The sequence below is a fragment of the Lates calcarifer genome, linkage group LG15 (assembly GCF_001640805.2).
Source record: "Lates calcarifer isolate ASB-BC8 linkage group LG15, TLL_Latcal_v3, whole genome shotgun sequence".
In the NCBI taxonomy this organism is placed as follows: domain Eukaryota; kingdom Metazoa; phylum Chordata; class Actinopteri; family Centropomidae; genus Lates; species Lates calcarifer.
The window spans coordinates 12589686-12730826 of NC_066847.1; the positions used below are offsets into that span (position 1 = coordinate 12589686).

The window sequence follows — 141141 nt, forward strand, 5'->3', positions numbered from 1 at the left end:
TACAGTGAAAGTCCTTCAACCTGTTTGTTTTTGTAACAGTAACACACCAATAATATTCAAACTGTGAGCATTTGAGGATTTGTGGTAAAGTCAGTAATTGATATCAGTGATAATGGCTTTGTCTTTTACAGTACAGTATGTGTCATTGTCCTGTTCTTCCTGTCTCCTTCTCTCTTGTCAGCTCCTTGCCCATTGGCTAAGCTTGACATGAGGGCAGGGTGATTAGACAATCATTAGATCCAATAAAACATTGCTGGTTAGCGCTTGGTTAACGTTTGACCAGACAGGATGGGGTTGCTCAGATCACTCTCAAGTCTTAGGAGTGACTCACTTGATCTCTCCGCTAAGGTAAGTCTCCTCGCTCTGCTCAAGTTCCCAGTTTTGGATTCTGTTGGGTATTTGGAGAGGGTTTTTGTGGTCTGAGTGGGACACGAACCGGGCAGCATCTGCTGGTTTTCATATGCTGTGTTTGACGTGTCAGATGTTTTAAGTTTGTCAAAGGAGCGCAGTGATCTTGACTTGACTTTGGCATGGCCTTTGTGTCAGGTGTTGGCATGTCCGACAACCAACCGTTGCTTCTTTTTGACTTCCTGAGTTGTGCTCTATACTTGGCGTTGGGGGGAATCACCTGTATGGGACTCAAGATTTGGGCTGAAATCTAAACTGACTAAGGTCATCCTGTCATGAAAGGAGAAAGAGAGGGCCTGCAGCACCCAAATCACTGTGTTGCACAACTTTGCCACTCTGTCCATCAATCAATTGTTGGACAAATACAGTAAATAACTCAATTTCTAAACTATTTTCCTCGTCTGTAGACGTCTGTAAATTGGCGATGTCGACACTGACCACGTCTGTCAGCAGAAGTGGTGTTCACCATGGGGCGAGAAATACTAATGAGTGGTAGAAAAACAATATGTTAACTTGAAGTCAAATTTGTGTTTTGTCATAAGGAGTGTCAGTTGATTTTGGTGACATTAAAAGAGTGCTGCACCACAAAAAGGTCATTAGCCACGACTCAATGTCACCTTCACTTCCCTGTGGCGGTTGACTTCACCCTTCTCTCTCGCCTGCACTTTACAGGTCCAGGAAATCTCGGACTTTGTCATTTATCAGTATGTCTCTGTTAAACACAGAAATTTCATGCACGTTATGTCAGTTTTGTTTGACTTAAATGAATTGTGTTTTTTCTGTTGTCATCCAAAGTAATCTGATTTTATCTCACTGAGTTTCTAACTTCTCGAGACACATTGAGGATGCTGCCGCAGAGCAGTGTCAAAGTGTGCGACAGAAAGAAATTGTCATTTTAATCTTCCATATTTTCTTAAACCACACCCATTCACATTATTAGTCCAGATTTGTTATAAAATAATAAAGGTGTTATAAAGTCACAGAGGTTACACACTTTACATTGACCTTTGGGTGCTTGTGTCATATTCACACCCATGGAGTTCCAGAAGGAGACACAAGCTTGAGAAAAAATAGTCTGGCATTGCATTGAAGCTCTGACTTTCAGTTTCTCCTGTGCGCTCAGGTGGGTGGTTCACCTTGTCGTGAAGGTGGAGCCACACTTAGAAGTACTTTAAGTTCCCATTTAGCTCAAAGTATGTGGCAGAGAGAGATAGCATGCACGTGCGAATTCTCAAGGACAGAGGACAGATTCTCTCTGCAAAGCTATTGTATTTTATGGAGGAAATGTGCTGAAACATGCTGGGTTAACATGTTGCTGGATGGATTGACTAATGATAATAAACATTCATTCTTCACCATTTCTACAAGCACAACACATGAACTTAACAGCAGAGCACAGTGAATATTATGCTTTGTAAAACTGAAATGTGTAATGTAAATCCTCCTCTTCCACCTCTCTGCTTCCTCAACCTCCTTCCTTCAACTCCCATCCCCCATATCTCCTCCTGCTCCATCTCTTCTCCCTTCCCAGACTGTGATCATGACACCCATGGTGCATCTGTTGTTGCTCCCACTCCTGTTCAGCATTGTGAGTACATAGCGCTGCCAACTGCTGCTGCAGTCCTTCAATACATATTCATAATAAATACTCAGATACATGAACCTGTTGAAAGGTCTGTGAAACAGTCAGTGTGGATTAACGCTCAGAGAAAAGAAGAATAAAGACATGTTTATTGGCATTTGCAGCATCCTGCACAAAGAATCCGTCTGCAAGGTTAAATAAATGTGTTGTAAAAAAAAATTCTTGGTCACTAATTTAAAACACAGAAGTGAAAAGTGTTGCTAAATGTTAGCGTTAGTGTGTCTGTAGACTTTGCTCTCCTGTCCTCTGGTGGAATAGAAGAACTTCCCCACTTGTCCAGTAATTTTAGTTCAATAAATAACTGGCCCTCAATAGCTGACTGCAGTCAGCTGCAGTTTCACTAAGGTGAAAAGGGCAAATGTGGGCGTGTGTATGTGTGTGTGACAGGTTCAGTCTTACCTCAGCCTGTGCTGTATTCAGTGACCTTTGACCTCTGTGCTCTGATAGGCTGGCGGGAAGGATCTGGAGGAAAAGAAGGGCCCATTTGAGAACACAATGCTGGATGTGCCAGAGGGGACACCAGTGCCGTATCCCATGCATCAGGTATTACACAAATGCTAGCAGTGGTGCAGAGTAACTAAGTACATTTACATTTTATATACTGAGTGTTTCCATTTTATGCAGCTGTAATTGTTTGAAGTCCTTCCATTTTTCTCCCTCCCTTCTTTCACTCCATAGTTTCAGGTGACCCACCCAGGTGTGAATAATTTCAGGCTGAGTGGAGAGGGGAGGGAAAAAATTAAGATTTCAAGGGATGGGTGGCTCTACCTGGAGAAGTCTCTGGACTGGTCTCAAGAAGAGCATTACACGATCATGGTAACATAGCCCTCTGTCTTCTTATAAATACAGAAAATAAATTATACTCATGCACTGCAGTAGCAATAAAACATATATTTATATTTACCCGTGTCTGCGTGTGTGTGTGAACATATCCAGGTGGAGGCGTTGGCAGATGATGAAGTCGTTGAAGGTCCAATTTCTGTGATCATAAATGTGTTGGATGTCAATAACAACGCTCCGTACTTCAACCAGACTGACTACACAGCTGTGGTTAGAGAAAACAAAGCAGCAGGTGTGTGTGTGTTATAACTACTGTAACTCTAATGCTGATAGAAAACCATTAAAGCTAAAAATGGCATAGATAGAAATATATCCAGAGGCTGTGGATTAATTGTTTTCATTGTACAGTATATGCACGTTTCTTAGAACCCTTTAAAGTACATGTAATTTTAGTTATTTTTTGCATGTTTTAATCTATTAACCGCAGCATTTATTTGATTTTCCACCTTCAAGCCTCCCTCACATTTCAGTTTATTTTAGTATATTATGAAAATAAGCCTGCAGGGATTTGATAATGTTTTTAGGTAGGTCATCACTGTGACTTTTTAGTCTTCTGTTAGTTATTTTCTGTGATAATCTGGCACTGCTTTTAAAACTGATCTCCACTGGTGCGTTCAGGGATTGTCCATTTTTTATATTTTTTGAGAGCCTGCAGTCAAAAAGCATCACATTCAGAAGCTATGCTGTCAGAAAAACAACAAGGAGTTTTGTGTGTTGTTCCAGGTGTCCCATTTACCCGCGTGTTTGCGTTGGACCAGGACGACCCCAAGACTCCTAACGCTCGTCTGAGCTACAGCCTGGTCAGCCAGATCCCCAACAAACAGCACACCCTCCTGTTCCAGATCAACCCCAACACCGGAGAGATCTCCACCACGGAAGAAGGTGCTTACACGTACACACCTGTCCACACACAACCGAACGCACAACCTAGACATGTCCGTGGGAAAGTCTATAATCTGTCCATCTCTGCCTGTAATCTGCCAGTATAGTGACACTGTAAATCCAGATTACACAGCTCATCTTGTGCTCTCAAGATTAATGCAGATTGGAGGCAGATTGCCTAAATGTGTCGCGTGATGTTGATCACTGATTGCTTTGAGTGTGTGTGAGCATGTGAATGAGTCTGAAGATGCCTTATCACATCTGTGCACTGCAAGGGAAAGTTTCATTGCATTTCTCTGACAGGAGACCTTGATGAGAGCAGAGATGTTCTCCTTGTAGACCACTGATTTATATGAAAATACATACCTAATGTCTGGAAACATGCTCGGTGATGTGTATGCGTGTGTGTGTGTGTCATTTCACAGGAGAACGGATGCTAAAGGCCAGAGAGGGCATCAAGTATGGCAGGGGTGAAGATCAGAGCATTGAAACACTGAAGACAAAGTTTGATGAGTACTGTCCGGGGAACAATCCCCAATCTATCCCCTATGAAGCAAACCCCTTCTTCACCTGTGTGGAGAGAGCAGGTATGTGTCCAGATGTGTCAATCAGTCAATCAACAGACAATATAAATAATATATTTATTGTCTAACTCAAAAATGTGCTTGTTCTGGTTATCTTATCTTTGGACAGCTGGTCAAAAAAAAAACAAAAAACAAGACATTATCTTGTGACTTTGATCTGTGACTGGCATTTTCTGACATTTTATATAATTCAATTGAGTTCTCGAGGAAATTATGGGCAGATTAATAATAATCATTAACTGTAGCAGGAAACTAAAATTTCATATGAAAAGTTTGAATAAAAAGTTATCAGATAATGAAATTTGAAAGTCTTGCGAAGACTAGAGAACCACTAATAAGACATTTGTGGTGTGTATTTAATGCAAAAGCTGGATCACACACTGAAACTGAGAGGTGGATGATGTTAATGTAGATGAACACAGACTGTAATGATAAAAGGACTGTCAGCGATTAGTGCTGGGTGTGTGATTTATTGGGTGTTGAGTTGATGAGTTCAGACGAGGAGAGTGGTTAAGCCAAATCCATGTGACTCAGCTTTCCAAAATTAGAGATCCAGTGAAATGTTTGTTGTAATGTTCAACCCCCCTAAACCTTGTCTCTTTGTTGCCTGTACGACGGTTCATCTTCCTCTTTGGTGTCAGAGATGAGGAGGAGGAATGCGGACCCCTTGGAGGACCCAGACTACACCCTGATCGTGCGTGTGCAGGACCTGGGAGGAGAGTCAGAGAACGCACTGAGTGGAAACGCCAGAGTTCACATTGTTGTGCAGCAAAACCTGTGGTTCAGCCCTGGACCAATAATTGTTAAAGAGAACTTACTGGGAAATTATCCCATGGTCATTGCAAAGGTGTGGTGGGATAAACAAACCAACTCTGCACAAAAGTCACAAATGCAAACATGCTAACACTCACTATACCTACTCTGTATCTGTCAATTAACCACCCCCACTGTGGGATCTTCCCCTCTCTCCCTGGATTCAGGTCCAGTCTAATGATCCTGATGCCATCTACAGTTTGGTGCAGAAAGAACGAGAGCTGAAATTCCCCTTCCAGATAACCGAAGATGGAGAGATACTCCTGACAGAGCCGCTGGACAGAGAAGACAAGAACATGGTACATGACACGTGCTCAGTCTGTTCAGTAAATCACTCGTGTCGAAACGAAGACCAACTTCTTCTTCTTATTCTTGAAATTCATTTGCTGTCTATTCTCAGTACATCCTGGTGGTGTTCGCAAAGGATAACAACGACCAAGAGTTGGAGGAGCCTTTGGAGATTCAAGTCATTGTGGGCGATGTGAATGACAATGCACCAATGTGTGAGAAAGAGGAGAGTGTATTTGAAGTGCAGGAGAATGAGCCCGTAGGTAAGAAGCCTGTGTGTGCGTGTGTGTGATCATTACATAACCCATTCATGTGCTCAAAGGTTAGGACATGGCCTCGTTCAGTCGAAGTATTTTTCTCTCACTCTTGCTTCTTTTGTTCGCTTTGTGTTCTGTTTTTTGTGTTTCTGGGTCCAATATTCATACGTAAGAATTCTCTACAAACTTCAGAGTTCTTTGATGAGTGTGAACAAGAACATTTACTTACTTACTCCTACATCCAGTGAAGAGTAAGAACAGCCTTCAAGAGCAGCTCTCAGGATATCACATGGTTAATTGCATGTATACTGAGAGCAGGAATGGCCATCTGTCTCGTTGTTCATTATCTAAAAAGTCTCCTCACACTGATATTCTGTTCTGCAAAAACATGCAATTTTATTATTTCAAGTTCATTTTATTTTTGTACTTTCAATACCAATATACTATTTAGATTTAGATAGGGATTAAATATCAGGAAGCTAAATTAAAAGAAAATCAAAGTTAAGCAGGGAAGAAATTCTGCTGAAGGTAGATGAGGTGTAACTGAGAAATTTAACAAAAAGGGGAATTTAGTCCCACATTGACAGGTGCAGCCAACAAACATACATGGGAAGTGGTTCAAAATAAATTTAATACCAGCTTCAATCCTTTTTGTATAAATGCAAAAAAAAAGAAAATTGGTGTAACATCTTATCACATGTTCACATCAAATTCAAAAAGGCCATCCTGTTCTGATTATTAGTATTGTTTCAGCTAACGTATTATTCATCATTCATTATGATATTTCATACAGTCACTCCAGAACTCTCTCTTTCTCTTCTGCAGATTTACTCTCAACCAAAGTTGTTAAGTTGTAAGAAAACTGCTTAATAGTTTTTATTCTGAAGTTCTGGTTCTCGTGGTTCCAGGCAGTCTGGTAGGAAAGCTGTTGGCCCATGATATTGATGATGCCGAGACGCTGAATGCTCAGCTGACTTACACCATCCTGTCCCAAAATCCACCCACCACACCCATCGTCTTCTCCATCGACGCTGCTTCTGGAGAAATTCGGGCGTTGCGCTCGCTGCAGCGAAAAGAAGAGCAGGCCTATCACCTCAGTGTCAAAGTCAGCGACCCAGGTAACACACCTGTAGGTACTGTGGGGATAAGTCTGTTTTCTCTCTAAGCTGTAGTACTCATAGTTTTTATCTCGCAGCTTTCAGCACCGATTGTAAAGTCATCATCAAGGTCATTGACATCAACAACGAGCTGCCTCTGTTTGAGAAGACTGATGTAAGTATTTGAACTTGCCGCACTTGGCGCTTACGTTCTTGTGCTGTTTGGCCGATTTCCTTCATGCTCCTGTGTCTGTGTGTGTATATCTGTGTAGTATGGCAACCACACTCTGGCAGAGGACACCACTGTTGGACACACACTGCTGACCATCACAGCAACAGATGCTGATGACCCAGACAGCGGCAGCTCCCTCATCGAGTTCCACATCTCTTCTGGCAACGACGGTAACGTTTTTGCCGTGGAAACAGATGGAAAAGGCGTTGGCCATCTGGTCATAGCTAAGGTACGGCATCTCCATTCTCTACCACATCAACACGCACATATGATTTCATATAACAAAACATTCCCTGCATCTCTCATCCCTGGTGCTTCTTATAACCAGCTTGTTTCTCACCCAACAGCCTTTGGACTACGAGTCTTCTAAAGACTACAAACTCCAGATTGATGCTCGTAACCCAGAGCCGCTGATGAAAAACCTGGAGTACGGCAGGGAATCCACAGCCTTCGTCTCTGTGTCTGTCACCGATGTGGACGAGGCCCCGGAGTTTAGTCTGGACATCCTGGATGTGACTGTGCCTGAAAACACCACCAAGGGATCAGTGCTGCTCACTGTGGAGGCAAAGGACCCAGAGGGCAAAGAGATCGGGTAAACACTCACTAATCCACAGTACAAATACATACAATGGAGCGTACAATAATAAGATGACGCAGGAAAAAACAATCAGCATCTTATTTGTCATCCGATCCAATGAAAACCAAAATAAACAATGAATTGATGCCACTAACAAACATAGGCTCTGTAGTTGGAATCACTCCCATATACACTGACTCAATGCTGTTGTGAGTCTCTATAGTCACTCAAGCAAAATAATCTGCATTATTCCGAAGCAAAAAAATGTCCCCAACAAAAACACTGTTTATCTCATTTGACTAATGTTTCCTGAAAACTATGGTGTCCAACTGTTTTAGGAAATTACTCATCCTTTTTTTCCCCATTTTTTTTAAAGATTAATGTCATCAGTAGGGACTAATGGAACTGGGGCTGAGAGCCACAAACAGAGTAGGGAAGTTGGGACGTATTAAGAGAATAATGAGAGAGTAATGTGTTGGTTTTAGTCTTTTCATGGGATTTGTTAACAATAGCAGAAATACAGGATGACGTCAGTGTTGCAGTTCCTTTAAAGGCATGAGAATTTAGCTCATGGAAACTAATTTATTTGTTTATTTTGGCTGCAGTAAATGTTAATCATCGTCTTAGAAGCCTATGTCCATGTTTTCCTGTAGTTTATGAGTTGAACTCTTAACAAGATGTACCGAATGATAGCAGAGTGAACACAAACACCCCACACACTTTCATAGCTTAGGAACTGTTCCACTTGATCAGCACTGGCTTAGTTTTTAACATTACTGTTTCTGTTTCCATCAGGATTATCCAAAACAGACTATCGATCTGTTCTGGCTGCAATTACCCCCCCCGCCATCCCTCAGTTCGGTGTCTGCTGCGTTATGGATGATTTTCGATATCTGCTCGCTGCATGTGTGTGTGCCTTTGTGTGTGATTCCTGTTGTTGTGTGTTGTGCAGTTTCAAGTTGGACGGTGACACTCGTGGCTGGCTGGAGATCGATGCTGCCACAGGAGAAATCAAGACCAAAGACAATCTGGACAGAGAGACCCTGGAGACTTTCGAAGTCACTGTCACTGCATTTGAGAAGGGTGAGACAATAGCACAGAAGTGAATTCAGTATCATTTAAAAGCGTAGTGTAAAGTAGTTATTTCTTTACATGACAACATTTTAAATGTGTTGTGGCATTTGACTGTTGAAATCTAAGAACTATTTGTAGTTAGAAGTCAGTGCACTTTTTTCTGTACAGAGAACCCTGAGAAGTCTTCTGAGCGTGTCGTGTCTGTGAGGCTGCTGGACGTGAACGACAACATCCCCAGACTGATCGAGAAGCAGGCCTTCATCTGCGTAAAGAAGCCTGAACCTGTCATCATCAAGGCCCAAGATGGAGACAGCGAGCCTTTCTCCAAGCCCTTCACCTTTACCTTTGCCCACGGCAAGAAAACACCCAACTGGGACCTGAAGCCAATCGACGGTACGCTAACATACTGTACCACTAAAGTCATATCACAAAATGGAGTAGAACTGAAGAGGTGTAAATTCAGACTTTTACATTCTCCTTGTTTCCTTTTGCGTGTCACACAGATACAGCAGCTATACTGACCCTGAAGAAAATACCAACTGAAGACAAAACTTTCACGCTTCCCATTAACATTAAAGACAAGGCAGGCATGGGAGTCACACAGTCATTTGAGGGTGAGTCTGCTTTTTAAGTTCAGCTTAAAGGGTTAGAGAAAAAAGGTGAAAATCAACAACGAATTTTAAATTAGGCTGTGTTCGGACAGACAGCTTGCCATGGTGCCAAGAGTTTACACCTCTCTGACAGTATATAAAAAAAACATTATCATCTTCCTGAGTGTAGAATATATATAATATATATTATAGCAAGTTCAATTCATGGTTTAGCTGTCCAGCAACCTGTTGTTGTTCACTCTCACTGTGTTGTTTTGGGCTATAGCAGGCAGAAGAGAACTGTAGTATTGAGAGATGGACTAACACATTGACCTTTAAAGTCGATCCCTTAACACTCTGCAGCATGTCTCTGATGCACATGTGTGTGTATGTGTGTGTGTTGCTCTCTCCTCTCTCTGCATGTCAGTGAGAGTATGTAACTGCACAGAGCTGGGCTACTGCTATGTCGCACCGGCCGATCGTTCCTCCAGATTAGGAATGGGACCCACCATCGGGATCCTGGCTGGCACTCTGGGATTCTGCGGTAAATCCGACAAACAGTATATGAGAGTGAAACCAACAAGTATCCTTTATATTTATACAGTCTGATGCTATAGTCCAGTTTTGTGTCAGTGGTGCTGAGTCCAGTTTGCTGTAACTGACTTCTGTTTCTGTCTTTTTGCAGTTGTTGTCTTCATTGTAGTGATCAAACGTGTAAATAAAGGGGGCAAGAGGAAAACCCTGACTGAGGAGGAAGAGAGAGAGAGGAACGTCATGATGTAGAGACTGCACACACACACACACACACACACACACACACACTTACTTTAGCTTATTTTATTTTATTTACAAAAGAGAGTAGAGCTTGATTAATAGGTGTTGTGCATACTTAATTAAACTGTCAGGTGGCCCCATGCTAATCATGCATTTATGTAGCTTCTAGACTTAATTTATTAAGATGTGACTTCCAGACTCTGTTTGTTTCATTAGCAGTTTCATTATCTCAGCCGATTCAATTAGTTTTTGGCCGAGAGCTTGTTTTGTTATTGCCTTCTGCTTCAATGTAACAGCAAACTGTTGAATAACAGGTGGAAATAACAGGTGGAAAGCTGTTTAATGTTAAGCAGCATCTTAAACCCAGAATGTCACGGTTACTACAGTGCTGTAATGAACAATAACTAATGTGTTTTCTAATGAGCAGTCACTGCTCTGTTTCCCAATAAACAAACTGGGAACCACTTTGTGTGCGTCTGTCTGCGTGGGTGGATGTACACAGTGCGTGTCAGTGTGGACGCATGGTGCTGCAGGTGATCGGTGGCATAAAACACGGGCATCTTCCTCTGTTCAGGTTTCTGACAAGTTCACAGCCCTGTCTGTCTTTTTCTCCCGTCCTCCCTCCTCCCTCCCTGCCGGTCTGCCGCTGAGCAGTCAAGGCCACGGTGCTGCTGCAGAGAATGATGCTCTGAGTCATCTCTGTGACAGTGGGAGACAGGCCACAGATTGTTAGTGGTGCTGTAAAGAGGGTGGCATGATTGTGGGCTTTTATGCAGCACAAAGAGGCCGCAACACACACACACACACACACACACACACACACACACACACACACACACACACACAAAAACACACTCTTAAGTGGCAAAACACACACACGTTGAATGTTGGTGCCACATGTGCTGCCATGATCGTGCATCCTTCCAGGCCATGTGCTGCATTTGTGAATTACTCTGTGTGTGTGTGTGTGCGTGTGTGTGTGTGTGTGTGTGTGTGTGTGTGTTTGGGATGAGTCATCGAGCAGCCCGCTACAGCTTTCAAAAGCCAAACAGGAAAACTGTCAGAGGCAGAGGAGCACACTGAGCTACAGCCTCGTAATGACAAACTCAACATGGAGCCCCTCCAGTGTTTATGTCTGCACTCTCTCTTTGCTTGTATCCCAGCAACACTTTCCACAACAACACACACACACACACACACACGGAGGGTCCTGGAGAGCTGGTGGGAGAAGTTGAAAGATTGAGGGACAGAAGAGAAGAGGTGGAGGAAAGACAGGGATAGTAAACTGTGTGATGGATGATGTGTCCACCTCAGAATATCAAAACTCACCATCACCACACACATGACTGTTTTTGTCTGTACTGGAGAGCCCTGTTATCCTAATATAGAAATACTGAGGGAGTAGATTGCCATCACAATCAACAATCATCAGCTGATGTAACTCCAGGTCAGACTGCGTATTTAACCTTTAAAACAATATATCATAATGCTTTTCAACTAATAAACATAGACAGCTCCAATAAGACAAACACAAACTAAACATCTGTCTTATAACCAAGATATGTTAGTATGATGCACATGTTACATACACACATATTCACACACTCAGTCAGTATAGTATAAATGTGAGAATATAATTTCTTCTTCTATATACAGAAAAGAAGGGAAAATAAATACACCATGTTATAACCCAAAACGTCAGTTTTTATTATTACAATCTCTCGTTCCTTTTATTACAGTATTTGAAAGCTTTTGATCTGTGTATTAAAAGAAAAATGTCCAAGTTATTTTAAAAAGTAATCCATTTTACATTTAAATCTGTCTGTGAGATAGAAACTATTTTTATAATTCTGTCCATTTAAATGCCAATTAATACTTAGTAATTTAGTCAGTTTATTCATGGCTTAGTAATTCATTAGTAAAATATGATGTTCATTTCTGTATTTATTGTCAATGAAATTTTTTATAATGATTTCCATGACACTTGTGGTCCTCCATACAATGTTCCTCAGGCAATAGTTCAACCACCTTTGTTTTTGAATGGACCCAAATGAAGTTCAGTGCAGGAGAAGTGAACCTTCCTTTTATTTATTACTAATAGAAAACACACATAAGATACAACTAGACACTTTCTGTATGTTGTGAAATGTTAGAATTGTGACGACCGAGGACTAAAATGATCCACTCTGCTTTAGAAATAAACAAAAGCTGCCACTTATTAATCACAGTTTCCCATCTAAACCCATTAAAAACAACAAATACATCAAAAACTGATAAGTTGTAGTTAGTTTAGTTGTGTGGGATGACGTTCATTACACTTAATCCCACGGAAAAGTAAAACCATGTGAATAAATTATTAACAAATGTCACCCCACTTTTACAAACTAGTCCTGGAAAAAACATCAGTGTTTCAGCAGAAATGAGGCATGCAAGTGACCAAAATGTGATGCGGAGGTGTTTATTTTCAGTAAACTAAGTCACTTATAAACCAAACACACCAGTTGTTCTGGACACTTAAAGTATGTCACTGTGATGACGAACAAAAAGTCTTGAACCCTCTTCCCTCTCTCTTTGTGACAGTATTCCTCTGGAAAATGTAAATAAAAAAAGTATTTTTTGTTAATTGTGGCTAGCTATTATCTCACAATCTTGTATTATGGTTTGGTACTAGGCAGTCTTTGCCAGATGTTTCTGAAGTAGCACTTTACAGATGATGTTGAAGTCCTGTTTATTGTTGAAGTTACTGAAAGTCCTCTAGGCTGCGGTGATCAGCTGTTGAACTCTAGTAGTGATGAAGATATTGCTTTAAAGAAGTTATGGCTTGTTGGATAACCAGACAATTTCTATACTCAGTGGTTGAGTATGTACAATGAACAATGGACAGTATTCAAATCCCTGCTTTTCTGTTTGAAACTTTATAGAATTAAATAAATATTGAATGAAGCTGGACCTGATTCCAAACTTACAGATATATCGTGTAACTCCATAAATAAAATTAATCAGTACTGAAAAGGTTAACACTTCAGCCCCACTCACCCATAGAGCATTTATAAACTCTATGTAAACATAGTATTGTATAACGCACTGTAATGTAGTTGTTAGCAGATATGAGGACATTTTAAGTGTCTATTAATGTACAGTATTTCTCAATAGTTAGACCTTGTCCTGTGAAGACAAATGTTCTGTAACAACAGCTTTTACTTTACCCACTTAGGGGTTTGTACTCTTGTATCTGCGTACAACTGCACTAAAATGTGTTATAAACCATTTATTAAAAATTTGTGTGTGTAAGTGTAAAGCTTAATATTAACTTATACAACAGTATCATCTAGTAATGTGCTGAGTTCTTGAGTGTTATTTTGTTATATGGCTATTGCATAAAATGTCCAGTTGATGGCAGTATTCTCCAGGACTGTATGTGTTATGATGGTTTAACCTCCAGTGGACACCTGATCTTTCTGATACCACAGCATCATCTAGTGGTGAAGTGACGACCTCATGACAATAACCTCACGGACCAATCCACTGTGTCACTGCCACACGTAACATTGAACTCACTGATGTGTACTCAATAGTGACAACCATCACACTCAACAGCCTGAGACACTCTGACCTCCCAGGTGTCTGTAGGTTACTGGGACGTCCTGCTGCATTCCCGGGGTGTGGCAGTGTGTTCGCTGCAGGGCAGACTGTGTCAACCAAAAACACACAACAGCAGTACACACAGGCGGTGTGTATTCTGTGTTTTATTAAACCATTCCATATACAAAACTTAACCCACATAAGTTACAATTTATACATACAACTGTAGATAAACATGTGTAACATAATGCTGAAGCTGAATAAATAACCTTAATAATATTCAAACAGCTTGTTTCAAATTTACATTCTGCTCATTCATTTGGGCTTAAATACACTTAAACACACAACCATGCCCCTGTGAATAGTGTTAAACTGGAGAGTGTGAGGGGAGTGGTCTGCTTCTACTTTCACCTTTGCTGCCATGAATAATAAAATCTGTAACAAACTTTTTATCCACACTGCTAACAACCAGTCAGAAAACAAACATAAGGCAAGGTGAACATTCATCCCTTTTTAACCCAAACTGTCTTTTTGTCTTTTTTACTCCAACAGCTTCAAAAACAAAAGCTTTGCTGCTGTAACCAAATGGTTTGACTGTGGTAAAGTTCAGTGAGTGTGTCTATGCTCAGAGGTTCACAAACACATACTGACGGTAACTCTAACACTGTCACTTCAGCCAAAGTAGTGTTAGGGAAATGGAGAATACTTCACTTTACTGTTACTTCTTTCAGCCAGGAAGCACCGCAATAATCAAGTGATCAAGTGATCACAGAAAAGTGACGTAAAAAGCTGTTCAAGACTTGTTTAAAATACATCAAATGTTTGGACAGTTTTGTGTTTTGCTTTGTACTCCAGCACACTGGTTTTGAAATGAAAACAAGCTCTAGCTCAGTGTTTCTCAACCTTTTTGGCTTGTGACTCTTTAAAATGAAGCACTGTTTATTTGATTTGTGTTCCCCTTGTTTAGGTTACTGCCTGTTCAAAACACGAGCTGTAAACAGCTGAACCACATTCATTCTTGATTCAGTCTGTGGATTTTCAAAAGCCACCAAGAGGAGAGGAGAAAGTAACCAGTGTTTTTTTTTTTTTCAAGGAAAATAGATAAAATCTTGCGTAACAGAATCATTTTCTCTCTCTTCCCTATAATCATATTGTAACCCTTTCTCTTGAGATTCATCAGGGGCACCACACAAGATGAGAACCACCACGCTATGACTTTCAACTTTAATTCCATGGCATTTACATTCACATCAGACGCACTGTGGGTCCTACACTGTCGATCCAATATGGATGTGAATGTCCTACAGCTCAGTGTCAACACTCAAACTTGTCAGTCACTCTTTCACTTGAAACCCAGTGTGCTGGAGTAGACATCATCAAAATACCCACTGCAGGGTGAATACTGAACAAAATCCTTATGTATGACAGTACTAAGAATATCTCATACAACAACACACACAAAGAAGTAAAAACAAATGGTTGCAACAGTCCTCAGTTGTAACATCAGTCCCTCAGATGCAGAAACGGCCCACAGAGTGAAAAAGATTGTGTCTGGGATACATAGGACAAAACCAGACAGCAGAGAAAGAGAGTGTGTGGTGTTAATATGGCACAGACCAGTTAAGGAATCAGGGGGGAAAAAAAAGCAGGTCGTGTCAGTGCTGCAAGGCCTCTTTACTTGTAAAGTCCCAACCTTCACCCTCTTTGGAATTTCTATAATTTCAACCCAGCTGAGTCTTTCAGTAAACAAGGTGGTCGAATCTTTTGGCACAACAATCAGATCAGTAGGTAACAGTGTCTCATCAGCCTCGGAGATAAGCGTGTAGGAAACAGTTGCCAGAGAATATTGTCATAAATAACATGTTATATAAGAGACTTGAACCCAGTTTTTAGAGAGAGGTTTTTAACTTCATAAGAAACCGGATCTTCTGTGGAACTGCATTAAAAACATACAAACTCTGTACATAAATAGAGTTAAAACAAATTCATTCAAATATTTTCTGAGTATGGCCTGTTTGTCCAGAGTGTGCTTACGTTTACAGAAGTGTGTGTGTACTCGTCAGCGTGACGCCGGTGAATGGCTTTTGAACAGCTCAGGACTGCCCCTCCTGTCTCTGTGCTCCAATCACATGAGGGTTGAACTGAGCGACGATGATGGTGATGTCATCGCGGTACATTCGAGCCAGCTCCTCGGGCAGCGACAGCATTTTCGACAGCCTTTCGTGGTCAACCGTGCCGAACTCGTTGTTTCCCACCGCGTGACGCATCAGGTGGGTCGACACGTTCTGATCCTCGAAAGCGGAAGACATGCGAGCCTTCCTCTCTTCGAGGAGCCCCTGCATCTGTCCCAGGGTGACCCTGTAGCCTCCGACTTTGAGGGGCTGACGCTGGTGCACCCCTGTTAAATACTCCCCCACGATACGAACCACTTCCTGTCTGTGGAGGGTCTCCCAGAGGCCGTCAGAGCCAATCACCTGCAGGGAGAGACGGAGGAGAGTTGGAATCAATGAACACACATGACATCAGATAAGCAAAGTTACTCAATGAAGTTGGCACGCCAAGAGTTAGACCAGTGAATTAGATTTATTACAAAACACCACGTAACCATTCTAGGAAATACCGCCACTGGAAACTTGAAGAAAAAATATTTTTAAATCACAAACACAACCTTTGTCTGCAAAGGTCAGAGAGTTCTCATTTCAAAATGACCAGAGAAACAAAAACATCAGCATTACAACATGAAATCATGAGTCCAGAGGTGAGATTATTCCTCTGAAGAAAGACCATTCTGTAATTTGGTCAGTAAGTGATAGAAATCTGCTGGAAATGGTTGTTATTAACCAGCACCCTTAATGTTTCCCATTTAAAAGTGCCAGATCCATAATGTTTCTTACGTTCAGTCTAGCATTTTGTACTTGGTAAAAATCTCCTTGCCTGGTTATTGAAATCTGAATCACAACCCACATCTCCATTCTGTCAAAAAAAATCTATTATGTCTGTTGTTGAGAGACAGTCTGCCACTCAGCGTTAACAAATAAGAACAAGGACATCATCTTCCTCCACTAACAAACCCCTGATTATCTTCTTTTGTAAATAATACAATGCAGCCTTTATTCTTTGGTAACAAATATACAAGAGATATGTAAGGGATGAAACTGTGTTGCTGTGTTTTCTCTCACCAGAAAGCGATCCTGTGGCCGCAGTTTGTGGTACGTGATCTCTGGCTCAGCGGTCAGGTAAGGCGGTGTGTGATAGTTGGGGGGGATAAACTTGGTTTGCTCGTTTTCGTGGAGCTGATCAGGCCCAGACTCCAACACGCGCTTCTGTAGCTCAATACTCCATTTGAACTTCACATCCCCGAACGCACGGAACGGCATGAGGAGGCCAAGCAACCGGTCCTGGTGGTCAAAAAAGAAGAAAAAAAAAAAAAGAGATAAGTCTGAATAAGTGTTGTAATAACAACCAACTATAACTAGTAGGTGCAGTACCTGTCGTATAACCGTCTTTCTCTCTGATGGAGGGTGTTCACCCCGTATCCGAGCCACCTCATCCTCGTTCTGGGCGTTGTGGTCATTAGAGAGTGTGTGAGCACTGAATGAACCATCCTCCTCCTGCACCCCCAACACTGCCCGAGCATCTCCTGCATTGGCGATAAACCTTTAGGAACAGAGAGGGGAAGAACAAAAGCACAAAACATTCTTAAAATAGTTGATAGAATTAGGATGTTTTGCCTTTACAGAATAACTTTTACATCAGGGAATATCAGTCTTGTTAAAATGCATGTCTGTTTTATTCTCCGTACAGGTCTGATCCGTCGACGTGAGCCACACAAGCTGTCGCTCCAGAAAAGGCCACTCTCAGGACCCAGTAGTGCAGGAAAGCATTCGCGTCTCCAACCTGAATGACAAATCAACACAGGATATGCCACATGGTTTAAATTACATGCAGAGGCAAAGACACCTGAGCTCCTCTTTGAACCATAAAAGTTTAAATTTGGACGCTCACATTTTTTTGCACTGCTGCCACGGGGGCAAAGGTGATATTCAATATGTACCGTAATGTGAAAGAGAACTCAAGTCGTGTGCTCAGGCCAAATTTAATGACATGTAATATGATTCATACATAAATGACTCGGATTTTGGAATCACCAACAACGCTGACACTGGCAACATATTTTTAAGGTGTTATGACTCTGTGTCTAGACATAATTTTTTGACAGTACAGAACTACAGTGCGCTATAAAAATGTATCTTATGCAACATGTGTCTTAAACTTTAAGGCAGTTGTAGTCTTAATGAAGATGAGTTTAAACAAGGAAGTCTAAAATGAACAAAATAGTAAACTGAGCAAAGATACTAAGTCTTTGACAAGGGCTGACAACTCATCCACAGTGTTGTTCCAGGGCTTATTTCACAATGCAAATTTGCAGAGTGACACCCCACACCTGAAACACAGTCTGATGTAAAAAAGGCCTGTCACTGGTTTTACTCAGCACAAATGAAGAGGAACTCAGTTTTCTGTTTCTATTTTCAATATCTTCCTAGAACGACCAGCTGCAGCACACAGTCCTCACCTGAGCTTCCAGAGAGATGTCGTTGTCCAGCCTCTTGAAGGCGCTCAGCAACGCCTCACGGGTGTCTGGAACCTCGCCTGGGCTGAAAACAGAGAGAGAGAGCAATATGTGTGAAGCAGAGGGAGGGAGCCAGAGGTCGAGAGTAGAGACCAATAACTGCATTATTGGCAAAACAACAGACGGACCAGTGTTGCTGTGGGCGTCTTGCTACAAGGTACAGATGAAGAAACCAGGAAATCCAGTTTAAAATGTTAGCAACAGCCAAGAAACTGGGTGGCAATTTATACTCAGCTGAAACAGGATTGTCTGCCTAGCATATAGCCACAAGGTTCACTGTACAAGACATTGCGTCTGGCATTGCACAAAGGCAAACACTGACCTGTGGCAACATCTTGGTGTAACTGAAATTAATTTGAAAACAAACATTTTTCGCCTTTAGACTTTGTCAAGCATGCTCCATTTTGTTTTCAGGCCCTCACCTGGTGAGATCTATCAACTCCTGCCAGTAGGTTCGGAGACTGTTGAAGTAGAGCGTCTGAGCCTCCCTGCTAAAGTAGTCGTTGGGGTGTTTGTGCCACTGCAGGATGGGACTGAGTGCCCTGCCGGACTCTACTGCTGCCTCCAGCTCGCACAGTGTGTCGTGTGGCAGCAGAGACACGGCAATGTAGTAAAACAACCTCTCACTCAGTGCCTGGCAGAGAGGAGGAGACTTAGTAACTTAAACAGGTCAAAGAAGAAAATAACGTTGATGCAACAAAAAAATGCACCAAAAAAAAAAGAAAAGAAAAAAAAAGAAAAAGAATACAATCCTCTACCTGAGCGCAGGCACAGCCAGCATGGCCATCAAACACACCCAGCAGCATTCCTCGTGTCTGCAGGCATGTGGCCGCGCTGCGACGGTCCTCTATAGGGGCGTTGGCTGGCAGCTGATTACTTTCAAAACCCATCACCGACGACACATTCTTCCCATCAAACTCTGGCACCTATGATCGCAACACATACAAATGGTAAGATGAAAACTTAACTGTAGAGATGGGAATACGTGTTTTCTGTATCCATGAGTGACCCCACAAACCTTAAAGCTGTACTCGTTGGCTTTCAGGATGGAGTTGACCTGCGGAGGCGTGAGGATGTAGCTGCGGAGCACTGAGGCTGTCTGGTAACTTCTTGAGTGCTGGGGGCTCTGCCACACGTGGGACGGCCGTCTTGAGGCAGGCCGTGGAGTGACGGGCAGTAAATGGGACTGGTGTTGTTGGCACGGTAACAGACCAGAGGCCAAGACCTTAGTGCGGGGCAAACCCCTGAGCAGCTGAGATGTCACAGGCATGGCTGACGGTGCACTGAAGGCACACACACGAACAGCGCACCACAGATGTATTTACACCTGATGGAGGAGGGAAACACAGAGGTGTTTTGGAAACTCAAGAGGTGCATCAGTCAGAGAGCAACATCTGGGTGTACTGTTAACAAGATCAGTTTGCCTAATGAGCACAGAGTGTTCTCTCTATGCATCATTAAGCAAACAATGTGCAAACAGAAACATTATGTGGTGTGGTTTTGAAGGTGGGACAGACTGACAGCAGCAGGGCCTTAAATTAGCACCCACAAAACAACAAGCACTGCTAAATTTTGTCTGAAACTAAAAACTCCACTGGCCAGTAACTTGAAATTTCACCCTAACAATTGAATATTTATACAGTATTTAATCTTTGGTATCCCTCCATCTCTGCTCACCACTGTTCACATATTTTTCCTATGAGCAATTCAGATTAAACCAGATCAAGTGTTCAGATCGAGAGTTCATTAGCTCTCTGTTATGCTGGCTCTGTCGAAACCTAAAACTCTGTAAATTCTTATCCCATTTCTCTGCCCCCTGGATGGTTATCAAGACTAACATTAGACAAAACTTAATGTCATTCCCATGTGGTGAAATACAGTAGATCTGAGGCCAACAAAATAGATATTTAAGAGTAACAGAAAAAAGATCCAATGGTATAAAATGTGAAAACACAATATCACAGGCAGGTGAACACCCCCCCGGGCAGGGCAGTGTTCAATTGAATTTTCAGACATCAGAGAGGAATGATGAGGAACAGGAAACGAAGACGAGATCAAGGGAGGAATGCATGTTGGTAATGTGGTTGTGGTTGGACAGGATGTTTTCATTCCTCTATTAAATTTATCATTATTACATTAGTGCTACCTTTTGAAATAACTTCCAGCCTCAGATATCATGGAGCCTTATGCAAAAATACATGGCTGACTTTTGTTAGTGAGGTTTCAGGACAGTCCAGTTTCGTTGTCCCGAAGTCTGAAGCAAATGTGTTTTAGGGATCTCACCAGGAGGGGATGTACTGGCTTGAGTTGCAGCTCTGCACTCCTCCCCAACTACAGGTCAGCAGTGCCGCACGCCTTGCTAAAAATAGCCTTTGCATGAATTTCAACCCTGACATTTGGATCTTGAGAAATGTTCAGTCTGGTCATGACCCACTGAACTGGATTCTGACTGCGTCCCTACCATATAATGTGTACTCATTGCATAATCTAAGTATATCTGCAGCCTCTCAGAGTAAGAGCTACTTTCAGTCAGTCTAATGCAGCAGCACGGGTGATGACAGCTCAGGTGACAATCAACGCTGCTCAAACGTTTTCGTGAAAATGTGTGGGCGAGCTGTGCAGGTGAAAAAACTCCCAAACACAAACCCGTGTATGAGTCAGACAGACCACAGAGGGCCCGTCCCATGGTCCCAGCTCCGGGCTCCGCAAGAAAGTTGCCATGTTTGTTGACATCACTAGCCTCCCCTAGCTGGTAGCAAGGCAAGTCTTTAATAGCAAGCTAACCTCGAAGATGTTAGCTGGGCTTGCAACGCAGAAGATGAGTCTCAGAGCTGAGCAGGGCTGACAAACGATATGACCACACAGCTCTTCAACGGACACGACGTGCCTCAGTCAACCAGGCAGAGCAGCCAAATTCGTGCTAACGGTGGCTAGCGGTGCCTCGGTTACACCCACCAACCACCAACTACCGTCCAAACTGGATAATGTCTGCTCACGTAGGACATCACTGCGTCGGCTGAAACCTCTCTAGACTCAAACATAAATAAAACGAGAAGTGTGAATGCAGAGCAAAACTCAGACTCACCTCAACCAACGGATGTGAAGAAGTTACTGGAGTTCATGTCTCGACACCGATCCTCCGGTCCGTGTAGTTCTGGAGCGCCGTACCGCAAACTGAACGCTGATTGGCGGAGCTCTGACAGCCGCCGTGACGTCGCTCCAACTCTTGAAGAGGTGGAGGACAGTATTAGGCTAAGATGTGCAACCCAAACAACACGTTAGAGAAGGAAACATATATACAAACTATACTCACTGAGAAGCGTTAATGTTGGCAGATAAAATAAATATTTAAGTAGGCAAGGAAAAGGAAAGAAAAACTATGGTTTCAACATTTTTGGTGTTTTTCAGATGTAAAGAGAGAGGGAGCAAAGCTGACTTCCTTGAAAGTAAAAAAGTAAAAACCTCTCTTTCAGTCACCTCTGCTCAAACTGACCTCTGCTCTGTCAAGGTATTTTCTATCACAATATTGATATTTATGCCGATAAAGAAAAAAACAGAAAACCATAAATATGCTATATGCAAAATTCATAAAAATCCAATGCTGCCATAAAACCTCTGACCACTGATAAATGTACTGTATGTCATGGCAAACTCAGATCAGAAAATTTTCTTTATGTTATGTGAATTCCATGATTATCAATTGAAGCAACTGTGTTTATTGAAATTAACTCAAAACAAACTCTAACAAAATTGTGCTCATATCAAAACATTTTATTTAATCTATAAAAACATCAAAATCCTTACAAAAATTACCATATTTACATCAGGAAACAGCAGTGAAAATATTGTATATGCAAAGAAATATACAAAAAAAGCTGCACAAGCTGTGAACAATAAACATCTTTGAGTGAAATGCCACTAAACGACACTGACACTAGCAATTACTTAGCAGGAAATTTTATATCAGGAATCTCTCATCCACCAGAGTCTTGTTGACGAGGTTCTTCCTTCCAAGAATGTTACGGATCAAGCGAAATATCTGAAATGAATGAGATGGTTTTCACATGTTGTTTTAAACACAGTGAAAGCAACATACTGTATGCAAACCATGTACAGTACTGACCATCTGCTGTACGTATGTAAGCACGGCTGCAAGTACAAAACTCTGAGATCCCAGATCGACAACACAGAAGAACAAAGTATCAAAGATCAGGAGCGTGGCCTCATTTCCATAAAACAGCACATTGCTGAAGGAGTGGGCCTCATCTGCAGTGAGAAACACAAACTGACATTATGTACACACACGTACGCATATATAAACAACCAGAAATGTACAACCTGTCTAGGCCAAGAGGTCATTACCATTGTAAAAGATGCTTTTTTCACTGGGTTCAAGAAACTCCATTCCTATGACCCTCTCAAACACCAGCTTGTCCTTTACTATATAGTCCATGTCAGGGTGGGCCTGAGGTAAACAGAGCAACATGAGAAACAAATACTTTACAATCTACCAAACGGAAACATTCAGACCAAATCAAACTGTATTAGGTTCAGTTTATTTGTGTGTTTGTGCATTTGTACAAACATGGTCTATAATGGATCCCAGGAAGTGGTTCATGGTGTGGTAGGCTCTGACGTTCTGCTCAAACGGGTTGGCTGTCGATGCGTCCATCAGCCGTGACGGCCCGTTCCTCTGCAGACAGTCAAACAGATAATAGAGAATTAGGAATCTTATATTTATTTCATTACTTTCGAGATTTCATAAGAGAGTTACAAACACGACAGAGAAAGCACACACCCTGCTGAGTGGTTCCCGTATCCTGTCATACTGTGACCGCAGACGATTGGTAAGAGACACCTGAAAGGTCTGGACATCTGTGTTGGGAAGCAGCCCTCTTTGACCACAGAGGGACTCCTTCAGACAGAAAGAAACAGAACATAGGATGTATATATAATGTGAAATCAATGATGCCTGAATTATGCTACAGACATTCATGTGTACATACAGCTTCTCTTTTCAGATTGTTGTTCATTTCCTCCATGTTTGTATCTGCATGGCCATGTACTGAACGCCCATGGATGTAGTAGCCAAAACAACGATGAGATAACAGCAGCACAGAGATCTATATAAACACAAGAAACACTTGTGTAAAACATTCCAGACAGATAAATGTAAGTCAGAGTTTAATAGATATTATACACAGTGCTTCTTACATTACTGATGGAGCAGAGATCTACAAACTGACGGATTTTGTCCTCCACGAAGTGCTCATGAAACACAGTGAAGAAAATCATCTGTAGGGGTAAACGATTGTCTTTTAAAGGAGGTCTCCACTTGTGCTGTATATTTCCCTAATTTTTAAAGAAAGTCAAGAAGTGAGAGATCAGAAAAGTGAGGGAAGGAGGAGAATGTTGGTGGTTTTACCTGCAGAAGTCCAATGCAGAGCCAGAGCGCAGCAGCCACACCGTAGCGCAGTATCAGGCTGTATGAAGGGGTGTACGCCTGTGGGGAGCGCTGTAAAGTTGGCCAGGGGTCCCTCAGGGCCAGGTTAGAGAAACCCACCACCTGCACAATACAGGGTGACACACCAGTGATGAGGAAAAGGAACATAACAAAAGCTGCAAAAAGAGAACAGAGAGTGTGTGTTGGTGTGAGATGTACTTCAAGAAAGAAGAGCACAGCCATGATCTGAAATGTTGGACTGATCTTGCGGATGGTCTGGATCTCGTTCCATTCATTGGCCACAAAGTAGGTCCTCCAGATGCTGACGGGAGAGGGGTCACGTTTTGGCTCACCAGCAGCTGAAACAGCAGTGAATATGGTGACAGCTGAGCAATTACTTATGAAAACTGCAAAATATAAGCTCTGAGTAAATATGTTTGTACCTTGCACCGTTCTGCTAGCTTTGGTTCGTGGCCTCTCCCAGTCAATAAGAAATATATCGACAGACACCTGGAGGATCAGTTTGTGGAGAAACTGGACAGCCTGGAGACACAAAAATACACCAAACAATAGTTTTTCAACATTCCTACAGAAGCACACCACCCAGCTTTCCAAAACAGCACTGCTCATTTTTACATCTGTTCTTTAGGCAGCTAACCTTGAGAGCGAAGGCACAACCAATGTACGTCACAAACTGCTCCTCCTGAGCAGGCAGTGGTAACAGCACTGATACAAACTGCTGGGCCTAAATGAACACATAAAGAAATTAATCCCAGACAGCAGGCAGCAATAACCACACCTAAATCTATGCATAAAAAACAGCTGAAGAAGGTAAAGGAGGAAAAAGACTTGCCTTTAATGTCTAAAGAGTGCAGAGAGAAAAAAACAATTAAAAGTCCATGCAAAGACAAAAGAAACATTCTACATGTTTGGGAAAGAAATAAAGTGTATACGTTTAAGAAAGGGTTAAAGGAAAAAAGATACAGAGAGGAGTATGAAAATTATCAATCCTATAAAATCCCAAGGGAATGAGACTAACCTTGTAAAATATGAGCCAGTAAAGTCCAGTTCCCACAGTGACGGCAAAGAAAACGTTGGCCAGATCTCCAGCATAAAACAACAAAAACTTCATCATTGTCTGAGGCAGGAGAAAAACAGAGAGACAAACATTACTTCCAAGCATTACACCAACACTCCATTTAGATGGAAGTGATTTAAATAATGACATCTCAAAGATGCAGCACCTCCACATCAATGAGCGGGGAGGCGATCCTTCTCTTCCAGCTGACTGTCTTCAGCAGAGAGTAAAGCACGGCCACACCACCCATCACACCCAGAGCAGTCTGAGCATTACAAAAAGCATTAAAAGCCACAGATAAGTGATACTGTATCACTGTGTGCTCTGACATAACATCTCATCCATACTTACATCTGTCTTTATGCGAGCCTCACTTTGATCCATCTCATACTCCACAGCAAATGTTGTCTAGAGACATATCAATAAGTTTAAATACACAGGTCAACCCAAAGCTTATGAAAACAATCTTACTGCAACTTCATTTTTGAGATAGAAAACATTAGCTGAAGGTCTGTGTGTGTGTAAGCGCGACCTACTCACAGACACAGTTTGTGACTTGACATCCGTGATGGGAACATCTGTGTAGGTCACAGTCATTAGAGGGGGAAATACCTGTCCTTCCTGGGTTCGTGGAACCAGCTGGAACCTACCAAACACAGACACGTTGGATCAAAAACATCGGGAAACTTTCACTTTCTTTATTTTATAATCATAGTCATGTGAACATTGGGTGCCCACCTAATTTTGACACTGCTGGCCACACGTACAACTTTAGGCTGTGACCCCAAATTCTTCTCTCTTCCACTCAGTGTGTCGATAAGGAACATACGTCGAGACAGGTACCAGTTCTTCATACCCTCTGTACAAAGACAAAATATATTAAAGTAATGCACACACACTCACACACTCACACTCTCTAAAATATAAAACTGCACCTTGGTTGATGAACCGTCCATTGTATTGCTGGTTGTACACCAGTGTGGGCAAAGGGAGAAGTTTACTGTTCTCCCCACCAAGATCCATAAAGAGATCATAGAACAGCGGCTCAGGATATGTATCCAACAGCTCTGCTACTGAGAGGACACACTACACACACACAATACATAACATTAAAAGAGAGTTTGTGCACCATCTTTAGGTTAAAGGAAGGCAGAAACACTCACACTCTCTTGGTAAGCAGTTCCAAAGCTGAAAGCTGCTCTCTGTTTGGTTGCAGTTTCTGGACACAGCTAGAAGACAGGAAGAGAAGAGAGGTCATGTGGAATATTTATCAGCATCCTATATTTCATATTTTATGAGTCACATGAAAACCTGTATAAGTTAGTCTGGCTACTGTAAAATAATAACTGAAATTTGTAACATGCAAGAGAATAACAGCGTGTGTGATTTGACTCTACTACCAACCTATCCAGGTGAACAAACAGTTCTACAGGCATTTTATTACCTGTTACAATGCTCTTGTGTATTCAGACTAACTATCTAATGTCATCATCACTCATTTGACAACTTACCTGGAGATTGCCTCCTCCTACTTGCTCCCATCTGAGGAACTCTCCTCTGACATTATAGACAGCAGCACGCAGCTTAATGTCAGTGTTCTGTCGGATAAACAGAATATATCGATCGTTGTAATGTATTTCCTTTAGAGTTCTTTCTTTGTAATAATAGGATAAGGATTTTTCACTTACCTTGTTTTTTCCTCTGAAACTGAATCCAGTAGGAACTGGATCAGTCTGAAGCACTCGACTTGCCAGTCCTGGTTCATCCCCATAGTAAAGCCATGGCAGATGAGCTCTCCTGGAGAGAGGAGAATCAAAGTGCTTAATGTCCACTCTGGGTGAAATGAAATTATACTACACAGGTTTTGAGACCCAGTCTGTTTCATTCCAAATCAGCAGAGAATGTGCAATATTATACTTAGATACCATGATTATTGTTGATTACCAGTAAGAAATGTCTTGAGTTGAGCTTGCAGAGGCCCTTAATCTGAAAATGGTGTTGAAGAGACCACAGGCATCGTTGGATACGCCGCTAAAAGAGTGCATGTTCATCACACACATGTTCCCAAGAGCCTGGCATGCCGTCAGGTTGGAGAAGGCCTGTAAGCACACAACTCATTTAGACACAACAACTAATCACTAAAAAGAAATCCTAATGCCCCCCCTAACAATACCATCTGTCATCATGTGCCACAAGATCAGTACTCAACATATTCCATTTGTTTTAATAAGATGATATAACTTTTTGAATTATTTCATTAATTTGCTTATTTATCAGACACCTTTGGCACCAATTATGGTTAACGTTTCTATGTATATATTTAAAATGTCTATGCATTTGCAAATGCCAATATATCATGACATAAAGTTGCAAAAATGTGTCAGTGTGAGGCTGTGCCCAGAACTATAAGTGGATCCCTATGATGTCAGACATCAAAAAAGGATTATGAAGAGATGTGGAATTACAAGGCAGGCAGACGATGAGGAGTAGAGGTTTTTCACAAACCAGGCAGACTGGACACTGAACTTCTGCAGGGAGAACAGAATAAGAAACAAATCTGAATATATCGAAATGAACAAAAATAAAATGAGTGAGTTAAAGGAGGAGAAGGGGACTCACCAACTGAGCGTAGTTGACACTGGGATTCACATTGGTGGAGAGGGTGCCTGTAGGGAAACATAACCCTCCTGCCTGGAAAACCACATATGAACCATTGATGATACTTGTGTTCTACAAGTCTGTTACTGAATGGTGTGTGTATGATGTTTTTGAGGGGACTGAGGATAGGTTGTGGGCTGAACTCACCAGGACATTAGGAGGGTTACACAAACAAGAGGTGTGAATGAAGGAAGCCTGACATCTCTCACACCTGAAAGACAATTTTGGAGACTGTTCCATCTCTTGCATAGTGTACAAAGCTTTTCCTCACACTCTGTGCCAGTGGTGTTAAAAGAGAGTAAGCAGGCAGGAGCCATTTGTACAAGCAAATGTGCTGTGGAATGAATAAAATCTGTCCTTGCAAGGATGAAGGTCATGGGCTAATGCTTGTGTGGGACACAAAGGAATTCAGACAGGGAAGATACACTGCAGATATGAAAGGACAACATTGCCAAATTATCTGTTACAGGAATTTAAATAATGTTCTTCAGTGCTCGTACTCTCTCAACAACTTTTGACCTTCAAACCAAAACTTATTAAAGGATTCTGCACTGATTCAACTTCCTCAGCTGTGGGTTTGCTGTGCAGGGGCCCTTGTCTAATAGCCCCTATTAAGAAAGGCCTAATCCCTCTATAACTTACTGGTATCAGCTGGTTTTAAAATAAGAGTACACAAATTTCATATATCAGTGCTGTAAAGTGATTTGCACTGTCTATATTTTAATGAGCTTTATTCATTATACCTTGATTTTATCTTATGTTGAGAATATGAAATATTGATAGTTACATCAGAAAACTGGATGTTTTCCATAGAGGTATTGTTCTGATTATATAATTGCCTCAGACTCCTTGCCTAACTTCTTGAATATGAATCTGTATGAAGCAGATAAATGTATCAGTGTTTTTCAGTTGTATGGTATTGATTAGTACCTGTCTTCATTGCCGTTTGGTACAGACAATGCAGGGCTCTTTCCATTACACGTTTCACACCTGGCCTCATCCAAAAGGTTTCCACTGACATCTCTCTCCACTGGAATACATTTGCAGCAAGTATATTCAACATGAAATACTGTTTGTTAAATGCATTCTTCCAATTCATAAATTTGTCCTGTCATTAGTGACTCACCCAGGATGTTGCCTGGCGGGCACTGGCACTTCCCTTCATCACTAAGACTGCCTGGACAGCGAATACACCCAAACCCGTCTTTTGTTACTGCCTGTAAAAAAAATACAGCTTGTCAACAAGGCATCATAATAAATAAGATTAGAAATTGTGTATTGAGTGTGTGTTGGACGGTGAACTCTACATACAGGCTTATCAGTGGGACACTGCTGACAAGTAATGGACACTTTATCAGTGGTGAGAGTTTGGTACCCAGTTTTGCAAACACAGTCCAGTCCTGCCAAAGGAAGGAAACCAGAACACTGTTAGCGATCACACAGGATGTTGTATCATGTTCAGTTATGGGATATTATTTACACAGCCTGTAGAGCCTGGCTAGCTCAGTCGGTAGAGCATGAGACTCTTAATCTCAGGGTCGTGGGTTTGAGCCCCACGTTGGGCGATGTGGTTTTAACCACACACTCTACAGGACCCTCATTACCTCTCATCCTCTCTATGCTGAGCTGAGTTGGTTCAGGAGCAGCCATAGACTCATCCAGCCATGTGGGATGTCTTAGGGTTCTCTTTTGTGCTTTCAGCCATCAGACTCTGCAAGGTCACCCTACCCAATACCACCTACTTCCCCTGACCCACAACCATAAAAACCTACAGTGAATTCATTGTTGTTCAGTTTGAACATGTGGTACAATTAATGTTAAAATATCCTGTGATTTGATTTTGCATGAGACCAGGGAGTAGAGATAATGAGGTGCTTTTTGCAGGAGAACCTTATCGATAAATAACACACAATGCAGCTCCGTTCTGTCAGTTAGCACCATCCCAACTTTTCATACAGGACAAAATGATGAGTGAGGAATTTATCAGCTGTGTGCAGAGATACACAGAATCAAGGCTTTCAGGTGGAGGGAGAAGCATGCATATGCACAATATCACCACAATCGTAGTACAGTCTACATAGCTGTAGAGGCTCCTTCAGACAGTGGTCCTCTGACTAGTAAAAGAGAGGCATGATATGTTTTTGTACAAAAATCTAATTTTGACCTTTAGTATACTTGTCATGTAAACAGATAGTGAATTTACACCATAATAACCGAAATACCACACTGTGTGTTCAGTTTTAGGGAGAATTTCCCTTAAAAGGTTTTCTTAACAGTCATGTTCTGAACCTATCTTTAAACTGTCTTTATCAACTGTCATTTGTACCTAGCTAACTGTTACCCAGTTCACTATAGCCTCTCTGCGTCGTGTCGTTGACCACCTCACAGATAAAGTTAATTTGTTTAAAAGTAAGACTAATAGCACTTTCTGTCGGTAGAGTATCGTCTATAAATCTTGTGATGTGGTGTGATGGTAACCGACCTGTTGTGCTCCGTCGCTGATTTGGACCGCACCTCGCACACGACAAACTCGAGATATCGAAAAACTCTTCCACACCACACTCTGAAGGAGCCTTATAGGAGATAATAAACTGCTGGCAGTGAAGTAAATCTAGGTAAATGAAAAGGAATAATGTTAGCGGCACTTTGTGTCTGTTAACAACGAACGGTAGCGTCCCCGTCGCCATGGTAAACAACGGTCTTCCTTTTTACCCACAATCCTTTTCATCCAGCGTGATGACGTCACGACCAGATTTATGTGTGCGTAAAAAAAAACTTGTCTTTTAAATTCCTAATCAATTCTTTGTAAAGATTTAGGAGTGTTAAATTAGGAATAATAAAACATTTAAGTAACCAATGTGAATTGAACTAATGAGACACCACTTCAAAAGTGTTGAAGTGGTGTCTCATTGTCTTTATGATTCAAAAATACTTAATTCTAATTTTGTGCACTTTTTACTTAGTAGCCTTCTCATATATTATTATTATTATTATTGTTGTTGTTATTGTTGTTGTTGTTATATTTTTAGTTAGTATCACTGCTTGTATCACCTTCTAATTAGACCATGTGTGAGGACTGCATGGTTGTGGACAGACAGTGCTGGATTGACATCTGTCTGACTTTGTCATTAGTGTTGTTAAACCTTCTTGTGAAAGCTGGGAGATGTTAGACCTGCATCAGTCTTACTGGTTAATTAAATTTGATGACCTCACGTAAATTCCAGCATAACTCCTCCCACCCTCAACCTGACAGAAATATAATTAGTCATGCACATAAGGATGCCATTATGGCTATGGCTCAATGCTTTATAATCCTAAATGGTCACAGTTGGAATGCAAATTCTAACTCAGAGATTAGGAGGAGGAATATGCCTTTTTCACAGCAGACATTTCGACTCTTCATAGCAGGAAACACAAAGGTATGGCTAAAGCATTAATGATTGTCTTAGTCAGACAGTGAGTCAGCATGCATAATGCAATTACTCTCAAAATGAAGCAGCTAAGTGGAATCCAGCCATCTTTTATTGTATTATTTGCATGAAGGCTTTTGATACTAAGCAGCCCAATAATGTCATCCTGCAGCTGAGTAGTTGGCTGTATATATATTTATGAAATAGAGTGCCTTTTTGTTGCAAAGTAAAAGCTTCAAAAGCACATGTTTAGGTGAGTCATTTTTTTTAAACAGTAACATGTTTAAACTGGACTGACTATATAAAAATGATCCTTCCTAATGAAACCACTGCTTATTTTCTTTTGGGTTATCTTAAGATTCTGATGTTATTTTCCACAGAAGGTGTGAGTCAGAGGGGACTTTTGGCAGGAAGTGTTAAGCAACAGATTTGCAGCTGTATTTTGTTCACTTCCTGTCAAAGCACAGTAATATAATTCTCAAGGGAGCGTGGATCACTTGTGATGAGATCAAGTAAGATTTGAAATGTAAATATCAAGGTGAAATTTGGTAGGAGGAAAATCAGAATATCAGAAGCCTTATGAAGCCAGTTGGACTTTGTCTATCAGTGTTTATAGGTAATTGACTGTAACTGGGTGCAAAAGGGGACTAGCATCACATAGGGGTGAGTAAGTTAGAGCTATTGGTTGCTAAATGTTTTGGTTTATTTAGCTCTCCTTTCTTTGGCTGAAGATTGTGGCTCATGGATATAGCTCTTGCTGGCTGAAAATTTTATTTTTTTTATGGTGATGATTTTTCTTTTCTTTTCTTTTCTTTTCTTTTCATTTCTCTGTTTTTATTTCTTGCAGAAGATACTTTTATATATTTGAAGGTTATGGTTATATATGTTATTTCAGTATGTCAGTAGTAGACAGTAGATTACTGCTGGGGTCGACATTAGATACAGTATAACTAGAAGGTGTGATGTCCTTCATACAATATTTGTATCCCTTTGCACTTTCTATTTACATATTCATATTCATACCATACTGTTATATTCTATTTTATACTATTATATTATTCTATCTTGCACTGTTGTATTTTTGTTGCATTCACATACGGACTACTGTGACAACCGAATTTTGGGGGGGATGAATAAAGTCATCTATCTATCTATCTATCTATCTATCTATCTATCTATCTGACTGTAGCTAACATTCCGGTCCAGTAGGGGGCGGTAATTAACATTTCAAAGCCAATGACCACTGAGGGAAAAGGCGCACTCTGGAGATGAACACAGGGGCGGGGGATTACCCAAAATTCCAGCATGTAATCACAGCGAACTTTAGACAGGGTAACAGCAACGCTCTCTAAAACTATCTGTAAACACTAATACCTTGTATCCAGCGGTGGTGAGTATTTGCATGCGTTTCATAGAAACAGAAATGTTGTTTTTCCACATTTTACCGCATTTTCTCTTTTGTCTTCAGTGCTCGTGAATATCGCGTGGGGACACTAAACAAAAGACTGCTGTTGTTGTATTTTTGTTTTGTTTCATTCACCTTGATTTTCTCAATTTTCAGACACCACCTGGCTTGGTATGACAAAATGCCAATAATCCTGCGATTGGAAGGCCTTGATGTGAAGGCAGGTACTGAGGATATAAGGAAATTCTTTGAATGTCTTCACATACCGGATGGTGGAGTGTACATAGTGGGAGGAAGTCTGAGAGAGGCTTTTATTGCATTTACCACTGAAAGAGATGCCCAGCTTGCCATGCGGTACACTGGAAATTTCCTGAAAAGGTCTCAGGTGACTCTGCACATAAGCAGCATGTCAGAGTTGGAGCACAAATTAGAGTCATTGATAAAGAGGAAGAAACATTACCCCTCTAAGCTGACTGTCAAGAGTCCCCCGACATCTCCTAATGCAAATCTGCCGTCTGTGAATGCTTTGCCTCGTGATCACAACAATGCAAATCCACCACCTTCTACATCACAGCCACTTGATCACACCACTGCAAATGTGCCACATCCTCTGCATTCCAGTATTGCAAATCTACAAACTTCAGCTGTGTCCTCACTTGATTCCAGTGCTGCCTTTCTTCTTGGGGTGTGTACTGTTCTTCAAGGACTCCAATCATCCCATCAAAGAGAGTACAAAGAGTCAGTGCCAAGAGTTGGTTCCCCCAAGGCTGACAGCACAGTTGTGGCATCTGATGTAGTGAGGACACCAGAGCTAACTCTAAACTCAAGGCCTGGCTATGTCAGGGTCTTTGGTCTGCCAGCCTCAGCTACAAAAGACGACATCTGCCATTTTTTCAGTGGGTTGGCAGTAGAGGAAGCCATAGTGAATGTGAAATTGGGACTTGGCATGCATGTCTGCCTTGTGAAGTTTGCAAACACAAAGGATGCATGTGATGCTCTTCATTTCAACCAACGGCAGCTGGGCTCCTTCTGTGTGGAGGTGCGTGGAGCCTCGGAGAAGATGTGGACCAGTGCGCTTCAAGACTGTGAAAATGCTCTTGATGATGAGGAGATAATGAGACCTAACCAAAACCCTCTTAGGGAAGCTGCAGACCACCAACAAAAATCTGTTTATGCGCTACAGATGAAGAGGCAATCTGTCAAACAGCTGCAACATAAATCACCAAAAAAGCCAAGACCAGACCGTGACTCTCAAACAACCTTATCACCAGGTACAGAGTACATTGTCATGGTCAGTAATCTACTCAAAAAGATGACCAAGACTGAGATAAAAGAATTATTTGGATGTCCAAACATTGCACACAAAAATGTACTCCATCTGCTTGACAAGGAAGGCAACAGAACAGACACAGCTTTTCTTATTTTTAACTGCACTGAGGATTATGACTATGCAATGAATCTCACTGGATGCCATGTGGGCTCTAACGCCATTAAGGTATCATCAGTGACTAGGGAGAAGATGAGGGACATGATGGCCAAAACCCATCCCAGGAATGTTGAGCATTGTCTGAAGATGGACACAATGAAGAAAGGTCCAGGTCCAGTCGGGACACCAAAAGACACATTTAGCATGAACCCGGACCAAGCTGCTCAGACCTGCCTGTTTGTTAGAAACTTGCCTGCAGATGTGCAGAAAAGTCAAATAAAAACCCTTTTCAGCAAATACAAGCTGCGGAAGGATAATATCACCTTATTGCATGACAGTGATGGGAAGGGTATTGGTGAGGCTGTGGTACAGTTTAAGTCTCAGAAGCTTGCTGCTCTGGCTCATGGGCTCCACGGTCAGGACTTCCTGGGGACACAAGTGCTTCTTACCTGCATAAGTGTGAAGCAGATGCAGGACATCTTTGGAAGACATTTTTAAAGAAGTCAGACGTTAAGGCTCCAGTGCAGCAACTGTGGCCAAGGACTGATCATGAGATCTTCATTTGCCTTCAAGAAGTCTTGTCTTCTGCTAACTGACTGCATCAACCCACTGACTCATTCATGTAATGTTACTTAGTAACTGTACAACTGTTAAGCACCTCTTGGCATTATCTCTGTGAATATTCTATATATTTTAAAATAAAATCTTGTTTTAACACCGTTTCATGGCTCAATCATTAACCGAGTAGAACTTCACAGTGGAAAATCCCAGCGATATGGTCGTATGACTATATCTCTGCATCCACCGAACACGATCCAGCTTGAAACTGTGGCAGAAATCTAAGATTAAAGAAAAGAGTCAACCACAGCCAGGATGAGGAGTGGGGGGGGGGTACCTGGACTTATGTGCCCACTGACACTTGCCCCTCTACGATAGGCTTGTAAAGTGTCTAGAACATTTCTGGAACTCCATTCAGACACATCCCATATTCTTGTCATTGTGTCATAAACTGAAGAACATGTTCAAGTAAATAGTTTATTTATTATAAAAAAAAAACAAGCATCTTTTTTTTCTCAATTTTAATAAAACTGGACATTGGGAATTGAACAATGGTCATACGCTGAAATGATCAATTAAAGCTGCTGAAAACATGCATGTCATTTTATGTAAAACATTAAATTAAATCTGCCAGCAATCTAAAGAAGTCAAAAACATTTAACAAAGGAAAACTACTGTGTAGCAACAGTAAAAAAACAACAACAAAAACTATGCCTAAAAGCATAAAATCAAAGTTTTCAACTCTTGGACGTCATGACAGATGCACACACTGGACAGAGAGTTGAGAAGGTTGAGGTGTCACATCATCGTCTGATTGTCATTTATAATACCTTGATGGACCATCAGAGTACCTGGATGGACCTGCGGAGAGACAGCATGACAAAAAAAAATTATTCAGAGGGCAGAGCAGAGAGATATGCTTCACTCACACTTTGAACTCCCAGTTATTTTAAATATGAATGACAGGAACATGAACACTTGGTGGCTGCATACCTGTGAGGCTACTTGAGTATCGGTCACTACTACTTGGCAGTCTGGAAGGTGTAGAGGAGAAACTTGAAGAGCTCACTGACATGCTGTTCAGACTTGAACCCTGAGGAGGAAATGAGAACGGAAAATTTAGGAGGAGATGATACATGTGTTTGCAAATACACTTGTTTCAACCAATATGAAACAACTGACAAGTCTGGATACGTGTAAATAAAAATATTCTAATCACAGTGAACAATTAAATTGAAACTAAACTGATCTTTATCGTTTGATTTAACGATTAATTTTTGATCGTTAAACAGAGTTGAGAACAGAGTTGATGTTTTCTTGCATACCGCTGATACGCTCCTCAGTCTGTACTCCATCAGCACATCTGTTAGTTTCTGTGTCACCTTCAGCACCAGCTGTGCGTCACTTTCATTCTCTATCCGGAAGGTATCCTAAAAACACATTGTGAAGTTACTGTGTGTTTGAATACAGATAAGAGTAATTTAATAACAAAACATTAACAGTTTGAAGTTGGGGAGGAACCCACAGTGAGAAATTAGATGCTTACGAGGTAAGTGAGCAGTGTGTTAGAAAGGTTGCTACTTTCTGGAGCTGCTCCCATTAAGCCAGGCCTGTCCATTGGTCGGTCCATTGGTCGGTCCATTGGTCGGTCCATTGGTCGGTCCATTGGTCTGTCCATTGGTCGGTCCACTGGTCGGTCCAGTAAGCTACCCCCCATTTGACCACCTCTGTACTCGTCAGGATACATCCTGCCTGAGCTCTCTTCCAGCAGTCCACTCCTTCCATAGCCATCTCCTCCACCACTTGGTCTGAAACCATCTCCACTCCTAGGTGGGTGATGGTCCATACCATCTGGGAACGGTCTCCAATCCGTACCAGGGTCAGGGAAATCTTGCCTGGTTGGGTACCCTCCAAAACCAGGCTCCCCATACTCTCCCATTGGGCGGTCAAGGAGAGGACCACCCTGAGGAGGAAACTCCCCTGGAAACCTCAGGTCAGAAAACCTGGGACCTATAAGAGAGGCATGTTTATTACATTACACTGCAGAATAAAAGATGGGTATACATGCGCACTATTACACAAAACATGCTTCAAATACAAAACTGACTCACCAAACGGTGGTCCCTTTAGTCCCATCCCTGGAGGTGGAGGGGGCATAAGTTTAGGAACAGCAGAACCTGTGAGAGAAGAAAGGACAACAGACATATACAATTCAGAAAAGCAACCAACGGAGAATCCTTTATTACTAAAATAAGTCATAGTAAAGTAACTTACGGAGTCCTTGGAAAGCAGGTACTTCACATGGCTCCTTCAGGATCACCTAAACACACCAGGAACAGAAAAAATGTCAAATCTACTATCATGATGTACGATGTAAGTAAACTCACTGCTCACTGCTAAAATATATATATAGAAATGTAAGGAAGGATGGATGAGATCGAACGATTAATGCTCAGATAACTTAAGAGATGCAAACTCTACACAAAACACTAAACTACACATGCTTATAAAACTAGACCTCCTAGATCATATTTTATCTTCTCACCATGTCCTGTCTGTATCATCTCCAAGCCAAAAAAACAAAACAAAACAAAACAAAAAAAAAAACAACTCCTTATGTTTGTCAATGTTGTGCTGTTCTATCTAGGATCTGACACTCACCTTGATTTGTCCTCTCCCCTCTGTTTTCTCCACCCCACCAGCAATTTCTTTAATGGCCTTCCTTACAGCAGGGTCTTTGACAGCCTCTTCCTCTTCATAGGTGATCTTGCTAGGGTGGACCTTTTTCTGTGTACAAGGCAGGGAAAACATTGAAAATATTATTAATAATTTTGCAATATGCCTCTTCTGCAGACGAAGAAGCCAACGATACTCACCAAGTATCTAAAGCTGTGTTTCCAACCTTTCACGTGGGCAACCATATCATGCTGCAGGCGGTACACGGCACAGAGTTTACACTGGTAGTGCGGTGGGACAGATTTACTGGGGCTGCGGTACTCCCACACATACTGAAGACCTGTGGACATGTGATAATCACTGGTTATGCATTTCATTACAGGAAAGAAAGGAGGAAGTTGTGACGGAAGAAGCCCTTCTGCTTACCAATGACACACTCTGTGACCCCCTGCAACTGTTTGCTGAGAGAGGGCACAGTCTGGATAGATGCTCCTTTCGTGAACACTGGGAAAAACATAACAGCAGTCAGCACGAAGCAAACTCCACAACTGATAAAGACGTGAGTCATGTCCAACAAACTAGTTCAGAAAGCCACTCTATCATACATTTCTGGGAAGAAACTTGTAATCAGAAAACGTATTGTAAAGCAGACTGGCAGTGTCTGATGGTGAGTTTTACTCTGTTTCTATTAACTGAGCCATCATTAGAAACCCAAACTCCTCCTGTGTGCTTTTGAAGGCTGGTGGAAGAACAGGAACAGCAGTTCTCAGCTAACCTCCCCATTTAGGCCCAAAATGGGCTGCAGGACACCAGCTCCTCTGCTGTGCTGCTTTTTACTGTGCCTAGCCACAGAAGTATCACTTCAGTGTCGCACTAATGACGCAGTCCAGCTGCGAACGCAGGATAAAAACCCTGCATTATTTAAAATACTTTAGTAAGAAAGTACGGTTTATTCAGATTAATAAATTATTCAATTTTACTCAAGCCAGTGTAGCACAGGCAACTGAATAAAAAAGGAAAACTGCATTGAGCAGTGTTAGAAATATCATTTGGATCCTATGGAAATATCCTGTGGATATCTTATGTTTACACAACCATCGCAGCACAAAAAGTGCATTAAACCTTTATCAGCAACCATCGCACATGTATTACTGTATATTCTGCTGTTGTAAGACCATGTGCAGGTGTCGCTAGAGACTAATGGAGCTAATGGTGCTGATCTTCAAGGTAGCAACATCTTAGGAGTATGGGTTGACAGTTCTATAAATGTTCAGTATACTTTTTAAAACCACCTAAATACTGAAAAATAGATTTTCTAAATAAGAAACTTGGGACAAGATACTGGAAAATGTTTTGAAATATTATTTGTGCAGTGGCAAACACTGATCACCAAGGACCAAAGCCATGGATGGCACCAGAACAGTACCCATCTCAGAGTGTGAGGCTCAAAGAGTGGTGAACATTCCACCACCTGTGACATGAAGCAGGGAAATCAAGATCTCAAGCTTCAACTCTCAGCACTGGCAGTAGCACCACGTGTGTACAGGACTTACCTATTTCAGCAGAATGCTGCGGCTGCTTTTTCTGTCAATGGAGGGAATAAACCCACATGAAGGAGAGAGACACATACAGGCATTAGTGACAGGATGACATTCTGCAGAGGACTGAACTCCTCGTCCATGTCCGCCACACTATATATGCCATACAGCCATTATTTTTCTTTCTCTCCATGACCCCTGCGTCAAGCAGTGGCAGTCGCAGAGACAAGTGTGTAGAGGGCTGCTAAATCATGTAATCTGGAGATTAGTCTAAGTTCTCATGAAATGAGAATGTAGAACAGCAACATTAATTACTTGTTTAATAGGTAAGACAGAGAAAAAGTTCATACACTGAATGAAGGCAAAAACACAAAGTTCAATATGCAAACATGTCCACAGTGGCCACAATAGAGAACACTGAGGTCAAGACCTCAGTAACTTCCCCAGGACAATGAAACTTAGATGTTGCACAAAGTTTTTGCTCTTCTACCACTGTGTATTGTGGCCTTAGACATATTCTGTGTGGTGTGTTTGGGAGCCCCGAGTCTAAGTTTGACAGATGAAAACAGAAAACACAAATGATCTGATAACAGCTAAATATTTGCCACCCTTTTCAGGGGGAGCAAAGAAAAGAGTGATGTCGGTTTGAATCATAAGCTGTAGTTCAGTTTGGGTTTAACTCTCATGGCAACTGCTAGACGAGGATCAAGAGAGGGGTGCCCCGGTGCAGCTGAAGAGGGATGCCGGTGTGGCACCCACTTGGGCTGGGGGTACCTGTCAAACAAGAAAACATGCTCCCAAACATACCCTTTCTTTAAGCCTTGTAGTAGACAAGCGAAGGAGACAGTAGACAGAAACAAGCAGCCAATCACAAGGGAAATTCAAAACACTGCATGTAGCTAAGCTCATACATGGTGATTATCTGAATAAAAATTTTAATTCCCTTGTGTGGTTTCTGAGTTGTCTTTAAATCAAATTTCACTAGTGTGTATTAATCACTGCAGTGATATTCCATTTTTGCATTTGATTTACATTTTATGTAACAATGCAAGTAACTGCTTTTAATACAAACCTTTTTAGGAGATCCCTCCAGGAGACCTGCTAAACATTTAGGCCTTTTTCGGTTTTAAGTGTGACAGCACTCAGAAATAAAAACTGAGTAGCCTGCCATTAGATATAGGTTCAGAGAACCAAGTCCACATCAAACATAAAGCTCAATGTCAAATTTAAAGAGAAGTGATAACAGCTTCACAACAACAACAAAAAATGCTGGCAGCCAAAGATAGCTACAGATGAGAGGCCCAGACCACTGACTGGGGTCTCCAGAAGCCAGAGTGCAAATACAACCAGGCACGAGAACACAGAGGCTGGCACCAAAGTCCATCTGCCAAGGACTGCTGCCGCCCGGCTCTCCATCAGGCACCACAACAGCCAGTAAACATTATTAATAACACGAAAACAGAGAAAGGAAACCACAGATTTCCTTCTTTAGTGGTCAGCATCATAAGTGTGAGGGAATATGAACGTAGATATACAGACTGTGATGTTGTAGATCTCGTCTGATGTGGTGTTAGTACAACCTCAGCACATGAGACTTACCCTGGCATTTCTCCTCTGAGTCTGTTGCGGCCCATTTTTTGGTGGAGGCTGGTTCACCGGAGCCTGAGCCTCCATCACCTCAGATTCTCCACTGCTGGACAAAGAGGGGTCCCGTATAAAAAATAAATCATGCATTAAGTCATTCTCATTAGAGACAGGAATACTCCCTCGTTAGTAGTTACTGGTGTGTTGTGTGCTGTTGGGCACTGTTGTGATCCATCTGGATTTGCAGTTCTTAGTTTCACTTGTTTGGTTGTCCTGGGCCCAGACGAGCCTAATGTTATGACCATTTTCCCAAACATTACGCTAGCTGTGAAAGATATCTAGGCAAGGCAAACACATAATAACATCCCTATGTCCACTAAAAGGTAAGATAGTATTACAAAACTTACCCGGGGTATATCAGTTAAAACTGTGAGCACCTCGAAGCACAAGGTCGAGATGTATTACCTTCGGTGTAAGAGCACAACGCTGTGAACCCATGCGAAGCTACTTCGGAGAGAGTAGAGAGCTGTGCTTTTGCCAGTTCAAAAAAGGAAATTATATTTTTAAAAAGACGCAAATTTACCCTATTAAATAAGCATATAAAACAGCATCAAAATTAGTCATATTCAACGTTGCACTGTCGGTCATTAGAAATGAATAATAATAATATTTCTCAGGCGCTCGTGTAAACAACTATATGATGCGTTCGTTTTATACACCAGAGTTCACCGTAACTCCGGACAGAACCAAAATTGAACAAGGTGTTGATATTTCCCAGGATAATTGGGGACTACTTTTATATTTTATTGTATTAGCTACACGTTGGTGCGTAAAATATTTTTTGGCTATATTAAAAAAAACCTCTATGAGGTCTCAGTCATAGTGGTTTTATATCCCCGCCTCTGCACATCCAACGAGTGCGCCGCTTTGTAAACATGTACACACACAATTAGAGGACCCAGAGCTTCACCACGAGAATCCATACAGAATATTTTCTTTTTAAATGTTTTGATAAATGTTAGTAGGGTGGCTATTCTTTAGCTCAACGCTGATGATAATTTGATGCCAAGGCTTTTTACTGAGGTAAGTTAAAGACAGAACTTTCAATGCATGATGCTGAACCAGGCTACGAGATAGTTAGCTACAAGCTAGCTAGCAACCTTCCGTTATCTTACTATCCAGAGCAAAAACTGAGCAACGCCTTTAGTTTGTGCTAGAGAAAATATGTTTTAATGCTTCAGCAACCAACATTATAGTCCAAACGTATGCCAGTAGTCAGTGTTTTTTTTTTTTTTTTGTCAAAGTGAATACACACATTTAGTGTCTTTATCTCATCTCCATTCTTGTCAAATAGACCGCAGTATAGACTGCAGAGATGAAGGCCAAGAAGAAGAAGAGACAGGATGACTTCCAGAAGGTCAAGTTAAAGGTGGGAAAGAAGAAGCCCAAAGCTGACAATGCCACCAACACAAACTTCCGCACAAAGGGAATACATCTACCTGAGCAGCTGAAGAGAGACACAAGTGGCCCCACCACACACAGACAGCTTGGTATCAATGTGAGCCCTTTATCAGTTTCTCTCTTAGACAAACATACTTGCCTGTGTTCATTGAAAGTAACTCTACACTTTATGTTCTTCACTTCACCAGGACCTTCTGTCTCAGCTCCACCATTACAATGCCAATGTGAAACATAGTGCCTTGATGGGTTTGAGAGAGTTGCTGTCCCTTAATCCATCTCTGTTAGAGCAGCATCTCTCTCGTCTGCTTTCTGAAGTGGCAGCCGTTTTCACAGACAAGGATGGCAATGTTCGTGTGGCAGCTACACGTGTGCTCAGGTTAGAGGAACAACTGTGATGCAGAAATGCAACAAAACATTAAAAATAACACTTGCCTTTTGTTTTTATTTTGAGTAAAACAGTCTGATGCTGCTTTCAGGTTCATTGCACAGTCTGTGCCTGCAGAACGAGTGGCCCCATTTTTCCCTCTCCTCAGTGCTCACCTGTCTTGTGCGATGACTCACATTGAGGCAGGCATCCAGGAGGATGCAATGAAGGTCCTTGATGTGTTGTTGGAGCACTACCCTGCTCTGCTGGCAGCACGGCCCGCAGTACTCCTCACCAACTTCTTAGAATTAATCTCTCACAGACAAAGCAATGGAGGGGCCAAAAAGCCCCAGGATGCCAAGGGGCGGACCTGGTCACTGTCGGTCGGTCTTAACAGGGCTGTGACTAGCCAGCAGTGGCGGCTTTCTGTGCTTCTCAGGTATGGAGTCCATGTGCACACAGATTAAAATAAATTAATAAATAAAAAGAAATATCTAAAATAATACTTGTGGCTGCTTGTTCCACTTGTGTTTCAGGCTTGGACGCTTTCTGCAGGCAGTTGTTGAGGAGAGACCGGTGGAGGAAGGTGACATGTCTGGTTTAACTGAAGGAGTGTTTGGTTCCAGTGGAGAGGGCCGGATTACACCTCTGCTCCTCAACTGGGAAGAGCTCACCTACAGTAAGGTCGGCGTTAAAGTGTATGAACATTCTGGGGCCAAACCAACTCCACATTCCACCTTCAGACTCAGGTATAATACCACAAACTCCCGTAACCATCCAAGAATGAAAATCACAAATGGACTTTAAATGAGCAAACAGTCATTTACTGTTATTAACTCACTGTTTAGACCTGAGGTGGATCCTGTAGCTGCAGTGGTTGAGAGTCTGGACTCAGCCGAGGCTGTTCAGAGCTTTGCAGCTACACTGGTGCCTCTTCTGCTCGAAGTCTGGGTGGAGGCCAGCACTAGTGACTCTCCCTGGAGCAACACTGAGGGCGCTCACCTACTCACCCCAGATGCCATGTCAGTAATGTTCCAGGTGTTGTCTATTCTGCAGCTGCTGAGAAAACTGGCACCACAGCAGGAGCACCAGGATGCACTGGTGAGATGAGAACGCACAAATATCAACTAGTGCTTTTTTTTTAAAATTTATTGGTTTACTAAATAATGACAGACTGCCTTGTGTTTGTGTAGGATGCATGGTTTCGAAAAGAATACCTGGCAGATTTTAAACAGCACTTCATGAAAAACTTTCCCTATGGGACTCAGGATATACCCAAACATAAAAAGAAGGTTGATCTCAAAAGGTAAGGAATATCTGTATTAATGCAACAAGCAAACATTCATCCTCCTTCCCTCTGTTCTTGATGAATATATACATGTATTGTCATGTAAATGATGTGAGAGGTGGTAAAAAGATCATTTGAAAGTAGTGGTATGATATTTCTGATTTGTGATCATTAAACACTGTGTATGAAGATCTAAACCAGCTGTGATTAACTTTATCTTTGTGTCTTCTCCACAGGAGTAAACAAACTGCAGCCATTCCAGGTCTGACTGTGGAACCTCTGGCCCTAAACATCACACTTTGCCAAGTTATGGTGTCCCTCAGCCAGAGGCAGGGACTCGGCCGAGAGACGGATGGAGACTGGTTAACGCTGCTGAGGACGTTCGTCCGAGACACCCTGGGCAGTGGAGTGAAACTAAGCTACAGGCAGCTCCACATGCTGCTGGGCACTGTGTGGAAGATGGTGCTCACACAGAGGAGCAAAAGTAAGCATGTGCAGCGAATCTGTGAAAGGGTGTCTGATTTAATAAACACAGGAGCATGAGTTCAGTATTATTAGTGGAGTTTAGTCAGTAATGATGCAATATTAGCAACAGAGTATACACACGTGTGTGTTTATGTCAGAGTTTGTTGACAAGATTCTGGGTTGGCATCCAGATACTAGTTTGTGAATCGTATGAAGACGTTTTTACTGTTCAGTCATTTTTGATAATAATATCTGTTTGTTTATATGTATTTGTGCAGCAGTGACAGAGGACCTGTTGGCAGCAGTGTATATCTACTATAAGCAGAGGCACCTGACTCTACAGACACGATCTCTGCTGCTGTCCTTCTACAGCAAACTCTACCTGCAGGAACAGGGTCATACACACATTGCCAGGTAACTTAAGTCATTGTCTTTCAGCATGGGCAATCCTTAAACTGAAGATTTACAGTTCTTGTATTGGAGCAGCTATATGATTTAACCACACCCACAATAGTAGCCCAACATTGCAGCATTTTGAATATAGATTAGATTTTTATGTACTAAAATCCTATAGGAGAAAACACAACATCCTTGTGCAGGATTTTAGTGGCACAGCCAGATCACATGGCACAAGAGCACTCACCATGTTTTCTCTGTCTAAAAATTCTAAGCACAGATGAGTGACTGTTTAAAGAGCTTGTTGTTCAATCTGTCAAGAACAGGAAGGGTTTATAATGACTGTTTGTTCTACTGCCAACATGACATGACGCCTTAGTCAAGCTAAAGTATTCACGACAGTGCCAGACCACATTGAGAAAAGTAATGATTTGTTAAATTATGGGATAATTCTGTCAGGATATAATTTCTCTGGCCTCTCTGAAAACTAATAATTCATATTTGTGCTCAAAATTGAAGTGGAGGGCACAGAAATTAAACTTATTAGCCTCTGGGTTTGGACCACTAAGTTGTGTTCCTTTCTTATTTTCATTAAAAGGGAAAAAAACAATTCTGCTCAAATTGTTTTATGGATGTAACAACAGAATCAAACTTTATTCTTTACTTGCAGTAAAGAATAAAGCTGGCAGCAATGTGCACATCGGTGTATTATCCCTCCCTCTGTCTCCCTGAAGGAGTAAGGTGCTGTGTCGGTGGTTGGCATCTCTTCCTGTGCAGTTGTCCCAGCTGGGCCACCGTAACCCCGCTCTCTCTGCGCGACTTATCCTGTCCATCCATGCTGCTGCTTCTCGAGGAAACAAGGATCTGCTCAACAGTCTGCAGACGCATGCCTGCAGCCTCTATGGTACACACACTCAGTTAGACATCACATATCATTATTAGTATTGGATATAATTATCAGACATGTATCACATCCATGCGTGAAGATTGAAATGCAACAACTCACACAGGACAGAAAACTTGTTAAGGCCATGGTCCATCAGGTGTCAGGTGGTAAATACCTGATCTGCCAACACTAGATAAGGTTACAGCTAGAGGTAGAGTGTGTTTACAAATTTCAACCCACAGAGAGCAGTGCTGCAGCAAGTTTCTGCTCTGTGATTTAGTGTTTAATTGCTCTTTATCTGGCTCATCAAACACAATTACTGCATTTAATTCAAGGAAGATGCAGGTGTTTCCTATTTCCCGCATTGACTGAAAAACAAATAAATCTATTAAAAAAATAAAAAATAAAAAAATGAAAAATACATACTCATATTCATATGCATAAACACTTCAGAGTGCAGCAACGATATAGCCTGATTACAAAAGAGAAAAATCTCAGACACAAGGTACACTCTAGTTCCCTGACATAACTCCATGTTTCCCATCCCAGGCTAAACTGAACTTCAACCAGAGGTGGAGGGTAGTTATAAGAACGTGCTGGAAGCCTGTCCATATCCACTGCTCAGAGTTCAGTACAGTGATGGTCAGATAGTTAGGCTGGTGTGCAACAGAGGGGGCCAGGAGAGGAAAAAGGAATGAGGGGTGGGGGACAGTGTTCTGATAGAAAGTGCCGCAGAGCCAGCAATTCACCATCACAAGACTCCTTTTGTCTAAGGGCTTCTGACATCAGCATGTGCGTCAGAGACAGACAGAACACCACACACACACACATTATCTGAGCCCTCACTGTAGTGGCCCTGCCTGTCTGTCTGTCTGTCTCTTTTTTGCTAGTCCTTAACATAGTCTGGTTTTCCTCGTATCGTTCTACTGTTCCTGAAAGAACTTTTTTTTTTCCCAGAGGGTGCAGTGCATTGCTGTCTCTGCGTAATTACACATGAAACATGTATCCATGTGTGTGTGTGTGTGTGTGTGTGTGTGTGTGTGTGTGTGTGTGTGTGTGTGTGTATGTATGTATGTATGTGTGTGTGAAGATCCACAGGAAGGAGTTGTGGTGCTGTTACCAGCAGAGTCCCAGCAACGAATGGTGCAGCTGCTCTACTTCCTTCCCAAGATGTCCCAGTCTCTTCTGGCCAACCTGAGCTGCTGCTGCACTGCCGGGCGAATCTCTGCTGGACTCGCTGCCTCTCTGATTCGGATCGTACACCTTAGGTGAGCTTGAAAACCCCCATAGACCTAAAAAAAAAAAAAAAAAAAAAAAAAAGTACATGTGTAAGTGGAAAAACATTTTTGTTTAGGAAAGAGATTTTTGACAGCAGATGAATGCCCCTACTTTTAGAATCACGCAGTTAAACCCCTCAGGCAATAGTGTTGCACACACAGAAAGCACTCTCGCTAGCCACCATCAGATGGCAGTGTTGCCCTTTCCCAGAGGAATCCTGAACATTTTATCTGGTTTCTTTCTTGTCTGCAAGGCAGGTGTGGAAGCTTTGTATATTTGATATTCAACTTACGGGTGACAATAAAAGCAGTTTTTTTTTGTTCTATTACTCACCCCCAGATTACCTTTCTCTCTGATGTGTGTGTGTGTGGCTACGTGCATTTGTGCGTCTGACCTTTTGCTTGTGTCAGTGGGGCAGTGTTATACAAATTTTGAGTGGAGGGGGTGCTGAGTTCATAGGGGATTGAATATGTGTGTAATGGGAATGATACAAAGAGCTCTTTGGGAGGCTGGAATGCATCGTCGTCATGGAGTATTGAGAAGACTGTCTGCATGTGCCTCCCGGGCTTCATAAAACGCACCGTTATTCACACATATTTCCTACTGTTACAGATCTATCCTCCCCACAGGACAAGGAAGAATTTTTCATAATTGTGTTTCTGTGCACTATTACGCTCAATATGCTTTTATAAAACTCAGCATTGTGAAGAACCCTAAGAACTGTGTCAAGGAATCTGTAGGATAATTGTTATTTCAAAATAAATGTTGTGTGTGGTGTGTCCAAAAAGTATAAAATGCTTGAAAGCTGAATCAGTTACAAATATTTCATACACCGATAGATGTGGCTTTTCAACTTTGTGTTCAAAGCACATTTTGCGTCGGTGATTGTATAATGTTTTCACTGATCATGTTCTCCAGGTCATCTCTGAGCGGCTGGTCGGTTGGGAACCAGGAAGCGGCTCTGCAGGACGTGGACTACATCAGCTTCCTGTTCTCCACCCTGACGGGCTTCTCGTCCGACAAGCTCACCTCCCTGCAGGAGGCTGGTGACGAGAGTGCCCTGCCTCCCTCCCCTCTCTCACCTCTCAGTCTCTACCCCACCCCACTGGAGCAGTTCACACACCACTGGGACGTTGTTGAGGTGCGTTCACTGTCTTTCCTACATTTACCCCAAACTTCACATACGCTCTAACTCTCACCAAACTGCCACCACTCAGCAAACGCTTGGACACAACATTAAAAATGAATCTAGCAGGGACAGATAGTAGGTGGTGAAGCAAGAGGATGAAAAGACATTGTTTTGAAAATTAAAAAGTGTTGATATTCTGGACACAGCTGTGGTCTTTCAGTCCCCCCTGGTCCCTCTCTGTCTCTCATATAGAGCTCAGAGGGTGGAAGCTTTATCGTGGCGCTCCGGCTGAGAGGGGAACCTTTATCGCGTTGCGCAGGTTGGAGATGCGTGGTTATCGGGCATAGAGGATATGCACAAATGCTAATGAGAGCCCATGGCATGATGGGAGTGTGACATTTCTGCACAGAAATTACCGTTAACGTAACTATGCCCTGGGGCAAGTGTGTGTGAGTGTGTGAGCAAGTGGGGGGCTTATAATCACTAATTCAGCCCCTCAATTAAGGCCTCAGATCCTGCCTCTCTCATCTCCCTGTCTGAGTCAATCACAGGCAAGTGGCGGGAAGGAGGAGGGAGGGTGCACGTGGCGGCAAAGGAAGGGGGGGTGCGGCATTAAGGGACGGACTGTGTCAACTCTGGTTCGACTAATGAGACTGTTGGATTGGCTTTAATGACGGGGAGAATGCCAACAGGTGCACAGTCCCGACACACACCGGCTCGCTCTCAGTTCTGCACTTCAGCACACACACACGCCTCAATTTGATAAAAGCTAATGAGAAATTTGATTTGGATTTGAAGTTAATGAGGAAAAGCTGAGCCTTATTTTTCACTTTTAAAAAGTTGGTGGTGTGGCAGCTTCTTAGGCCTGAAACCAATCTTGTCTCCATCCAAGCCAAAAAAAAAGAAGAAATTTAAAATGCTGTTAGTGACTCTTTGGTAAAGACAGAATGAGCAGTAAAAGCCTGAATTTCATTTTGTTAAAGCGAACGCGTGCATCTGGCCATACAGGACAGTAAAAAAAAATGGATGGTATCTCCATTGATTTTAGCAGTTACAGCATATGAATAGTTTCTGAATTCAACCAACTGGTGCTGCATAACAAAGCTGGGGACACTCCTGTAACTGGCAGATCAAGCCAGGTGACTCACCCATAGTTGTACAAGGTGTTGTCTTTAAATTCTCATCTCATATTAGTGCTCATAACAAAGGCCCTATAGCTCAGTGGTTAGAGCACTGGTCTTGTAAACCAGGGGTCGCGAGTTCGAATCTCGCTGGGGCCTTGAAATGATTGTTTTTCTTTATCCTGAGTGATCACAAACTAACTTTAATTATTTAAGCACTGCCAGTGTATTAAGGGAAGTACTGGGCACTGATTTAACACACTCACAGGCATTCTATTGGAGGTAGTTCAGCTGATTTCAAAATGTATTTTACTCATTTTATTCTGCTGCAGTGAAATAGAAACTTCTCCCAAGTCAAAAGTTGATATATCACATATCACATACACAGATCAACATTAAAACCACTGACAGGTGAGGGGGATAACACTGATCATTTCGTTATAATTCAGTGTTCTGCTGGGAAACCTTGGGTCCTGACGTTCATCTGGATGTTACTTTGACATGTATCACCCACCTAAACGTTGTTGTAAATCAAGCACATTCCCGTGGCAGCAACACCAGCATCTGGTCATCTTCCTAATATTGTGTAGGTCCCCCTCTTGCCGGTAAAACAGCTCTGACCTGTCAGGGCATGGACACAGGACCTCTGAGTGTGTCCTTTGGTGTTTGGCACCAGGACATTGACAGTGGATCCTTTGGGTCCTGTAAGTTGTGGGGTGGGGCTTCCATGGATCTGGCTTGTTCAGGTGCATCCCACAGATGCTGGATCAGATTGGGATCCGGGGAGTTAGGAGGCCAGGTCAACACCTAGGGCTCTTTGTCACGTTCCTCGAGACATTTCTGAGCAGTTTTTGTGGTGTGGTGGGAGCACTGTCCTGCTGGGGGAGGCCCATTGGAGAGTGCTGTGGTCATGAGGTTGTGCTTGGTTTTCAACAATGTTTGAATGAGGGATGTAGAAGAGAAAGGTAACTTTAAAGAGTCTATGTCTTAAAGTTGGTGGAAAACAGGGAAGAATAGAAGATGCTGGATCACAGTGTTGTGGATGGAATGGTCAGCAAAACAAGAGGTCAAGAGTGGGATCAGAACTCGGCATAGACACCAGTGGTGTGTCTGAAGTTTGTGCACACTAGTTCCCAGAAGTATTACCCATAGGGGAGGACTAGTTGGGAAATATACACACACACACATTAGAGAATGTGCTAGAAGATAGAACTTTGGATTTGTCGTTATGCACTGTTGAATGCAGTTGGAGCTGTGTTGTCTTAATAAATTCCCAGAGGCTGCTGAGATCATGTCTGGTTGATTCCTCCCTTTTAATAGTTTTATACAAAGAAACTACAACAGGCACCCATGGTTTCACAGCAGAACACTGTACTGTAACAATGATGTAACTGGCAGATCAGGTCAGGGTGACACGCCCCTGGTTGTGTGAGGTACAAGGTGTTGTCTTCAAATTCTCATCTCATATTAGTGCTCATAACAAAGGCCCTATAGCTCAGTGGTTAGAGCACTGGTCTTGTAAACCAGGGGTCGCGAGTTCGAATCTCGCTGGGGCCTTGAAATGATTGTTTTTCTTTATCCTGAGTGATCACAAACTAACTTTAATTATTTAAGCACTGCCAGTGTATTAAGGGAAGTACTGGGCACTGATTTAAGATGCTTGCATGTATTCTACTAGAGGTAGTTCAATTCTGATTCACATAAAGTTTGATCTGTAAAATGTCTGAAGCTGATATATATATATATATATATATATATATATATATATATATATATCTCACATATATACATATACCTGTACCTGTTTATTTCACAGGAAGTCTGCCACTGTCTGGAAACTCTGGGCTCCAAGTCTCAGTGCTTTGACATCTTGCAAAATGGCATTTGCAAATACCTGGTGAGAAACTGTGTTCATTGATTTGTCCTCATTTTGTTCTTTTCTATGCTTTATTCATACCATGTGTATACTCTGCGTGTGTGTGAATGTCTCAGACCAAGTTGGGAGTTGTTCCTGACAGCATGGCAGCCGGGCTGCTCAGAGCAGTGTCCAGATTACTGGACCTGTCCGTCCTGCCCATTGAGCCGGTGCTGCGCTTCTTGTCCCAGTGCTGCCTCAGCCTGCTGGCTCTGCTCATCACCCTGCAGCAGGAAACACCTGCTGAAACCAACCATAAAAGGTGTGTGTTGAATGACTACATCCATTTGACGATCCGTGTTTGGAAAAGTTCTCCTGTTGAAATGAAATCTTGACCTCAATACCAGGAGTTTTCTGTTTGTTGTTATGATAAAAGTGATTAAGATTTATAATAACTGTGGTTAAAACACCTTTGTGACTCAATCTGCAGGGAGGCAATTTGGGGTGCTTGTGTGTTAGCGCTAAGCACCGTTCCTCGTCTGCTGCGGATGGTTCTGCAGTCGTTGCGTGTTGGAGATCTGAGTGAGGAGGAGCTGCCACAGCTCGGACAGATCCTGTCAATGCTGCTGCAGCACACACCGCTCCACAACCAGCTGCTGGCCAATGCTGCTCTGCTGCAGGAGATCATACAACACCTTACGGTAAACACAGCAAACACAGGGATGCATTTTAAGGCTTTTGTAGAATTTGAATGGAGATAAAGCACATGAACTTCTCATGGAGGCTGTTTACTTGATTTCTTTCTGTATGTGTGTCTTCCAGAGGTTCTCCAGGGCTGCCACCAGGGATCAGTGGCTGACAGATCTGCTCTACTGTTACAGCCTCACTGTGGCTCATGGCTCCTCCGCTCACCGTGGAAACCTGGGCCTTCGAGACATGTACTGACCGATGCGCCAACCAGACAAATACCTGGTGTGTTGATCAGTTCACCTTCTCAAACATCTTTGACAAACAAAACACTCTCAGAGCTCAGTGCTGATAAGTTCATAAGACAAAGACAGGAATACAATCCTTTTTTGGGTTAATTATTTTTTTTTTTTTAAATGTGAGTGACAATGAATACCCCACATTGTTGTTTTAAGAACTTCAACTGTTTTTCCTGTCTCTTTATTGCCTCATTCTTAGTCTGGTAATTGTCTTTTTTTGCATCTTGAGTATTGTTTCTGCAGAACATTGTTCAGTCCTTATTGGGGTACCTGGTGACTTTTGATTTTTAAAAAGTAAACTAAAAGAAAAAAAAAAACACACAAAATAAAGTTAAATCAAAGTGCACTGCTCTCTGTTTCAATCTTTTATTTTTTTAATGCAAGAAAAAGCAACAGACATTGAGGTATATTTCTAAAATTACACGATGAGGATTATTTTTGTGCAAATGCATAATAAAGTAAATAAAAACTGCATAGTTTAGAAATACATCTTTCTCTTGATAGGGAAAGCACTTAAAGACCAGACTGATGTGTAGAGAGTAACTTATGTGTGTGTGTGTTTGTGTGTGTGTGTGTCTGTGAGTCTGTGGCTGCAGGTGGGCTATCTGTATGACCGGCTGTTGATAGACTGCCTCATTCTCCACAGCAGGAGGAAAGGTTATCTCAGTGTGTGTGCGAGAGCGATGGAGAACGAGGGAGATGGAGTGTGTATGTGTTCCTTCCACAATGGATGAAAGGTTATCTTTTACACACACCATTTCTGTAGACTTAACCCCACCCTGTGAGGTCATGGCTCTGATGTCATATGGCTTAATTTTAGAAAGCTTGGCACATTGAGCGAACAATGTGTATAGTAATTCTATAGAGGTAAGGCCGCCAGCCAGCTGAGAAAACATCAAAGAGCATGAGGTGTGTGTGTGTGTGTGTGTGTGTGGGGCTTCAATGTTTCCCTCGTCCTCTGGTCCCCTGTCCAGCACTATGTGGTCTCAGGTGGTAAGAGTACTGCTTGGCTTGATCCACCACGTCAGTCAGGTGAACACAGTCTATACCGCTCACTGTAAAACAAGCACATAAAATTAACTTTGAGACTTTAACTTGATGAAGTGTGTATTTGTGTACTTTAACACACTTACACTGGCTCTGGGTGCGTAGCGGCATGTCCAGGAGCAGCTGAGACTGAGAGCCCCTAAATGAACGCCCTCGTCTGGCCATAGGGTTGCCTAAATGACAGTAAAGAAAAATGTTAAGATGATATCGCCACTGATTTTAGCAGTTACAGTACGTGAGCAATTCCTGAATTCAACCAGCTGGTGCTGCGCAACAAAGCTTGGGACACTCCTGTAACAGGTTGATCTGGTCAGATCACACACCCATAGTTGTACAAGGTGTTGTCTTTAAATTCTCATCTCATATTAGTGCTCATAACAAAGGCCCTATAGCTCAGTGGTTAGAGCACTGGTCTTGTAAACCAGGGGTCGCGAGTTCGAATCTCGCTGGGGCCTTGAAATGATTGTTTTTTTCTTTATCCTGAGTGATCACAAACAAACGCTTTAATTATTAAACCACTGCCAATGTATTAAGGGAAGTACTGGGCACTGATTTAAGATGCTTGCATGTATTCTACTAGAGCGAGTGTAAAAAATTTAACACTGTTTCACGTAGAGTTTGACCTGTAAAATGTATTTTATTCTGTGGCAGTACAATAGAATATGATCTGAAGTTTATCATGTTAGAGAGCTTAAACAAATGATCTCAGGAACTTGGTGCCTGTCTTATGTTATATAGACAGCGTCTAACATGTAAACTTCACCACTTCAATTTGTATGTGCAGTATGTGATTGTCTAGTGTGTCAGGACCACAGTGGGAATAAATAATTGGGCTTTATTGTGATTTGATGACATGTGTTTGCACTGCAGAGCAGAGTTATAGAAGTGATTTAATCGACACATCAATCAAACTTGCACACAGCGATTCTTCAACACATAGTTTTGTTATCTGTGATGCAAAAATAAATTTCTCTCTCACTCTGCTTGTTGCTACGAATAAATGAACAGATATTCAAGATAAAAATAATTAACAGTCAATTTAAAAAATGGTTTATGATGATTGAGTGAATGGTGTGAGCCAGTCCAGAGTTGTGTGTCAAATCTCTGTCTACTTCTCATAAAAAAATGAGGGCACAATTGAGAGAATGAGTCTCATGAAAGTGTGTGTGAAATGTGTGTGTGTGTGTGTGTGTGTGTGTGGCACCGTGTCAGGGCTTGTGTGTGTGTGTTCTGCAGATAGCTCTATGCAGTCGTCTGACATTCCCCCTGACAGCTCTGAACTTTTCACAGTGCCAGGACTGTCAGAGAGAGAGAGAGAGAAAGAGGGAGGTGAGGTGAGAAGGGGGAGGGGAAAACCACGTCAGAAGGTTGGGTTGGAGTGAGGAGTTTGGTGGGGGGGGGGTTTCTATCTGTCCATCTGTGAGCAGAGACGCCGTGTGTGCTTGTATGTTTTGGCGCAGCAAGGTTTCTGTCCGTCCTGCCATCATCACCTGGTGATGTGTGATGAAGGTCAGGCCTGTCTGAGGGGGCGAAACCCTACCAGGGGTTCAACACAGGAAAACGGGCTGATACTGTCCCGGTATGTGGATTGAAGCATCACCCAGACATTTACACGGGTTCCTTTCCTCAGAATTAGTCACTTACAGCGTCTTATACACAAGTATGACAACCAACCTGATTTCCAGCTTCAGCAACCAGACCTAAAAGCCTGTTGTAACTCAAAAGTTAGTTTCTAAACGTGCAGAAAGATATCCATATAAAGGGGTAAACCAGCTGAGTGACTCTCTCAACACCCTGGTGGTCCAGGTGTTTAAGGTGCTGACCATGAACTGCAAGGTCCCTGGTTCAAATCCAGCCAGATCCCTTTGATACATGTCACTCCCTCATCTCTGTTTGTCTTCGTGTCTGGTCACTGTTCAAATAAAACTATGAAAATGTTGATGATTAAAAATGCCACCCAAAAAAAGTGATTCATCACGGTGCTTTCACATTAGCGCCAGTGTCTCAAATTATGTTCTCTGGCTTCCATTTACTTCCACTGAAGCTCAGACAGACTCACAGGTCATAGCTCGCATTTGCTCAGTATTTGAGCCAAAAGAAATATTAATGCCCTGCAGTTGGGATTTGAAAAGTCTGTATTTTAGCAGTGTACCATAACTCTGATTGGTACAATATTACACTACCAGACTATTAACTGCGGCATCGCTCTCAAAGACACGTTGCTCAGTGATAATGCATTTCCTATGCTGTTGCCATGACATCGCATCCTCTTTTGGTTCAGGGCACTTTCATAGGACATAAAATAAAATGAGACCATTAATTTAAACGTGTTTGAGAAAGAGATAAATTCTGTTTATGTAATATTAGTCCAATCGTTCAGCAGGGGTGAATGGTTTGAGTGGTTTGAATGGTGTTCTCCACATGTGATGTTTTGTGCTTAAGTGGAATTTTGTTAATTTCGTTAATAAAAACTTGATGGCAAATTATCTCACCATATATACTTTGAAGCACGGAGCTCTTACTCGTAGACAGTTTAGCAGGTGGAGCTCTGACATCCATCTTCTTCCTGTTTTGGGCATGGTTTGACTCCACCTCTTCGCAGGCCTTCACCTCTCTCTGTCTGCGTGCGTGGAGCCTGGTGACACACACATACCCACGCAAGCACATACGCACGCACAACGTTCAATAAAAAAAATCACAGACAGCGTTCAAAGGTCCAAAAGCTGGCAAGTCCTCACACTAATACTCACCAAGCATAAACAAAGTAAACAGAGTTTATTCAGGGCGGTTAATAGGCAGCGCATACAGAATATAATTGTGAAGCTGAATGGAAACAGAGGGCCTCCTGCGGCGGACTGGCAGCGTCTAAGAGAAACGCTGAGTGTGTAAGAGGGAGAGAAAAGCAAAGAGAGGCTGCTGGTAGCTATTAGAGAAGCACGGTTGAACTTTTAGCCTCTTGTTAAACCATCATGAAAGCTCTAGATTATAGCCCGTCTGTCCCCTGCCTCCCTCTCTCACCCATCTCCCACGCTCCCCCCCCCACTGCTCAAGTGTTGATGGCATCCAGACCGAAGATGGGGCGGTGTTGCAGAGAGAGATGAGAACCGGTTCGCATGTGTGAGGGAGAGGGCACATGTGGGCACCACATGGTGCTGCCAGTCTCTCTCAGCCACAGGAGCTTCAGCTACCGAGCACCCCTCCAGGTACGAAAGCAAGATGCGACTCACCTTCGCCAGGCTCGCTGGATGATGCGTGCAGCCTCGTTCCTCCTCCTGCGCTGCTCTTTGTCGTGTCCCCTGTGTGTGCGTGTCGGGATCGGGGCATGTGTGCCAGTCTTTCTGGAGGGACTTTTGTGGTCCAAAGATGAACTGCTTCTTAACGAGGAAGTGTGAGTTTGGTCTTTGGTGGCAGCCCTGTCTGAAGTCTGCTCCTTGTGACTTCTGTGCTTTTGTGGAGAGGAGTGGATGTGAGTCTGCATACTCATGTGAAAGTCTCTCCTTTTCAGGGAGATGCATTCTCTGGAACCGGCCTCAGTTTGGTCCATAGAGGAGACACTCGTGGAAGGAGTGCTCATGATTGAGGACGGTCGTTCCCTGATTTTGGGAACGGAGGGGGGTCTGGGTTTCAGGCTGGGTGGCTGGCTGCAGCTGGCAGGAGAGAGAAGCTCCTTCAGCCTGGTGGTCTGAGGAGCACTGGGCACCGTGTCACCGGTAACGTGACTGTGGTCGCTTGCGGCCTCGGGAACCTCATGTGGTTCAGCTGCCTTACTTCTTCGGAAGGATCTGCTCTTGTGGGCTGGTGGAGTGGAATTAAAAGGCATTTTGATAAACAAATTTATCTCAGTTTCTAACGCTGAAGCAACCCATTAACACTCACAATTCAAACTGCAAGCTGCAACACAACAACTTCAAGGATCTCTGCATATTTGTACCTTTGTGTCTCTCCTCTTTGCTCTTTGTGCGTTCAGGTTTGGATGATTTCTTTGTTTCCACCACAGAGTCATTCATGGATAAGTCCTCCATGATGTTGACTAAGGGGAGCTTTTCCTGCTCTGCTCTTGCCAAAGAGACCTTGCGTTTCTCTGCGGCGGACACTGAAACCTGCTGCACAGCTTCTCTTCTCCGCTGTTCCTCTTCTCGTTTCCTAAACACAAAGAACAATCCAACCTGATCATTTCATTTGATTGTGTGTGATCTCAAAAAAGACGTATGTATCAATAAAACTGCAAGCTTAAAATACCAAGAAGTTGAAATCAATGTGCCCTCTTAAAACAAATTTACTTCTTGAAAGAATTGTGTAAGACAATAAAGGTGAGACTGGTGAGTAAATGACAAAAGGAGAACAAGCTAAAGGAGAAAGACAGGGGGAAGACGTATGTGTGTGCAGGGATGACAGAAAAAAAGATAGATATGGAGAGAGTGTGACTGTTCCTATAGGGGTGAGAGAGGGAGGACAGAGACAGATAATGGAGACAGAAACAGGAATGAGAGATGGACACAAAGCACATAAAGGTAAAATGCAAATGGTATTGTGTGACAAAGAGAGGGATGTTAATGAGTGCCTCAATGCACAGAAACAATGACTAAGGCTTCAGTATATGTGTGGCTCTCTGTATGTCATAGTTCACGTTAATATGTTTGTGTGTTTGTACGCTCGTCACTTACTTGGCTGCATCCTTGCGCAGCTGCTCGTGTCTCATGAGGAGCTGCTTTCTCTCCCTGAAGGCCTTGCGGACGGTGTAGCCCTTGTAGACAGCCTGGATGGAGGCAGCGGCGATGTCCTGGATGGCTGCTATGGAGAGAGCGCCGTGCTCCAGCATGAACTGAGTCACCTCACTGTGTCCCCCCAGCAGAGCGTAGTCCAGGGGGGTGTACCTGCTCGACAAAAAACACAACAATGGGTCATTCTTGGACCCGTTTCCCAACTTCTGCTCTACTGTTTCCTCTACTCTGCCATCTTTGTGAATGGCTCAGGCCTCACCTCTCCTCGGTGTGCTCCATGTGATTAGGAAAGGCATTGTAGCCCAGCAGCAGTTTCACAGCATCCAGGTAGCCATTGTTGCATGACCAGTGGAGAGCAGTCCGCCCCTGTGCACCCATAAACAAAAGCATCCATTCACAGTGTTGAAAGGACAGAACATCGACAGGAGTGTTGTTCCATGTGTGGACGTATGAGATGATCCTTACCTCCTTGTCCTGTATGTTTGGATCAGCGTTGTTCTCCATGAGAACAGCCATGCAGGTGATGTAGCCGCCATAAGCAGCGCACTGCAGAGGAGTGCGTCCTGCCTGGTCCTGGTCAAATATTTAGAAGTTAGTCACAGATCAATTAAAAGAGGAGGAAAGGATTTATGAGGTCAATCCTGATTTTATGTTTAATGCTTGTGCACCACACAGGAAGATTTCATTTCCACATTGTATTAGTGGTGGACAAACCTACAGTCCTGGATAGAAAGCTCCGAGGATGTAGCCAAAGCTTACCAGCTGTGTATCATAGCAAATATGAGTGTATATTCCAAAAACATGTCAATTTAATTGTAGTTTTTGCTAATATTTGCTGGAGTGTGCAGACAGATGCTAAGAACTTATCATTTCTGACTAAAGTGATTGGAAATGACTTCTCGGGTTTGCTACAACTGACTGATGTTGCATAATGAGATAAGATAAGATAATCCTTTATTAGTCCCACAGTGGGGAAAATGTTAGGGATATTTACTTGTGCTCTAAACAGGGATTGTGGTTGGGTTGCTAGAGCTGCACAGCAAAGAGAAACATGGGGATTGATTTGGAAAATGTTCACTAAGGAGAGTTTCTGTTGCTTTGCACTTGTATAACTGAGTATGTGTATTCATACCTGCACATTAGGACTAATCCCATTCTCCATCAGTATCTGGCAGACTTCAGCATTTCCTCCCAGGGCAGCCCAGTGCAGCGCAGTGTGACCGTCCACGTCTACCAGGTCCACATGTGCAGACCCTTATTCAGAACATTTACATTTCAGTTAAGGCATTTAACTGATGCACTTTAAGACTCAAATAATCATTGTTTCCTTCATCATGGAAAACAATAATGCAATGACTCTAGAATGGTCAGGTAAATATGAATGACAATGATAATGTGTAATTATTGGGACCATTATATGTACCAGTTACGCCCACCTTTGATAAGTGTGAGAATGACATCTCTGTGTCCCATCTCACAAGCGCGAAACAGCGGCGTGTGCTTCATCACGTCCAGAGAGTCGACCATCGCTCCCTTCTCCAACAGCAGCTTCACTGTGCTCACATGGCCTGACAGGGAGGCCGCATGGAGTGCTACGTGAACACACACACACACACACACTCTTACAAATATACACTGAGATAAGAATACAAGTCCCGAAGCCCTACTTGATGATAAACACCCTCAGGTCAACTGCTCCTCCCTCAACTGCTTCCCCTTTGTTCATTCATCCCTTTGACTGCAGGTCCTTTCCGGCTGTGGCTAAAGCCTGGTCAATGGAGGGTTAAACAGACAGAGAAATTTAATGAGGAATAATACACTTAAGCCTCCTCATGGCTACACCCCCTCCCCTCTCCAGTCCCCAGATGGTACAGACTAGAGTCAAGTGCATGGAAGTGATCTGGGCACCAGTCAGCTCCACTGCCCTTCACACCGTCTCATTAGCATGACTCAACCATCGCATGTTATGCATGCATAAACAATGACCGCCTGGCTGAGCAGAGGGGCTATCGCCATGGAGATTATATGTCCAAACAGCCCAGGGGGGTCAGAGCATGTCTGCATGTGTGTGTGTGCGTGTTTGTCAGAGGACAGTGCTGGCAGTGGTGGGAGTCTATTCAGCGAACTCACTCTGATTTTGCTGACAGTACCACTTCCCTCTCTCCCTCACTCTCACAGTCTCTCTAGCACCTTGGGGGGAATCCCCTGTGACATCATCATCATCATCATCATCATCATCCCTAGCCTAAAATGAGAGGGCAGGCCGCGCTCTGAAATGACAAACAGGATAAAGGTGTGTGTTTGTGTACGTGTACAGTTGTGTGACCAGAGTGGTTTAAGTCACCATGCCCTGGAGAGAGACAGAGGGCCGGGGTCCGAGCAGTTTCAAAGAACCTCGGTCCCTCCTCTTGTTTCTCAGGTGCTCACCAGTGCCTCCGTACTTGTCGGCCATGTTGATGTCAATGTGAGGGGTGAGGGCCAGCATGGTGCGGATGACATCATCACTGCCCTTCCCAGCGGCCCACATAAAGGCTGTCCGCCCCTCCAGATCAGGTTCATCCTTCACCGAGGGGTGTGACAGAAACACACCAACTGTCTCCTACACACACACACACACACACACACACACACACACACACACACACACACACACACACACACAGACAATTACATTTAGTATGTTTTTATTGGACGTTACGAGAAGGGAGACACTGAATCACACATCAAGGACGAGAATTACTGACCTTCTTAAAATCATTAGAAGCTCAGAGTCTTTACGTAACACCACAGTGTCAGAAGGATACACAACATACAGAATGAGACAGTGTGTGACTCACAGCATTGTTGCTCTGAGCTCCATAGTGCAGAGGTGTCGCTCCTTGGCTGTCTGAGGGAATAGTGCCTGAGGTGTTTCTCTCCAGCAGCAGGTGGACGATTTTGGCATGGCCTGAAAAACACATGTTTACATTAGTGAGGTGCCAGATAATGAGATAATGACAAGGATAAACGTAAGTAAGCAGCTGGGACAACTGCTCTGCTATGCTGTCCTACGAAGGCACTTTATAGTCTTACTTTACTGCTAACAGAACATGAGAGACCCCACATCAAGTCAACATAAGTCAACTGTCACTATTTGCTATGTTGTCACTAACAATTTCTCTTTGTGTGGTGCTATTTAAAAAACAGGTTTTAAGAACAAAACCCCAAAGAAATTACTCTTGCTTTTTGAATATGCTAGTGTGCTAACAATGACAATATCACAAGATGTTGATGCTAAGCAGGTATAATGTTCATGTTGGACTAAACGCAAAGTAGAGCTCAGGCTGATGGGAATACCTTTGGTTTTGCAGGTATTTGGTCATGTATTGGGCAAATTAAAATTTTGAGAAAACCTAAAAATGGACAAAGCATAATTTTATCAGAAGGGTAATAACTAGTATATTTTGGCTTTTACTCAGGTAACCTGTGTTATTTTGTTTTTGGGTACAAGGGACATAAATTACACATAGCCTGGAATCTTTCATTTCAGTGCTGCAGTAGGTCACATTCAGGATGTGTGTTCACTCACCGAGCAGAGCAGCCCAGTGCAGCGGTGTCCTGAAGAGGTTATCATAAGCTGTCACATTACAGCCCTCGTAAGATGTCAGCACCTCCACCACTGCCTCGTTACCGTCAGCAACAGCGAAGTGCAGGGGCGTCCGCCCCTCATAGTCCTGCCAGTTCAACAGAGACTCAGTGGGAGCTGCCTCCTGCACACACACACACACAAGACAACCACAAAAAAGAAAGAGAGATGTGCAGACTGACGGGTGAGGATAGAGGATGATGATAAATTCAGTTGTGTGCATGTGTGTGTTTTTGCACAGTGGTGTGTACCAGTATACAGCGGACAGTTTGTGTGGCACTGGGCTCCTGACTGTGTGCGGCCCAGTGCAGGGGGATCTTGCCCTCGCTGTCTGGGATGCCGATGTTGGAGTCATGCTTGATCAGGAGGCGAACGTGCTCTGGTCGGTTATAAAATGCAGACCAGTGTAGAGCAGTTTGCTTTAAAGAGAGACAGACAGAGATGATGAATGGAGCTGAAAACAGAGGGGGCTGTTGTAACACCAGGTTTCCATTTACGTTCACAAAATTACTCCACTATGAAAAAGGCCAGGAAATACGAAGGCAACGTGCTACACAAAGCTCATATTGAAGATCCAGCAGTGAGCTGAGATCATAACCCAGATACTGCCTCCATGACGGCTACTGAGCTATTCTGAGATTTGCTGAAACCACTGTCATCTGACACGATGATGCATATTGGATTATTACAAAACTAACTACTGATGTCAGATACACATCAGCTCCGAACAGACAGAGGAGACTGTGTGTTTGTGTGTTTGTGGTCTTATCAGCAGAACACAGGACAAAGCCACAGATTGTTAAATCGTTCACTGCTGTGTGAGTGTGCCTCTTGTGTGTAAATTTTTGCTGTTTCTAGTGAACTATTTTCAGTCAGTCAGTTATCTGTTTTCAGGTTATTGGTCACACGCCCAGACTGACTGGCTTCTGTCGCGAAGACAAACAATCTTCCAAAAAACGTTTGTGTATTTTTGTACAGCAGCACCTTGTTCTTGTCTTGTGTGTCAACCTCTCCGGGTCCGATGTGTTTGAGCAGCAGGGCGAGGGCTTTCGGGGATGGGTGTCGTGTGGCCAAGTGGAGCGGGGTCATTTCCTCTAAATCTTTCTGCAGCCAGTTCGCACGCCTGGACAGCAGCAGCTTCAGGAAACGCACATTGCCCTGAAACACACACACACACACACATACACAAACACATTAAAAACTGTGCTAAAAAGTAGCTCAGAAATCACAGATTCTCCTCAGTATTAGTCATGAACCAGCAGCAATGACACACACACTCCCACCTACGCAGACTCCCCAAGCTTTTAGCAGTGTCTGGTTCAATCCGCAGGTCATCCATCTTCGTTCCCTCCTCCTGCCTCTCTGCTCAGCGTGTGAGATGAGCTGTTAAACAGTAAACAGCAGCTCTCTACCTGTCGTCCCCTCCACATTGTCATCATCATCATCCTTGGTTTTGGTCCCTCACCACCAGCAGCTGGGTGATGTATTGTGCAACAGCTGTCAGAGGATGGCGGTGTGTGTGTGTGTGTCCATGTGTCCATGTGTCCATGCGGGCATGACCATGTACACGTATGAGTGTGTTTTGTATATTTGCCATCCTGTGACCACAACGCCACAGTCTGACAGATCTATCTTGTGTGTGAGCATGCATCTAGACTGCGAGTGTGTGTGTGTGTGTGTGTGTGTGTGTATGTGTTCCAGTCCTCCCTATTCTCAGTCCAATTAGATCGGTAATCCCTGGCCTCTCTCGCTGTCTCAGCCACTTATTGATCAGATGTCAAAGAGACAGGGCTTCCCATCACTAGCATCCCCCAACACACACACACACACACACACACACACACACACACACACACAGACACTCCCCATCTATGAGACAGATCCCAATAACCTATTACCTCCCTCCTTTCTTCAATGATATGATGATCCTGTACCAGTACACTCCCATTCAAGAGGACACGATAAATAACTGAGTTGTAAAGAGATATTATTAGTAACACATCCCACTGTTCTCCTGCTATATCCCTCTAGAGAGAGCAGATCAGCCTGTCTAGAGATGCTCTCATTAATATTGTCTCCTCTGACAGGTCCTATGTTTAGACTTGAGTGAAAACTACATTAAAGCTCCTCTTCTTTCATAAGTTTCAGTGCTTAAAATGCTGTGAAACATGACTCTCTCCCAGCAGAATAATTCTTTATTCATAAGAGTGTGTGTGAGTGAAAGTCATAGCTTCAGTGTTTGAGTGACAGGATAATAAATCTGTTGATTCTCTTCACTACAAGCCCTAAGGCCATAACTACAACCACTAGGGGGCACTGGCTTCCCACTGGAGCTTATGTCCTGTCAAAATTTCTCTTTACCATTAAACCTGTGTAACATCAGACCTAGTCTTCATGTTCATTCCACCTTTACAAATCCACCCACATCCATTTTTGTGAATTAACTGTTAACTTAATGCCATAAAAAGGGGGCTACTACAGGTATAATAGTCAGCATGTGTGGGTTTTTGTTGTTGTTTTTTATTAAGCCTGTACCTTCTGTGCGGCGAGGTGCAGAGCGGTGCGCTGGCTGTGGTCCGTCTTGTTGACTGAGGCTCCGGCCTTCAACAGAATCTCTGCGCAATCCAGGCGGTCAGCCAGCACACAGTACATCAAAGGGGTCCGGCCAAACTGGTCCTCGCGGTCCCGCAGTGAGGGCTCTGCTACATGCACACGCACACACACACAAAGCACAGTTGCAGATTTAAGTCAGAGGCAGTGTGTCAACTGAAACAAAGATTTTGATCAGTATGTGTTGAATTTTCATTTAAACATAACATTTATGTTCTGTTTTTAAATGGCACCTACTTGTACTCAAAATGCAGTCGATTTAATAGGACTTTGACTTCTCTAGATTAATTAATGTACTGGAGCAGCTGGAAGTAAGGAAGTACTGTAACACCGTTAACCTGGAAGATCATGTTGTCTACTTGTAAGAAGAATTTGCAATGATCAAGTGATGTATTTTTGCCAGATGTTTCTATTCTATGCCAGAATAAGAATCCATTCTCTACATATTCATTATTAAATAACAATGTTGCTAAATAGCCAGGTAATGCCAGCACTTCTGCAGGGGGGGGCATCCTTTAGCTGAAGGACCATGGTTCCAGCTTCCATGCTGATGAGCACCTGCTCTGTTGCAGTTTGTCTGTGCAAAGCCCAAAACTCCAACCAGCTGCTGCAACCAAACCCTCCACACTGACCTTTCTGCAGATGGGCTGAATGCACTGAAACCTTCCTTACAGAAATCAATAAAGCAACACATTACTACATATTAATATGGACTGAACCTGTGCGCTCGAGGTGTCTTGGTGGACCAGTGGTTAAGATGAATATTATAAAATCATAACAAATCAGCCTAAATTCTTGATACAGGTGAGATAGTGAATGAATCTGTATTGTTTTTCAGGAGCTGATTACTCTTGTGCATCCTACCTGTGATGAGTTTGACGAGGGCGCTCCTGTCTCCGTTGACGGCTGCAGCATGAACCTGGGAGCCCAGAGAGGCAGGTCCCGGGCCAGTTGTCGCTGAGGCCTGCAACACAAACACACTGAAGGTCACAATTCAACCTGCAGCAACACACACTCAGCTTACTTATCGCGTTTTTAATACAGTGACATTAAGCCGAGTCTAGACAGTTTCCTTTCCATTCATTTAGCTACAAGCAGACCCCACAAATGGACAGAGCTACAATTAAGTAGTTCATGAATAATAGTACATTACAGGCTATAATAAAGGATTTAAAGGATATTCCCTATGAAATAGATTAATCTGGAAATCTCAAAATCATTTCCAGTCCCCACAACAAAAAAAAAACTAAATTAAAAGAACTATTAACTGTGCCACATCCACAGACCCCAATTTTAATTTTGCCAAATAGTGTCAATAAAGACCTTAAGCTGCAGCTTCTGTTAACAGATAAGACAAATAAAAAATTATTATTCTTAACATTGATCATATTTCAGCCAGTTAAAACACCTGAAGCTCTGTTAGCAGTAAGCTACAAAATAAAACAGATACTTTCTGATAACATAATAAGTGAGTTAATGTTTCCTGACAGTAGGGAATGTGTGTGTGTGTGTGTGTATGTGTGTGTGTGTGTCTTCTCCTGCTGAGGGGGTTAAATCTCTTCCTGGCCCCACTTAACCAGAGCCCAGTGAAAGCTGGGTAATCTGCAGACAGGAAGCATCTGGGGAGGGGGAGACCCTGTGTGAGCGTGTAAGAGGGGGGTCTCTCTTCATGTCTTATTCATGTCTCATTAATACTGCAGCATGCCTTGCCCTGTGTGTGCGGGGCGTGCGTGTGTGCGTGGGTTTAGAGATGTGGGACAAACCCTGCGGGGCACAACACAGAAATCAATTATTGCCCCTAAACACATAAACGCTGGAGGCACAAACTCCACACCACATTCTGAGATTTCTCCAAGACATTTTCATTAACGGTCACACAAACAGATCTGATTCACTTCTTATGAAACTTACCTTATAAAGAGGTTTTATACAATATAACAGGGAGGAATTATTGATAAAGAATAGGCAAGTTGATTACTTCAGATCCACTTTTGAGAACTTCTTAACTCTTGGTAGGAAACTGAGCGATCTGAGGGCAGGAGGAAATACTCCGGTGTCTTCTATCCTCCCTTCTCATCCCCCCTCTCTCCCTCCCCACCGTCACCTCATAAAGAGTGCTCCTGTAGACACTGCGTGCAGCATGGCAATTACCCATCATACTCGCTGCTTTTCTCACGCTCTGCCAAGTAGTGGCGGACACTTAATGCAGGTTAGTTACTACATTTACTGCAAAGTAGGTCTATGTGTTGCATGAAAGGAGGGTGGGGGGGAAAGACAGTAGGTGCTGCACTCAAAGGTGTGTGTGTGTGTGTGTGTGAGTGTGAGTGTGTGTGCATGTTTGGCACATGTGCCACGTCATGGGAAATGATTTTCCGTGAGAGAGAGTTTTTATAGGGGCTTTACCAAAATCAACCACAAACATCTCTAAACATCTCTAATTTACAGTGATTACTCAGTCAGTAATGCACATGCACGCGTACAAACACACACAGTCTGCAAATACTAATATCTAACACATGCAGCTATAAGAGAGATGCCACTGCTGCACGTCAGAAAGAGTAATATCGTGTCTGAAGTTAACATCCTGTTACGCAGAGAACTAAATCAGACAGATATTTGTTGTGCTACTTTTCAATCATGTCTGCAACTTATTCCAAACTTTTCCTTTACTTTTGTTGACTCATTTTGATCTTTTTCTGCATTTTTGGAGTCAATATGCAGGCCCCCAGCTGCCCTGATAAAAATATGAATTGATTTATGAATAATCTTGGATGCAGAAAAAAAATTTATAATTTGGCCAAACACTGACAGGGAGGGACACGGGTCGATATTTGAACCTGTGTGAGGGACATTCATATCGCTGAGAGCAGGCAATTAGAGTTTCATGAGGACCCGAGTGTTTTGGAAACACCTACAGTGCATCCAAATTTGGCAAAAAAGGCTTTTGCGATGCTGCGTCTGAAATCAAACAAAGGAGGGTGTAAAAACAACACCAGGTCCCGTTGAGAGGTGTGGAGTGGTCTCATTTAGCCATTCATATGTGTTCCTCAGGGAGCACTCCACTTGTTAATATGAAGACAATAACTCAGAGAAATCCATTGATCACGGTCTGAGGTCCAGACCAAGTGATTGTACATCTGTATAAGTATTGATTCATGCTGATGCTGACATTATTTAGTCTTTATTCATATTCGGCCTCAAATAACCGCAGTGAGTTTAACAAAGAACCTAGACACTCCTACGAAACCTTTCAGCAACACTACAGGAGTGCTGTGAATACACACACTGTTGCCTCCTGACACACACACACACACACACACACACACACACACCAGTTACAGCACACGTGCTGTAACTAACACTTCAATTGATGCTATTGAGACAGACAGGTAAAGAAACCAGGGAGTCAAAGTGTGTGTGTGTGTGTGTGTGTGTGTTTGTCTATATGCTTCTCTAGCCGTCTGTCACTGTGAAGGTGTCTGCTTTTGATAGACGACATAGCTAGAGCATGCTGGGTAAGCAGTGGGGAACAGAGCCTGAGCCTGTGGCCTTTATATCAATTCTAGACAAGCGCACACACACACACATGCATATACACACACATTTTCTATATAAGCATGTTTTTATGCCATTTATATAGTTGTAACAGAGTGTGTTTAGGGTCTTAGTCAACATGGGGTTATTACAGTTGCCTGTGCCACCTACATGTCTGTGTGTGTGTCTGTGTGTGAGTGTGTGTTATCAATGTCTCAGATAGGAGATAGAGGCTGCAGGGATCGGTCCCTGGTTTTTGACTGACAGGTAAAGAGGTGGGAGGAAGGATAATATCAGCCCACAGGGATGCCCAATCTGTAAAGCCCTATTTCTGGGGGACTTCCTGGTTCCCCAAGGACCAATGAGCTGGCTCCCTCAGCTGGGGGCCGAGTCCTGGGGCACAGCGGGGCCAATCAGCAGGGGGGGAGAAGGCTGAGTGACACATAGATCTGCTAATTTACATCATTACCACAATGCATCTTGACAAATGAGCCCCCAGGGTGTGAGCCAATCACCTGGGAGAGTAATGCAATTAGGCGGGACCACAGCTGTCAATCTCACAGCCACGGGGGTCAGGTAGTGACGCCTGTGGCTAAAACACCCCTGCCTGCTGCCTGTCGTTCACACACACACACACACACACACACACACACACACACACACACACGCACACACACATCTATATATGCACACATCTATATATGCACACGTATATAGACATATAGAGAAGAAACACACAAATCAGTTATGCAGATGTGAAATGTAGGGTGTATGAGTGAGTGTGTGTGTGTGTATGTGTGTGTGTAGAGTAGGAGACACAGTAGAGGTAGGTATCTCTCTCCTGGAGGGTAGGGTGGAGGGTAGGAGGTGGTGTGTGTGACTGCTCGGGGGACACAGAGATTGACTCACATCCTCCGAGGACTTGCACCTGAGCGCAAGTGTTTGCGTAACCTCATACATCTAGGTGTGTGTTTGTGTGTGTTTACATTTGCCCATGTGTTTTCGCCCGCTGGGGCATAGCGTTGTTTATGCTCCGAGTTCTGCGCTCTGTGCAAAGACTGTGACAACAAAAGGGTGGAAGAGGGAGGAACCATAGGGGAGCTAAAACTGGTGCAGAATAGCCCTGCATTTGACTAGCATGTAAGCGAGCGCTGCTGGTAATGAGGCTTATCTTAGTCTCATTAGGTGTAGTGATATCATACCGGAGCACTCCACTGAGTCGATAGGGTTCTGCTCAGCATGTCGTTAATGTTTGTGTTGTCTGTGTGTGTGTGTGTGTGTGTGTGTGTGTGTGTGTGTGTGTGGGCTGGTCGATGCTGCTGTGACTGGCAGACTGTCAGCCGGTGCTGGAGATTAATCAGAGGCACTAATAACACAGAGGCTCTGTCTCAAAACACTTTTGCTTACCCCTTCATGAGTTCAGTACCAAACAGGAGGACGAGTGCAAGAGTTTACAACGAAACACTCCCTTAAACAACCATGCAAGTTCTGCAGCGGTGAGCAGATACAGTTCCTGTCACCCTTGTGTGTGTGTGTGTGTGTGTGATTCAGCTGCTGCTGAAGAAACTCTAAGAATTAGGGGGAGCTGTGTGTTTTGTGTCATCCCATTATATCGCTAATGAGCCGCCCTCAGGAGGGAGGGGGAGAGAGAAAGAGACAGCAAGGCGGACAGAAAAAGACAGACGAAGAAAAAAGAGTGAGAGAGAGGAGAGAGGCAGAGAATGAGAAGGAGGGGGGGAGGGAGATGGAGAGACACCAGCTCGGGGACTTTTGCCTCTTCTCCCCTCCATTCCCTTTTCCCCACACCTCTGAGTCTAATTGGACTAAAACTGTGATCTAATTAAATGTCCAATTAAAGTGCAGAGAGCAATGTGCCCATCGGCGAATCAGAGTACAGGGACATAATCAGCTGGAAAAACAAACAAAAAAATCGATGGGAGAGATGCAAAATGGGAAAAGATGGAGAAAACAGAAAAGGGAGGAGAGGATAAAATAGGGTGAGGATGGTCAGATTAAATCAGAGTGCAGGGAGAGTGGGATGGTTGTGTACTGCATGTCATGTGATAAGACACTGCATTACAGCTTCATAAAATATACTGCATGTATATATACTATATGTTACTGGTCAAAAAGCTACACATAGAGAGATTTGCCTTGCATCTACATACAAGAAAATACAGCTGATTTTGACAGGAGACATTCGAAGAAGACATTATCATGCTGTGCTTCAACTTTGTTGATCTATAAAGAAGTGAAATACTAATCAAGACTTCCTAAAAGGGGAGGGTTTTCTATCTTTTCTCTATTTCATTGTAAAATGAACATCTCTGTTTGCACACAACGCACACAATTTGAAGAAATCACATTTGGCCCAAGTAATTTCAAATGCATCTGCCATTACTTATAGAAATATTTATGGACTTAAGAACTAGTTTATCCAAAGAAAATCATTACATTAATCAGTAATGAAATAAAGGATTAGAGCATGCATTAGACTTAAACTTCTGAGCTTTTTGGCTCCAGTCATCTCATTTTTCATTTTCAGCAATGAAAGTTTCTGATGAAATGATATGCTTCCAAATCAGAATAAAAGCCTTTATATGAACGTTAAACAAAAAAAACAACCAGAACAACATTTCAGGTCCATATTCACTACTTAATTCATAAGGAACTGTTTAGAGTGTATCTCTGTTGTTCATTGCAATCAGCAACTGTAGCTTCACTTAATTATCGCACCAGTACAAAGAAAACAATGTAATTTTTCTACAGTCATCAGATCTATCTTACTCGTTCTAGTGCTTCTATCCAGTTTGAAATTTTACTACATATATATACATAATATATCCATACTGAAATGCAGCAATATTGCTCAACAAACATTATAACCTAATAAATGTGTTTGTGTTTTTCATCTTTTATCTTTAGAATCATGTTGTGTTTTATTTTTACTTGTGATTTACAACTTGTCTAAATTAAAAACAAAAGTGATTTCTGAAATACTTGAGAATTGCACCAAAATGATTTGTTCCAGTTTGAATTCACATAACCATAAACTTTGATGCAATAACTCAACAAGTGATTTTTCATACCTCAGCAGCTATGATGATATAAATCAATACCTGAGGGAGATTACCTAGTTATTGTGATGTTTATTTTGTTTATGCTTCTTTGTATTAACAACTAAAGAAGGACACTGTGCTCCTCTTTCTCTCCATCACTGATCTTCAGACACACAGAGAGAGAAATCTTTCTCTGACTCCATCTGTGAGTTGCATACACACTGTGAACCCCCTATGGACAGCTTTAGCCCATAAAATATTAATGCTGGGATTCAATTCAACATTCCACCTTAATCTCCTTAACAATTAGGCTGTTAAAGCTCACACAAATACACTTGTTACACATAGTCTCAATGGTCTTGACCCTTGAGAGAGAATTAGAAACCTGTAGTGCAGGGGAGACACCAAAGTAACCAACAGATACACCCAGTAACTACAGAAAATAAAACTCTTCTGGGATTTATAACCCTAAATTAAATCGGGGTAGCTGCTCTCTGTGTTCTGGATTCTTACCATGGCTGCGTTGAGGGGGACACTTCAGCAGATGTTTCCCAGTTCAGTGCATCCTTGGTGGGTGTGGATGCTCGTCCAGGTCCCCTACCTGCCCTGATCCTGGCTCCTGCCAGGGCAGAGAAAGAGGATCACTCACATACTGAGACCAGCCCACCTGTTCACACAAATAACTGCCAGCATAATACTGCTACTGTACTGATCACAGACAGAGGGAGGATTCCTCAGGGTGACAGATTGTTTTTGCTGTCAGTCTAATCTAATCTAATCTGATGATGTGCAACAATCTTTTGTTTAAATAATAGACTTTGGTTTGAACTGTTGAGCCTGTGTTTGTTTAAGCAGCAACTAAACAATGCTGGAAAGTAACTAAGGACATTTACTCAAGTACTTAAGCACAGCTTGTTGTTACTTGCACTTTACTTGAGTATTTCCAATTTATGCTACTTTATACTTGTACTCCACAACATTTCAGAGGGAAATATTGTACTTTTTGCTGTACTTCATTTATCTGACAACTGTAGTACTTTGATTTTACACTGAAAACATACAGTGTAATTATCTTATAAAATATGATGCATCATCATATATTATAGGCCCTGCACACCCACATAGGTGTTTTCAGTTATGTTTGATGCTGACTGGATCAAGTGAGGATGGAGCTGTGGGAAGCTCCTCAGTAAGAATGATTACGTTGTAACTTGCCCTGCAACAAAACTAACAGGAAATTTACTAAAAAGGCCTTTTGTGCATATGATCTCTAAACAATGTCTTTCAGGGCCTCAGGGGATCCTTAATTTAACACTCTAAAAGGGACCATTATGCATAAGATAAGATAAGATAATCCTTTATTAGTCCCACAATGGGGAAATTTACAATGAGCATTTCAACTTGGAATACTTTATTCTACAGGTGATAGATTTACTCAAGTAGAATTTTGAATGCATGGCTTTTACTTGTAACGGGGTATTTTAAGAGTGTGATACTGGTACTTGAACTTAAGTAAAGGATCTGAGTATCTCTTCCACCACTGCAGTAAACACACAGCCTTGCTGTATTTGGAGATAAAATGGATTTTGGAGAGTTGTGCATCTAAAAGTTCTCTAACTCAGATTTTGTGCAACAAAGGATGTTTTTACTCAGAGCCATGAAATGCATTGCTAGACGGTGAAAACAAGTCGAGGAGAGTATTACAAAAAGTGAATCATAATGATGCAACTCCCCCCTGTTCAAGAGAAATCAGTTATTCATAAGCGAAGTAGAGAAGAACAGAGTGTGACATTGAATAGACTGAGTACAACGTTAATGCTATAGTATTTTAACAAAATCTTCCCTCCACTCCTCCTTCGTCGGTGTTATATTTACCGTTTGATTTTCTTCCCTCTCAGATGAAAATCTTTGCAAAGTTTTCTTCCAAGGCGTCCCGTTGAATCCCCACCGTCTGGGAAACAAAATACTACAACTCCCATCACGGTTGTACAGCAAGAAAACGCCATCTTTTGAGTTTTACCTATCGTCCGGCTGAGCCGTTTATCCGACTTCTAAAACTACATTACCCAGCAAGTCACAGGAATACCAGGAAGCGTCACCCGCGTTTCCGTGGTCACCGTGAGATCGGTTCGCCGTCGGTTTCCTGCTGCGGTGAGAAGAGCGGCGTCGAGACAGACTGGGAAGACTCAACACCACACACCACCTGCAAAATAACTCTATTATACAATGAAACTGTTAGCAGCATCTCCCTCTCTGGACACCCGCTTCGTCACGGTTATACTGCTGGTAAGTCTCCGTGTCTCAGCTTTGAAACGCGCTCTAACAGTTAGCCGCTTTTAGCTAACGCTGGTTAGCTGCTAGCTAACCGATGAGACTTTGCTTGGCACGAGAGACGTGGCTTTTAAAGTGGCTAAGGTGACCAGAGAGCCGGCTCACTCTGTGCTAGAGCTGTGGGTGTTTACCAGGTTCACTGTAGAGGCCTTTGAGCCGTGTTTCATCCAGCGACCTCTATAACTAATAGAGTTAACCAGCTGCTGTGTCAACTCAGCCGGCAGTGTTAAGTAACGTTAGCTGTGGTGTTATAACCTACCATAATCCATCTTGTATAATCGACGTATATCTAATATAACAGGCCGTATATGCGAAACTTCAAAATATGAGCTGAAGTTGGAGTAACTTTGTTGGGGAGTGAAGCATTCAGCTAGCATAAGGTGCCAACACACACTGACAGCAGGTACATAAATGCTAATCGCTAGCACGATTGGTTAAAACCTTTTATTTATTAAATGAGTTGGTTCTGCTGTGTTCGCTCATGCTTAATATTTGCTGTTCTAAGGAAGCACAAAGTTATTGTTGGACTCTTCGTGTGTCTCTGGATGATGCTCGCCGGTTGGTGAATTCCTCTGTTGTGGCTCATTCTCATTGGCTGACAACCCGGAACTAGCAGAGCTCATTTGGGGCCTGAAATGAAAACTTAAAACTTCTTTCTGAGCTGCATAGAAATGTGTTCTCAGGTTTAACCGCGGCAAATGTGGCTTATCATACATTCTGCAGCTTTGTCATGCTGCTTGGTGAACCGGCACTTGATGGCCTTTTTGTTCTCATTTTTGAGAAAGTTCAACTTGCAAAATCAGGAAACATTTTCTACAGAGCTGCAACTATTAGTCGAATAATCGCTTAGTTGATCAACGGAATATTGACGAGCAACTATTTTGATAAACAATTAGTCATTTTGAGTCATTCTTAAGAAAAAATACCAGTACTCTCTGTTTCCAGCTTCTTAAATGTAAAGATTTGATGTTTTTCTCTCATGATAGTTATCTGAATATCTTTGGGTTATGGACTGATAAAACTAGACACATGAAGACAAAACAAGACAGTTGAACACGTCACCTTGGGTTCTGGGGAGTTCACCATTTTCTGATATTTTATAGACCCCAACAACATGGAAATTATCAACAGATTACTCAATGATGAAAATAATTCTTAGTTGCAGCCCTAATTAAATGACTAGTCAAATTACAGAAAAAAATTGTAACTATTTTGATAATCTATTAATTGTTGAACTAATTTTAAAAGCATAAATATGAAACATTCACTAGTCCCACCTTCTCAAATGCAAGAATTTGAAGCCTTCCTTGGTCATATATCATTGTAAATTGTATATCTTTGGATTTTGGACAAATGAAGCAATCTGACAATGTCACTCTGGGCTCTGAGAAACTGCACTGATCACACACAATTTTTTATTTTTTTTACTATTTTGACATTTCATAAACTAGACTATTAATCATATAATCAAAGACAGTCAACAGATTAATTGATAACAGAATTAATATTAAGTTTCAACCCTAATTCCATATCAGTAGGCATATAAACAACACTAAACTCAGCAACAGAGAGTAACAGATCTCTGACCACTGTTTTGAGTGTGAGCAAACGTTCAGTCACATATTAGGCACAAGCACTGGCTGTCACACTGTTAAATAATTTGTAGTCTTTCTTATAACCCATATCAATATATATGCTTGTCACAGCCTCAAGGAGGAAGACTCCTATATCCTGTTTGAAAAGGAACTCAGCCCAGATAAGACCTGAAAATAGATAGTGTAGACATAGGTTTAAAGCATCGTAGTGTGTAGAGAAGTAGGTGTCAATAAAAAGCAGAACAATGTGGGATTTCACTTGAAACCTTGATGAAATAATTTAGTAAATGGTTAAATGTTTTAATAATACAGTCTTCGGCTTTCTTCTGTCATGATGTCTGCTCTGTTAAAAATAGGCTCTTTTAATAAAAGAGTTAATTCAGACTTCAATTTCCTTGTTTATTTGCATCTCTGTGTTTTCAGTTGGCAGTCAGCACCTCTCCAACTTTGGCGTTCTTTTCCCCATTTTACCCTCCAGTGAATGACATTTTAGGCCTTAAATTTTCTCTGTGCCGATCTCTTTCATGCAGGATTCTTTTATACAGCGCTGCAATCAGAGCCGGAACTCAGAAATCCCCAGTTGGTACATCATAATTACAACCTTATTCTCGTTTGAGTGGTCCAGTGAGGAAGATATGGGGAAAAAAATGGACATCTGCAAGATTTTATTTTCCTTACACAAATTACAGTTCCCTGGGCAACCGCTAATGTTATGTCAGTGATATATGACGATAAAGACAGTAACTATAATGTGCTTTTTGTCTTGTTTTTTCTGTTTCGACATTTACCACACAGGAGATTCTGTGGATTTAAGGCCACACTATGTATAAGACCAAACCTCAGTTTATTTTAGGATTTTGATAATGCATTGTTAAATATTTGGATCTTGAAAAACTCTTTAGCACCCTGCCCAAGGTGTAACGTAGAATTTGACTGGAATCCCATTATCTTTGGTATGTATTACTAAACCCTTAACCCTAAGCCCATGTGATTTAACAGATAAGATGTCAGGGAAACTGTCTGACATAAAAGTTTGTACAGTATTAAGTGTGTAATTGTGTAAGTAAGTGTGTAATGTAACACATTCTCTGACTAAAAAGTGACTTCAAGAATAAGAGTCCAAAAACAGTACACATAGTCAAAATTAAGCCTTTAGGAGGTGAGTCCTTTAGAAATGACACTTGAGGTAGTTTGGGAACCTTTGGTGCTACAGTACGTGGGTTCAACACACAGTAAGAAATAGATGCTGCTCCACTGTTCCAGTGTTGACCATTACCATAAATTTTTCTCATACTTTATCATTATAACATTTGCTAATTGGTCAGTACAAAGGGGCGATTACTCAACACTGAAATCCTTGCTACTGTGCTCCCATGTAACGCATGCATGTAAATGTAAACCTGTGTGAAACAGTATACATTTACATGCACACAAAAGAGGAGTTTGTTGGGAAAATTCTGGAAATCATGAGAGTGTATTATAATTTGCGTGTTGCTGTGCAGGCACAGACAGACCAATGGCAACATTGTTTACTGTGGATTTAACCACCAGGAACAGCTAACTGGCAGACCCCAGAAACACTGGAGGCTTTACACCTCTCTCTCCTAGGACACATTGTGTGTCCCACAGGAGAAGTTGCAGAAAGATGCTGGTTGAAAACATCTTAGCTGTTCTGTTCATGCGGTCTCCATTGCAAACCTGTATCACAACATGTTGGATCTGTTGGTTTACACTGTATTCTACATTGACAGGATGACATGAAGCAATACCATAGTTTGTTATGGGTGCTAAGGTGTGAGTTCAGTGTTATGGTTGATACCTTACAGTGTCCTGGTGTTCATCTGAGTCAGTCTGTAGATATGCTAGTTAAAAGTATCCTGACAGACTTTCTGTCTTTAGTCAGCTATCCTCAGAGTCTTGGCTCCCTCCCCTGCTGTCTTGCCTTAACCAGCATATCTGCATTTAACAGTTTAATGGCTAATTTATCTTTTACTTGTGTGTCTGCAGGTGATGGGCCTCTCTACTCCTGGACTAGCAGAAATCACCAGTCTGGACTCAGGCAACATTGATGATGTCCTCAGTAAGACAGCACACTCCTCAAAAGTGTCTTAAAGAAATAGTTTATAGTTTTTGAGAAATATGGTCATCTGTTTGCTTGCTGAGAGTTAGATGAGAAGATGAAGCTACAGCTAGCTGCTGGTTAGCTTAGCTTGGTATGTATTTCCTTGTATTTGTTTCTGTCTAACTGTCAGCAAGAAAATAAGTGGATTTCCCAGCTATTCTTATCCAGGTCATGTTTGTCCACTGTGTTTTTTCAGTTGTGCTTAAGAGATACCCATTCAGATCTCCATCTTTGTTACTTCTTCCAAGGATGATATGTTGTCAGTTCAGTTTTTCAGCCTGTTTACATATCTCTCCATCAGCTATCAGACTATCACAACAATCACTTAACAGACTTAAGTGAAATTTGGCAGCTAAGGAAAATCTTGACCCATAATGTAATTAGTTGTTGGTGTTGATAGCACCATGAAACCTGTTGTGGTACATTTTCCTGTAACGCCTAAACCATGAGGTGGAGAAGCCAAGTGCTTTTTTTCCTGCATACCTTCCATATCTGGTCATACTGGCCACACCTATTACTGGATATTCAATATTTGGCCACTCCTTTAACAAAATCATGCGATATTCATCTTGGTTACTCAGATATTTTGATTACCTTGAAAGAAACTTATTCATTTGGTTTTTGATGTAGTGTTTTCTAATGTTGTACATTGTTGTAGATGTGGCCCATTTGATATTCATTTATACCAAATAAACATTTAATGACATTCCACCAATCTGTGGTATGATAGATAAATTTATATGGCCATGAGTCACTGGTTGTAAATTTCCGTTTGTAAATTGCTCTGTATGTGCCCTCTTGTTTTGTGTTTTTCCCTCCACTGACAGCAAACTGAATGGTTTAAGATTCATTAGTCTACTTAATTAATTTTAGTAGCAAAATATACATTAGTGAGTGTATTCAGTAATGTGTAGAGTCTTATATTTATTTCCTGTTTGTGTGTGTTTCTTTGCAGATAATGCTGGGGTGGCATTAGTGAATTTTTACGCAGACTGGTAAGTGTATTGTTTCTCTCCCACAGTCACTGGAGGTCTGTATATTCTGTCAGTGATGTTTAAATTGAATCTTGCTCATGATGCTGACATTTTCTATGAATCCCACGTGGTGCCATAAATATAATTACTGTCATTTGTGTTGGACATGTTGTTGATTCATTTTGAAAGGATATTTTGTCTGTTTTCTGAGCTGTTCTGATTAATCATTGGGTGATGGATCTGTTTCAGGCAAAAATCATTCATCAGCATAGTCAAATACAAAATTTAGTCTAGTGGAGTAAAAGAAATCTATCTGATTTACTTAGAAATAATGTAAAGCCCTTTGACCTGACACCACTCCCCCATCTGTCCCCCTGTAGGTGTAGGTTCAGTCAGATGCTCCATCCAATTTTTGAGGAGGCATCTAATGTAGTGCGGGAGGAGTTCCCTGATACCAAGCAGGTGGTGTTTGCTCGTGTCGACTGTGACCAACATTGTGAGTATAACTTCTTCCCTTTTTATCTATGTAGTATTTACAATTAATATAATTTATTGATCCTTTTAAGTTATTACATAAAAAAATAATGACACATGCTTATCAAAGATTTATCTCATAACAATGTTTAACAAAGACAATAAAAAAATTAGTAGTAGTAAAATTAGTAACAAGTAAAATTTTGAAGCTGAAACTGAAAAATGTTTTGACATCACAGCTGATATAAATGAGTTTATTATCCAAATTATTCTAATTATTAATGTATGTATTCTAAGTATATGTGCTTGTTGTTTATGGTGATCTATTGCCCTAAACTGCTATAACACCCTAGTTCTATATACAGGAAACAAAAAAGACACACGCACACCCTGTTACTATATTTGATGCACATATGTACACATAGATGCCCACCACACCAAAGCACAGACACATAAACCGCCAGCCTCAGCCTTTTGAGATAAAGCAAATTAAAGAGAATTATTGATGACCTGCAAACTGTTTGAAGACTAATGACAAAACTGCTGCTTCCTGTGAAGACTGGAGGCTTAGAGACACCCCACAGGGAGATTGACACCTGCCACATGCACACACAAACACACACTCATTCACTGTGTGCAGAGAGAATATTTACTCTTGGCGGGGGGCAGCTTTCATGTGGGAGATCAGAGCTCTGAGCTGACTGAAGGCAGTGTTTTCAGACTGAGGTTTAACCGCCGTCTCTCTCTCTCTCTCTCTTGCTGCTCTGCTCCTCATCCACCCATCCCCATGTGTTTTTACTCTGCTTCCTCCTCTTCATCAATTGATTTGTCCTTCTTTACTTAACTTCTCCACTGCCTCTGTTCGTAGCGGACATTGCCCAGCGGTACCGCATCACCAAGTACCCGACGTTGAAGTTGTTCCGCAATGGGATGATGATGAAGAGGGAGTACAGGGGTCAGAGGTCGGTGGTGGCCATTGCTGACTTCATCCGCCAGCAGCAGGTCGACCCCGTGAAAGAAATGCACTCAATGGAGGAGGTTAACACTCTGGATGTAAGTGACAAACACACACACACATGTAACACACACAAACACACACACTGTATAAAACCACAAATTTCCACATCTTAAAATAAAATTGCATCAGTTATTTTCATAACGCTTTTTCTTTCTTATTGAACAGAGGAGTAAGAGAAACATCATAGGTTACTTTGATAAAAAGGACTCAGATAACTACCACACATATGAAAAAGTCGCCAACATCCTTCGAGATGACTGCACATTCTTGGCTGCCTTTGGGTGAGTCACATCATTATCTTGAGATCCAGGTGGAGTTCATATAGTAGCCATTGTTTAAATGTTCTTCATCTGTTTATGTTATCATAAACATTCCTCAACTGCTTTTTCTTCTAGTGCTGTCTCTGAAGCAGAGCGCTTCAGTGGAGACAATGTGATCTACAAACCTGTGGGCGAGGGCATCCCTGACATGGTCTACCTCGGTTCAATCACCAACTTTGACCTGACCTACGCTTGGGCTCAAGACAAGTGTGTGCCTCTGGTCAGGGAGATCACCTTTGAAAATGGAGAGGTGTGTCGCCTGCTTTTGCTCATGACGCATTGTCAGTGTGATGATAATCTGTTGCTTTTTTGGTCTAATTTTAGAGGTATAAATATGGAAATGTGGATGTACATAGATATTTACACTGAAAAACAGCCTGGAGAGTATTCATGGAGTCTGTGGATAGTCCATCTGGTGAGCCACAGAAAGGCCCTGACTCCATCTGTCTTTGACACTTTGTGTGTTTATTTGTGTGCGTGTGTGTGTTGTCCAGGAGCTGACTGAAGAAGGGATCCCTTTCCTCATCTTGTTCCATATCAAAGAAGACACAGACAGCTTAGAGAAATTCCAGCATGAAGTAGCACGCCAGCTCATCAGCGAGAAAGGTGAATGTTTGTGAAATTTTGTACCTGTCAGGACTGTGATATTTAGCCGCCCAGAGCCAAAAGCCTTAGGTACAGAAGCAGTGTTCATGACATAGTTGACAGTGTTTCCTCTCTCCTCCTCAGGGTCTATAAACTTCCTTCATGCAGACTGTGATAAGTTCCGCCATCCTCTGCTCCATATCCAGAAAACTCCAGCTGACTGTCCCGTCATCGCTATAGACTCCTTCAGACACATGTATGTCTTTCCCGACTTCAAAGACCTCGCGTAAGTACCACCTTTCATCTTTCTATAAAATCATTTTGTCCTGGATGTGGATGCGCTGTGTATATACCTGTGCAGAAATGTAGTACTTTAAATTATGGACTCCATGATCATGTCATTCTGTTTCTTTTGTTATGTGTACATACTATGTGTATAACAAATGAAACTATGTCCTCCCTCCAAACATTAGGAATTATGGGTTGGTAGCAAAAAGAAATACTCGAATATAAATGAAAACTCACCACAAATGCACTTGTAATTAACACATGAATCATCCACATGTCAAATAAGTCTGATACATTCTGCACTTTTGGACACTTTTGAACAGTTATTGCCTGATGCTGATGAGCTAAATGATATCATTTACCCGTATATGAAATTGTTCATAACAGGATCTTAAATTAGGTTAATTTCATTACACACACAATCCACTGTGCACTGAGCACCAAAGAAATGTCACACCTCTTAAAATCTGTCCTTTATGAATGGGCCAGGACACCAGAGCTAATGTGACATGATTTGGCACGTGCAATAAGTGCTAAACTAATCCAGTCTAATCTAATTTAATCTTATTTATTCTGCCCCCCACCACTCTTCCTTCCCTGCGTTCCCAATCAGAGTCTGATCAGATAGACAGAAGCCCCGAGGACTGACCATCCTCCACAACCTAATTGCATCACATCACCACCGCATGTGGCACACAGCTTGTAATTACATTAGCACAGTGTATGTTATATATACGTGATTGTGTTTATGTATGTTTCTGTGTGTGTGTGTGTGTGTGCGTGTCTGCATGTTGTCCTGACACACAGGGTTAGCTGTGACTGGGGACCAGCTCCGTTTGTGTGATATGACAACGGCTCTTGACCTGTCATTAATAAGCACACTTCACAGGACAGCGTTGATATGGATTAATGCTGCTTCATGACACGTCCGCATGGACTCATGTGCACTGCTGCTGCCACGAGCTGTTTTGTCTCATATCAACGGTTAAGTCCGACCTGCTCTGTAGTGCAAGCAGGTCTGTCTCTACTGTTGTGCAGGAATGCCTTTGTCAGACTCACAGTTATGGACCTCAAGCAAGAACCACTCATGTAAACAAATTCACTTTTGAGTTGCACATACTAGAATCACACTAATGACTTAATCTGAATTAAATTTTGAGTCTAAATTTTTTATTTACATACAAAAAATAATGCAAAATTAATGTTGTGTTCACAGCACCTCATCATCATCATTGGTTCAACAGCATTTTATTTTGATTGTTTGATTTTTACTGGCATATTTTGTCAAGATGACTTATATCCTTCAGAAAATTCTCACAGTCCAACAGCAGTGTAACATAACCTACTGTGTGAAATACTGCCACCCATCACCTTGACTGTCACTTCCCCATGGCTGCCTCCCATTATGTGCTACTTTGCTTCACAAGGACATTTTGGTATTTAGCTTGATGGGAAAGAGAGGGTCGGGGAAGAAGAGGTTGTCTGTTAATTGCAGCTCCACCACCACCACTGATGTGAATAAGTGAATGAGAAGCTAAACTGTGAAGGGCTTTGTCCACTAGGGTGGAATGCAAGTGCAATTACAATTTCAAACCACTGCCTCTTTATGCCTATTTCAAGTGTGGTTGTTCTCTGAAATGACCAATTTAGTTTTTGTTTTGCAGTGTCCCTGGCAAGTTGAGACAGTTTGTGTTGGACCTTCACTCTGGAAAGCTTCACCGAGAGTTTCACCATGGTCCTGACCCCACAGACAGCACGCCCGGACAGGTCAGACAGCAGCACACGTCAGCACACGTTAGAGTCAAGTTGGGCTTTGCTTTGTCATGTTAAATTTGACTGTTTTGAATTTGACTTTTAACCCTCAGGAGGAGACGGGAGGAGAGGTGGCCAGCAGCCCTCCAGAGAGCTCGTTCCAAAAGCTAGCACCCAGTGGGAGTCGCTACACCATCCTCAGACGGGACCGCGACGAGCTGTGACCTCTACGGCCTTCCAGTGATCCTGTGACTCAGTGCCACGCCCCGGGGTCAGGGAGGGGGTTAGGGTTGGGACAGGCCAACGGGACAGAACAGCAACACCCAACACCCTTACTGAAGAGAGAGAGATAGAGATAGAGAGGAGGAGGGGGATGATGAAGAAGGAGGAGGAGAAAAAGAAGAACAGGAGGAGAAGACAGGAGCGCAGTCCATGACACAACCATGTTGGAATAACCTATATTTTCATAACTCTTTCACGTACAATTTTTATTTTGGATTAAAAGGAAGGGGGATAAAGAAGAAATGTGTGTGGGCAGGGGGTTAGGGGCATTAGGACGTCAAGAGAAGTGTTTTTACTTTTATTTTTTGGAGCTTGTAAATATGTTTGTGCTACCTGGGAGTCTCATTGTTGGTCTAAATTAAATGCAGAGTTTTCTTTATTTTATTCTTTTTTTTCCATCACCCTGCTTTTTGTAGGAAAAAAAAACAGAACAGTTCCCTCACTCCAGTTGTACGGTTCTTATCTGTGGGTAGTCCAGTTCAGCCTGACTGATAGGAGACTCTTATGTAGTCTCACTGACCTCACGGCTGCATCTCAATACGACCAACTCTAGTCTAATTCAATTGTATAGCACAAGTTATAACAATATGCCTGTTTGAAGTAGCTTTATCTCCATATCTTCTCACAGACACACAGAGTTCTGAAGGAATAGATATAATAAATATTTTGAAATACTTGGTAGGGTTACTGTAATTTCAAAACATGACTTAAGACAGAAGGTAGAGAGACAGAGCTACTCCAGCCTATTGAGATGCACCCCTTCTCTCCCGGGTACTAAATAATAATAATAATAATAGATTATGATGTCTCTTACAGTGCCTGTAAGAAAATATTCACCCCCTTGGATCTTTTTATGTTTTACTTTTTTACAACACAATCACAGAGGATGCAATTAGGATTTTTTTGCCACCAAACAACAGAAAACACTGTAATGTCAAAGTGAATTAGCTTTTTGACCATCATACTAAACACTAGTCTTAACACTGCACATTACCAAAAACACACTATCCCCACTATAAAGCCTGCTGGTGGCAGCATCATGCTGCGTGGAGGTTTCTCTGCGGCAGGCCCTGGATGGCTTGTGATGGTAGAAAGGGTTAAATGAAAGCAGCAAAGAGAAATACTGAAGGAAACCTTTAAGTACATTAATTTATTTAAGAGGAAGACACAAACCTCAAACATAAATTAACACAGGAATGACTTGAAAACAACCATGTTAATGTTCTGGATTGGCTGAATCAGTGACCAGACCTCAAAGTCCAGTCCAGAATTTGCTTGCATGACTAAAAAAATGGCTTTTCACTTATAATTTTAATGAAGAAAGAAGGATGGAGGAGTGGTAGAGACACAGACTGAAATTGTTGCCAAAGGTGCCTCTTTTTTAAGAATTGTCTCAAAGGACATGAATACTTATGCAACAGATTTTGTCAATTTTGTACCCCTTACTAATCTATAGAAAATTACATTTTACACAGAAATTAGTGAGTATTTTTCTGTTGATCAGTGTCTAAAAGTCTAATTACATCCACAGCTTTAAAACAGTAAAATATGAATGGGTCAAAGGGGGATAGATACTTTTCATGGGCACAGTATTTTGTCATAACACCTCTGAGTTGTGTTCCTGGGAATCAAAATAGAAGAAAAAAAATGTTTTGAAATAGTGTAACTTTAACATGATCACGAATTTATGAAATGGCTGTTGTTTTTGCTGTTACCTGTTGTTCAAATGTGTCATCATGCTGGGGAAGACTGCGTCCTTCCCAGTGTTTTAAAAAAAAGTCTAGAGACGAGAGGGGAAAACCCAGTGCGATGAACGGTGGAAATTTACAGTCTGCCTCTTTATACAAGTCCTCTTAAAACTGGTTTTGTCTCTTTATATGTCTTTGAGGTTTTTGGTACAGTCTAGATCCCTGAGATCCATTGAATGAATGAAATCCAAAAGCAGAAGCCAGATTAAGAGTTTGGGGACCCATTGCTAAGTTTGTACTGTGCGCCCTGCCCTTCCATAGAGGCCAACTGATGCCTGCATAGTGACATATCAGCCCACATACAGGAGAGCAACAGGGGTTAGCGCGATGCCATTTCTAAAACCAGTCATCTCAGAGGGGAAGAAGAGTAAAAAAAATGAAAAAGTAAATTAAAAACCATTTTACAGGATGTTGTCTCGTCTGATGCTTTGTACGTCAGCTTCTCTGAATTTCATCGCTGTCGTTTGCTGTTCTCTTCATCTAATGAACAACGTTGGTGTTGAAAAGAAACATTTTTATTTGGCAGAAAACCAGCAGTAGTGTAATCGATACATGGCAGGTTCACATTCCAGTCACTGAAATGCTCTGCACAGTGGCACTTTGGCGTATTTTTGTGCAATGTTTGCTCTAAACACTTTGTAAAAACAAGTCTGTATCTACATAGAGTATAATCTTTATAAACTCTGAAGCAGTGCCACAATAATTTACATCATTAAGTAAATGTAACACCACAGTGATGTTAGACGAAAGAAAACATTTTCTCCACACATCATTCTTCTTGTAGTCTCAGTTGCACAGCTGCTCACACTGGGACTTTACATTCTGCATAAAGAAATACTGAGTCATGATTATAAGTAAACTAGAAAACCCTGATGGAAAAGAAAATGCCAGTTTGAGGAACACTAACTAGCATTTAACAGAATTGTTGGGTCTGTTAAACCGATGTAATTTACTTCTTAAAGTAAGAGGTGCTCACAGGCTTTGTCAGGCTGACCCAAACACACTAACAGCTGTAGTGTACATAATGTCTTTGCCCTACCAGAGTAAAAAAAAAAAAAAAAATTTGTGTGTATAAAATTAGATTCACAGAAACGCCATTCACACCCTAACATCAAAGTGCCCGACTGTTAAATAAGGCTGCTATTACATAATTTTTTTCCAGCAGTGCTTGCTAACAGCAGTGCGTGGCAACAATGTCAAGTACTCTTTGAGTCTAGTTTGTGCTTGTGATTGGTCAGTAAACACAGGAGCCTCAGTGATTGGCCAGTGGCTGAGGTCCAGTGGACTAACCGCAACCATTGGGGTCATTTGTTTTTGCTTGACTCTGGTTCAGGTGGTGGTTCTGATGGTGGTGCTGTCAGCTGTTTCATCTGCAGATCCACTCTGGCTTTGCGGTGCTTCTGGACCAGGTTTCCCCCAGCGTACCCCAGGGCGCCCCCTCCCAGAGCGGCGGCCACGCCCGCAGCTTTGAACCCAGCCAGCAGGCCGAGTGGACCTCCTAATACACCGCCCAGCAGCGCCCCGGCAACCGGCAGCACCGCCAACTTGTAGCCCACCGCCTGGAGAGACAGGAGAAAGAGATACGTTCTAGTTTAATTTAACACACACACACACACACACACACACACACACACACACATTAGTGCTTTGTGGCTTCAAGACAGTCTGAGATAGAGTTTGGATGTGTCTATCCTTTCATGATCACACATCGACCTGCGGACAGAAGAAAAAAAAAAAACCTGACACAAACAAGCCTGCATGTCTAAATGTAAACTGACACTTCCACAGCCGCATCAAAGCGTTTTCATTATCTGCATTTAGGAGAAATCAGAGAGATGTGGCCTGTGTGTTATTACGGCTGTTATCATCAGAGTGGAAGGTGCTCTTTGCTGATGGCAATTAATGACTGATTCTCTGACCATCCTCACACACACACACAAACACACGCATGGGGACACACACTTGATTAACACTTCACCATTAAATTAATCTAGTTCAAAAGCTAGCATTGCTTGTCCCCACCCCTGTGGCAGTTGAGGGAATTTTAATTTCATCTGAGCTGAGTTAAAAGGACTCTGGGTACAGGTTGTAGAAGATGGGAGGAAATGTAGGTGTTGTGTGACTGCAAACACACCCATGTGTGTGTGTGTGTGTGTAATGCTGTTTGACCTGATGACAGATTACAAGCTTTCAAACACGTGAAAACATCTGACATCCCTTTCATCTGCTTTATCTCTCAACACCGCCCCTCTCCTCTAATGCACAGCCCACTACATCTACCAGCAACATTACAGAGAGGTCGACCTTTGTTTGTTTGTTTGTGTCACCATTTGGGTGAATTTCATTTAAAAAGAATATTGAGGCATTTATTTTATAAATGTTAGGACTAAAGTTCAAATTGTTTAAAGGCTGGTACTTTACTGATGTCTAGTCACGCAGATAGTTTTGATTTTCTCTGCCTATATTCAATCTGATCAATCTGAGACTCCTGCTGCCGCCTCAAGATGACAGAACAGTATTTCCATTGTAGCAAATCACATTTATTTCTCTGATGGTTTTATCCCCACACACTAAAAGCAATCTGGGGCTCAAGGACAGTTTGACATGTGGACAGTTTGAAACCGCCAACCAGTAATAATCAACCTACTCTAACACGTGAACCAAAAACACCTTTTTTTACTCTCTGTAATGTACAGACTTTGCTGTGAACAGTTTTCACTGGATCTATTTTGTGATGAAGTAAAAGTCCGTATGAAAAAATCTTTATGCAGCGTAACATGAGAACTGTTTCTAGATAGGATGTTGCTGTTAACACTGGTCAAATGTCATTTCTGTTGTAGAGTGGTAGCAGAAATCTCACCAACCAGCACTCAAGGTAAGTGAGGCAATATGTTTTTTTGTTCATGTGTACGTACTGTAAGCTGTGGCAGAAGACTGCATTAACAGCTATGTTGTTTTTTTAATGTCAGTTGTCCATTGATAACATTTACAAGTTTTCCTCAGCACACAGGAATCACAATTCTGTCATCACCACCTGTAATTGTAGCCATATTACTCCACACCTCCATTATGTTCTGACAGTGTGAGGCAAAAAGACCAAAACAGATAACTTTACCTGACAGGATGAAAATTTTGATGTCCTTTAATCCCAAATAAAACACTGGAAGTTAGAGAAAGCATTTTTTTTTAAATAGATACAATGCCAGAAAATTGCTTGCACTAGTGTGTGTACTGTAGTTTGAGAAAAACGAGTGATTCATTCTGGGTATTACAGATAAAAAGTTCAACATTTCAAGTGTGTAATATGTGTGAAGGGCACTGAGGTGTCCGTCTGAGTTACACACACTGCAGAACAGTGTTAAGAGTGTATTGAATTGACAGTGGAAGCCTGAATGCTGCTCCTGGAAAACTATTAAACAGTCATTCAAACCTCTCCTTAATGCCACATACACACACAAACACACAGACGCTGCTCTTGTCACTCCTCTCATCCTACCTCTCTATCACTCTTCCTCCCCTCCACTCCTCTCTATCCCTCTCCTCTCTCTATTTCCTTAATTGCAGCTTTCCTCCGTATTCGAATGGATCAATAAGGACAAACGCTGTGGAATGGCTGGGAGGCAAAGTGCCATCGATCTCCCTATCTTCCAAACACCACACACACACAAATACACACACATCAGATCATCAGGACGCGCGCACACACACACATACACACCTTCCCCAGGCTCTTGGTCCCCTCCTCCACGTTGGCAGCGGCTGTGTTGACGTTGTCCTCTATGCTGTCAATCTTCTCCTGCTGGGACTGATACACAGGGGTTAGACACACACACAAACGCATATTAACATACAAACACACACAAGCGAGTGCCTATACGTATACACGTGTGTGAAAGAGCAACCACCTGTCGTGCTCTAAGTTTTCTTATGTGTCCAGATTCTGCTCCACGGCACAAGATAACATGGGATGCATGGGTGTGTGTGTGTGTGTGTTTGTGTTTTTGTGTGGCTGTAGGTATATTCAAGTGGGATTATACTGGGGGTGGGGCCATACGGTGTGTGTGTGTGTGTGTGTGTGTGGCATTGTGTAGATCTCATGAAATATTCAGAGTGGCAGCTGTCTCTCTCCATGTGGGGGCTAGATAGACACAGTGACCAAACAACAACCAGAGCACTTTTCTTTTTCTCCTTCTCCTCCTCTTCCTCACCTTTCCCTAAAAAAAAGCCTCCTCCTCTCTCACCTCCTCACTCCAAGTCAAGTTATTTTATAGATTCTGCTCTGTCCATTTCACCACTTCTCTTACAATCATGTCCCATCTAAAATCTGCCATTATTTTGTGTTGGTTTGGAAGGTTTTAAATCTGTTCTGACTGAGGAAGACTGTTTTAAGTCTTGTTACTCAGATTCACCAAGATCCATACATCAGAGCCACATTATTCAGGATAAAATAATGATGTGGCTGCAACTAACAGTTATTTTCAGTATTGATTAATCTGCTGATTGTTTTCTGAAGTACTTTTTTGGCCAGTAAAATGCCAGACAGAGGTGAAACAGTACAAAATTTCCACAGCCCAAGGTGACATCCTCAAATATTTGGTTTTATTTGACCGGTACTCCAAAAGCCAAGGATGTTCAGTTTACGATATAAGACAGAGACAAGCTGCAAATTCTCATTATCAAAATAATTGCTTGTGAATTGTCTGTTAATCAATTAATTACTGCTGCTCCAAATGATAAACCTGAATATTCTGTGGTCACATGTTTTGATTATGTTTAGGAGATTTGGTGAAAATTTAGGGAAAAAAAGTTTGTTAAATTTGAAGTGTATTGTTGAACTTATAAAGTCCATTCAGGAGCTGTTGGCTCACATTAAAGGGAAATTTAAGGCCTACAATTCCATGAAAACTGGACAAACTGCATCTTCTGAGAAAGATATACTACGTTTGTCAATTTTATTATTTTTTTAATTGAATTTTAACCTTATGAATGTTTTCAACAGCAGCAGACCTTCTAAGCAAAAATAACATATATCTTTTATCTTTTTGGTGAAAGCTAGAGCTGAAATAATCTTTTGGTTAATCAATTAATAATGATCTCTATTTTTTGAAGCAATAAGGATGGAATGAAATATGGAATAAACTGAAAACTAACATTTTCTTTTAGTCAAACCGAAAAGGCCGTACATTAGATTTGGGTACCTTGTGATGGGGATTTGCTCACTGTTGAGATTTTGCGATGAGTAAATAATTCATAGAAGAAATATGTGATAAATTAGTAGATCATTTCATACTGTATTTGCTGGTTTTAGCCTTCGTAAAAAGCCCCAGAGGACACACAAGATAAGCACAGAAGCACACAAACACCGGAACAGCCACTAACATGACGCATGTACAGACACAGACACAGACACAGACACAAACACAACCACACACTCACACACACTCAGTATTTCCACTGTGGCTGAGCGCTGGAATATTACTCCCCTAACGGCATCTTTCACCCTAGAGACACCACAACAACATGTCTATGCTCTTTCTGCCCCCAACCCCCCCACCCCCCATCCCCCACCCACTCTCCATGCCTCTGTCTGTTTTTTTTTTCACCCTAACTACATCTTCACTCTCTCTCTCTTTCACTGTTAATCTCTCCTTCCACCCTGCCTCCTTGCTTCTCTCCCTCACCACCTGAGGATAGAGTGATAATCTGAGCCGTCTGTTCTCCACCTGCTCCGATGCATCCCTTGTTCCTCTCCTCTCCCCCTGTGGATAACCCGCTACCCCCCACCCCCCACCCACCAAATCCTCCCTCTCTCCCCGTCTACTCCTCAACCCCTCCTCTTGCCTGGGTGAAGGGCCTCTGGGGCCCCAGCAGTGGTCCTGAGCTGATCTGTGTAACCTTCTCTCAGGAGCCTTACCAGGCAACACAAGCACACATGGTCAAATACACACTACTTCCTGGAAACACTATAGGCGAACTGTCTCTGCCTCATTGTGTTCGTTCACAGGGATAGCTGTGCACACACGTAGATAAAGAAACACATCCAACGCCAAGGTGCGAATGTAGCAGCCTAAGAAGTGCAAGGCAGTGTTGAGTGTTGGTACTCACATGGACGAGCAGGCAGAACTCCGTCACCAAACCACTCAGCTCCTTCAGGTCCTAAGAGGAAAAAATTAGTTATTTATTTCAATATGTGCATCAATACAGGTAAGAGTGGTCATTTGCATTGGAGGATCTTGCTATAGCAATGAATAATGCATGTATCCATAGCAACTCTTGGTACAGGCTGAGGACAGAAGCAACTTCCTTGTAATTGAACATCTTTCTTATGTTTAAAGCTTTAATTTCAGTTCAAGACAATGCCACAGTAGGAAAATCACAGGTGCAAATAATAGAATTAAAGATGGCTGAATTCCATTTAACTGTTTTGCTTTCATGGCTTACTGGGACACATGAATAGAAATGAACCTTGGTTAATGTTATTAGTGACACCTGAACAGTAACACCGCAAGCATTTTGCCTTGAAAAAGGCCTAATAACTGGGATTTTGGTTTATTTCCCTCTTCCCAGACCAGAGATACAGGCAGATAGATACACCATAGTCGCCATATTTAAAGCATCGATTTGTTAAATATGTGTAAAGCAGAAGATATGAGTAGTACCTGACCAAATTAAATCCAATGTTTGACAGGTGTTTGATGGTACAATTCAGCAGGGTCTATCCAGCAGGGTTTGAGTTGGGGTTGGGGCTAACCCTGACAATGTATGATATGATTACCAGATGGTGTGTTAGAATACTGTTCAAAAAGTGTGGTGTGACATGCATACCTCTTCCAGGTTGTCCCAGGACTCTGCTGCACTCTGATCTGCAGGGATTTCTGGAAGGTGCAGCTGTATTTGCCTGCCGGACACCAGCTCCTCACCTTCATCGTCATCAGCATGGCAACTGCTGGACACACAGCTGGATGGCTGAGCGGCAGGTGGCGTCGACTGCGGGGGCTGAGGCACGGGGTTAGAGTGCAAAAGCAAGAAGTCTTGCGCGGCGGCCGATGCTCTGTCCCTGACTGGCTTAACAAGCGCCTCCAGAGCGTTGGTGTCTTCAGCACGGACCCGGGTGCACAGCTTCTCCATCTCTCTGATATTGGCTCTCAGTTGCTGCAGGGAGACAAACCTTTGGTTAAATTTGGCTGTCACAGCAAAAACATACAATATAGAGATCAGACATAAAACTAAATTCTGCCTGAATACAAGTAGACAATCTAGACAGAGAGGCACACAATAGAATTTACCTTAAAATAAAATTCTAATAAGAAACTATACACATAACTTTTCAGTCAGTTGCCTGTTGCCCCAGTAGGAAAGAAATAAACTCGTCTAGTGATGGGAAATGTGTGTGCGTGCTTTGGTGGGGGTTTAATAGGGTTCAGATATGAGGCTGGGGAAAACAAGCCCCCTCATCCCGCCGTGCCCTGAGGGTGACAGGAGGATTACATCCCAGCCATCAGCCCTCCCGGCCGCAGCACAACCCAGGCTCAGGGGGTCAACGGGCTGCCGATAACACATTCTGCTAATTACACAACATGAATAAACATACATGCATACACTTGTCCTCATGCGCATAAAACTGAAAAACACACTGATTAACACTGAGACAGTTGGGGTCAGACACCTGTCATCTTGCAAATTATCCTTGACTGTAAGTAGCTTCAACACACACAGACAGGCTGCGCACTCAATAGCAGATATTCATGATAAAACAGTATTGACTGTGCTCCCCTGTCTCACAGTGTTTGCTGTAGCTGCTGTGGTAAAGGTGGGGGTACTGAGTCTGCCTGTGCCTCCCTCTTGGGGCTTAGCTTGGTGCTAGGCTAGTGGGAGTACATGTCAATCATTAATGGGGGGAGAGACAGTAGTCTGTCTTTCTGCAGGGACAAAGGACAAATGGATAAAAAGCAAGACAGAAAGGCAAGCATAAACAGACTCACTCAGCCACCTCCTCTCTATCTATGGAACATAGGCACGTATGCACACACATACAGTACATACACATCTAAAGGAGAGTAGACTAACCCCCTACTCTGGATTAACACCATGAAGACATGAGAAAGCACTCTGTGTGTGTCCCTGGGATTTGTAGGGTAATGGTGAGAGGATAGGTGTGTGCCTGTTTGGAGTTATTTCACCTTCAGAGACATGGTGGCTTCCAGGCAACAACATCCCCTAAGGCATTTCACACCCACCATGTGAACAAGTACACAAGTGCTTACACACACACACAAGAGATGGTCCGTTCGAGGTTTGGTAGTGGCTCTTTTCTTATCCTGATTTTTTTTTTTTTTTTTTTTTTTTTTTTTTTTTGAGGAAGATGGAAATTTCTATACAGAACATTAATTTAGTGCTTAATAGCTAATCTGGTATTGTTCACATGTGTGTGGCTCTTTATGTCTAAAAACCAAAGGGTAACATTTTCTGGGAAAGTCACCTAAACATTAATAGATTTATCATATTATATATTTCAAGCAAATCTCATGGCCTTCCACAGAAGATGGAGTTTCTCAGTTGTCACGGAGACGATGCTGTTGTTATCATGTGATCTGGTAATGTAATAACAAGCGGTTGTCTCAAGATTGATCTCTGGCATCGACTACTTGTCACATGATACCAAATAAACTATATCAGTGACAACTACGCACTGAGGAAAACTATGAGACATGTTTGAGAGCTGAAAGATTTTTTTTAAAAACCTTGGTCGCTCACAAATCAGAAAACCTCAAATGTTTTTTCCTAAACTGAGCCCCTAATTGTCTGGACTATTTAAGACAAAAAAATATGCTATGCTGTTGCAAGGTCATGCTTGTTCAGGAATTTACAAGAGGCGGTGAATCACATCATCATCTGAACAATCCTCCCATTCACATGTGCGCCAGACTCAGCCTTGAATAATATGGCTAATGGCTCTGTGATGACATAAAGGCTGGCTGTTTTGGATGAGAAGTTTAGTGTTATGAAGACACTGGAATATATCAAATAGCTTCATGGTTAACAAAATTATAATTAGCCTCATATCTTCTGTTCAACAAAGTTACAAGAGAAAATAAAGTTCTGGCAGGCCAGTTACCAGTCTCTCTATCACACACACAAACACTGGTGCTTTTTTGAAAGTTTACAGAGAATCTATTATTATACCTGAACAGTTCTGCTGGCATTGATGTGCTCATGATGAAGGCGGTCCCATTGCTGGCTGTGTTGGTACTGCGAAAATAAAAGAGAAAGTATCAGTTGTCCATCTGTTGACCGGAAGTAAGAGTGTGGATGTGAGGGGTGAGATCATGTGTCCAGCAAGATTTCAGCCGTCACCTTCAGTATGTTATTGTGGTGTTTCTGCAGTCTCTCCAGGTCCGTGGGTAGAGCCACTTTAATGAACTTGTGGATCGGTGCCTCCAGGCGCCTCAGTGTCAGCTTGTTGCTTTCCTCTGCCATGTGTCCTGCTGACTGCCCACAGCCAACACCTCTGTGTAACTTTAGACACTGCACCTGCTCAGCTTTATCTATCTGCCCCCACAGACACTGTGAATATCAGCAGAGTATGGTTTTAATAAATACATAAATCAAATTAATAAACTGTGACACATGCGAGTCTGCCCACACATATAAAACTGGCACCTCCATGAGATGTATAAACATTTTTTTCTCACTAGCATCCTCTTAGTGAAAGGAGTAACTGAAGTACAGTACAACATACACACTAAAACAATTACTAAATCAATCAGTTAGTCAAAACAAAACAATTTGGGTAATTGATTTATCATTTAAGTCGTTTTTTAAGCAAACATGCCAAAGATTTTCTGTTTCCAGCTTTCTCAAGCTCTCAATTGTGAGAATTGGCTGTTTTTCTATATTTCGTGTAATTTAAACACCTTTGGGTTTTTAGAGTTATATTTAAGCTGGGAAATGTGACCTGCGTTTTTCACCAGACTAATGATTAAGCAATGAAAAATAAAGAATAATATTCAGTCGCAGCCCTATATAACACTGTACCACATATTCGTCAATAAACGTGCCTTATGATATATCTACTAAGCTGTATAGTTAGTGAGGGTTAATGGTTATTATTAGTTGATACCAGCATAAAGAATAATACCACTAAGCTTCTCAGACAGTAGTAATATGGAGGAGGATGTCCTCAAAACATCCTTATGGCTGTAATGTAAACATGTTGTATGTTGTAAATATCAAAGTAAAGAAAGAGTTAAGACGATATTACCTATTTTGTTAGCTTTTTAATCTCGAACCACGAGTCTACTGCTAACCATCTCTGAGGTAAACGAAACTTAAATCCTGTGGACATACGGCGACACTTACCCGTCAAAATATTACTCAAGGATAAATTTTATATTCGTTACAGACAGCTCTAAGTCTCCATAGTGCTGAGAAAATTAACGTTTAGCTACAGTCGCTAATTTACGGCAACGCTTTCGTTTTTGTTTCTGACAGTTTCTTGTTTGTAAACAACTCTCTTCCCAGTGCGTCAACGAATAGTTTCCGACCTCAACCAGCACCCGCAGCACATTGTGTTCCTCCTCAGCGGGTCCCGTGCTCGTATCCCTAAGTAAAAGTAATTGTGATGTTTATAAAGTAACTTGAGGCGTGTATTTGTTGCATTGGTCTCATATGATAGTGTTGTGTTGTACCAGAGAGGCGCAGCACATAAAACAAAGAAGAAAGTATTCATGCTCTTAAACCAAGTTTTAGGATCACATCTCTCAGAATTAGATTGTATTTACTTCCACTCAAAAATGTACCTAATTGTTGTGGGACAGGACTGTAGGTTCTCTCTTCACTGGGTCATGTCTGGGAATGCAGGGTTTAATGGTATAAGTAGTTTATGTTCTGCTATTGCACACATAAGCGTGATGGGTATCTAGGGCTGATTCTGACTGAATACTTAGACGATTTGTTACTAAATTTCAGTGTCACCAGACAAAACCCCCAGTAAATCACAATAAAATGGTTTTGCTCCATCAGAATTACATCATTTAGACTATAATGAAAAGAGGTTAAAGTTACAGAAAATATGAATGATCAGTTAATTTTAAAATATGTTTTCGTTTATATTTAAAAAGGTTTTGTGGCCGGTCAAAATTTTTTTGGGTGGGTGGGGTTTTGCTGCCGGCCTTTGGACTTTACAACCTCAAAATTTCCAAACTACTGGCTACAGCTCTTCTATGGGGTCTTAATTCTTTTGATAGGAGGCAGTTATGAAAGTGGCTGTGGGGTCAGTATGTGTCACAATTACTCATAACCGCTACCCTTTCGAAATAATGTGATCATGGTAACATTTCAAGCTGTGGCGAAAACATCAAAAACTCCTAGCCTCAACGTGATCAAACAACACTTTGTGTTATAATTATCTGATTAAGGTTATAGTAAAGAAATGAGGGGTTGGATTTAATATAACATATTTTTTGTCTTTTCCATTTAGCTTTTAACAGTTGGCAGTATGTATAAATAGTATCAATCCTGTGGAAAGAAACATTTAGTGTCATATTTTTGTCTGTGCTGTGTTTGGAAGACAGAGAATTGGGGTTCCCCCTCCTCTACTCTGAGATCAGCCTATGTGAGTGGGTCTATTGCATGTTTCCATTTCTCTTCTTCAGCACCTTTTACCTTTGACATTTAGGCCAACCCCCCACACACTCTTCCCTCAGCGGATGCTCCATGCGAGGGGCCACAGTAAAACACACAGTCCCCAGCTACAGGGGATTTCCCCTGGTGCTGTACACATGTGTGTGTGTGTGTGTGCGCATGCGTGTCTGTATTAGTGCGTGTGTGTGCGCGCCTGTCTGTCCACTTCCAGGGGACTCCCAGAGTTGCAGACTGAGGGGGAGGAACAAAGCTGACAGTGAAAGTCTAAACAGCAAATCATCAAAAAGGTTTGGGTTCATGTGTCCGCCTCTGTGTTTGTGTGAGAAAACGTGTGTGTGTGTGTGAGAGAGAGAGAGACAGAGAGATAGAGAGAGAGAGTTAGACTCAGGAGGACTCAGGTGTCTTTCGTTTCAGTCTAATCCAGGAAGTTTGTCAGCAGGAGAGGAAGTCAGCAGGGAGCGCCGTTCACTTCTTACCTCCTGCATCTTACTGCTTTTTTTTTTTAAAGCAGGTGTGATCAGCACATCCTGACAGCTCAGAGGGCATTTTGGCTCATCATAGTAAGAAAAGCAGGTTTTACTAATAACACTAACAGTGGCTTTGTTCTGTGCAAGTGTCCCAGTAACCAGGACCTTGAAACTGAAGCAGTTAAATGGAATTCAGTGACAACTATGTATCAACACTGCAAATGGAGCAAAGTTATTTTCTCTAAAGAATATATTTGGAGGTGTATTTAGAAGGGACATTTTATATATCTGAAGCTGCTTTAAATGCATGAGTGCATATGTATATGTGTGTGTGTGTGTGTGTATATGTTCTAATGGGACCTCTAATTAAGACTCTGGGTGTATCTGCTATCTGTCAGCACTGATCGATTGGCTGGGAGACTGACAGCTCACTGTGTGTATGTGTCTGTGTGTGTGAGTGTGAGTGTGTGTGTTTGTGTGTGGTGCACATTTAGTGTGTGTGTTCAACTCTTCAAGCACAGCTCTCTGCTTTGTGGTCATGTTATTTTACCTGTCACTCAGAAATGTTGCTGTCGTAGAAGGAGGATTAATGTATAATCATTTGCACACACACACACACACACACACACACACACTCACACACGCACACACACACACTCTCTCTCTCACACCACTATAAAAATGGTGTGAATGGTCTTTTCCTGCATGCTGATCAAACACAGACATCACAATCCCAGACAGGAGCATGAGGTGTTTGGCAGATCCATGTCTGTCACATTAATACACACATGCACACACACACAGACTCACATCCAGAGGAACATACCCTCAAATGTTCAAATGCACTTTCTGGTCATTGTTTACCACTAAAAGCCATTTGTGTTCCTGGTTGCTTAAATTTCAGTTTTATTAGAAAGGGACAAATGCCAGGATAGAAGATTTTATGTCGTGCTGTGTCACATCATTGATTTTATATGGAGCATGTCCAGGGTGGTGCACTCCACACTGATGTACTCACTCTGAACTTAACTCTGGTTCACCTCTCTTTCTCTCACACACACACACACACACAGCCCGTTCACAATTTCTCTACCACAGTTACTATCAATCACCTGTCCGTCCTGGAGAGAGAGAGAGAGTGTGTGTGTGTGTGTGTTAGTGCTCACGCTGTTGCGCAGGAGGGCGAGTGAGTGATGGCAGTGACAGTATAGACGGCATGTGCTGTGAAATGTCACCATGGCGATCGATGGTGTTTAACGAGGCTGGAGGCTGATCTGGACCTCATGCTAACATGAATCTCTCCTCTCCTCCCTCTTCCTCCCCCCCCCTTCCTCACTCTCCTAATCCCCCTCTACTCTCTGCGAGAGCCCAAGGGTCCCTCGGGAGAGAGACGAGGCCTTTTACCTGCCAAGAGGCTTTTGTGTCTGACCAGACTAACACACACACACACACACACATTTTGTATAAAATCAGCTCAGATTTGATCCTTTGTTTACTTTGAAAAGTCTTTAAAAACTCTAATGTTTCTTTTTTAAAAATTTTGTGTGAAAGAGTAAAGTAATTTTAAAGAATCAAAACACAGGACACAGTCGAGACAGATTAATCAGAACTAGTTTATGATTTCAAAGTGCTGAACATAAAATCCAGTGAACCAAAGAGAAAGAAAAACGAACAGGAAACTCAAACCAAAGAGGGACATTGAAAAAACAGCAACTTTTTTTCTTTTTTGTTTCTCTTCTTCAAAAAACAATGCACAACTCGTACCACAATATTTGAAAAAGCTAAAAACACTTCAAAATATTAGTTTTTATATATATATATATATATATATTTATATTTATATTTATATCTATATAATTTGCTTTTTTTCATATTTCAAACTGCTGCCGTGAGTGTGAGTGGGTGGTGGAGGCCCAGGGGAGATCCCCATAGAGCCGCAGTCTGAGACACAAACACAGGTCGAGCTGTTTTGACAGGCTATGGCAGCTCTCAACAGCTTATAACACACCATGCATATGATCCTGGCTTCTCTAAGCATACACACAAAGACAGTATACAACCATGTCCTCCACGCTCTTGCACGGCCTCCACAATAGAAACAAATAGAAAAAAGAGCATGACTGCGGAATGTTTCACCCCTGGACGTACAGCTATCTGTCGAGCACCCTCCGCTTCCCCCCGCCCCCCGCTGCTGTCCTCCAGGGCGAGCAGGTAGGGTGTGTGTCTGTGCCTCTAGCCCTTCTCAGGGTGTAAGTGCTTCAAAAGCCAATTTCTGTCCATGTTCACTCCTCCATACTCCTACTCGACCTATGATTTCAAAATGAGTTGATAAAAAAAAACAAAAAAACATACTAGAGCAAGTTCAAGTCTGGGTGACTCAGTCATCAATCGTTAGTGCACAGTATCTCCGCTGCTGTCTAAAACCAGACGGAGACTGTCTCTTTTTCTTTTAGCTACTGACAGTACAGGACGAGTCTTTGTATTAAAATAATTTAGAGTTTGAAATTAAACTGTTCCTTCTCCGTCTCTTCCTTTTGTGGTGAGATAGCACTTAAGAAATTGCACTTGGAATCAAGAGCCCAACTCAACAGCCACTTCCATGTGTTTATGAAATATCTGTGTCCTGCTTTGTGATGTTTCTTCGCGTCTACGCTCACACTGTCTGACCTCTGACATTTCAGTACATTTTGGTAAGAAACGCCCTCTTCCTCCTCTCAGCAGAAGGAAGTAGAATACACAGCGACTTGCCTTTCTCTGGGACATCTTCAGCTTTGATAACATTCGATCACAATGACACCTCCCCCTCCCTCTTTGCTAATAAGAAGTCCTCAGTCTGGATGAGCCAGGCCAACAAACACAGATAAACAGTACTCAAAACTGTTCTTTCTTTTCTTTTTTTTTTTTTTGCTGGATGAGCTGCCACCCAGACGGAGAGAGGACAGTAAAAAGTTATTTTTGCGTCGTCCATCTCAGCCTCATCATCCTCCCCCATGTGAGAAAAATGGGAGGATCAAACAAAAAGTGATAAAGCGTTTGAGTAATTGTCGTTTACACTGGTGAAAAGCGTTTCGTTGGTTGTCCGTTTGAGTGAAAAGGCGTTCTTGATTGGTCGTCCCATTGAGTGAAAAGCATTTGATTGGCTCTCTCTGCTCTCTATCAACCAGAGGGGAGCGAGTCTCTCTCTTCTGGATGTGTGCACGTGCTCCTCGGGGGGGGGGGGCGGAAGGGGGGAAGGTGGCGGTGAGGGGGTTGGAGAGGGCCTGAACAGGACGTGACTCAGGTCTTTCTTGGCGTGGTCAGCCCACGAGCCGTCAGTAGGGCAAAGTGTCCAGGAACCTGTCGATCAACGGCGGGGGCGGCACCAGGTCCTCCAGCTTCAGATAGAAGATTCGTTGAAGGCCCTGGGTTCTCTGGGAACGGAGCTCCGCCCTCAAGCCCAGGATGCGACTCAGAGGGGGGGCGGCCTTGGACGAGGAGGAAGACGGGCCGCAGCCCAGGTGGTCTCGGAGACAGCAAATCACTTTATTCTGTAGGTCCTCGACCCGTTTTGAGTCCTTCAGACCCGGAACTTGCTCTGTGGAAAGACAAGACAGAAATGTTAAAGGAATAATTCACGGCAAAAATTAAGTCAGTGGAAAAAAGAAACACACACACGCACACACACACACATAGATCAGAGCTCATTCAGCTGAAAGAGCATTAGCTACATCTTCTTTTATATTGAATTCCACCTCATTAGCCTGTATGGCTCATGTTCTTAACAGGCCTTAACCTGTCTCACTCACTACAGATCAATACACAGTCTAACCTAATAAGCCCCCTGCACACTGTTTATGTACAAACACACACACACTATACATATATATATATATATATATATATAAACAGCTGCACACACACACACACTCACACAGACACACAAATAGTCGCTTCAATTTAAGACACTGGCAGAAACAAAAGTGCTCAACAATTAGCTGATTATTTGGCCCTGTGAGCAGCCAAATGAAATTAGAGACACACACACACACACACACACACACACACTCACACACTGCTGCCCATAGCAACTCCAGTGGCACCCGTACCAAGCTTAATGTGACACTAACTCATTCTGCAGAGAACAGGGTGTCCAGCCCCACACACACACACACACACACACACACACACACACACACACACACACACACACACACACACACACACACACACACACACACACAAGCTGGTCCGTGCTGCAGGGAGGCTGTCGCTAAGACCAGTCTCACTTTGAGGTATCCATTATCTGAAGCTTATTTATTGTTTGTTTATGTGACTCTTTTGTCTGCTCTGTGTTTGCGGGCTGCAGAGTCACTCCAGCCCTCCTTTCACCGTGGCTTTCAGACCTCTCACACACTCTCGCCTCCCTCTCTCTTCGCTCTCCCTATCCCCTCTTTCTCTATGTGCGCGAGCTCCTGGGGAGGGGGATCGATGACCGCCTTTTCTGCACAGGCCACTCCGAAGCGGTCGATCGCCTGGTGGCTCTGGCGGCTCTGTCGTGGTAGCGCGCTGTGAGCTTTGCCGAGGTGGCAGAGCGCCACTGAGAACAGCGCAAACGCCATTCCAGAGCTGTGCTCCACGGTGGGCTGGTCGATCAGGCACAGAGTTAAGTGCTCCCCCAGAGAGTGACGATGGGGTTGGAGGGCTTAGACAGAGGAAGGGGAGGTGGAGGAGGAAGAGGGGGAGGGTGGTGGTGAGGGCAGGGGCAGGGTGAGGTAAGGAAGCTGAGCGTGGGGAGGAGGGGGGAGGGGTATTTTACGTTTTATGTACAGATTCTTACGTGGAGGTGTAAAAAACGAAACGTGAAAACTTAATTGCACGGGTGTCATCTGTCACCTTGGGCTACATTGGTAATTGAGTATTTCTAATGCATTTCTAATGTACTTTACTGACAGCTAAACTCTTGTCTCCTCTGTTGCGCTTCAGATGTGTGTGTGTGTTCGCGGGGGAAGGCTGTAACTCTCCCCTCCATTTTTCACACATGCACACTGATTAGAGGGCCAGGTGTGAGGCAGGTGCAGCAGGTGCTTCTGGGTATCGAGTTCTTGTTTGAGGCAGGGATGTGTGAGGACACGCATGCACATGTGTGTTTCTGAGCGTATGTGTGACGTTAGTGGATGTATCCACCTGATCACTGTCACATTGAATCACCCACAGCAACAGCTCTCGACAAAGGAAAGGAAGTGTGTGGATTTGTATCCGTATGTTTACGTAAAAACAGCTCGTATGATTCACAGAGTTTGTGTGCGTGTAGCTGAGAGGGATAGCCGTGTGCCTAATAGTAATATATTTTTAAGGGCTTTGAAAACAAGCTGCTATTTTTTTATCCATTTCATTTTGGCTTGTGTTTTTACCTGTGAGCAGTACGAGGGCGGCCAGGCAGGCAAAGGCAGAGGTGTCCAGGTTTAGGCTCTGGAGGTGGGTGGAGAAATCCCGGATGGAGTCCAGCCACTCTCCGAAACCACGAAGGCACTGGAACCTGTGCAGCACCAAGCCGTTACAGAACACTAGTTTATCCTCTGACAGCATCGACCTGAGAAACAGAGAGAGAGAGAGAGAGAGAGAGAGAAGGGGAGATGAAGACTCTGGTTAGATCTCTCTTCCAATGAAACGTTGTATTTTCCCTCATGTATTGTAAATATGGCTTGAGATACTGGGGCAAGGAAACAATTACAATAAAAAACAATGAGAAAACCTGGCAGTATGCGCACTCACACACAAACGGGACACACATCAAACACAGGAATGCAGCTGATTAAGGTTGTGTTTTCCAAATTATAGCATTTTAAAACATTCCTGCATTTCCTTTTGGCAGGGAGGGGTGAAGGGTTAGGGCAGAGGGTTGCTCTGTGTGTGTATTTGCAGATAGGTAAACTGTTATGGCTTTAATGTGCCCAGGCTGTGGTGCACAGTGGAAACACAAAGCCTTAATGAGGAAATGAAAAGGCTTCTCAGATGTATTTAACCATCAGTTACTCACGACACACAACATCCCACTCCTTTACCATCAAGCAGAGAGGGAGAGAGAGAGAGAGCAGTGAAGAAGGGAGGGCTATGACTGGTCTTTATTAGTGCCTAAAGGAAAAGCATGACTTTCTTCAGAGAGCTGGTACGCTGTTTAGTTGGTAGATCTCAAGAAAACAACAAAGAGCTGCACGAAGCTAAGACAGATTGAATATGCAGGACAAAGGCAGAGAGGCGAAAGCGGGTGCTTGGAAAACAGCTGATTTTGAGAATAAAGGGGAAGAGCGAGGGGGGGGGGGCGGAGGGAAGCCTCAAATTACACCCTGCACAAACATTGGTTTAGCAGTTATGAGGAGAAGATGAAATACCATTTGTGTCCAATTATCCTTACTACAGTTTAAGAGAGGCACTCCACCCACTCTCAGAGGAACACATGCACACAGATGCTTGCACATCATCGGCTCTGTCAGTCATATATGTCCATTAGAGCTAGCTATTAGGACCCAAATGATAAATCGTGAGCTAAAGACAGAGGGAAAAAAATAAAAGCAGAGGGAGGGGAAACAAATGAAAGGCAAGGTTCAAGCAGGAGAGAATGCATATGGCAGGACGAGACCCATCACCTGTTACTGAGAAACACTGAAAGATGAATTTCTTCTTCACTTTTACTCTTCTAGGCTAAGGTTCAAGTCAGCAACCCTCAGTCGCAAACCTGCATTCTTGACTTGTTGTCAGCTTTCTTGTATTCGGTGTAACATCTTACACTATTAATTATTTCTTTATGACCCCTTACATCTTCCCTCATTTGCAAACTGCAGGACAGTCTCAAAGGTTCACTGTATTTTGGAACTGCTTAAGTGCACTCATACTGAGCAATGTTTAATGGCTGTATCATTATTTTTAATCACAAACCCCCTTAGTGTTTTGCATACTACAACAAATTTCTCTAAAGATTTAGCACTAAGTTGTTAAAAAGTACATTACAGACAGTACATTTGAAATGTTATAAGCAACATTGTGCATTTGAGTGATGAATTGACAGATTGATGCTGCAAAATAATTCATCTTCTACTGTGAACAAATAGGTGGAATTTACTTTGTAAAATAGTAAAATATTTAAGAATAAAAAAAAAAGAGAAGCCATTCACTATGTCGGTGAGTCTTGGCTGACAACGTCTGCATTGTTCTGATGTTGTTGTGCGCAAGTAAAACACAGTACGCTACGCAGGTTAAAAAACAGGTTAAAAACAATGCTGAGAATTATTTCAAAATAATTTGACCCATGTCTGATGGTAGCACATGAGCAAAACTATACAGACAGGCTGGCAAACAAGCAGCCAGGCAGATACACACACACATGCGCACGCACATGCACATGCACACACACACACACACACACACACACACACACACACAGCTGGATGTCAGCCACACATTCCACTCACCCCTGACTACACTGTCACCACGGTAATCAACCAATAACCACAGAAACTGTTTGGTAACGGGGTGCTTACAGCAATGCCGGTCCAGAAGAGCGGAGCAAATTTACTCTACACACACTGAGCACACACAGACACACACACACTCACAAGCAGACAGACATACGCTTGCGCGGGGGTCTGCAAGGCATCCGAGTTGAACACGGGGTCAACGCAGGGCTGCGTCAACAGTGAGATGGGAGTGTGGACCACATCCTTTGCTCTCACGGAACATGGGAGAAAGTAAGACAGTGCTGTGTTTGTGTGTGTTTTCCTCTGTGCCGTGGGAGTTTGGCTGATGGGAAGATGAGCAGTGTGTGTGCATGTGTGCGTTTGATAGAGGTCCCTATGAGTCCACCAGTTAGCGTGAGTCAGAGTCCCAGCCTGATCCCCCCTCCTGCTGGGACTGTGATGCCACCACCCATCCTCTACCCACCCTGCACCTGGACCTACACTGGGAGGAGGAGAGAAAGTTGGGATTCTACATCATCAGTGTGTGTCTGTGTGTGAGTAAGTGCGCCTGTGTGTCTGACTGTGTTGGTTTCTGCCTTAGACGACAGCGCAGACAAAAGGATGAGCTCGTAGCCCGACCCCCCTTCCCCCCCTCCTCCTCCCCATAAATTTAACCAGCCACATGCCTTAGGAGAGCAGACTGGTAACCCGGGGCGATTCTGAAGCAAGGACGGGCCGGGGCAGTCACAATGGCACCACAGGTATCCACGATTGAGACACACACATGCTCTCTCTCTCTCTCTCTCACACACACACACACACACATCACTGGACGCATGAGGTAAATGAAGTTGATTCCCTTTTTTTTTTTTTTTTATTTCAGTCAGCTGAATTGAATATGCATTTCCTTCCATAACAGCCCTCTTCAGTTTCTCAGCTGACTACCTTTTAGATGGAATTGATCCTGTCAATTCACAGTTCACAACATTAGCACAGTTTTAGCCCGCAGAACACACACAGAGCTCTCTGTGCGTCAGATATCAGACGAGCGGAGCGGAACTCTGTGGGTGTATCTGCTGTCATAGCTACAGACTCCATTCATAATTTGGTTCATATGGCGATTACTCAGCTCCACTCCTCCTACTCTGGAGATACACCAACACAGCAGCACAAAGCTTTGCCAGCACAGTTACACACTCTGCTGTAATGGTAAAGGATATCAACTGCCTGTTGTTCCTAACACAACATGAGATGCCAAATGAAGTTAAGTTGCTGATAAAGTTGTAGGTGCGTGGGAGAAATAATCCAAAGACCTATTAGAGGTGTGTGTATGGGCGGAGACTTGCATACAAGTTAAGAGAGTGAAATTAAAAGTGTTTAAGCTCTCCATCCATCATATCATCACGCTTCTCGCTCCGGTATGAAACAGGCTTGATCTTCATTTTACCTGTGAGCCAGTCGCAGGACGAACAGCTCCAGAAAGGCAGAGTCTATGAGCAGGTTCTGATCGTCACGCTGAAGCTCGGAGAAGCCGGGCAGCCTGTCGGCCCAGCACCGCGTGGTCTCCATCGAGATGGTGAGCAGCCTGTAGAAGAGCTGGATGTGCTCGGCATCTGAGGAGGAGGAGGGAGGATCGGCAGCACTGAACTGTGGGACGCAGGAAAAGAGGAGAGATTACCGACAAAAGCCCTAAACAAGCGACGTTTCTCAGTGAACATGACCATTTTTGTAACTGAAACAGAGTCAGGTGTTGTTGAGAGGTGGGAGGGGGGGGGGTTACCTGGCTGTAGTCGAGGTCACGGGGTGTAGAGTGGGAATAAGCCCTGAGCAGAGCGGAGAGCAGGCTGAGGGGTGGAGAAGGGGGGGACGCTTCCGTCTGCAGGGGGCTCTTTGGTTTGGAAGGCAGACGGCCTCGGCGCCCCTTCAAGCTATCAGTACGTACCACTGTGAGCCAGGAGAGACAGACAACAAGAGGCAATAATGAAGAGGTTGTTCAGCTGAAGATGGAATTATTTCCACATGCATGCACAAAGAACTTCTATTCTCCTTCTGATAGGCTTGATATCAGTATTTTACAGCGGTGGAAATATGACTGAAAGGAAGGAGCTCTCCAACATTCCCACAATCCCTACACAGGAGGCTACTAGCCAGCAGATGGCAGTGAAGCTGTTCTACGGGCTAATGGGAAAGAGCAATGAGTGTGTGTGGGGTGTGTGTGTGTGTGGGGGGGGTTTGTTTGCGTGTATGTGAGAGTGAGTGTGTATGTGGGTGGGGGGTATTACATGACATGTGTAAGACAGGTGAGAAACCTCAGAGAAATGAGGGCAGAATGAGAGCCATGCTGACTTTACACATCACCAAAACATCTCTGTGCAGTGTGTTAACTGCTGTATCAGACCTGATGACACAAATGAAAAGATGGAAATGTGTGAGAGTCTCTGAGCACCTTTGTGTCTCTTTCAAGGCTTTAAAATCATCCCAGATGCAGAGGTTTAAGAGGGGAATGGGGGGCTTTTCTTCCTCCACTGGGGAGTTACTGCTGTGTGGATGTGTGTGTGTGTGTGTGTGTGGGTGTGTGTGTGATGCTGCCACAGGCCGGGTCATTACTGGCCTATTAAACAGTGATTGCAGAGACAAACTTCATCCTCATGGGCTGGAAAGTCAGATTTGTGCCGCACCATCCTGGTATGTGCACCTCCTGACCTGTTTTAAGCGCATTCAGTGGGTTATCAGGTGGGTGTGTGTGTGTGTGTGTGTGTGTGTGTGGTCTCTTACCCTCCTTCACCATGCCCACACTCAGACACTTCTGAAAGCGGCAGTACTGGCAACGGTTGCGTCTCCTCTTGTCCACAGGACAGTTCTTACTGGCCAGACACACATACTTGGCGTTTTTCTGCACGGTGCGCTGGAGAGAGAGAAAACAGGCATACCGATAATCAGCCTCCAAACACAATCAACCACCTAATATTTGATTTGTTTAATTCAATTTCAGTTTTTTTCCCTCCACCCCCCCACTCCCCATCAAAGAATGAAAGCAGAAGCTCGCAGGTCAGATTTTAATTACGCGCTGAAAGGCGACGGTGACATCAGTATAATTAGATAAAATTAATTTTCCAACAAGACTCGCCTGCAGGAGGGACAATTTTATTAGCGCCGGGGCTGACAATGGGGACCGAGCGCGTGGCGTGCCGAGGCGGGTCCCGCGAGACAAGGGTGGGGGTAGGTGAGGGGGTGTGGGGTGGGCAGCCGCAAGAGCTGCGTGATCAGATTGTTTGTGAAGCTCGCGGGTCAGCTCGTGGCACCTCCGGGGCCTCGCGCATCGCGCCTCTCTCAATGGGCCCCGCGGGAGCTGTTTTCTCCTCGGCTGGCTCGCGCGATTATTACTGACCTTATTAAAATGAAATCAGAAACGGGCCACGTGGGGGCCGTCCCGCGTGGATGAATAGACAATAATAACAGAGATGGTAGTGGATGCCTGTACGCTCTCGTGCTCGCGCGCGCGCGCCAATGGGCTGAGCTGGATAAAGTTGTGTGTAAAGACAAAGTCAAGTGTTCTCAAGGTGGAATAAGTGCACTAATGACTCAATGAAAACTTCCCTGAGGAGAATTAAAAGTGTTTTCACAGTCAGACACTGGCTACAGCTTCTTCATTTTTACAGTGCAGTGTGAGAATGCAGGAAATGTTTATTTAAAGTCAGCTGTTAGGTAATTATCGCCAATCTTTACAGGCGTCTTAGCCACAAGGATTAAAACTCTTGGGCGAGCCTTTGTCTGGGGTGCAACCCTGATGCTCAAAACAATTACATTTGCAAAAGAAAATTACAATTACACTACAGTCACTGTCGTTTGCAAAGTGTTTACATTTCATACGCTGTCGAGCTGTGACTCAGACGAGACAGCACCAGAACAGACTGTATATTAAACAAACGGAAGACACGGAAAGTGTCGCGGCTTCTCTTCTTCTTTAACGCCTCTAAAACACATCAAAATAAATAAATCCAATTAGGAACCCCTCGCGCCACACATGCCCGTGCCCCCAGGAGACCAATAACACACCAATTATTTCATGTGCTCCGGCGCGAGTGCGGAACTGGCGCGTAATGGGCGCCTGCGCCGGATGAGAGTGGTTGCCATGGCATCGCAGATCACCGTGAACGTCTCCCTCTCATCTCTTCAATGGTCAGTGACCCGTGCGAACGGGGATAAGTTAGTTATGGTCATTAATGTGGTTGAGGGAAAACAGCATCCGTTTAGTGGGAGTCTGATCTGTACATTGAGAGGCTGCGTGACGCACGAGGACTCAGCATGCCAGCATCTATTTACACCTTTACAACTGTGCAGCAAGGCCAACACAAAGTTTAACACTGTCTCTCTTGTAGCCTACATGTTTCCAGTAGGAAAAAAAAAACGAATTAACACACTTGAGCTCTGCCAACGTCTGTGTGGAGTGATACTCTGAGGATTGGATTTTAAGGATAACTGTGATTCTTCTCTCTTCAACACCCATTTTTTTGCAGTAAGAGTTGGTGTCACTCCTGCAGGGTACTGGAGTGAGTGTGTGTGTGTGTGTGTGTGGGGGGGGTGTTCAGGTGAAGGCTGAGTTGACCCTGGTGGTTATTTGAGGAGGATGTTCTTCTCCTCAGTGACCTCAGGGCCTAATTTATGAGATAGCTGGTTCCAAGAAAAGCCTGAGTTTGAAATGATCAATTAAGGTTCTGATAAATTAAGCTCTCATGAGTGAATGCCAGTCTGTCTCCTGTCTCTCTATTGCTGTGTGTGTGTGTGTGTGTTTGGGGGGTTGGGGCTCTTGTGACTTTGCTTTCTAATAAGCAGTGTGGAGCATGACTGGCGTCTCAGCACAGACACTACATATCAGAGCTAATACTGTGTAACTCACTGGGCTCTGATACTCATCAATGGGCTGCCTCCATATATATTCACGTGAACATAAAGACACACAAATGCACAGGCACACAAATGTAAATCAAATTATCTCAATATGATTATCAAATCTGTAGATCCCTCTTGTGCTCTGTATACATGGCCAACTATTTAATGTGTGTGTGTGTGTGTGTGTGTGTGTGTGTGTGAGAGAGAGAAGTATACTTTGTTCTTGTCTAATCCATCTCATCTGTCCTGTATTCTGTCCTCATGTTATCTGCTGAATTTCATTACAGGGACAAAACTATGACAAATAAAAAACTTGCTTGCGATCAATCAGAAACTGAGATTTCTGGGTGGCGGGTGGTGTCTGTGTGGGCAAAGACTTGATTCAAGTGAAAGGAGAAAAAAAAACAACAACAAAAAACGAGTCAGAATCGAGGAATGAGTTATACGCACTAAAAGCACATTCACAAAATGAACACACGCTTCCAGAGGCTCACATGCTGTGGGTGTTGTGGGGGCTGGACGGAGGCATGCAGAGGCAGATTCTTGACATGTAACATGTGCTAATAGCTTTGGCTTAAATTAAAAGCCTTAAGGGACTTTGCCCCCCCCCCCCCCTTCCTCCTCTTCCCGCTGTCTCTTCTATCCCCTCCTATCTTCTACTTCTTAATCGGAGGCAATCAGACTCCCTCTCTGTAAGGAGACTGCAGGGCTGGTTTGGAGTAAAAAAATATATGTGTAGGTATCTGTGAGTTGATTTTAATGTTTTCTTAATGGAATAACTGGTAAGGCATGCACATACACTTACATATGTCTATTTTTTCCCCTGAATTAATAAAAATATCAACTTTTACCTATCATATTGTGTGTTTAAATGGTGTGAAGTTATGTTCATGTTCCCATCCAGCTTGTTTTTTCAGTCTTCTTTCACCACTACACTGCCACCTCCCCACCTTTTTATGACTTGCATGCTGTGCGAGCAATGGAAAATATAAATCATGAACTGAGGTGACCGTGTATTTTGACTGATAAAAGCGCAGCTAAAGTAACTCACTGGTTAGGACAGTGAAGGCATAAAAATAGGTCACTTTTTAATGTTCTTTTTTTTGTCACTAACACAATGTTTGTGTTATACTAACAGCTGACATCTAGTTTTTAATTTGAAAACATTTTAATTCTGAAAAGATTCACTAAATTAATGGGAAATGGTGAATGGAAACACATTATTCAGCCAAAATAATAAACCGGAAAAACGAACTACTTGTTTAAGAGCTAAAATTAATTCACAGTGAAAATGTGCTTCAAATTGCACTAATGAAATAACAATAATTTACAGCAACCCACTGCTATGGTTTAATGTGTAATAACTATTCAGGATTAATTAAATATAATCAGGAAAATATTTTTAGGGGACAATAAAGCCATCAGGATAATGGAGGTAATGTGCCTGATGATGTGAATATGGAAGGAAGCATGTGTATGAAAGACATGTTTTTTTTTTTTGTTACATCCTGTATTCAGGGTGAAAAACATGCACATGATACAGTAAGAATCTTTTCCTATATAAATGAATGTGTGGTTGCATGCATATGTTGTGTGTGTGAGTGTGTGTGCACGGTTGGTTGCATCTGCATGTGTGTGTGAAGGAAACATAGCAAGGCTTGACAGGCTGTGCGGCTGCCTAGCACTGCGGCGAGCAGACAGCCCGCGGCCTGCTGCCACCAGACGCTGCTTTCATTAATTACTAAATAAAAACAAATTGTGAAACTAATTGAAAAGAAGGATAATTCATTTCCACCTACCAGAGGCATTATTCAATTACCTCTGCGTTTGCGCCCTCCTTCTCGCTGTCTCTTAATTTCGCTCTCTTGTCTCGTGCAACCAATAGAATGCTTAACAAGTGTGCCGGAAAACATTATAATTCAAAAAAACAGTGCAAAGAAATTACTTCAGAGTAACTGAGTTTGAGTTTACTGTCATTTGAATGAAGTGTTGTGTCACTTTCACGTGTCAGATAAGTTTGTTGTTGTGTCTTTTGTGTTGTACGGCTTGCACATGGAAAATGAAAAATCTGTCTGACTAAAAACTGTCTCTTGATGGTGTTAAACTCTGTGTGCGCACGTGTGCGGTAACATGTGAGACACCTAGATGACAAGTGTTAGATTGAATCATTTTTGACGGACTGAATTTCAGACTGACTCATAACGTCCCAAGTATTGTGTCAGTGAATTGTGGTCGAATTTTGTGGCCATTGATTCACTACAAAGACGCTGAGGGGAAACTTTAATTTCGAGGAGGATTCCTTTTTCCACGGCACTCTGGCCGCACTTTATTTCTGAGTGGCTGAGCGTCAAGCGTGGAGGGCAATTTTCTCTGGTTGTCTGAGAGAGAATGTGTGTTTTTATCATCCTGGTTCCTCATGTAACACAAGCAACCACGCACACACACACACACACACACACACACAGACCATGCACACTTTGCCCACTTGGTTGCTGGGAGAGTCGACCCCTGTGGGTGTGCTGCGCTTTCGTAATGACTTTAAAGATGATTTAGAGAGCGCGGAGTAGGGTGTAGAGTGGGAGCGTGGCGAATGCAAGAAAATTGTTTCAATTGAGACACGTCAGTCAGTTTATAGCTAGTTCATAGATCTTAGGTGATATTTTAAGGTGAGATGTCAGTTAAGAATGGGAGTGTGAGCATCTGTTTGTGTGTCTGTTAGTGGGGCTGAAAGCACAGAGGTCTGAAACAAGAGGGGTGGACAGTTTAAAAGACTTTAAAGGGACACAAAAGAAGATGGGGTAGATGTGGACCATATGAGAGATTTTAGGGGGTTTTACCTTGAAGAAGCCTTTGCAGCCCTCACAGGTGCGTACGCCGTAGTGCTGGCAGGCAGCGTTGTCCCCACACACTGCACAGGTGCCCTCTCCTTGGGGGCCACGTGGAGGAGGCGAGGGCAGGCTGTCTCCTAGTAGGGGGCCACAGGGCCCAAGAGCCAGGGAGCGGAAAGCGAGGCTGCTGCCCCCGGCCCCGCGGTGCAGCTGGTACATGGGCTGCTCCAGGGGGGGACCGTGAGGATGGGAGACTGAGGACGAAGAGGAGGAGGAGGACGAGGAGGTTCGAACCAGTCCCCCTCCAAGACTCTCGTAGCCGCTGACGCTGCCGCCACTGTGGGGCGGCGAGTGCTGGTAGAAGTGTGGGAAACGGGGTGACTTGAGGGGGCCTGTCTCCAGACTGGAGCCCAGAGAGTGGGGGTGCGATGGAGGAGCCAGGGGGTGCTCATCCCACAGGAAGGAGGTGCCAGGCTGGGGGGGCAGGGACGGGGTGGTGGGAGTGGAGGGCGGGGACTGTTTAAAGTACATGGTGGAGGAGGACATGGCCTCCAGCGCCGGAGCAGTCGGGTAGCTCTCCTCCTCCTTTTTGATGGTGGGCCTGTGTGCGGGCATCTGGTAGAGGCAGGAGGACTTGGGCTCGTAGCTCCCCTCCACAAAGACATTGAAGCTGGGGAGGGAGGTGGTGGCGGCGGCGGCAGAGATCTCGCCCCCGCCCAGGTCCAGCTTGGTGTAGTCGGGGGTCATGAGGTCAGAGCTGTAGCTGTCGCCCTGGTAACTGAAGGACTGGCCAGAGTAGGCTGAGCCTGGAGGGGCGGGCCCGTACTGAGCCTGCACACAGGGCATGTCTGCCAGGGAGACAGAGCACACACGTAGGTTAGAGCTGCGTGGCACATCAGACCACATGTATTCCAAAAACCTTTCATTCAAAAAAGCATTTTATGGGGTTAGTAGTGTACAGCTGTACGGCAACAATCATTAGTCAGAGAAGAAACTTTAATGACATATTAGTTAGACACTGATTTAAACAGAGAAGCAGGACTTCAAGAAGGAGACTGCCCACAGACGCACAGTAGAGAAACAACCCTACAATAAATCTACAGGACAAAGGCTCTACTGGTAACACATGCACACAAAGGTAGTGCTAAACAGGCTCAACAATTTAACAGTGAATGACAAAAAAAATTCTGCACAGCTCTATTGGAACAGGCAGTTTTTTTCAGCTCTTGAGGTGTCAGAGATTTTGTTGTAAAAGTTTTCTGAATACACCATTCAATAAAAAAAAAAAGCTTTGAACAAATCTTTCCATTTACTGCCGTTTACTCAATTTCCTGCTTTAACACTTCTTGCACTTCACTGAATAAGTATAGCAGAAATATTTGGAGCACACAAACACACACACACGCACAACCTCAAACGCTGCTGATTCTCTCGCAGTTAGTTCAGTTAGAGAAGCTGCAGCTCATCAGCGCACAGTTCTGAGGCAAAGTGGTCAAAGTGAAGATCCAATCCAAATGTCTGTGTGTGTGTGTGTGTGTGTGAGAGAGAGAGAGTGAGTGTATGTGTGTGTTTGTGGGTGTACTGTGGTTAGTCAGATGGCAAAGCAGATGAGATAACATTAAATAATAATGGAACCCCATGGTGGTGCTGGATGCTTGCTACACAACCCATACACACACACAGAAGCACACACACAGATAAATTCAGACACACACACAGAGACACAGATATTTCCTCTAACTGCAACAGACGCCAGTCGGTATGTCTTGAGTTTTCCTCTTGATTTAATTCTGGCACAGTCACAGCAGCAGGCCACCACCTCATCATCTGTGTGTGTGTGTGTGTGTGTGTGTGTGTGGACTATATGGTCTTGCCTTATCAAACCTCTTACGTAATACACTCCACCTGCGTTTGCGTGCGTGCCCCTGGGCGTGCATGCGCCTGCGTGTCTGATGAGTGTGTGCGAAGCTAATCAGTCATGAGTGTCAGCGCAGTCAGGGTTTTGTGGTGTTTGCTCGTCGCTCCTGAGCAGGGGAACTGTCAACACAGCGCTGCTCCCATTGACGCCCAGCATGCGCGCGCTCTGCCGTAATCGCCCCTGTTCGACGCGCGTCATGTTTGTCTAGTCAAATACGGGACATATCGGCGTTGCCGTTGTTAAAGCGCTCACAAAATACCTCCATCCAAACGGACTCACTAAGGCTCGGCCAGGAAAGTAAAGACTTTTACTTTTATTGTCATAGCTCCAGTCCTTTTTCCGCAAAAATAAAAATCCTCAAACTTCATAAAACCTCTTTTTCTTTTTACTTAAATAACTCCCACTAACAAGCTAATAAAAATACATTTTCAAAAATAGCCCACAAGATTTAGTTTGCGGTCATGCATGCCTAATGAACGACATGAATGTCACTCATAGTGAAAGCAGAGTGACACATTCATTTTAGCCGCTGTAACTCAATTAAATCATCGATACCTGAGGGCCAGTGTGCGCTTTGGCTGTGGGGGCTCAGAAAACAAAAGGATGACTCAAAGCCTTAATTAAGTAAAAGAAAAAAAAAGGAACGCTCATCTACATAACTTTATATATTTATTCATTTTATTTATTTCATATTTCTGTTGGTCTATGAGTAGGTGTATTTGTTGTAACCAAGAACTAAGAGGGCTGACATCTCAGATTGGACCTAGTGGGGAAAAAAATACAATAATCCTACAATTAATTTAAAAAGAATCTCAGTCTAAAACCATCATCTTCTTGGGGCAATGTTAAAGTTTAAGTATAAATTATTTTCTAAAAATTCACTATTTAGTATATAAGACAAAGCAAGTACTGATTATATCTCAATGGGGATATTACACTGCAATGGTTTTTTTTTAAATTGAGGATATGAGTCAAGCTGCGGGCCTACGTTTGTTTGACGTCATGAAGTTTTTTTTTTTTTTTTCATCTTCTGCAAGTGACCAGCTCTTCAACCCACGTGGAAAAACACACATGCAGCATTATGGGCGTCATGGGGCCTTTCTGGGCTATACCTAAATACTTTTGCAACTGATTAGGCATCAGAGGAAGAAGAGCGAGTGACACGAGAGAGATAGAGAAGGAAAAAAATATAGAACCGTGAGAGAGAGGGGGGTTTACAGTGGTGAACTTTGTGGCTCTGTCTATGTTATGTCAGTAGGTCAAGCCTCAGATCAGTGTTGGTGTGTGTGTAGCCTATATGTGTGTGGAGACGAGGGGTGTTCAAGACTTTTTGCACCTGTCCTGTGCAGTATTTTATCAGCATGCACACATGTATTTTTAAATACAAGTTGAGTTTTGTCTGAGATGACCGAGCGAGGCAAAGACAAATACTGTGCATTTCACAGCTGACAGGTACTCCAGTGTGAGTGGATTACGATGTTTGTCTCTCTGTGTGTCAGGTGAGGAAAGAAGCCTTTGATGAGTTGTTTTTTTTTCATACACACTTGTAAGCACAGACACACACATGCGTGTGTGCGCGCGCACACACACACACACACACACACACACACACACACACACACACACACACACACACACACTATTTTCATCACTAATGATGTTCAAGATGTCAACATGGACCTGTATGAGCTCATTCTGATAATAACATGCACCCTTATCCCTCAGCAGAACCTGTAAAACCACTTATGTCTGCAAATGTTTCATCCTCCTCTGAGCTTTACATTTGGTGGTGTGCCTCGCCTTCACTCAGTAACACACACACACACACACACACACACACACACACTCATAAGTGTGCACCCTCTCTCACACACTCACCAATACAAATAGGGTTGCATCAGTGGAGCTATTTTTATTTTTACTTTTTTTAAACTTTCATTTTTTATGTCACTGAAGCAAATCTGAAGGAAAACTCCAACACCACCATCAGATTGCCTGTATTACACTTGCATGCAAGCAGGTGTGTGTATGCAATGCGTGCGTGTGTGTGTGTGCAAGCAAGAGGACAGACAACCCAAGCAGAGTCAGACACAGGTGGTGCAGCATAGTGAGGCGAAGGGAAACAGTCTCTAACCTCGAGGTGTGCATTTCAACTGGACAAACTGCAGCTGTTCCAATAACTGAGCGCGCTTGTTCATTGTCAGAATGCCATAGATCTAATAAATAAAAACATCAAGTTGCAGACATGAATACAAAAACACAGGATTTTTCTTTTCTTTTGGTCAGAGAATTGTGAAATAAATTGTTTGAATTCAGTGGCTTCTCACACAATGAGTAAAGTGATTTTTATACATGAGCACACACAAAGCAGAGACACAATTGAGCCACCAGTGACTGTGTTAAATATCTGTAAATATCTGAATATCTATATTTAGGTGTGCCTGGTTTCAGAAGTCTCTTATTTCTGCCAGTTTGTCTAATGATTGAAATGTCAACTCAGTCTGACACACACACAGAGAAAAGGTCACCAGCATGTTCTTAAAACTTTAGCTTTTGTTATTGAATTTAAATAAGAGTAGACAGAAGAAATGAGCAAAAATATAGACTATAATGTAAGTTTAAGTCTGATGTAACAACTTAGTTGACAATAGAGTTTTTGGAACTGTTATGCATTTTTTCCTGCATTTAATCATAACCAAACACCTATCACACCACAATGAGTGCACACAAAGACAAAAAAGAGACCTGCGCCACTACAGTCGCTCTTACTACAAAAGCATCAGCTGAAAAAAAGAGATCAAGTAAAGAAAGAAAGAAAGAAATAGAAAGTAAAAGAAGAGATGAAACTGGGAAAAAAAGAGAGAAGGGCTCGGGTCCCGGTCTGTACCTGGTGAAAGAGCTTCGCGCTGAATGGTGCTGGGTGTCCGGGATTGAGGGGTGGCGTGGCTGCGGCCGGGACAGGGCTCCTGGAGCGGGGAGGACTCGGCGGGCGTCGCAGAAGAAGTGTCCGATCGCCGGGGCTCCGAGCTCCGCTGGGCGCGCTCTTCCGAACCTGTGTCTGGAGGAGAGATGTCTGGGTTACAGCCAGTGATGTGGCGCCGTGGCTGAATGAAAAAAAGGTGGGTGCCGTCATCTCCACTCAGCGATCATCACAACTCGGAGGCACAAGTATCAACTGACGTTTTAGTATTTTCATGACAAGGAAACATATTTTTACACTGTTTCCCAAAACTTTATTTAGCAAATTCTAGGTGAGGTCGGAGTCTCTTAATGATCCCAAAACATTTGGGCCCAGAGAAATATTGCCACGATTTAAAGAGAATAAGCAACACTTTCATTTTACAGTAAAGAGAGACAAGTATTTCCGACAAATCTAATCTGACAGATTAGGTCAGTAAATCGGATGAAAAGAAGCAGAAAGATGAAAGGGTTCAGAGGCTACTTTGCGCACGTCAGAGCCAGATGCCATTATACCGAAACGGTATAAATCATCACTTTTATCTATGCAAACCCATAGGAAGACAAAGTAAGACGAAGATTTACGCATTTAAATCAAACATAGAACAATTTTTAACATTAACTGTGACTCTGAATCCACGCTACAAAGAGAATATTAAGAACCACAACTGAAGACTTTCTGCTCATTTCAAGACTTGCACTTACGTGGGCGACAGGTTTCATTTTAACACTAAGCAGCGCTCCGTTATTATTATAATTTTTCATTTCATGCTGCAAAAGACAAATTCAATAAGGCTGAAAAAAACTGTGCACAACTACAAATACAGACCTACGAAAGTGATAACTTTTATAAAAGCAGTCTGTGTCAGCGCGTCCAGTCCATCGCTTTTCTTGCCTCTGATTACCACCGTATTCGCCTGCTCAGGGTTCATCCAGAGGGAGAGAGAAATGTGGAAATTTGTTTTTTTGGAGAGTCGGACCCGAAACCAAACCAGCTTGTCTCCTGTGCGCCGTGCGCCTCCGACTCCCTCTCACTGCGGCAGGGCGCACCGTGGCCGCTGGATTTCAAGGCCCAGAGCGCCCCCTTTCTGTCACACACTCTATCATAAACACACACACACTCTCTCTCTCTCTCTCTCTACCTCTCTTTGCCAGATCTACTGGGATATGGTCAAGACGGGAGACCACTCAATCTCCCCGTATGTATCTCAATACTGTCTGCTGACAAACCGCAGCCCTCATAGACGCCTCTCAGGGAGTACAGGCACCTGCAGCCCGCTGTCATCTCTTATCTTCGTGTCAACAGATCAAACTCATCCACTTTGTGTTTAATAGAGGAGCCACTTTTCTCCAAACTGTGGACTCACGGAGCCATCCTGAGAGGAAACACTGAACTCTTTTGATGGTTCTTTGGTCAGGGCATGGCTTTTATACAAATTCAATGCCTCAGAGAGCCTTCAAATATGTTAAAATAAAGAAAAAAGACAAACCAGAGTAAACAAACAAGTCAGGCTGCATCACATTTATTTGATTAGGGCTGATTTGGAACAGTTAAACCATTATTCAATTCTGTGTGGGGCCATTTTGGTGCAGAAAAAAACATTGACACCTAAAAAAACTAGCTGGTTATGGCAGCAGCAGAAATAAGATATTCTTTCATGCAAGCCAAAATAGCCTCATTGTAGCATGAACTTATGAAGTTAAGACTGTAATTGTGCGTAAATGCGTTGTTGTCATAGCCTTTAAGGTAGGTTAAAAAAGGTGCCATATTCAGTGGTTACAAAAAGAAACATATTTTTCTGCAAAGTGAGACATTCAGTCTGTTTGTTTTTTTTTTCTAAATGAACAAACGGGTCTCCCTCCCTCCCAACCCCCTCCTCCCTTTCTTCTCAGGCCGAGTCGGCCGGTGGGGCTCTGGCCCTGCGCGCACCGGTAACCAAGAGAACGACATAAGAGCTGCAAAGCACGCGCCCCGGAGCGCCGGTAGCCCCCGGTAGCCCCTCGCACCAATAACGCCGGACAGCGCGAGGCTTCCAGCAAACAGAGACAGAGAAAAGAGAGGACATAAAGGAGAGAGCAGAGAAATATGTGAGTACTGTAAATCAGCCCTGAGAGGGAGAACTGTCAGAAGTGCCTGCGTGCATGCGTAAACCTGAGTGTGTGAAAGAAAGAAATGTGAAATCAGCAAGTTACTGAGGCATCTTAACTCGGCAGTGGTGTTCTTTATGTTTAATTATAAACCACACTGGCAGCCTTAAGGCTCGGCAGCTGCTATAGCATACAGTGCCTGTGGTGTCTTCGAGATGTTTCGAGGAAATACTTAACAGAGGACTTAAGAAAATTTTATGTGACTTTCTGGTGAATGGCTGAGGGTGTTTTCAATGGGAGGGTGAGACAGTGTGACTGCTAACATCTGCAACTGGCCACCAGTCACATATTTGAATTAAAGCTGTCTGAAAAAGAACTATCACCTTTTATGTAACCCCCACCCCACCCCCCTTCAGACTTCACCTCTCAATGAACATGGCATATAAACACAAACACACCCACCATCCCACAAACACACTCAAACTCAGCACTGTGTCATACTGATAAATCACTCATTAACAGCACAACCTCTCCAGAAAATCCACACAAAAAAGCCCACATGGCATGAAATCAAAGAGCTTTAACTCTCCTCTCTCTCTCAGCTCCTGCCTGAATGTAGGTTAGTCTATTCTCCACTCAGACCATTAGTGCGTCTGACTCCACTATTCATTGTGTGAGTGAGAGGCATCTCATTTCCATGACAACCAGAAAGGATATGATACCTTCCCAGCGCAAATTAAATTCGATTTCAGCTTCATTTGCTCTTAGTGACAACACACATACACACCACACACACACACACACACGCACACACAGAGAGAGCTCATAATACGAGAAGCTGCACGCGGACTGGAGCTTGACATATCAACAGGTTACAGCACAAAGTTGGACAGACCAGACACAGACACGAGACACACATGACGATATCAAAGTATAAATTGAACGTGACACAATGTTAAGGTAGTATAAGCTAAACCGTGCATACATTTGTGCGTTAATGTTTGGCTCTGTGTGAGTCTGGCAATCTAACAAGTGCGCTATACGGCAGAATATCAGTGATTCATTCATTCAGAATTTACTTACTGGTTTGCTGTAGCGGTTCCGTCTTTACATGTGGTAATAACCTCGCATGAAGTATCCTATTTCCATCCAGAATAATCACCAAGAGTTGAAGTAATGAGGAGAAAAAAATATATAAAAAACTCTTAGTAGTACTGGAGAGTCACAGGATGCATCGGCGGCAAAAAAGTTCTTCCTCTTACTTTTTCTGAAGTACACAAAGTAGAAAAAAATGAAATAGAAAATTTAAAAAAATAAAAAAATAAAACCTCCCGAGTGTGAGGAGTGTGTCTGCGTCCGTTCCCGTGAGCTGAGTGTGTCAGTGCTGATGGGTGCTTTGCTAAGTGTGGAGTTGTAACGCGGGTTTGTTTATGTGCTCCGTCTGAAGGGAGAAAGTCAAATAGTGCATTTATGTGGGCTCTGCCTCCACATAGAGCTATTGGTATGCGCTACGTCAATGTGACGCCATGGGAGAGGTGACGTCACTCAAAGTAGTGCTCCCTCTCCCTCTCTCTCTCTTTCTCTCTCTCCCTCCGTACAGTACCAGACACATAAGCCCTGCTCGCCGTGCCAGAGAGAGGAAGAGAGAGCGAGAGAGAGAGGGAGGGGGAGAGAGAGAGAGAGAGAGAGAGAGGCCGTTGGTTTGATGGTTGCAGAGGAGGAAGCTGAGGGGGATCCGGCGGGCGGACTTGCACCATTACTGGTTATGGCAGCTAGCCCAGAGCCATGTGCAGCAGGCTATTCAGTCCAAATTTGAGTCTTAGCATTACAATGGAGAGAACATTTTAAAGCTTAAAACAACAACTAAATATGAATTTGCTTGAAAAATGAATGAAAAAAAACCGTATCAAATCAAATAAACAAAAGGCCAAATAACATGTTAGTCATCATCAACTTTTTCTATAATAAATGTCATAGCATCAGTGGTGGAAATCAGGCTACGTACATCTACTCTTATAGGCCTGCTATATAACACAATTTTAAGGTACTTTACTTGAACATTTACATTTTATATGACTATGTTCTACATTTTAGAGACAAATATTTCACTTCTCACTCCACCACTTCAATGTAAGAGCTATAGGTGCAGATTCAGATTCTACAGTAACCTAGATTTTTTTTTCTTTGCATAAAATAAGATTCATTTATAAACAAACTACCCAACGGTATATAAAGTAGTTCAAATTAGCTCTGATATATACAGCTTTTAAAATGCTGCTTTCATGTCCTTGGATCAATAAAAATATTAATCAAATCAAAAAAATCAAACAAAAATTAGTTTTAGTATAATTTTGGATAGCTGCAGATACTAATGGTCTTTATGGAAAATTTTTGAATATGTATATGTGTGAATATGTGTACATTTGATTTTTACACTGTGTGTAAGAAAATGTTCTGTTTATGTGACTCGATGCACAAAATGATATCTATCTATCTATCTATCTAGGAAAGGTAGAGTGCAAAGGCTGACTCCTCTCTGACCTATGACCTACTGAAATGCCTTAAAGCAAGTTGCTGTCTCCCTGTTATGCTCTGTGTGTTTGTTCAGATGACAAAAATAAGATTGTAATTGTTACTCATATTTATAGACTGTTGCTTGTAGTTTACCTCAGGCTTCCTGGGGCACACGAAAATGAGTGAAGATGGTCAGTATAAACTCTGTACCTTTAGGCCATAATAAGACTCTGTCTTGTTATCTTGTCATGACACAGACCATTGAGCAGCATCATTAATATAAATCAGATGATTGGATATCTGAATCATATCTTCAAGGCTACTTTTATGACCTTTCCCTAACCCAAGCTGTTAAAAATCATCACCATGATGTGCAATTTAGTCCATTATCAAGTCCTAAAATGTTATTCTGTTAAAGTAAAATTAAATTAAATTACTTCACCCTTTCCCCAATACAAATCAATGAATTTAAATAAACTCCCACAATCTGATGTCAGTGTCCAGCCATATTGTGTCCTGGTATAAAGGCAATTGCAGTGGGAGTAAATGGGATTAACTCATCCTTTTAGCAGAGTTTTTAAACCTAAGAAATTACATCTGGGAAGCTTGTTAAAGTGTGCATTTGTAATTCATACAGCGCTTTTTCTTAGCTCCCTATTTAGTCCACTAGCAAACAAGCATGCAACAGCAAAAGTCCCACAACGGAAAGAAAACGTGACAAAAGTTAATTTGAATCAGTCCAAGGCCGCTCCAACTCGCTTAAACTTGTTGCTTATCTATTTATAATTCGGGGCAAGAGAGAAGAAATACCGAAACCAACCACGTAAGGCAGGCGAGCAGGATATGAGGAGACGCCATCTTTACAGCGTGCTCGGCAACCTAAGAATTTAAAAAAGTGCCTCCGGGAGCCGCCAAGAACAATAACTCACAGCAGCCAATCACGAGGCGCGTATTTTTCGGTCAACGTCCTAATTCTGACCAATGATGAGCTCCGGGGGGCGGGGGAAGCCTTGACGCACTGAGGCTCGTGATTGACGCAAGCTTTGTTACTAAAATTAGCAGTTGGCCCGACGGAGGGAGTGAGATAGCAGAGAGCCCATTCATTGTACCGGGGCGGGCCCGACTATTTTAGCGTTGTGATTGTGATCCAGCCAAGCCAAATATAGTCGTAGACAGGTATTTTTAGCCGTTAAGCGTGTCCCCGTTTTCATTCGGCTAAGGCAACCTGAGCGACACGGGATACAGTTTGAAATGAGCCACGGCTCCACAATCAGCACACTCAGTGTTATCCTGTTATTCAGTAGGGGATAGTTTTACAGTCAGCTGATATTGCCGTCATATCCAGAAAGAAACAACTGTAGGAGCTGTCGAGAGTAAATCTCACTGCCACTGGCTTTCTCTGTGTCCCTGTCTCTCTCTCTCTCTATCCGGGGGAAAAGGTTGGAAAAGCCGGGGAATGAACAGACCGTAGACCCGAAGATATGTAGCCTTCGGTTCGTCAAGCAGAACAATACAACAGGTTTGTGATTGTGATGGCTTTTCAGCTTCGCACAGCAGCGCTGCTTCTTCCTCACCAGCTGCACAGACTTGAGGCGTCTTTTAACTGAGATGACCGGTTGGTAAAAAAAAAAAAAAAAAAGAGAGAGAGAGAGAACCCCAGTCGCAGCTGCAAGGGGAAGTTGAAGCAGTCAGGAGGGCGAAAAGTTTTAGGGTAGAAGCGTTTTAATGCTGAAAAACAAGCTGTGAAAGGCGAGTGTGCACACTATACACACTCATGTTAGGCTAAAGTACCCGTGTTTCCTGGGAAATCCCTCCTCGGTGCTACACTTTGAAACAGATACTCTCTGAGCTGCAGATAAGAAACCCTCACAATTGCTAATGCATGTGTGCCATATAGAAAAAAAAACCTGTTTATCCATCAGAACATGCAGTGACCCTAATTCTCCCAGTTCCTATTTGAAGCAGATATATGCCAGTTGAAGTGTGCTGGGGATCAAACATTCCAGTCATTTGCTAAGTTTGTTTGTAACATGCTTGAAGTGTGACTGGTGTGATTAATTCTAGGGGAACACTGTGGCCAAAAATGCTGTGCCAGGATCAGCTGCAGGGCGTGCAGATCACATGCCATCAGGCCTTAGATTACTAGAGGCTCAAAACAATACTCCAGGATTGAAAGCACAAACACTTGTGATTTGATTTAGAATTTCCACGTTGAGTCTAAATTTGAACACAACTCACGCGTATTTAAACTGCTGTGAGTAGTAGCATTGTTTCTGCCATCTGATCAGTGCAGGTGCACAAACAGCAGGGTGATACGCACCCCTCACGGATAATCTCTTATGACTTTATCTTTTCAGCTCTCTGATGTGTTTCTTATCTGTATCTCATGCAGTCTTAATATGATAATATTCAATAAGTTAGTTGACCTAATTCGACCCCTTTTTCTTCTAAGGGCAAAACATATCCTATAGGCACAGATCACAAGTTCTTATGCATGTCCTCTGCTATTCCCCCTCTTGCCAGGATTGTAAAGCAATATCTGTGTCATTCAGGGTGATGTCTAAATGGACCGTTTATTTTATAAAAAGGGGCTTTCATGATTATATTATTATTGTGAAATATTGTTTATCAGCAGAGCTGCCGTTGCACGTCAGCACCTTCATGCTCATGTTCCCTGTTTCTAAGCATGTCTCGGTCATCCTTGGTCAACTTAAGTAAATGCATTGTTTATCTTTAAAAAGGAATTGTCTTTATAACACTTCTTCATTGTCTTCTCTCCTCTGTGTGTTTCAACTGTCTCCCTCTCGCTGCTCTTCCTGGCTGGTCAGGGGTATCAGCTACCTCGGCTGTGACCTCACCATGGTGACGTGTAAATCCAGATTAACCTGCTCTCTTATTCTGCCAGACATGGAAGTGATTAGAGATTATGACCGTGTCCTTTTAATAGAATTGGACATGTGGGCAATCAACTGCGTCCACCAGCGTCGCGTGTCAGGTGACTCACTCACACACACACACACACACACACACACACACACACACACACACAAGCATTTGCATCAATTCCCTAAAGACTCAACCTTCTCTAAACCATCACCAGTACATGCCTAACCCTAAGCCTACCTGTAACCAAACACCAAGTTATAAACCTAAAACTGAATGGCTTACGTTGTGGAGTGATGAGTCACCATCATGTGACTGTGTGAGCTGAACTCCCCCCAAAAACACTTGGATGCTTTTATGACAGTATTCGAATCTTGACCCTGAAGAAAATGTATAACTCGAGTACATTTCCTCCGCGCATGTTGGCTCTAATATAATTTTTTTTTTTTTAGTTTTGCTTCATCAAAGCTGGTAATATATTTCCTGACTTCATCAGGAACTTGTATCATCTCACCATCCAGCTAGGTGCTGAAGTGAGAACCAATAGATGAAGGAAATGTTAAATATAACCCAGAAACACAGACTGCTTTACTAGAAGAGCAAAACCACATGCTGAAACCGTTTGGTTGATAAAGTGTATACTTCTCTTCAAAACTTTAAACAAAACAGAATTGGACACGCCATATTTCTTCACATATTTTGGTGGGAGGCAGGTGGAACTTGAGAAACATTACATTTCCACAAGTTAAATATTACACATATCAAACAGTTTGTTTTTTGTAATGTCTGTCTGTGTTGTTATACTTTCCTTTCAGTCATATGGCATCCCCTTCTACAGCAAAAGGCAAAAGTCAAAACTTTCTGAAGAAAAAGGTCACTCCCATCTCTGTGAGATCTTCTTGGCATTGGTCTTGCTTTCCTTGTCTGCAGGATGAACTTCGTTCAGTCTGAGTTTCTCACAAAGTGAACAAGGTGGTCAAATTGTGCCGGAGCATCCTGGATAAATGGTGAGTGAATTTTTGGAATAATATTTTATGACAGACAAATTGACAAATCATTTCTTTTTCTTCCTGAGCTTCTTTTTCTGCCCCATGTTTGAAACTAATTATCCAGCTGTAAAGAATTGCTCTGACAGGCTGACTGTCTGCTGCCTCTGTGGAGAACTGTTAAACCTCTGCAGGCTTGTTGGTGTTGTCAGATTTATGACTGAGGAAGTTAAATCTTTTGTGTGAAAAGTGCTTCAGAGGTGCTACCTCTCACAGTTGTTAGTATATATACAGTGGTGTAGCATCTTTAGGCCTCTTACACAAAGCTGCTGACTGTATGGTGGACATAATTCACCGGGACACTCTGAACTCTGTCTTATCACAAAGCAGAAGTGAAAAGTGATTGTGTCAGTTTGAATGAGCTCTCTATGTCTACGGGCCAAGGCACCAGCACTCAGCGCTCTGGTGACACTGGAGAAAGAGGAAAGCAGAGAAAGAGAGAAACAGAGGAAGGCTTTTATCATCGTGTCACCAAATCTGCTCCAACTGTACGTCAGAGTGCAAGCGAGGACGGGAAGGGGTGGGGGTGCGGGGGAGAGGATTGCTGGCGCAATGGCAGGGTGCTCAATGGTGGCATTCTTCCCTTTCTGTGGGGACACACACACATACACATACACACAGACAACACACACACACACACACACACACACACACACACACACACACACATACACAGCCACACCAGGGGATTCCCCCCGGGAGTACCCAAGTGAAGTAATACAACCCATCACTGCCTTATCACACCAGTGCCCAAAGACAGGAGAGAGGAGTGTAGAGAAGTGTTTCCATGAACCACGGCACAGGAGGTGCACTGTATATCACTCAGGGTTTGTGGGCCATTATATGATGTTATCATGATGTGTTTTTACACTTTTTTTTTTTTTTACGTGCGTGTGTGTGTGTCTTGACAGAGAGAGAGAAGGGTAATGCGCAGCAGCTTGTGCGTAATGTTCTGTAGTTTCCCTTGCTTGTTTCATGGCAGATTTATCACCTTTCTTATTATTACCCTGCAATGAAATGTAACTGCGTGATTCACCGCTTTGTGTAAATTTTTGGAGGGTGTGTGGCAGTGAGTAAAACCTAGTGCTGTGTTTGTTGAGTGTGTGAATATATCTGTGTTCTTTTGTGCATGTGTTTATATATGTGGACATGTTTATGTATGTGTGCCACAGAGACAATTTTACAAGACCTCCACCATGCATCCATACATTTTTCTTCAGTGTGTAAAAGTTGAGCAAGCAGGTTGAGGGGGATGTCTGCTGTGGCTTCATTTGCATGCTACAAAGTGAGATATTTATTTAAGCTCATGCACTTTTGCTATGGGCAAAAAAATGTGCCACTAGAAACTGAATTTGAGTCATGTACGTTTGAATTTGAGTTGCTCTATTTGAATAACAACTTTAAAATAGTGAATTTAAACCACATCATTTGAATTTGTACCATCTAACTTTGTAATTGCATTGCAAAACAGACTCTGAATTGCATAATTTAATACTGAATTTATTAGTTTGGAGCCAAATTCCAATTAACTTGAAACTCAATGTAATATTATGAAACTGAATGCATTTGCTCTGAAACTGTATTTGATCCTCACTGAAAATTCAACTCTCTTTATACTTCCACATCCACTTCTCACAAATCAAATTCAGTTTACTGAGACATGCAACTGATGGTAGAAGCAATTGACTGCACATTCACTGTGGACATGATGCTCTGAGCTGAACGGCATCAGTTTTCAACATGTTGAAGCATGACCAAAGCGCTGTATAAACGTATAATATCTACAAGAAGAAGCTTTATGTATACAAGTGATGACATTGACATAACAGATTCATATCAGATGAATTTTAGCTTTGCTCTCTTGTCCATCTCCTGTGGATTTCCAGCAGTGCTCATGCTGATTTTCTGTGTTTATATACAGTCAATTATCTGCACTCGATTGCTCTTTCTCAGTGACAAGATGTGTGTCTCAGTAAACTGAAACTGAATTGCAAAAAGTATGTGGAAATGAGCGAATCAAATACACTTTCAGAGCAAATGAATTCAGTGTAATAATATTATATTCAGTTTGAAGTTAATTGGAATTCAGTTCCAAACTCATATGTTGAGTGTCAGATTATTCAGAGATAGTATTTTAATGCAGTTCTTCAGACATAGAGATTCAAATTCAGTTTCTAGTGACACATTTTTCTGCCCACACTATCCTCTGTGCACATGTGTAGAGTCAGGGGTGATAGACGGCAGTGGGAGGTCAATGAGTGCAAAGAGTGAGGTGTCCTTGTGTGGTAGGGTTAGGCTAGAATCATCAGTTCAGAAATTTGTCCTGTAGCACGTATACACAAGCTTCTTTACACACTGTATACATAACTCTGTCAGGTGTGCATCAGGCAGGATCCAGCATGCTACATAACTTTTTCATAACTTCTTAAGCAGCTGATTGTGTCACTGATGCCACCTGCCAGTAGGAACCTCCTGTCTCTCAGTTTGATTTAAAATAGTAATAAGTGCATTATATACTGCTATGATTTAATAATGAATGAAGTTTTGAGGTGAAATAGAAACTTTCTTTGTCAGCTTTTGTGATCTAAAGATGCAGTCACTAATGACTCAGACTGGCTTTACTCCTTTATAATCACTATTAATGTGTAACTATTACACCCTTCATGCCTGGGTACACAAGTGCAGATATCTCCATTATTAGCCAGTCTGCAGTTATGTGCTGGGGTGGAACAATTGTCTGTCGCAGAGGGCAGACAGTATTCAACCGAGTGGGTAACAGTAGTCATTCCACGTTTTAATGAGACACTGCGGCGGCAGAAGATCAGTAATTAAAAGCAAGATTTGTATTGTGGGGTTTGGACCGTTGATGGATAGGGCCTATCAATCATGTCAGTCACACACAGATCAAACAGGCTCTGTACAACAAGGGTCCCATGTGGTTGATGGTGCAGTCATGTTGGTGTAGTCGAGTTGACTTTGAGAAACACAAGTAGCTTGAACATTGCTACATATTGTGGGTGTTTATTCAAATCCAGGTGTTACTCAAAGGGCAGATCTAAGGAAGAGATCTCGGTCACTAACTTAAGCCCACTGATGCTTATTTGTTCAGTGCTCTCAACATACTGTAGTGTGCCACATACTCCAGGCCTCAACATCAGAAAGACCCAATGGAATTTTGACATTAACCAATCTTGGTATTGAGCAATGGCACCAGATGAAATTTTTTTTTGAGCACATACCTCCCCGTTGTTAATGGTTTTGGACTGATCCCAGAACCATCCAGTTTTCAGTTATGCAGTCACTTAGGTAATATTGCATTTAAAAAAAAAACAGTCGATCAATACCTGTACCTGCCAGTCAGACGCCCTAGTCCTGGACCTGTTATATAAGCTTACTGGAAACAACAAATTGCATCACTATTGTAGGTATTAAGTTTACAACCTAACTACCAGTGGTGGATTTAAGTGTGCGTGGGCGTAATTTGTAAGATAGTGTGTGGAAATATGTGAACAGTGGGTGTATGAGTCACCTTAGTGTGGGCAGTTGTTTAAAGGCCATTTTCTAGGAGATGTCAGAAACAGGAACATGCATTAGTATAAATGTGTATGTGTGTGTGTATGTGTGTGTGATGTGGTTTCGTCATTTGAGTTAAAACATCGCAGGACTCCCCCTCTTAGGGTGTTTAGATCAAGATATCAGACATTAAACCAGACAGACTCTCCTCAGAGATATAGTAGGTGTCCACTTGAAAACACATGGTGTGGAGAGTAGAAAGTAATAGAGAAGTAACTAAATATTTGCATGCAGTCTATAAATAAACTTAATATAAAACATGCTGCTGAGGGCCTCAAATGATACAGTGGATGTTATTCTTAAAGTCTGGGAATTTCGGACGCGAGCAAAAGTGTGTATACGTATTTTTGCACACAGATTGAAACTGTATTCGTGCTTGTGTGAGAAGCAGTTGCCCTTTAGTCATTCACATCTGGGCCATGCTTTGGGGAGCCACTAGTTGCCATCTGGCTGGATGCCCTGCACACCTCGATTAGTTTCACCTCCGCTCCACTCCCACAGCTCCTGCCCAGGTATCTGTTTGACAGCTCGTAATTGTAGTTCAGGCTTACACTGTATAAAGGAATGATGACATTTTGGTGAGCTGAGTCAGTGTCCTCGTTGCCCTTCAGATATTTAACACTTGAGCAGAATGTGTTTGTGTGTGTGTTGTGTGATTTTTACTCAGCGTATTGGGGTCTAAATATGTGCTCGGTGTTTGACGCTTTGCTGTGGCTCAGACTAATGTCATTCTGGGTCACACGCTGACCACATGGGCATGTACACGGGCAAACAGGCAACGCGTGCGCACACACACACACACATACACACAAACACACACACTCAGAGAGATAAACAAGTGGTTGCATTTCTGCATGAGTCACAGCCGTGGGCAGAGGTGGAAAGTTTCCTTGTTTGGGCTATTCCCCCCTGCTGACACTTTTGATACTTTTTTGAAGTATCTGATGTGTTTCTCGTCTCAAGCCGCCTCGTAGTGGACAGCGGATTGAGCTCATACCTTCTTAGATTACGTACATCATAACCACTTTCTCTCTCTTTATTCACTCACACACACAGAGACAGACACACACGCACACAGACACACCTCACACATCATATCAGTGATAATCACCACCTTAATATTATATTCTCTCTCTTAATATTGGAAATGCTTTCTACTATGAAACTGAAGCAGCTAAATGGAACACTGTCAGAATGCCTTCTGTGGAAAAGGCGTAATTTGTTTTTATTTCAACACTCTGATGTGACGAATGTTTTTTCTGCTGACTCTGTTGCTGCATACTAAGATGGCAGCATTCATGTTTGACATTGTTCTCAGTCATTGCAAATTCATATGTAATAATAATACTTATACAAACACCACCAGTGATACCACTACTACTTATAAATGCTTTGTTTTGCATGTTTTTCACAAGTGTTATACATAATATGATACATAACTTGCATATAAATCAGCCTCTGTGTGGTTTAATTAGAGCTGCAACAATTAGCTGATAAATGCAGAAGTCACTCAAAAGAATTATTTTGGAAATTGATTAATCTTTTCTGTCATTTTTTTTTTCAAACAAAATGCCAAAATTTGAAGAAATTTCACAAAATTACTTTGCATTCAGTGAAGTTGTGATGGATGCTTTTCACTGCTTGTTGATGTTTCATAGCCTTAACAGTTAATAATTGGCGGATTGCTTGATAATGATGAAAGAGCGACACTTGCCCCTCCCTTGTTATTTCCCACAGGGGGTATCTGTACAGATGAGACTGTGGCTTCCTGGAGAGAAAGTGTGTAGTTTGCCAGGCTCCAAAAAACAAAGAAAGATGGGAGACGTGAACAGGGTGTTCCCGGTCACACACTTGCAAGCCTGGAAAAACAGACGGAGGTTAAGTAGGTCAATAAAGGTTAGAAAAAGTTTTGTATTATAATACCATGTTTATTTTAAAAGGACAAAATCATCTTGTCTGATAATATAATATAATATAATATAATCAAAAATAATAAATCATGTTTGCATATTAATTGTCAGTTGATGTCTGTTTAAAATCCCTTTGACTTTGCACTTTTACCCTGACTTTGGTAATTATTTATATTTGCAAGAGTAGGTTTAAAGGCATTTATTAAGACATTTACACATTTATTTTTCAATTACATACCCAGGGATTTAAAAAATGTAAAAAGTAATAAAGTTTTGTGACCTGTGCGGTGAGTCTAATGTTAATGAGACACAACAGGTCCATGCTTCATAATCTTCAGGTATGTGAAGCTTTGCTTAGAGAAGGGGTACAGGAAATGTCAGCTGATAACGAACTTGTCTGATCATGTCTTTGCCTTTAGCTGTCTGTGAGCGCGCACATGTGCATTCGCACATGGATGCATGCATGTACAGGTAACATAAAAGTTCTATCAAGTCGACTCCTTAATTGTGATCATTTGTCACAATCCTTTCAACCTTTGGTATTTTGTAGAGTGGGTGGATGGGATTAAAACAATTTTTCGGTGAAGCGTCACAGTTTAGCCTCATAACATATAAACCCTTATTAAAGTTCATGGATTGTTGACCTACAAAACTGCCCTTTGAGGACCTACAGGTACTACCTGCATTTAGCTGACTATTTTTAATTATTTATTTATTCAGTCAGTGTTGATATATGCAAATGTACAAACTAAAAAAAATGTAGAACTTTTCATACCACGAACTTCTGGTGAAACTTCATTTTCTCTAAATGAGGCTGTAGTGGGAATCAAAAGAAGAAGAAAGAAGAAGAAGAAGAAATTTGAAAGAAAATCAATAATTTCATGAAGAGGTGACATTTGTTGATATTCCCCCCTTTTCACCACAAAATGTCATCAAGATAATCATTGTTAAAAACATCCAGACATTAACAGAATACTGAACAAATGAAAATCAGTTAAGGATTGTCTGATGGTAAAAGAAAAACCTACATGCTTCAAAATTATTCCAGGTTTTCTCTGGTAACATAACCATCCCATGATCTTATTTGTTACTATTACTATTACTATTTACTACTGTCATTTGACAGTATGAAACATATGTCAGTCAGTCAAAACCAGAAACAAAACAACAGTTTCACTTCTTATTTAGGTTAGATTTGGAGAGGTGTTTGTCTTCTGGTCTGCTGGTTTTCAAGATGAGAGCACAAAAGAAATATTCACTTTTGGTACCAGAGAATTCAGGTTACGGTGTATATATTTACATCACTGTAAATATATATACCGTGACTAGTTAATAAAATTTTAAATATAAATGTGAATAAAAAGGACTGGTGAAAAAAGGGAAGGAAAAAATGCAGAGGGGGAATGTATAATCAAAAAAGGATAATTGCAAACTTAAATAAAAGGTAAAACATAGTTTTTTTCTGCTTTTCCTCCTGATGTCCAATGTATGTATTGAATAACTGAATTTATAGTGGTTAAAATGTAATATCTCATCATTAAATATACAGTGATGTGACACATGATGCACTCTGGCAGGATATTTTCACTTCTTTCAGGAGTGACCCTGAGTAACCTCATGCAGTCACTTTCATTACTGCCAGCCTCATCATCATTGCCAACAAGAATCTTCTTGCAAGTTTAACCGTATTTTATCCTTTGCTCTTTTTCTTGCTCATTATCTGTTTGTTGTGCAGAAACTAAAAGTCACCATGCTACGGCGCGATAATGTCGGCGTCTCGTTTGTGAATAACATCTCGCTATGTGTTACAGTGGAGGATTCATTTTGTTATTTAAGTTGGCTCCCCCTCAGCCTTGACCTTTTCTTTTACAAAGTTCACTTCTTATGATTCACTTCAACTCAACTTTGACATTTAAATTTCATCTCCTTCTCACGATAGAAACCTGGTGCTCAACAATTACCTGGGTACGGGAATCTTAATATATGCATCATGGCATATCATGGCTTCTGCGTGGGCAATGGCGAGCAATAATCCTAATGCGCCCACAGGTACCATTGTGATCTTCCCAGAAGCCCTTGGTGCGCAGTGAGAGACACTCCCAGAAATTTCCATAAAAAACATTTTGTCCAGTGAGAGAGGAGCACCATCAGGTCTTGCCTTCTGATGCTCAGCCAGCTGCATACCTGAAGAACAAGTATTTACGCGTGCCGCTCCCTATGACTGGAAGTGCTGACTTGTTGTGTGGGAGTGCAGTGCCCAAAAATGTTGACATAATTTGATGCTGATGTAAGATGTTCAGAGGGAGTTCCAGCTTAATCTATAATTTTCAGGGATATTGGAAGTTTCATTGTTAAGTGCGCCCACATCAAAACACCCACGTGCCTATGCAATGACAACATAGACGAGAAGTTTATATATATAAAAAAAACAACATCTTTTTCATCATTTGAAGACTTTGATTTTCCACTTACGCTCAGTGTCCTCCCCCACACACACACACTCAGATGACCACATAATAGAGCTCCAACTGGACTGAGGTTCCTGAGGCTCAAGGTTCTGCCAAGTGCCAGACCACCGAGGTCCTGCTTTCTCTGTTCAAGCCTTTGATACTTGCATAATGCTGCGCTGTAATTTGCCTGCACTAATCTCTAGATAGGTCATGATATAAATCTTTGGATCCACTGCTTAGTCACTTGAAAATTGAAAGTAACAAAATTCAGTTGAACACGGCTTATTTGGCAGATAAACCTTTTACATTTGGTTGTCTGTAGGATCAGTAACAGCTGCTCTCTAAAAGGTAGAGAAATGTTCCTTCTTCAGTGTTATAATGTTTTTTTATTCTAGCATTGGAACTTCCTGGAACAAACATTTATACCACTGAGGATTAGACATATGACATAAGCAAATTTTTGTTAAAAAGGCAATCCATCCAGTCATTATCCACTCCCATAATGTTTGCACGCAAAGAGTGGTCAAAATCAAAGCAACTAAGATCAAAGTATCCTGACGTTTAGTTTCTAGTGAGGGTCAAGCTCCAAAAATACTAGATACTACAGTTCCCATAATGCATCTCAGCAGCGTGATGACAAGGTTCATCTGAGGTAAAAAAAAAAAAAAAAATTAAAACTTGAGAAAGCCTCTCTCAGAGCCACAACAGATATTACACAGCTATTTTCACAAGTTGAGTAAACTTGAGTTTGTTGTAAAAACCTGTGGAATGCCCCTTTAGTAGTTTTGTTCTGCTCTGTCATCCATAGAAGAGCTTACGGGTGTATCTTCTTAACATTGAAATTGTGCTTTGTGTACCCAAAATACCCCAAAAGCCAAACAATCATTTTGAAGTTTAATAGTCCTGCTACAGTGAGCTGTTTCCTTTGAAGGACTTATCCATGTGTATCTGTGCAATATCTGTGGTTGTGATTGTGTGCTGTTGATCCTGTGGCGACAGTAGGAGTGACCAAAAGACCAGCTTTAGCTCTGTCACTGGGACGATAGAGACAACACTCCTCCCCTCCCTTTCGGTTGAATAATCTGCTTACTCACCGGATGTGATTCACCTAATTAACGCTGTTAGAAAGAAGGTTCTGTTGTCTAAATGTTTGGTCAGTAATGTTGTGTAATGTTTGGAAAGTTGTGTGCTTGTGAGATAAATAACTTCATTTGAGCTTCAGCTTCACTGGCTGCTGTTCTGCTTTGAAATCCCCATTCAACAAATGGCTTTGGGGTCATTAGAAAAGTACAGATATTTCTGCACACGCAAAGTGGTGTTATTGTTTTAGACTATACTGTGACCACAGATCCATAAAAACATTCTCAGGCCAAAACAGAAATGATTATTCTCTGACAAAGTGGCCCTCATAGACATAATACCTCTAGCTTGAAGGCTACTTGTTTCTCACAATAGAAATGTTTGTCCTACATTTGACAATGACAGCTCCAAAATTTCTATTTAGACAAAAAATACTATCCCAGAATAATATTTACAAACTATTTTGATCGCCAGTAAGTGGCTATTACTTTAATTTGATAATTTAAAGGTAGTTGCGCTCTGTGTGTTGCCTTGAGGCCTAATAACCAAGTTGCACACATTCACTGAGCCAGTTTTTTTGCACATTTTCTTCATTGAGAGTTTTTCATCCTTTGAAACTGGTGTTGTTTACATTGACTAACATATGACTTCTTTCTTCCTGCCATTTTCTGGCACATTGCTATGTTTCTTGGTGCACTGCCACCACCAGCCATTTCTATTCAGCACTGCTTTCAGGCTTGTGTTTCTTTGTCGCTGGATTGGGAGCCTGCAACTCAACATCTTTCGGCAAAGCGGCGGCTGATCAAATATATGTAAGCATGTACTCTTGGTAGGTCACTTTGTCACATTAATATATTTCTGTTGGTTGCATTACAAAAGATGAAGTAATTGCAGATGTGATAACTTTCCACCAACTCACAGATCTGTTCCTCCACATTGACTGCAGGGCTGGTCTGAATGTCCACACACTTTCTCATCTGCATCTTGTCTGACCGGTTTGTCCTCATAGTGTTTTACGCCTTGTACACATGGCACATTTGCATGCAGCATGGACCCTTTGCAGTCATCAGATATTTGTATTGAGTCACTCTCATGCTTGTGTGTGTGCTAGTAGAGCAACGTGCTTATCAAAACATTGTTCCATAGCACCACCAGTGGTCAAAAACTCCACCGGGTACCTTTAATGTACTTTTTATTTGTGCGTTTATGTATGGCATCTGAGGGTGGTGGCATGAAGCAGAGAAGCTGCCAAACCAGACATAGGTCAATGGCGGGTCATGACCTCAGACTGACCCACAGTAGCCCCCTCCTCCTCCTCCTCCTCCTCCTCCTCCTAACAACACCCTCTCCATCTCTGTCTCTGTACTCTCTCGCTGTCTCTGGGTACGATTTCCCCTCTCTCTGTTGCCCTCTCTTGACACCCACCACTCACTCCTTCCTCTGCTCTCTCTTTCCTCTTTGCCTCTCTTCTTTCCCTCCTCGTGTTCCTTCGCTCCATGAGGGGGGAACTTCCACTTGCAGCTTCTATCCAGGAACAGGCTTCCACTGTGGAAACACAGCTACATAACACTGCTCCGATTCGCTTTCCACACCAAACAGGGGAGGGGGTTGTGGGGGGACCTGGGCTTCGTGTCACTACATCTGCACGCACACACACGCACGCACATATTTCCACAAATACATCTGTACACTAGCACACATACATCTCTCTTTTTTGACTCCCACCGTGCTGTGACATTACTCATTTCATTGCATAATTTTCTTTTTTGTTGTTACTGTTATAATTGACTGAATAATTAAAAATATCTTGGCACTGCTTTATTTCACAGACATTAGAGAAAGGTCCCCTTTTATCTCAATATCCATCATTAACGGCACTCCCATTCAAATGACATCCAGTGAACATCTGAAACGACTGCACCATGCAAAGCAGAGGATCTATATCTGTCAGTGCGTGCGTGTTATTTTGGATCTTCTCCTGAAAGACATTTGCTATAATTGGACACTTATCAGCATTAATGGATAGACGAGACACGTAGGTAGGTGCTTTAAAGAGGACACACACGTGCGTACACACACACACACGGGAAACACACGAGTCATCATATTCAAAGCAGACAGGAATAGAAACAGACTACATGAGGTAACCACAGTGGCGTAAGCAGTAGCCATTACCTCAACAATGACCATGACCAGTAGTAACATTGTGTGTGTGTGCGTGTGTGTGTGTGTGCGCGTGTGTGTATGCAGACATACAGATACAGTATGTGGCTCTGTCAAAGATGCCTTTTCCATAGTTAAGATATTCCTTTTCCCCATGAACATATCTGGTCTTTATATAAGGTATGCCTGGGACTTACATAATTCTTGGCGCTGTAAGTCTGTGTGTGTGTATCTGTATCTGGAAAGCTTGTGGAACTGCAATTGTGTGACTCTCTCTGTGTGTGTGTGTGTGTGTGTGTGTGTGTGTATGTGTATGTGTATGTGTATGTGTATGTGTGAATGTCCCCGTGACGCCTTGGAAGCTCTCCTGGCCACAGCTGTGGAAATGCTCCACTGCCCCACTCTGCTCAGTGGGGACTGGGGTTGGAGAGGTGGATGGATGATTGGATGGATGAATTAATGGAGAGTGGGGGCTTTGATGGTTGGATGGAGCAAAGGAACTGTTAAACTGTGGCACTGCCAGAGAGACAGTGGCAAAATGAGAGGAGGAAAGTTGGGCTTTTTCCCATCTAATGTAAACCAGACCTCCTCTGTTGGTTTCAGGGTTTGACTCGATGTGACAAACTTATGTCATGTCACTGTCACAGTTCGTTATGTTTCTTGTGTTTTGTTTTTCGCCTGTTGCTTCGTTGCAATGCATACAGTGTAACATGGTGCTATGTAACTAGGCAAAACAAGCAGACTGAACTTCAGACTCGCTTATTAAGTAGCTATTAGGGTTGGATGGGTGATATGTTAAACTACTGGTCACCATCAGTCCAGCAACCAGATATGTGTACGCAGGCTGAACACCTGTCTGACACAACTTGAAAGAGTCTGATGGTGTCTCATGAAGGACACCTCCGTTTGCAGTTTCCAAATGAACAAACAGGTGTGGTAACATATGCTATTAAATGATCAGGGCACACAACTGCACATGCAGTTTTTGGTCTAGTTCTCCAATGTGATTTATGAAGTAACGTTGCTTTTCAGCACCAATCGATTGGTCAGCAACCACCAAAACTGGCTTAATTGTCATTTCAGTATACACTTAAGTGTATACTGAAATATTTCAGCAACTATAGGATGGATTTCTTTTTGCTCCACCATGAGTTTGGTATTTTTGGCTTTTAGTAACACGTCTTTGCTGTGAACTTTGGTGCAGATATCCATAGTTCCCAGAGGATGAAACTTTAGTAATACTTGGAATTTTCTGCTAGACCTTTCTGTGGTTGATTTTTAGTAACGTCTTCACAACTATTGGATGGATTGGCACAAAATTTGGTATATACATTCCTGAATTGTAAAAACCTTTGGCGATCCACCAGCTTTTCCTCAACTGTCATCATCAGGTCAAAATTTTAATTTGTCTAATGCTTTAGTGTATGGCCTAATACCAGTAAAACTATTGACATTCCCATCAGCCTCAACTGTGCTGTGTGTTTAGTGCTAATTAGCAAATGTTGGTGGATGGGTTGCGTAGACTGGAGGACAGTTTGTTCTTTTAGAATAAATTCATTATGGTATTTTGAGTATGAAAGGTCTCAGTAAATGTTTAACTAGTCCAATGCAAAGTCCTATTGATAAATCTTTCCTTTGTAAAGCTAAAATGCTCAATTTTTGTAATTTTTAATCTTCTTTAATCGTTTTATATCTTCCTCCATACTTTATTCAGTGTGTTTACAGTACATAATCTACTTAGTACAGTAGTTCCTTGGAGTCTTGTCGCCAGTCATATGACCGTACCCTGCTGAGATGTAAATAAAACATTTGATGAACTACTTTCAATTTCCCCTTGTCTTCTGTTTGATGAAGCGTAATTACCTTGAAACTCACAACATAGGTGTTAATGTATTCATATACAGTATTTCAGTGTGCAGAAGTAACATTTTCTTTTGCATCGGAGGGACTGCCCTCACTTTGCATTATGGGAAGCCCCATTTGGAGCTGCATCCTGGTAGGGATTTGCATGCTGGGTGCAGGCTATGGTAATGTGAGCTAGTTCACTGTAACAACCTGCCTGATTGAGTGCTTATCTGCCACTCTTCATGACACTAATATACCAATAGGTTATTAGCTGTCAGAGTGTCTGTGCTGTGCCTCTCTTAAGTCCTTGTCTTCTGTTTCCCATAGTACATTAGATAGGAATTCATCCTGAGAGGCAGCATGTGTGTGTGTGTGTGTGTGTGTGTCTTACTTGTAGTGGAAACTCTTTGGGAATCTGTGCCATGGAATGTCTGGGCAGGATTCCCTCTTTTCCCCAGCGGAGCGGACCATTCACACACGACTATCTGTACGCAACATGAACACGTAGCACAGCACAGCACAGCATGGAAACACATGTCCATCTGTGTGGACTTCAACTCACCGCACAGTTCATGACATCTTTTGCTTTGGGTTACTGGAGTCCAAATTTTGATTTACATGTTACTGAGGATGTGTTACCAAATCACTAAAACATAAACTGCCTCTGTCTGTCAGCATTTTCCCTTCTCTGTCTGACTTCTGACTTCTTCGCTCTCACTTTCTCTGACTTTTTCTTTTCTTCTCTCTTCCTCTTCTTCCCCCTTCGCTGGAATGTAACTTCAGTTTGACCTCGTGACTCATCTCTCCCACGCTGACCACACCAGTGCTGCCTGTCCTATACAGACGTAGTGCTGACCTAGACTCTCATACAGTACATGCATGCCAACTTACACACACACGTACACACACACACACACACACGTACACACACACACACACACACAGTTGCGTCACTCTCCTGTGGTGTGGCCTGTAACTACTAGACAGCTGTTCCTGCTTAGCTGTCATGTCAGCCATGATGTCAGAGCTTTGTTGTGTGTGATTGGCTGACGTCTGAGTGCGTCCTGTGTATGTGGGAGACGCTATGTGGGAGACTGTCGCTCTTTGTGCCACAGAGAGTCGTGGTCACTGACAAAATGGTCAACTGATCCGTGACCTCTTACCCTGCAGTAGAACACTTACGTCTTTCTTGTCACCACAGTGTGAAAATGTGTTGCGCTTCTGTCATGGAGGCGAGTTGCACTGCAGCAGATACACCAGTGACCCAGACCCCAGAGTAGTTTTGGTTTTCGTTGCCTGGAGACATTGCTCCCATGATGCCTTCAGTCAGGTTGCAAAAAATGCCATCAGTTTTAAAACAAAAAACAATTCAGCATTGCAGTCATATAACACTGTCATGATAGACATGTAGATGTTCTGGTAGCAGCAAACGTAGCCTTGAGCTGCTCAGCTCAAGCAGAAATGTTGAGTGAACTACAGGTGTCTGGTAACTTTTCTTCTTTCTAACTCCACACTCTCTGTATTTTATTTTATTTTTTAAATCTTAAACTTGTAGTCTTCAGCTCCAACCAACACTGACTCAAGTGACATCACTTGAGGCACTCTTCATGCAGCTCCCTCATAAGCCAAAAAAGTTTTTGTCTTTTACAACTTTTTCACATATGCAGTAATACTCCCCAAAACCTGCAAACTGGTTCTGTGGTTTTCCAATTAAAATCCAAAGTGAGCATGTCTGAAATGTCCATAATAATCAATCACTGCTTGTGTTTCTTGTGCTGTCTGACTTTTTGTTAGGGATGTTGCAACCAATTCTGTGTTCTGAGTATTTTATTATTACAACATTTATTATTACAAAATTTCCAAGTTGTACAACTCACAGAATATTTGTGAAGATGCTTAGATTGGATCCAAAGTATAGTGGACCTAAAACAAACCCACAAAGAAAGACACTGGCAGCAGTATAACCAGCTACAAATTAAAGCTGCGTTGAAAATAGCAGCAGCATCATACATGCCAGTTTTCCCTGCTCTTCCTACTTCACACTGTCTCACCTGAAAAAACAAAAAACAAAAACACATTTCTCACCTGTAATAATTATGAAACACTGTGAGTTCAAAGCTGATTGTGAGTTCACTTAGATCCACTCAGGTACTGGATATACTGTCACACAGAGCTGAGACTGCAGCAACAAAACACCCAGTTTGGCTTAGAATAATTTGGACCTGGCTCTGACTCTGGTCCTAGGTCAGGCCTCCATAACTAGGAAATGAGTGGGCCAGTTAAAACCTCCAATTTACATCTCAAGCTTTATACTAAAAGTGTTTTTTTGTTTTATTTTATTTTATTATTGTTATTGTTATTTTTTACCACTGGTAGGTGGTGGAGCAGGAATTATTTTTATCATTATATTTCTTTAAAAATAGGTCAGGGACAAAAGTGTGTCATTCATTTATTTAAGAAATCTTCCATTTCACCGGATTAAAAGTGTGTGCACTTGTGTGTGTCCAGTCACGGTCACCATGGTGAAGTCCTACTAAAAATCGTCATGACAACTCAAGCCATCGACAGCCATGTTGTAAGCCAAAACACGTAACTGTCTCCTACGCATCAGCAACATTCACACATGCGCTCATCCACACGCTGGTACAAACACACTCACACACACACACACACAACAAAGACACCCACACACACAAAGACGTATACGACTGATTTTAAACTGAGTGTCAAAATAGAGTTGCTTGTTTATGAGATAAAATTAGGAGGTTGTTTACCCTGCTCAGACTGATGTAAGAAACAAGAGATCCTGAAATACATCTACTTCTAATATCACACGCTGTTCTTTTAACACGGCATCATTAACAAAATATAAATCCAAAGCCAAAAGATAGTAATTTAGAATTTCTTAAAAAATAGACAGCAAAAACATCAAAATGTGTCTTTGAGAGAGAAGTATGAGCAGCTTGTTGCCTGAAGGTGATGACATCCTGGGGGCTCTCACCACCAGCTCACCCCCGTCACCTTTAAACTCACACACACACACACACACACACACACACACACACACACATCCTGCCCCCAGCACATACACTGCTCGTTGGTTGAGATGGAAGCCCCCCCCCCATCCGTTTCTGTATTTGACCCATTTTCCTGTGTACACTGTAGACACTGGTGAGCGGTCCTGCCGCCCACCCCTCCTTGTTTCCACTGGGGTGGAAAACACCAGTGGAGTGGGAAAAAGAGGGGAGTGGGAGGACAGGAGCAGTGGAAGACGAGCTTAAGGGGGGAGGAAAGTATCAGGGTGAGTGAGTATGTCCATTAGCCCTCCCAGAGGAACACCCCAGGGGTGCTAGGGGATTGGCGCTTGTGCTAAATGTGTGTGTGTGTGTGTGTTTGCTTATGTATTGGTGGAAGAGAGGAGTTGGTTCTGAAAAAATGCAGCCTTGTGTAGAATTCATCCTCTCTCTCTCTCTCTCTCTCTCTCTCTCTCTCTCTCTGTCTCTCTCTGTCTTCAGCAATTTTGGAAAAATTTGGCTGGAACCTCTCTGCTCATTTTTGATTTCCGAGGAGCTTCAGTGGTTGCAGATGCCTCTGGATGCGATTGGACAGACCTAGGAGTAATCAGAGCAACGAAACGTGACATAGCGCAGGTCGACAGAAAAATGGAAACAGACTACAGTACACACAGTACAGTGCAGCACACTACCTCTAATTCAACATAACAATTGTTTGGCATAACCTAATTTAGTTGCCAACACCTGAGATTTGGAAATGAGGTGAACTTCATCCACGACAACCACATTAGGTTTTCTTGATTGCTGGCATATCTCATGTCCTGCTGTCCAGCAGCACGGACTCCAAGTTACTTAACTATAAGTTGGCAACATTTCTGCCACATTATTGACTCAGAATTACAAGGCAATGATTCCCAATCTGGCTTCTTCCCTGATCAGTTCCTCTGGGAGAGCACCCAATGGAGAATCAACCATAGCCACTATGCCCCAACTTTTGGCAACCAGCGGGGCCACTAAGTAAATTAAACTTACTAAATCCTGTCAGTAGCACAGCAAACACATCTATCTTATCAATAAAACT

At 42.5% G+C, this 141141-nt stretch overlaps 10 protein-coding genes and 4 non-coding genes across 18 annotated transcripts; 8 read left to right on the plus strand and 6 right to left on the minus strand.

Annotated features, from left to right (window-relative positions):
* Window positions 1-242: 242 nt before the first annotated feature.
* cdh17 (cadherin 17, LI cadherin (liver-intestine)) lies at window positions 243-14372 on the plus strand. Its single transcript, XM_018686172.2, has 19 exons — window positions 243-348; window positions 1940-1996; window positions 2498-2593; window positions 2729-2866; window positions 2987-3122; window positions 3614-3772; window positions 4198-4359; window positions 4998-5203; window positions 5337-5468; window positions 5570-5720; window positions 6623-6832; window positions 6910-6986; window positions 7084-7272; window positions 7391-7635; window positions 8573-8703; window positions 8863-9087; window positions 9198-9308; window positions 9712-9828; window positions 9970-14372. The coding sequence occupies exons 1-19, from the start codon at window positions 289-291 to the stop codon at window positions 10065-10067; spliced, it is 2700 nt and encodes an 899-aa protein (XP_018541688.1). The 5' UTR covers window positions 243-288; the 3' UTR covers window positions 10068-14372.
* On the minus strand, window positions 13787-21473 carry pdp1 (pyruvate dehydrogenase phosphatase catalytic subunit 1). Its single transcript, XM_018686173.2, has 9 exons — window positions 21356-21473; window positions 19289-19597; window positions 19029-19196; window positions 18693-18904; window positions 18214-18295; window positions 17443-17537; window positions 17129-17297; window positions 16820-17038; window positions 13787-16114 (listed from the first exon to the last, which is right to left on the minus strand). Exons 2-9 carry the CDS (start codon window positions 19538-19540, stop codon window positions 15734-15736), a joined length of 1578 nt encoding a protein of 525 aa, XP_018541689.1. The 5' UTR covers window positions 19541-19597; window positions 21356-21473; the 3' UTR covers window positions 13787-15733.
* Window positions 21474-22020: 547 nt separating this feature from the next.
* tmem67 (transmembrane protein 67) lies at window positions 22021-30163 on the minus strand. The gene is made up of 28 exons (XM_018686174.2): window positions 29932-30163; window positions 28761-28849; window positions 28576-28666; window positions 28380-28479; window positions 27597-27660; window positions 27411-27482; window positions 27257-27319; window positions 26736-26890; window positions 26480-26588; window positions 26303-26389; window positions 25955-26020; window positions 25727-25877; window positions 25530-25650; window positions 25332-25437; window positions 25143-25199; window positions 24958-25056; window positions 24753-24851; window positions 24372-24458; window positions 24157-24256; window positions 23933-24072; window positions 23696-23836; window positions 23485-23565; window positions 23277-23393; window positions 23069-23185; window positions 22856-22963; window positions 22633-22735; window positions 22394-22536; window positions 22021-22309 (listed from the first exon to the last, which is right to left on the minus strand). Exons 1-28 carry the CDS (start codon window positions 30134-30136, stop codon window positions 22229-22231), a joined length of 2952 nt encoding a protein of 983 aa, XP_018541690.1. The 5' UTR covers window positions 30137-30163; the 3' UTR covers window positions 22021-22228.
* Window positions 28942-29014, plus strand: trnak-cuu (transfer RNA lysine (anticodon CUU)). The gene has a single exon. It is a non-coding gene; the product is annotated as a tRNA-Lys (tRNA).
* A 1155-nt stretch (window positions 30164-31318) lies between the features above and the next one.
* Window positions 31319-34405, plus strand: rbm12ba (RNA binding motif protein 12Ba). The gene is made up of 2 exons (XM_018686207.2): window positions 31319-31371; window positions 32421-34405. Exon 2 carries the CDS (start codon window positions 32446-32448, stop codon window positions 34186-34188), a length of 1743 nt encoding a protein of 580 aa, XP_018541723.1. The 5' UTR covers window positions 31319-31371; window positions 32421-32445; the 3' UTR covers window positions 34189-34405.
* Window positions 34406-34711: 306 nt separating this feature from the next.
* si:ch211-197h24.6 (uncharacterized) lies at window positions 34712-40584 on the minus strand. 2 transcript variants are annotated; one of them, XM_018686209.2, is made up of 12 exons: window positions 40454-40584; window positions 40062-40152; window positions 38478-38508; window positions 37351-37428; window positions 37125-37264; window positions 36910-37035; window positions 36523-36568; window positions 36360-36425; window positions 35795-36258; window positions 35574-35678; window positions 35242-35341; window positions 34712-35109 (listed from the first exon to the last, which is right to left on the minus strand). In XM_018686209.2, the coding sequence occupies exons 2-12, from the start codon at window positions 40134-40136 to the stop codon at window positions 35066-35068; spliced, it is 1275 nt and encodes a 424-aa protein (XP_018541725.1). In that variant the 5' UTR covers window positions 40137-40152; window positions 40454-40584; the 3' UTR covers window positions 34712-35065. The 2 variants fall into 2 exon arrangements, with proteins under 2 accessions (XP_018541725.1, XP_018541726.1); XM_018686210.2 differs by having other exon boundaries at window positions 40062-40155; window positions 40454-40580.
* A 213-nt stretch (window positions 40585-40797) lies between these two features.
* On the plus strand, window positions 40798-51625 carry tex10 (testis expressed 10). The gene is made up of 16 exons (XM_018686158.2): window positions 40798-41129; window positions 41401-41604; window positions 41696-41883; window positions 41984-42310; window positions 42408-42620; window positions 42720-42972; window positions 43065-43177; window positions 43396-43643; window positions 43903-44038; window positions 44755-44924; window positions 45997-46174; window positions 47103-47325; window positions 50251-50331; window positions 50427-50611; window positions 50780-50990; window positions 51112-51625. The coding sequence occupies exons 2-16, from the start codon at window positions 41422-41424 to the stop codon at window positions 51232-51234; spliced, it is 2832 nt and encodes a 943-aa protein (XP_018541674.1). The 5' UTR covers window positions 40798-41129; window positions 41401-41421; the 3' UTR covers window positions 51235-51625.
* On the plus strand, window positions 48521-48593 carry trnat-ugu (transfer RNA threonine (anticodon UGU)). Its single transcript has one exon. It is a non-coding gene; the product is annotated as a tRNA-Thr (tRNA).
* trnat-ugu (transfer RNA threonine (anticodon UGU)) lies at window positions 49919-49991 on the plus strand. Its single transcript has one exon. It is a non-coding gene; the product is annotated as a tRNA-Thr (tRNA).
* A 2-nt stretch (window positions 51626-51627) lies between the features above and the next one.
* invs (inversin) lies at window positions 51628-71873 on the minus strand. Of its 2 annotated transcripts, none has more exons than XM_018686156.2 (19): window positions 71747-71873; window positions 70385-70490; window positions 64143-64242; window positions 63204-63367; window positions 61653-61826; window positions 60920-61087; window positions 60612-60792; window positions 59881-59990; window positions 59471-59642; window positions 58480-58635; window positions 58176-58297; window positions 57509-57616; window positions 57303-57409; window positions 56987-57196; window positions 56254-56465; window positions 55550-56117; window positions 54815-54957; window positions 52409-52495; window positions 51628-52330 (listed from the first exon to the last, which is right to left on the minus strand). In XM_018686156.2, exons 2-19 carry the CDS (start codon window positions 70385-70387, stop codon window positions 52215-52217), a joined length of 2901 nt encoding a protein of 966 aa, XP_018541672.1. In that variant the 5' UTR covers window positions 70388-70490; window positions 71747-71873; the 3' UTR covers window positions 51628-52214. The 2 variants fall into 2 exon arrangements, with proteins under 2 accessions (XP_018541672.1, XP_018541671.1); XM_018686155.2 differs by having other exon boundaries at window positions 63204-63370.
* Window positions 52705-52777, plus strand: trnat-ugu (transfer RNA threonine (anticodon UGU)). Its single transcript has one exon. It is a non-coding gene; the product is annotated as a tRNA-Thr (tRNA).
* A 112-nt stretch (window positions 71874-71985) lies between the features above and the next one.
* Window positions 71986-83769, plus strand: erp44 (endoplasmic reticulum protein 44). The gene is made up of 11 exons (XM_018686159.2): window positions 71986-72157; window positions 75805-75877; window positions 76875-76914; window positions 77274-77389; window positions 78236-78420; window positions 78551-78666; window positions 78781-78955; window positions 79200-79311; window positions 79435-79576; window positions 81243-81345; window positions 81444-83769. The coding sequence occupies exons 1-11, from the start codon at window positions 72098-72100 to the stop codon at window positions 81552-81554; spliced, it is 1233 nt and encodes a 410-aa protein (XP_018541675.1). The 5' UTR covers window positions 71986-72097; the 3' UTR covers window positions 81555-83769.
* An 88-nt stretch (window positions 83770-83857) lies between these two features.
* Window positions 83858-93916, minus strand: stx17 (syntaxin 17). Its single transcript, XM_018686160.2, has 7 exons — window positions 93720-93916; window positions 92715-92924; window positions 92544-92609; window positions 90186-90512; window positions 89466-89516; window positions 87079-87165; window positions 83858-84919 (listed from the first exon to the last, which is right to left on the minus strand). Exons 2-7 carry the CDS (start codon window positions 92835-92837, stop codon window positions 84665-84667), a joined length of 909 nt encoding a protein of 302 aa, XP_018541676.1. The 5' UTR covers window positions 92838-92924; window positions 93720-93916; the 3' UTR covers window positions 83858-84664.
* Window positions 93917-97064: 3148 nt separating this feature from the next.
* On the minus strand, window positions 97065-119143 carry nr4a3 (nuclear receptor subfamily 4, group A, member 3). Of its 3 annotated transcripts, XM_018686200.2 has the most exons (9): window positions 118666-119142; window positions 115424-115594; window positions 114671-114752; window positions 110628-111466; window positions 105676-105805; window positions 104681-104844; window positions 104348-104547; window positions 100861-101039; window positions 97065-99044 (listed from the first exon to the last, which is right to left on the minus strand). In XM_018686200.2, exons 3-9 carry the CDS (start codon window positions 114732-114734, stop codon window positions 98782-98784), a joined length of 1839 nt encoding a protein of 612 aa, XP_018541716.1. In that variant the 5' UTR covers window positions 114735-114752; window positions 115424-115594; window positions 118666-119142; the 3' UTR covers window positions 97065-98781. The 3 variants fall into 3 exon arrangements, with proteins under 3 accessions (XP_018541716.1, XP_018541713.1, XP_018541714.1); XM_018686197.2 differs by lacking the exons at window positions 114671-114752; window positions 118666-119142 and adding an exon at window positions 116324-116932; XM_018686198.2 differs by lacking the exons at window positions 114671-114752; window positions 115424-115594 and having other exon boundaries at window positions 118666-119143.
* Between the last annotated feature and the right edge of the window lie 21998 nt (window positions 119144-141141).

What these genes read in the sequence shown, in the direction of transcription:
- cdh17 (XM_018686172.2), top strand. Translation starts at nt 289, where the DNA reads ATGGGGTTGCTCAGATCACTCTCAAGTCTTAGGAGTGACTCACTTGAT. An exon ending in TGCCGTATCCCATGCATCAG is followed by an intron (nt 2,594 to 2,728) that starts GTATTACACAAA and finishes TTCACTCCATAG; the next exon opens with TTTCAGGTGACCCACCCAGG. An exon ending in GGACCTGAAGCCAATCGACG is followed by an intron (nt 9,088 to 9,197) that starts GTACGCTAACAT and finishes CGTGTCACACAG; the next exon opens with ATACAGCAGCTATACTGACC.
- pdp1 (XM_018686173.2), bottom strand. Translation starts at nt 19,540, where the DNA reads ATGCCTGTGACATCTCAGCTGCTCAGGGGTTTGCCCCGCACTAAGGTC. An exon ending in CACGTCGACGGATCAGACCT is followed by an intron (nt 17,298 to 17,442) that starts GTACGGAGAATA and finishes CTGTTCCTAAAG; the next exon opens with GTTTATCGCCAATGCAGGAG. An exon ending in GGCCACAGGATCGCTTTCTG is followed by an intron (nt 16,115 to 16,819) that starts GTGAGAGAAAAC and finishes CTCTCCCTGCAG; the next exon opens with GTGATTGGCTCTGACGGCCT.
- tmem67 (XM_018686174.2), bottom strand. Translation starts at nt 30,136, where the DNA reads ATGGCGACGGGGACGCTACCGTTCGTTGTTAACAGACACAAAGTGCCG. An exon ending in TGGACGGTTCATCAACCAAG is followed by an intron (nt 25,651 to 25,726) that starts GTGCAGTTTTAT and finishes GTCTTTGTACAG; the next exon opens with AGGGTATGAAGAACTGGTAC. An exon ending in TGGGATCCATTATAGACCAT is followed by an intron (nt 22,736 to 22,855) that starts GTTTGTACAAAT and finishes TGTTTACCTCAG; the next exon opens with GCCCACCCTGACATGGACTA.
- rbm12ba (XM_018686207.2), top strand. Translation starts at nt 32,446, where the DNA reads ATGCCAATAATCCTGCGATTGGAAGGCCTTGATGTGAAGGCAGGTACT.
- si:ch211-197h24.6 (XM_018686209.2), bottom strand. Translation starts at nt 40,136, where the DNA reads ATGGAGGCTCAGGCTCCGGTGAACCAGCCTCCACCAAAAAATGGGCCG. An exon ending in ACCTGCTTTCCAAGGACTCC is followed by an intron (nt 36,426 to 36,522) that starts GTAAGTTACTTT and finishes CTTCTCTCACAG; the next exon opens with GTTCTGCTGTTCCTAAACTT. An exon ending in ACTAAAGGGACCACCGTTTG is followed by an intron (nt 36,259 to 36,359) that starts GTGAGTCAGTTT and finishes CCTCTCTTATAG; the next exon opens with GTCCCAGGTTTTCTGACCTG.
- tex10 (XM_018686158.2), top strand. Translation starts at nt 41,422, where the DNA reads ATGAAGGCCAAGAAGAAGAAGAGACAGGATGACTTCCAGAAGGTCAAG. An exon ending in GCAGCTACACGTGTGCTCAG is followed by an intron (nt 41,884 to 41,983) that starts GTTAGAGGAACA and finishes TGCTGCTTTCAG; the next exon opens with GTTCATTGCACAGTCTGTGC. An exon ending in GCATGCCTGCAGCCTCTATG is followed by an intron (nt 44,925 to 45,996) that starts GTACACACACTC and finishes GTGTGTGTGAAG; the next exon opens with ATCCACAGGAAGGAGTTGTG.
- invs (XM_018686155.2), bottom strand. An exon ending in CAAACATACAGGACAAGGAG is followed by an intron (nt 57,410 to 57,508) that starts GTAAGGATCATC and finishes ATGGGTGCACAG; the next exon opens with GGGCGGACTGCTCTCCACTG. An exon ending in GCTACGCACCCAGAGCCAGT is followed by an intron (nt 52,331 to 52,408) that starts GTAAGTGTGTTA and finishes CTTGTTTTACAG; the next exon opens with TGAGCGGTATAGACTGTGTT.
- erp44 (XM_018686159.2), top strand. Translation starts at nt 72,098, where the DNA reads ATGAAACTGTTAGCAGCATCTCCCTCTCTGGACACCCGCTTCGTCACG. An exon ending in TCGTCACGGTTATACTGCTG is followed by an intron (nt 72,158 to 75,804) that starts GTAAGTCTCCGT and finishes GTGTGTCTGCAG; the next exon opens with GTGATGGGCCTCTCTACTCC. An exon ending in TCACCTTTGAAAATGGAGAG is followed by an intron (nt 78,956 to 79,199) that starts GTGTGTCGCCTG and finishes TGTGTTGTCCAG; the next exon opens with GAGCTGACTGAAGAAGGGAT.
- stx17 (XM_018686160.2), bottom strand. Translation starts at nt 92,837, where the DNA reads ATGGCAGAGGAAAGCAACAAGCTGACACTGAGGCGCCTGGAGGCACCG. An exon ending in ACCACAATAACATACTGAAG is followed by an intron (nt 92,610 to 92,714) that starts GTGACGGCTGAA and finishes TTATTTTCGCAG; the next exon opens with TACCAACACAGCCAGCAATG. An exon ending in AGTTCTGCCTGCTCGTCCAT is followed by an intron (nt 87,166 to 89,465) that starts GTGAGTACCAAC and finishes CCTGTGTATCAG; the next exon opens with TCCCAGCAGGAGAAGATTGA.
- nr4a3 (XM_018686197.2), bottom strand. Translation starts at nt 116,426, where the DNA reads ATGAACCCTGAGCAGGCGAATACGGTGGTAATCAGAGGCAAGAAAAGC. An exon ending in AAAAGTTATCACTTTCGTAG is followed by an intron (nt 115,595 to 116,323) that starts GTCTGTATTTGT and finishes TCTCTCCTCCAG; the next exon opens with ACACAGGTTCGGAAGAGCGC. An exon ending in CGCCCTCGTACTGCTCACAG is followed by an intron (nt 99,045 to 100,860) that starts GTAAAAACACAA and finishes GTCTTTCCACAG; the next exon opens with AGCAAGTTCCGGGTCTGAAG.